Source organism: Mustela erminea, chromosome 7 (genome assembly GCF_009829155.1).
Source record: "Mustela erminea isolate mMusErm1 chromosome 7, mMusErm1.Pri, whole genome shotgun sequence".
In the NCBI taxonomy this organism is placed as follows: Eukaryota; Metazoa; Chordata; class Mammalia; order Carnivora; family Mustelidae; genus Mustela; species Mustela erminea.
Genome location: NC_045620.1, coordinates 141,233,253 through 141,374,723, shown reverse-complemented (window position 1 = coordinate 141,374,723; position 141,471 = coordinate 141,233,253). Strand labels below are relative to the sequence as shown.

Genomic DNA, 141,471 nt, shown 5'->3' with positions numbered 1-141,471 from the left:
AATCTCCTCTTGGCTGGGAGTGTTTCTCAGACTTTTCTTGTTTTTATGACCTTGATGGTCTGGAGGAGGACTGCTCAGGTATTTCATATGTCACTTGCTTGGAGTCTCTACACCTGGTTTTCATGATTAGACTGGGACTAGGGTTTGGGGAAGAAGACGTTGCAGTCTTGCTCACCATGTCGTATCAAGAATGGGTGTGGTCAACGTGACATTGTGGGGATGCGAGCCACGTCACCTGGTTGAGGTCACGTTTCTCAGGTTTCTTTACTGTGAAGTTAGTCTTTCCCCCACTTTCCGTGCATACTTGTTGAAAAAGGTCATCATACACAGCCCACGTCTAAGGAGTGGGGAGCTATACTCCAGTGTTTTAGAGAGAAGTACCCTCACTAGCCCATAAACTAAGGGGACATGCTGTGTTCCTGAGTGTACTGAGGGTCTGAAGCAGAGACATGCAGAGGTGCACACTACTGGGATGTCTTAAAAAGCAGTAGGAGGAGCCACCCTGCCTCTAGCATGTGGCTGAAGAATTAATCAACCGCACACACAGTTTGAGCTCAGAGTTTTGTTTCTGGATGTTACCAGCCCTGAGTTCAGGGAACTACTTCCAGGATTTGAAATATGCGCTATTTCATGTCGTATCGTAATCCTTAAATCTGTTTACCATGTCTAATTTCCCTCACTCTAACACTAACACCCAAGGATAAGCAGCTTATTGACAGCAGAAAGAGCCGCCTCTATGTTCATTTTAATGCAGGCCAGTGGTGATTTGGAAATGGAAAGGTATCTGAAATGGTTTGTACCTTTATTGTCATTATCAGCGTATGTCATTGTGGACACAGAGGCACAGGCTGTTTACTTCTGACTGAGTTTAAAGGTAGAGTCAGATTCTCAGATATTTGCTTGGGTATCTGAGAAGTATTCTCTGAGATAAAGGCAATTGCTACGAATCATATGAACATTGGCTTAATGAAGAGAAATTACTTTATAGTCATAAACTCAAAAAAGATAAATATACACATGCAGTTTGTGCATTTTCTATTAGTACAAATCAATTGCCCATATGAAGGGAAGGTGAGGTACATAGAGCCTCAGCCCACAGCGGGCCTCTGAGGGACAGACTCAGAGAGGAGAAGCAGAGACTAATCACGTAGGGTTAGAAGCGTTCTTGGCACAACTTGTTAGCAGTGTCCACCTTTGTCTCTCTCGTTTTGGTTCCTCTCTGATGAGTTAACTGGTCTTCCCAGGGATGCCTGCGTGGCTCAGTGGGTTAGCATCTGTCTTCAGCTCAGGTCATGATTCCGGGGTCCTGGGATCGAGTCCCATGTTGGCCTCCGACTCAGTGGGGAGCCTGCTTCTCCCTCTCCCTCTGTTTCTCCCCGCTCTCTCCGAAATAAGTAAATAAGATTTTTTTTTTAATGTCTTTTGGAGAGGAGAAGTGAGTTGGGGGAAATCGGAGGGGGAAATGAATCCTGAGAGACTGTGGACTCCGGGGAAACAAACAGGGTTACAGAGGGGAGGGTGGGGGAGGGGCGAGCCCAGGGGTGGGTACGAGGGAGGGCCAGGTCCGCAGGGAGCACTGGGTGTTACAGCAAACAAGGAACCTCGGAGCGCGACATCAAGAACCAATGATGTGCTGTATGGCGACTAACAGAACGTGATCACACACACACACACACACACACACACACTAGAGCGTTATAAACGGTGCTGTCCTTTGTTCTCGCAGACCGACGAATTCCTGCTACGATGACGTGTTCCTCGGAGAGAGCCCGACGGCTGGTGATGGGCCGCAGCCCCGGAGCTGAGCCCCGTGGGCCGCTGGTCATGTCTGCTATTTACACACTTGAAGTTTTCCTGCCAGTTTATTACTACATATTTTTTTTTTAGTAAAGCTGTGTTGAAATTTTATGTCAGTTGCCAAACTACTTTAAAATCAGGTTGTAAAGTTTTCTGTCCTGGAGCACACACTTTTCCCGTGAGAACGCATAAAACCCAGGACTTGCAACCATGGGGACTGTCGTTCAAGATATCTGCACTTATAAGCCAGAACGTGCAATTTCTCATAAAATAAATTCGAGGCGGTCATTTTCTTTGGAAGTATGGTATCCGTGAGCCAACTGTAACATGTGGTTCCAAACACTCAGTAAACTAGGTCTTTGTGGGGTCAACACGGTGGGACTTCAAGTGCAAGCACCGGAGCACAGAAGGCCGCGTGTCACCCACGTCCCGGGCTGCGGCGAGCGCCGGCCCCAGAGCTCCGTTCACACCCGACCTACCCGGGAGCCTGTCTTCCTTCTTTGTCTCGGGCTCACTTTAATACACAAAATGACACCTGCTCCCGCTTCCCAAGAAGAAAGGCAACTCTAGTGCGGGGGAGAGGCCTTGGCCTTGCCTTGCCGTCCCCAGGCCCCGGGCGGCCCTAGGTCCGCGGGTGAGACGGAGCACACGGCCCTGCGCGAGTCCTGCGGGCCCGGGAGGTGGGACTGGGGAGCGCACGGCCGGGCATCTACCATCTGCGGGCGGGTGAGCTTCTCCAGGCCGCAGCTGCCCCCGCGGGCGCCGGGACTCCGTGGAGACCGGACTGAAGCGGCTTCCCGGGCTCCCTGCTCCGGGCAACCCCCGGCGTCGCTCTGCGGAGCGCGGAGCTCAGCTTTTCGGGGGGACGTGGACGCGGGCACCAGAGCGACGTCCTCCGCGGGAGCCCGGGGTCCCTCAGACTCATTCCTCCGAGGCGGAGCCGACACGTACCAAAGCTGGGCTCGGGCTCCCGCGTCCCCGCGCCGGGGACGCACGACCCCCGCGTCCTCGGAGAAGACGAGGCTCCGAGACGGAGGAGAGACGGCAGGGGAGACGGACGCACGGACGGACGGACGGACCGGCGGCCTGCAGCGGGCAGGGACGCCGGCGGGGACTGTGCAGACGGCGGGGCCGGAGTCCAACAGGCTCGGGGCGGCCGCATCGCGGACACTGAGCGTCGGTTCGGGAATGGCGCGTCCGGCTTCGCTGTGCGGCCGAGCTGCGGGTCTCGAGCTGCGGGTCTCGGGCTCCGTCCGCGAAGAAGCCGCGTCCCCGCAGCGAGGCCGGCCGGGCAGGGCAGGGAGCGCCGTGGCAGAGGCGAGTGCGGAGAAGGACGCCCGCGCGCCCCGGGGAGACGGGCAGAGGCTCCCAGGGAGCCGCCAGCGGAGCAGGAGGAAGAAGCACTGAGCGTCCGGAGGAGACGGGAGGAAGCGCGGAGAGACGCACCCCGCGGTCAGGACGCCCGCACCGGACACCCCACGCGGAGCCCGAGCGGACCTGGAGGTGGCCCGGGGCAGGGGTGGCTCAGCCAGGGGACATCTGCCTGCCGCGCTCCCGTGTGTGACGCCCAAGCCCGGGACACTCTCGGGTGTGGAACACGGGAAAGTGTGAGAAACGGACGACCCAGTGGATAATTGAACACACGGCGAGAACCCCGTTCCAACGTCGAGACATAAGCTCCTTAAAGGCAAAAAGCACATGAACAAGTTATATTTCTATTTATTTATTCTATTTACATATTATATTTCTATTTATTTCTCTGACATAAAAAAAGGTCAGAGAGAGCCGGTCTGAAGAATTCGCAGGGTCGGCAGCCAGTGGACTGAGGTTGCATTTCTTCGTCCTACCCTCGGCGCTCTGCCGGTTTTATCAAAACGCTTCCACAACACCGGGTAATGGAGAGTAGGGGTTGGCGGTTAATAGGGGCTTTACCCGCGTGTGTGCCCCGCCTGTGCGTCCCGGCCGAGGCCTGCTTCGCAGAGCGCTTCCACAGAGCAGGCGTGTTCTCGTTTGAGCTATGGTTGGACGGACCTTCTGCCTTAGCACAGTGAGATCTTTCCGTGAGTGAATCCGGCCAAAGCATTCCAGCCGAGTGACAAGGAATCTGCCCGTACTCATGGGCCCTGCTGTGTGCAACGGCTGTGTGCAGTTTCTGAGAATTCTCTTCATGTTGGTGCATTTATCTCTATTATTGGTTATTGGTTATTTTGAAGACGACATATCTGCATGTTTTTCGTTTACTTGCTCTTTTAGCGGACCCCCTTCCTGCCGACTCGTGGTAGCTGGAGATGGAACACTTTGGAGAAGGGTGACCACAGTCGTGACCCCAAGACTCCGTTCCAATACATTAAAAAATAAATCTAACTATTAAATGAATCTACATGTTGAAAATATAAATCACAGACTGCCTCAGGATGGTCATGGATACTTTTAAGCAAACCCATTACATCTCTGAAACTTGAGAAGACCAGACAATCCGATCCCTTTCTCAGGGAGGGCTGCTGTCCTGGCAACAATCCTGCTGACCCAGTGGAAGATCAAACAATGCTTACGTACGATTAGTCGTTCAGAAACTGTGGCCTGGGTCTGGGACAACCTGTGACTTTTGGCCTGTGAGCTGCACAGGACTGTTTCCCCACCTCAAATCATGTAGAGAACTGTTGTGGTAACATGGGAAAAAAGAAAGTTCATTGTAGATATCGAATGCTCCAACTCCAGAACCTGTAATGATCAAAATCAGAATTTTTATAGACATAACTGCAGAAAATACATTTAAATTAAACACGTTTGTCATCCGGATGGCAAATTAAATAGTCATATGTGGTCAAACCAAAAATATTTACTACATAACACCAGATTCAAAGTTGTGAGGCCTGAGGCCATCAGTCTCAATGGCGTATTTTGAGGATATAATTAAAAAATTGTAAATGAATCTATTAAGCTTTTGCCCCCTCTCAAGTATCAACCACAGTGTGTTTTTAATTCCATGAATATTTGAGAATCTTACTGATGTCACAGACTGTGTTGGAAGAAGACAGAAATGAATAAAAAGCATAGTCTGTTAATTGAATCGAGCAGACAATGTACGTGTTCATTCAAACACTAATCAGAACGAAAAGAGCTAAATTTAAGGGAAGATTTTAAGCACTTTTGTTAGGACTTTTCTGGTGCAAGTTGTTGTCTCATGCACCTGCCTCGCAGTGTCCATTGGCATCCACATATTAGCCCCACACGGTATTTTACTACTATTACCACTTCTGAAAAACAAACTTAAAAACAATTGCTATGGGGGAAATACCTTGTTCTGCCTTTAGTTTCATAGGCTTGGCTGTGGCTGGAAGCCAGAGGGACTTTACACCCACCTCCTGCAGACAACCAGAGACGCAGCCTGCCTGGGCTGCCGAGACTTCGGGGCACCCAGGGCCAATCTGGGTGAAGCCGGTGCCTCACAGAAGACCACCCCAGCACTCGGCCTAAGGCTCAGAGATCACGATAGAAAAAAAAGTTGGACCACAGGCCCAACGAAGTGTGAAGACATGTGTTTATGGTGTAAGAAAGAAAGTCTGTGTGATGCTTCTTTGGAAAAAAGGCAATTTTAGTATGAAATGAAGCATCATGTGAGAATGAGCCATGGAAATGTGCCTCTGCTGGCAATGTCTGCAGTTGTGGTACATCCTGAGTAAGAGGCTTGGCACATACTGAAACTCCCTCATTCTATTTTGAGAATAAATACATCATTTAGCAAGTGTCGACTCTGACAGTTCCCTTTGAAGAATGTCCGGGAACTTTCCATGCTGTCCGGCACCAGGACTGAATCAGGGCACCTCGAGATTAGGCAATGGGCAGAGGAGGTGCTCTGACGAAAGTGGTCCCAACCAAGATGAATTGTTGGGACCTCAGCCTCCGGTGAAATGAATAATGTAAGATCTCACAGGAAATTCCCAGTGACTGAGAAACTTCGTCATCTCCTACAGGACTGAATGCTGACTCTAGAGCTGGGCACTGTGGTTGCGTTTACTATAAAGCCCAGAGCCGCCTGTGGCTGCTCTTTCCAGGGGTTCAACGGTGAAGAGGAGCACAGAGCATTTGGATCCTGCCCTTTTCTTGCTTAAAGTTCTGGAGCTTTGGTTTCTTCAGCTACAAGGTGGGGATAGTCATAGCCCCTAACTCACAGAGCTGACGTGAAAAATAGGAGTGAACATAGGTACAGCACTTGGGAAATGCCTACTGGCTGTTATGAGTTACAAGAAAATTGAAGCTCAGACCACAGAGGACGTGGCCAAGTAGCACCGACAGGAAGTGGAAGGGCCGGCATCCGGGTTGGGCTCTAGAGGACTCTCTCAGCCGGCACCGCACTGTGGGGAAGTGTTTACTTCACGTCAATAGCTGCTCACCGATGGTGCTGGACTCTAACCCCTTGGAGGTCGGGGACCAGGTCTTATTTACGTTAGTGCCCTGAAAACCCAGCACAGAGTCGGGCACACAAGAGATGACACATGGTGACTCAGGAGGTGTCAGGCTCAGGGAGGTATCACGGGATGCGCAGAGGAAGACAATCGTAGTTCTGGAAGGAGTTCCAGCTGTGGGCCAACTCACCTGGCCCGAGCCCAAGCGTGCCCGAGGGAGTAAAATACCACATGACCACAGGTTGTGTGACTTGTCACATATAAAGAAACGCCTTCATCGAAACAAGATGGTGCAGGAGTTCTCAGAGACCGTCCCTTTCCGCAAGAGGTTAAGGTGATTGCTTACCCTTCTCTTCTTCACTTTAACGTCGATACAAAAGTCCTTCCAACTTATTTTTGTTAATGTTAATGGCCTAGAACTTGGAAAAGGATAAGAGACTTCTGCCAAAGGGCTGTGTGAAGGGCGTTTAATTGTTTTTAAAAATAATAATCCTTGTATTTGCTTACTAGATCTCCTCAGGAAGGACTTTGGTGAGAGTCGTACACGCATTTTTTTTTCTTATTTGAACCTACAAATCCCTGTGTGTGTGTGTGTGTGTGTGTGTGTGTGTGTGTAACAGAAAGCCCTAATTTATACAAATACATCTCGGCCTTTGGGAAATGATTTGGAGAATGGGAAAGGTAATGCAAAGCGCACACAAAAATATTACGCATCAGTCATTTCTCTGGTAGTTCAGCCCGTAACACTGGGCATATCTGAAATAACAGATTTAACATATGCTCATTGAGTGTATTTTAAAATTTAGCACTGACGACATGAGTGTTGCCAGCAAAGCCCCATATTTCTGCGGGCCACAGGATGAATGCCCACCGCCTCCATGAGTGCAAGCGCTGCTGCGTGGGAACCAGAGACATTTTTGTTTCCGCTTCAGTCCCCGGGCAACCACTGACCATTGTTCTGTCTCCATGGTTTTAGGCTTCCCAGAATGTCATAGAGTCGGAGCCAGACACTATGCAACCCTCTCAGATTGTCTCGCCTCACTCAGTAATACGCATTTTTGGATACTCCATGTCTTTTTGTGAGTGCTTCGCGTGTTTTCTGCGGAGAGAGTCTCCATTGTGCGGCTGTGCCGTCACGCTTAGCCATTCGCCTGTGGACGCACCTCCCTTGCCTCTAGTTTCCAGCGTTATGAATAAAGCTCCTCCACACATTTGTCTACAGGTTTTGTGTGGACATAACTTTTTAACTCAATTGGTTGGACATAAGCGCGATTACCAGGTCAGACGACAAATCTATCTGAGCTTCCTGAGAAACGGCGGGGCTCCCTTCCACGCGGCCTGTAGCCCTGCATTCCCAGCGGCGACACAGCGGCGTTCCTGCCGCACCCCACCGTGTGTCCACATTCTGGGGCTGAGCGGTCCCCTCCGCGTGGCGCGCTGGCTCGTCGCTCTTCTAATGTGCGTCTCCCTGGTGACGGTTTGTGTTCCTGTTCTCCCCTGCGCTTCTCTGTCCCCGCACACCTGTTCCTTTGCACTGAGTTCTCTGTCTGCTTATTGTTGTTTTCAGAGCTCTTTGTGTATTTTAGATACAGATCCTTTCATAGATTAGTTTTGCAAATATTTTTTTCCCATTACGTGGCTTGTCTTTTCATTCTCTTAACAGAAGCTTTCAATTTACATTTTATATTTAGGTTAGTCATAAAATGTTAAACTTCGGAAAAGATTCCAGTATTCGAACTCTGAACTATAAAACTTGAATTTTCTTTTTTAAAAAGATTTTATTTATTTATTTGACAGAGCGAGATCGAGAGAGGAAACACAGTTGGGGAGGGGAGAGGGAGAAGCAGGCTCCCCGCCCAGCAGGGAGCCCGATGTGGGGCTCGATCTCAGGACCCCGGGATCACGACCCAAGCTGAAGGCAGATGCTTAACAACTGAGTCACCCGGGTGCCCTAGAACTTGAATTTTTATTCTAAATTGAGTGCAGTTTTATTCAGAATTATGTATTTTCCATTTATTTACCAAGAACTATAGGAAATGTCATTTGGGCATCTTTACAGAGTGGGAGACGTGACATCCACACCTGTGGATTAGGCGCTACCACAAATGTCATGTGGATTTTTCTTTCCCTTCTAAACGGAGGTCACTGAAATGTGGCTGGAGCCTAACCCCGTTCTCATCTACGGTGGTCCTGGTAGAATTCTCATTTGCTGCGTGCCCCTCGGGGCTCCTGAGGCAGATCAGGAGGGGAGAGACACTCCCGGTCAAGGCAAATCTAACTGCTGGGTTCGTTTCCGAGGGTGGCATTGAAGCGGGCACTGGCAGGCATCTGTGCACCCACAAAACGTTTGTGTGACTTTTCTACACAGTCAGGGCTTGGGGGCCCACATGCTCCTGCAAGAAAAAAGTCATTGTCTATGTTCCTGAGAAGTCAGATATTCAACTGCATTATTAAGCATCCATTCCAGTGTGGAAATATTTTGAAATCAGACTTAAACCTTGGAACTTAGCATTTAATTCGTTGATACGTAGCTGTTTCCAAATTTTAATTATAATGTTCAAAACCACTAGTTATGTTTTTTGGGAATGTTACATTAAAAATGATTAGTCATTGTTTTGAAATTGGTGAAAAAATAGAAAGCAGAATTTCACCTTTCCTGTGGGGCACGCCTCCAAGTCTGTGAGGAAACGGGGCCCTCCAAATTTTCTGTGCACTTGAAAAAAAAATGTTTAATGTCCTTGCAAAAGTCAAACTGATTTGCTTCTTTCACTAGTCAAAGGCTGTAACTAATCTCTCCCAGAGCAGCCTTGTGAGGATCAGCTGCCCCACCTCCACGAAGCCGATCTGGTAAAGATTCTGGAAGGCCAAAGGGGTAAGGAGGAATGTCAGATTTATTGGGCAGAGGGGTTTCTTTTCACTAAAATCCCATGAAGTAGTAAATTACGTACCATTCCCACTTTAATTTTAAAATAACTTGGTTTTTCTCTGCTCGAACATGGATCCCACGGCCACAAGTGCTGGGCAGCAAGAACTCTGTGGAACGGAAGAGCAAAGGACAAAATGGCACGCGAGTACCATGAGGCAGAACCACTCCTGCAGGCGCGAGAACCAGAGCAGACCCAGCAGAGTCGGGGCAGCAGGAGCGAGGACCGGCAGCGCGAGGCTCGGGGCCGCAGAGACGTGACTCTTCTGAGAAGCTCCTGTCCTCCCGGACCTCGTCCCCGGAGCTGGTGGTGCCCCCAAGGGCGCAGTGGGAAGACGGTCGTGAAGCTGCGGAGGCGAGAAGGGGCCTCGGTTCCGGGAGCGGCACAGGCTGCTGCCGCCGGGGGACCCTGCGCGTCTCAAGGGGGGCGTCCCTGCTGTCCAGCCTGAGGGTGCTGTGCTGTGGCGCTTTGTCCAAGGTATGACTCTGTGAATGACGAACGTGGCTTTACAGCCGCGAACTCACATCGCATCCTGGGCAAATGCTTATTGTAAATTAAAATGCATTTTCAACTTCTATGTGCATCTGCTAATTCGGCGGGTGTTTGGTTCCCTCAGAATCGTTTCAACCAGTTCGGTTAATCAGACACGCGTCCGGACTTGAAGCCGGCACCGCCCGGCGCGCACCCAGCCATTTGGGTTTGTCGCATTGTCAGAAAGTGACGTTTCCCGGAGATGCCACGTCGCCAAAATAAGTTGTTCGGGTTTGCTTTCTTAGCGCTCCTGTTTCCCTTCTACCTCGGCTCTCGTAACTGTTGGCGTTTCCCGAGGGTCTGATGACAGAAGTGTGCTGTGCGGTCATGGAGCAGCGCGGACGTGGCGACTCAGAACACAAAGTAGCAGCAGCTGACGGACAGACCACCACCTGGCGGGCGTAGCAAGGGACAGGAGACAACAGCCAGGAAGGCTGCAGAGAGGGTCCTGCCAGCCTGCTGTGGGTCACCCAAGGGCCAGCGTTCTGCTGGAGACTGGGAAGAGGAAACCTGTGAACCGGAGTTTCCCACATCTTGGTATGTGGAAGCTTCTGCTATGGAGCTTCGCTTATATTTTGAAAAGAAATATAATCGTTGCGCATTTAAACATCGTAGAACGGTTAGTGGTCGTCGTCCGGACGTTCAGGTTAGTGGTTGTCGTCTGGATGTTCTTGAACTTCACGCCGGTGGACTCGCGTTTTTCAGAGCCACGAGAGAGACGTCACAGTAAGTGCAGAGCAGCCGTTGTACGATGTGCTGTGACCTCAGAAATACAATATGAGTAACGATGCCCGGCATGGAGAGAATCAAGTGCAGAAACCCTGTTAGGCAGAGTTTAAAGAGAAACTGTGTAGGTCGTGAAGCTCCTTGAAGTTCTCTTGAAACATCGGGAAACCACGGGCTCAGACGATGTCAGAGGCGTGTAACCCTCTCATGTGTCCCTAACCTAAGCGGGCAGTTTACCTTTCCCTGGGGTGTTTGAATGGAATGGAGGCCGGTGTGTTAACAGAAGAGAGGTCGGTCCTCCTGGGAACCTCGGGCAGGTCCCTTCGGCGCTGGGACGTGGCCACCAGGGGGCCCTCTGCCGCTGCCGGGGAAGGACACAGGCGGGCTTGGCCTGTCCTCCGCGAACCCCCAGGACGTGGGCCACGGGGCCCTCTCAGACCCGCCGCCCCGCCACCCCGCACTAAAGGGTAAGAGAAAGAAATGCGGGCTTAGCACGGTGAGAGCAGGCATCTGCCCCCAGCCGGCCGAGCAAAGAAATCCACGCAGAAGGACAGATGCCACATCGTAGGAGAGAAGAACATGAACCTGTGGAACAGAAATCCAGGGTCCGGTCTCAGTGTAGCCGCTGAAGAACACTCCTGAAGCTCAGTTTCCGGCTCCGAGGCGAGCAGCCGTGGGCGCCACCCTCCCCACGGTCTTCAGCAACAAAGCCGGGTGACTTCCCGGCCGGCGGGACGGAATGAGAAGCGACACAGTGAGTAACCTGGTCATTCTTGTGTCCCAAATCTTCTAGAAAACCAAGAAAGATAACAGAATTCCCAAATAATTTTTTTTTCAAAATACAATATCTGCATTCTTACAGAGAAGAAGAGTCCATTTTGTCTCAAAGCTTTGGTGGCACCACAAGGATGGTCCTAGAGCTTAGTGGTTTCTTCAAAGAAAACATTATACCTAAATTTAATCTGTACTTTCTGAGTGTGAATAACACCACACAAACCTGTGTAATAGATTTAAAACAAAGCAGAGGCTAAATAATCAATTATTCTCCTATCATTACTTTCAGGAAACTCAGGACAAATACTCAGTAGCGCAACTTTGGGGACATTCATATTGTCCCAAAAAGTTGAGCTACTGAGTATTTTTTTTTTTTTTGACAGAGAGAAATTACAAGTACACTGAGAGGCAGGCAGAGAGAGAGAGAGAGAAGGAAGCAGGCTCCCCGCTGAGCAGAGAGCCCGATGCGGGACTCGATCCCAGGACCCTGAGATCATGACCTGAGCCGAAGGCAGCGGCTTAACCCACTGAGCCACCCAGGCGCCCCGAGCTACTGAGTATTTTTAAACGCTTTCCCCACACCTAGAAGAAAAGGCCTTCCAAGTTGATGATGGATTCTTGGTTTCAGCTCAGGTCATGATCTCAGGGTCGTGAGACGGAGCCCGCCTCTCTGCTGAGGTCCTCTTCCTCATCCCCTCCCCCAACTCGTGCTCTTATGCTCTCCCTCAAATAAATGAAATACATCTTTTATATTTATTTTTAAAAAGAGTTTATTTATCTATTTGACAGAGAGATCACAAGTAGGCAGAGAGGCAGGCAGAGAGAGAGGAAGAAGCAGAGAGCCCAATGCGGGGCTCGATCCCAGGACCCTGAGATCATGACCTGGGCCAAAGGCTGAGGCTTTAACCCACTGAGCCACCCAGGTGCCCAATAAATCTTTTTTAAAAAATAAAACAGCGTTAGACCAAACATTCACACGTGTTGTCCTTCCTTCCCCAGAAACCACAGCACAACGGGCAAAGGGAGCCACGGGCTTGGAGCATAGAAGCCTGTGGAGACGAGGCCCTGATCGCTGGGCCTGAGGCTGCGGGCCACAGGCCTGGAGGGGCACGCGGACAACTACGTGGAAATGGAGGGACCGATTCAAATCTGGACTCAGTGGGGCCCCTCGTTAGCCCACATCAGCCCTCTCTGCCGGTAGCATGTAGGACACCAGCCAGCAGGCAGCTGCCTTCCAGCGAGAAGAAGAAGAACTTTTCTCCCCAAGAAAGGACACTGACTAGACCAAAGACCTCACTTCCTGATGTTCAGGAAATATCCAGAGTAACAGTCTACTCCCTGCCAAATTAGCCCAGAGAAAGGCCCTGAGCTGCTCTCACTGATGGCAGCATAGACCGTGCCCACCTGAGTAGTGGGGTACTGTAAAGTGTGAACAGAAAGTAAAGGTCACGAGACATTCGGGGAAACCGCCTTCGGGGAAAAGGACGTGAGCACCCCCGCAGGTGCGCGTCCTCCGGACACCGGCCCTCGACGCCGGCAGCGCTCCTTGTCCAGCCCGTCCGGCCTGTTCGGGGCTCCAGCCCCGCACATACATCGCGCTGCCGTGTTTTCACTGGCAGGACAAAGCATGTGAAATTGCCAGTCTCACAGCTAAAAAGAGTCTAACATTGCCCATTTCCCATGTTTGACAACTTAAAAGAAATAGAAGGATGGAATTAACTCGGCGTCTGGGTCAGCAACCAAGGAAGAAACAGGACTGGAGGGTTTTAAAATCATCAAAGAATAACAAGATCTGAGCTTAAAGTTTACAAAACAGGCTGACGCACAGTGTCTTGTTTGACCTTTCAGCGACTCTGCAATTATGATTATTATGAATATACACAAAAATCTACATGTAAGTCAGTCTCGAGAAATGCAAGACTGACTCAGTGCCGCTGCCGCTAGCCCGCAGCTCTGCCCCGGCGAGTGACTGGTGGGGGCGGGGCCAGAGCTCCAGGTGCCTGACTCCGTCGCCCTGAAGTGATGGGGTGAGATGGGAACTCGGGGCACCGGGAGACAGAGGCGGCCGGAAGGGTGGAGGACAATATGGAAACGGGGAGAAACGAGCCCGAAACACAGGAGTTCTTGTCGCGGAGCCAGAAGTTGCACGAATCCCTGTAATCAGAGAGCCTGGTGCTGGCAGCGACTCTCGAACGCTCAGGGGGAAAACATTCATGACACTGATTCCAAGAAGGATAACCTTGAGATATTCCAGATGCGAAGCAATTAAACCCTCACTTGGAAAGAATGACCCACATAACTGCAAAATGTCCATGTTAAGACATCAAAATCCATATGCCCACAGCAAATACAGCAAAGAAAAGACTCGTCAGCTTTCTGGAGACCAAATTAGCAAATGTGGGAAACATACATGCACACACACAAGCATATACACACCTGCACACCTGGGCAGCATGCACACACTCTCACGCACACACAGGCTCATACACACCCGCACACCTGGGCAGCGTGCACACACTCACACACACAGGCTCATACACACCCGCACACCTGGGCAGCGTGCACACACTCACACACACAGGCACATACACACCCGCACACCTGGGCAGGCATGCACACACTCACACACGGGCACATACACACCCGCACACCTGGGCAGGCGTGCACACACACACACACACACACACACACAGAAGCACATACACACCCGCACACCTGGGCAGGCGTGCACACACTCACACACACACACAGAGGCACATACACACCCGCACACCTGGGCAGGCGTGCACACACACACACACACAGAGGCACATACACACCCGCACACCTGGGCAGGCGTGCACACACACACCACACACACAGAGGCACATACACACCCGCACACCTGGGCAGGCGTGCACACACACACACACATACACAGGCACATACACACCCACACACCTGGGCCGGCATGCACACACACACACACACACACACACACAGAGGCACATATACACCTGCATACCTGGGCAGCTGTGTGAGCACAGATGTGCATATGCTCCTGTAAATACACACATATGCACACATACCTGCACACGTGTGCACACACCCATCATGAGCCATGAAAAATAGGTCAAACAAGGTAGCTGGGGGTGTGTCTTTGGCAGGAGGATTGTTGTCTCCCTGTCCTCCTGTTCTCCTTGTCTAGAAATGAATCCTGTTCACACACTGAGACCTGAGCTTCCTGAATCCGAATCAGCTCCCTTTGGAGCCAAGGGACACCCGTGTGACTCACGAGACCTGACTCCTTGTTCTCTGCCGCGTGCAGCCTCTAGGGCAGACAGAGAATGTAAATGTAGGCAGTGGACGGATGGAGACGGTGCCTGGGAAGTCACTTCCAGCGCGTCCCAGGACCAGCTGTTTTCAAATGTTCACACAGAGAAGGGAGCACAGTCTGCGAACCGAGACCGAGCGGGGCGAACTCCCCTGTGGCTCAAAGCAGTGGAAGGCGGGCGTCTGCAAGAAAGCCCAAGACATGGCTGAGCCGCATTCCACTGTCCACGCGGACCATGTCTTCGTCATTCCTCAGCCGTCAGAAGGATGCATCCCACCGTCTGCATCAACACGGACGGGACTGGAGGAGCTGATGCTGAGTGAAATCCGTCAAGCAGAGAGAGTCAGTAATCACACGGTTTCACTTCTTGTGGAGCCTAAGGAGTAACACGGAGGACATGGGGAGACGGAGAGGAGAACTGAGGTGAGGCAGGAAGCAGACGGGGAGACGAGCCATGACAGACTGTGCACTCCGGGGAACAAACAGGGTTGCAGAGAGGGGGGTGGGGGATGGGAGAGCCCGGTGACGGGTCCTAAGGAGGGCACTGGGTGCTTCCTGCAAACCATGAATCGTGGAACACGAGCTCAAACACGAATGACGTACTGCATGGTGACTAACAGATGACAGCAAAATACAAGACCCAAACACGAAGCGCAACCACCTTGATGCCGGTCCATGAGGGTTGCAGGAAGTCCGTGTTCCCTCCCCACCTATAGACCTCCAGCTCTGCTGCAGAAAGCATCGGGCTCTGGCTGGGCTGTGGGAGCCAGCACCTGCCTTGTCTCCGCCCCCCCGAGCAGGTGGCGGGGCTCCGTGCTCCTTGCGCCCGGCACCTGGGGCGACCAGAATGTCCGTGGGGACGCTCGTCCCTCCTCTGGGGAGAGGGACTCCCAGCCCACAGTAGGTCGAGTCCTGGCCCTTCGAGGTCGCAGGCAGCTCTCTTCTGTGCACCGCTGGGAAGGCACACGGCGGGATGGTCACGGAAGCTGTGCTCTGACACCCAACTTCTGCTACTCAGTTCAGATTATTCATCCCAAGTGAACGAAACATCTTTGATCTTTCAAATGACATGTTTGGAAATGTAAAAACAAAACAAGTTGAAACTCTGAATCCCAAGAAAACAACATTCAGTATTAGCACACAGCTCTTAACGACCTAGGGCAACGCTCTCAGGCACCTGACTCAAAGGACGGCAGGACGGCTCTCAGCCGCGCCTGTTCTAAACTTCGCAAACGTCAGCAAGTCCTCAGGCTGCTTATTTCTCCTTTTGGAAAAAAAGGCAGTGCCATTTGCTGTGTTCTAGGTCCTGCGAAGATGGATCCAAGCAGAGGTCGTAGAGCACACAAACTGAAACGTGCAGTCTTGGGAAAGAGGGTTGATTATTTTTAGACATCGTAAGCTTGGCTTTATTGACACCTTTTATTAAACAGACCTTCCTTGCCAAACACGGCAAGACCAGCGCTGTGGAGGTCCCCGTGGGCGGACGCTGTCGGAGACGCCGGTTGGTGACTCGGGGAGGAAGGCTCAGCGCAGAGCAGCTGCCCCAAGAGCCTGTAAGTTCACAGGGTGCCGTTCTTTCTTTTAGAAATCTGTTTGCATTTTAAAGATTGTTGTTACATTTTCTTATGTAAGCTTTATGCACTGTAAGGTCCTAATTAAAGATTTTTGAATGTTGAGTAAAATGCTCATCAGTCTAGTTTGTAATATATATAATAAACCTGTCATGTAATTTAATTTTTAAACAAGCTTTATACAAATTGCCCATGGAACTTTTATTTAGAATTTAAGGTCATTTGAGGCTTAAGGTAATATAAACAAAATTCTCCAAACTGCTAAGGTCCTTTTTGGGGCTGCATTGCTATACACCATAATCAAGCCAGGTTTGGTCAGCTATTGGAAAAACAAATCTTTCTTGGTCTGGGAGCTCGAATGCCTCAGGCTGTGCCAGATGAAGTTTTCATTACTGAGTCATAAATTCCTAAATGCAGTGTATTCTTGAAAAACAGACACACCTTTAACATCAACATTTTCATCTGACAAAGGCTTCAGATATTTCTCTCACTATAAAAGTTACAAAAAGGTGACCTTGATTCCCGGAAGGAACTTGCGGAGGACCTGGGCTCATGGAACCGGTGAGACACAGCGTGTGGGTCAGGAAGCCTCTGGACCTGAGCAGAAAGAACCCAGAGCCCCGTCCCACCTGCACTAGGCTCCAGAACACGGGCATACGTTTCCAAACTTCGGTTTCCTTCCAGTTAACAGAAAATCACAATATTAACCTGTTAGGGCCAATGTGTGGATTAAATGTGCTGCCCGGTGAGGTGCCTGGAATGAGGTGTGGCCCAGAAAGAGGAATCAGGACACGGATTCATCCCGTACCAGGCGCTGGGTGAGGAAGGGCCGAAGGTACCAGAACTTCAGGGAGCTGCCCTTAACTCCCTCCTGCGGTGTCCCCGGGGTGTGTGAGGAGAGGGGCTGCGGTAGGAGCAAGCAGGACTCGGTGCGGCAGGGCCCGGCGTGCCATACCCATGGCCGAATTCACTCGCCTGGATCCCGTCTTCCACGGTCACCTGTGCACAACAGCAGCCCCGAGTCCACTCCGTGTAGACAAACCCTCGTTTCCTGCGTTAACCCAAGAGCCACCTAAGCGCAGGCCGCCTTCACACATCCCCCAAGTGCTTCTAGAGTAGGAGGGTGAATGGAGCGAATTAGCAGACGCGACGCGACGCGGACCTATGAACCGTCTCAGAGGCTTCAAGGCTCTGCCGTGGGAGTCCCCAGTGGGCCTCGGCGCATCGCACGCTCCGTGGGGACATCACCCGCCGCGCCCCCGTGGCTCCGGGCGCACGGTCACCGCTCCGCCAACGAGCTCGTCCCTCCGCGGCCGGCGGAGAAAGCGACCCACGGGTCGACCCGAGCGCGAGGTGAAGGGGCGGCGGGGGCCTCCGTGGTTAGCTCGGTGGCTCCCAGGGCTGGGGAACAGGAAAACAAACACAGCGGCAGAGCTTTCAGAACGCGCACGATTTCCCGTGTCCGGAAAGCCGCTGTTCCTGCCTGGGGGGGACCGCGCACGATGGAAGTGGCGCTCCAGGTTAGGTTAATCTGAGAACCGGGTCTCTACTGTCCACAAAGGGTTGATCTGAGAACCGGGTCTCTGTTGTCAATACCTGAAGGTACCTTAGTTCTCATTTTGCTGGTTTCTGTAACGTAAAGCACAGGAGATGGAGCTGCCCGGGCGGGGAGTGGCCTCAGCCCCGGCGCGGGGTCCTGCGCGCGGACAGCCTGGACCGGCCCGCGCCGCGCTGCCTCGCCGACGCCGCCTCCGGGGCCTGAACCAGCGACCTGCGGCGGTGAACGGCACGGGCCCCGGCGAGGGCGAGCTCGTTCCAAGCCGCGGCCGCGGAGAGGCTCCGGCCGCCTCTTGCGGTCGATCCTCGCGCCTCTGCAGGGAGCCGCCCTCGGAGAGGCCGGTGCGGCCGCGGCCCGGCAGCCCCCGTGGAGGCGACAGCCTCGGGGTCCGGGTGAGAGCCGCGGGGACCCCGTGCGGACCGCAGGACGACGCGGCTCCGGGCCAACACGCGGCTCCGGCTCCCCGGCCTGGAGCGCAGAAACCCACCGGGCCTGGGGCTGGTTCACTCTCGGCGCGAGGTGACCTTCCTGCCTCCGGCCCGGGGCTGGGCACGAGACGCCCGGACTGTCTAGAGACGCGGCGACCCCGGCCTCCAGCTTCCTCCGCCGCGGCCCCGAAGCGCCCGTGTGCGGACGGACCGACCCGGGACACGAGCCGCGGGGCGAGGGGCGGCCTGTGGGCGGGGGTCCGACCCGAGCGGCCTGAGACCTGCCTACGGCGCAGTGCGAAATCACCATCAGGCTCGGTAGAAAATCAGTTTAAGAAGGGGATGGTTAAAATTTATAAAAGTGACTACTAACAAAGTTGTATGAATAAACAAAAAATATAAAGACCATAAAATTCACAAGAAAACAAAAATTTCGTTACTATGTGAGGTGACAATAACTAGACACTTCAAAGATCATCTCACACCGTTACTAATATCACGTCATTAATTTGTCCCCCTGAAACTAATACACTCTATGCCAACTACACCTCAATAATAATATTTTAATTAAAGTTTTTTAAAAGAAATCACATGAAAAACTGAGCTTTTATTTTTTTTCTTGTCCAAAACACCAATTTTATTATATCTTACAAGCTTTATAAATTACATTTTATTAACATTATTACTGTGTTTTTAAAAGGTTTCATTTTAATTTTTCTTTAATCTCATTCGTTAATTAGCATCATATATTTTTTTTTGGTTTTTAATTTTATTTTTTTATAAAGATTTACTTCTTAAAAAATTTTTTTAAATTTCTTTTCAGCATAACAGTATTCATTGTTTTTGCACCACACCCAGTGCTCCATGCAATCCGTGCCCTCTATAATACCCACCACCTGGTACCCCGACCTCCCACCCCCCCCACACCCCACCCCCCCCCCCCCCCCCCCCCGCCCCTTCAAAACCCTCAGATTGTCTCTCAGAGTCCATAGTCTTTCATGGTTCACCTCCCCTTCCAATTTCCCCAACTCCCTTCTCCTCTCCATCTCCCCTTGTCCTCCATGCTATTTGTTATGCTCCACAAATAAGTGAAACCATATGATTAAAAAAAGACAAAAAAAAAGGACCAGTCTCTTCAATAAATGGTGCTGGGAAACTGCGACAGCTATATGTAGAAGAATGAACTCGACCATTCTCTTACACCATACACAAAGAATAAACTCAAATGCATAAAAGACCTCAATGTGAGACAGGAATCCATCAGAATCCTAGAGGAGAACATAGGTAGTAACCTCTTCGATATCAGCCACAGCAACTTCTTTCAAGATATGTCTCCAAAAGCAAGGAAACAAGAGCGAAAATTAACTTTTGGGACTTCAACAAAATCAAAAGCTTCTGCACAGCAAAGGAAACAGTCAACAAAACAAAGAGGGAGAAGATATTTGCAAATGACAGTACAGACAAAAGGTTGATATCCAGGATCTATAATGAACTCCTCAACTCAACACACACAAAACAGGCAAACATATCAAAAATGTGCAGATATATGAAGAGACACTTCTCCAGTGAAGACATACAAATGGCTATCAGACACATGAAAAAATGTTCATCATCACTAGCCATCAGGGAGATTCAAATAAAACCACACTGAGAGACCACCTTACACCAGTCAGAATGGCCAAAATTAGCAAGACAGGAAACACATGTGTTGGAGAGGATGTGGAGAAAGGGGACCCTCTTCCACGTTTGGTGGGAATGCAAGTTGGTGCATCCTCTATGGAGAACAATGTGGAGACGCCTGAAGAAATTAAAAATAGAACTTCCCTATAACCCTGCCATTGCACTCCTGGGTATTTACCCCAAAGATACAGATGTCGTGAAAGAAGGGCCATCTGTACCCAATGTTTTATAGCAGCAATGGCCACGGTCGCCAAACTATGGAAAGAACAAGATGCCCTTCAAGGGACAAATGGATAAGGAAGATGTGGTCCATATACACTATGGAGCTTTTTATTTTTTTTGTTATTAGATGTGAGCATGTTAGAGCATGTGGAAGCTCTGGCCAGTGGATCAAAGGGAACAGGATTTGAAAACACTGCACCATCCTCTGGTCCGTACTGATAATAGCTACTAGGAAAACAACCTGCGGGCGCCTGGGTGGCTCAGTGGGTTAAGCCTCTGCCTTCGGCTCAGGTCATGATCTCAGGGTCCTGGGATCGAGCCCCACATCGGGCTCTCCTGCTCAGCGGGAGCCTGCTTCCTCCTCTCTCTCTCTCTCTGCCTACTTGTGATCTCTCTATGTCAGGTAAATAAATAAAGTCTTAAAAAAAAAAAACCAAAAAACTTGGGGTAAAGTATGGATTTTAATTAGCTAAAGTGGACACCAGGGGAAAATTTAAAGAGAGTTTTGTTGTTATTTTTAAAGAATATGCATTTGTGCCAGAATTCAAGAGCGATTACATAGAAAGTTTATTTTTCTAAGAATATTTATAAAAGGTCTGGAGAGATGTTTTATTTTTATAGAATATGGTACACATGTCAAATATAATTGAAATAATACTAAGTTAGTTGTTTTCCACACAAATCGTTATCTCCCTGTTGGCTTAAAACCACTTGCTGATAAGATTTTTTTAGGTAAAAACAAACTTTAAATTCCTCCACAACACCAGAATTTTCTCTCAGAGCCATTTGCACCCTATACTTTAAGCAATAGAGAATCTTGGAATGAGAACCTTTGGCTGTCCTTGTTCTGTGCCTCTCTCACGAGGTGTAAAGACCTCCGCTGCAGTGCACGACAGGGCTGGGGCGCACGACAGGGCTGGGGGGCGAAAGGCAGCCGCGATCTCCACCGCACTGGGCGAAACCCAGACGAGCGGTCCCAACGACCCAGCGTCCCCACAAGGACCACGGGACTCCCCCCCAGGGTGCTCTGTCCTCAGTCCCGAAGAGAGGCCGGTGTCCGCTTGTCACAGGGGCACCCGGTACCCAACCCCGTGCAGAACACCCTCCACCGCAAAGAGTTATCCAGGTCAGAATGTCAGCAGTGCTGAGGCTGAGAAACCCTGAATTAAATGAGACCTCAAAATGATACATTTTTTTCTCTCTGGTTTTTTTTTTCACTTGTGTATACTCCGTAATACCAGACGACAGACTCTAGTCTTAGGCATCTCTTAAGGGAAGAAAATCACCAGCTTTCTTTATTAACCTAACTATGTGGTAACTGTGTGATTTAAAAGCACATTTCCTTCAGCAGCAGCAACAACAAAACATATAATCTGGTTAAAAAAGAGCAGAGGTCGGGGTGCCTGGGTGGCTCAGTGGGTTAAAGCCTCTGCCTTTGGCTCAGGTCATGATCTCAGGGTCCCTTGATCAAGCCCCACATCAGGCTCTCTGCTCAGCGAGGAGCCTGCTTCCTCCTCTCTCTCTGCCTGCCTCTCTGCCTACTTGTGATCTCTGTCTGTCAAATAGATAAATAAAATCTTTAAAAAAAAAAAAAAGAGCGGAGGACTTGGACAGACATTTCTGCAGAGAAATACGCACATGGCCAGGCAGCACAGCACGCGTCAGAGAAACCAGGTAAAAACCACAATGGTTTTTACCTTCACTCGCTCAGATCCTGATCAGGTCAGTAGAAAACATCAAGGGCTGAAATCAGAATTAGAACCACTGGCCCTGCCGGTGGGAATTAGAACCACTGGCCCTGCCGGTGGGATTGTGAATTCCGCGGCCACCGTGGAGACCAGGACGGAGGCGCCTCAGATCACTACGGACAGAACGGCCGTACGGTCCAGCATCCCGCTCTGGGCAGCACCCAAAGGACTCAAGGCAGGATCCGCAGGACACGTCTGCAGGCCCCGTCCTCACTGCAGTGCTGTTCCCAGTCGGCAAGAGGCGCAGACAGCCTCACGGTGCGCGGACAGACGAACGGATGAAGAAAATATGCGACGGAATATTGTTCAGCTTAAAACAAAACAAAACAAAGCAAAACAGGCTGTGACTCAGGCTGCCCCACGGATGAGCCTCAGGTCTTGCTCCAGGTGAAATAAGCAAGAGGAAAGATGCTGCTGAGCCACCGCCACGAGGTGCGCCAAGTCTGCAGAGCCCGGAGCAGAGAGGCGGCTGCCGGGCTGGGGAGGGAAGGGGCGGGCGGAGTTCCAAGCACTCCCAGTGCCAGTCGCCGGACGACGGAGGTTATTAACCCTCCTCGGCCGTGGACTTAGAAATGTTAGGGTGGCAAATTGAGTGTCCTCTGACCCTCATAGCAATTAGAAGTGAAATTCAGAGCTTTAAAAAGTGCACGTGCCCATGCGGTCATAGACATGACCTCCCAGACCCAAGAGCTCGGGGCTGGGGGCGCAGCCAGCAGGGGTGAGGGATGCCCACAGCTGCCCCACAGCTGCCTCTGTGGACGTGGCCACCTCATGTTCTTCCAGATCACGGCCGGCTTTCCCTTCCTCTGTCTGCACCTGTTCCTTGCTTTCTTTATTTTTTAAGATTTTATGTATTTATTTGAGGGAGACTGAGAATGGGAGAGAGAGAGCATGAGAAGGGGCCGTCAGAGGGAGAAGCAGGCTCCCAGCTGAGCAGGGAGCCCGATGTGGGACTCGATCCCAGGACTCCAGGATCATGACCCGAGCTGAGGTCAGTTGCTTAACCAACGGAGCCCCCAGGCGCCCACGTTTTGCACCTGTTTCTGTCCAGCTGCCTCCACCCCTGCCACGCCCCAGCCGGCCACTCCTGCCAGAACTGACCAGAGTGAACGGTCCCGTCGGCACAGGAGGGCAGCCCACTCCACGAGGCTCTCCTGCAAGCAGGGTCACGGCTCTAAGGAGCGAGCGAAGGGAAGACGGCACTGTTTTCTCGGCAAGAGAGAGGAGAAGGCAACGGGAAGCATCTACCGTCGGCTGGACACCCGCCCGCTGCAGGTGCTTCTTCCAAACCCGTGCAAGAACCCTGGGGCCTGAGCTGCCGAGGGCCTCGCCTGGGGCCACGGGGCTGCCGTCAACCAGCCTTCCTGCCCCACCTCTGTGCTTTCCCCATGTCGAGGGCCACTAGCTGCTTGGGTATCCTTAGCAGTTTCTCCATTTTAGCCAAATTGTCTCCTATTCAGACCAGGGGATGCCCTGGCCGTTACGTCACCCACTGGCCAATCTGTTGGACAGGGTGTTCTTCAGGGGACCTCTGGGCTGTTTGCAGCTGGGGGATCGTGAGTAGAGCTGACGTAAGCATTCGTGTGCACGTTTTCTTCTTCACCCTGGGATATACAACCTACTCTCAGAGGACGCCCTCCATGTTCCCAGGTAGGTATCTAAGCGCGGATTGTTGGTCACTGTGCTGATGTGTCTGACCTTGCGGAACTGGGGACAACGTAGACAAGTGGCTGCGCTGTGTGTTGTCAGAGGCCACGCGGACAGTGGACGGTGCTTGTCCTCACAGTGGACACCCAGCGCCTGCCCGGAGAAAGAGCCCCTGGAAGAGGTGCGTCTCCCCGACTGCTGGGACCCCAGGGCTTCGCACCGCGCCCCCGCTCTCCCACGGCCTCCACACGTGGCCTTCACGCCCTGTTTCTCGGGAAAGCTTGGACCTGGCAGCTCCCCGGTCCTGGAAGATCAGCGGAGAACTTGACTTGCTTGACGGCCTCACGGGCCAGGCTGTCTGCCCCCCCCCCACGGCCTTCCACTCTGTCGTCTGGAGCAGCGCCGCGCTGGGCATGGGACCCACACCAGCCTGGGCTGCCTCTGCGAAGGGGTCAGGTCCGCAGTCACGCCCACGGACGCCTGGACTCGCCTCCTCGTGGCCACCTCCAAAAGCTCCTCTCAGGGCACCTTCCTTCACCCAGAGCCCAGGGGTGGACTATAAATAGGCCAAAGGCACAGCTCTGCTGCTCAGAGTCATAAACAGTCCTTCCTGGGACATTATTCCCTTCAGAAAACATCTGACTCCTACAGTTTTCTAGCTCTGGGGGAGGCACAGAAAGAGAGGGTTATTTTAGAAATTATTTTTAACCTTCCAATTTACACAGTCTTGGCCCTTCTGTGGCTCAAGTGGACATTTTCCCATAACTAATAACATAGCATGAGCCCAAGGAGAAGCTCGACAGAAAAACCACTAAGACTTAAAATGTATTTTCTCCTATGAGCTCACAACCTGTGCTTAATGAACAAGAGAATCAAGAGAAATGAGTTCTTAACGGGGACCCTGTTTTGATGGGCTCTGGGCATGCAGCAGGGTCAGGAGATGGGAACCACAGCCTGGATGCTCCAGTAGGTTTCGGAGATGGGAATTGGGTGGGACAGGCCCTCGAGGGCCGGGAGCCCGGCTCTGGTCACTTACGACAGTCTCCCAACTACTAGTCTTCAAAGGAGGAGGCCGGGACGGTGTAGACGCTGACGGCCCGTGCTCGAGCAGGTTTACGCGGGTGCTGCTGTCCTTCCCTGCACTCCGATAGTCGCTCGCACTTCGGTCTGCTGGAGAGAGCATGTGTAGAGCTTTAAAGAGCAACTAACGCAGAAACAATGACGTTAAAAACCCTCGGATTCCTTCTTTTTCCTCAAATTCTCTCTACCCCAAATCATTTGTTCGTATCCCTTGTTCATACAGATGAATCACGTTTACCTATTCGAGCCCTTGCTTGCAGCGAGTATCCCGGGACGGTGTTCCCTCCGCTCCGTCCTCTAAGCATCCCAGTGTCCTGCTACCGCGGCAGGATGTCTGGGTTCTCGCACAAGGGTCGTAAGAGTGACTTTGCATGATCTCTCACGCTCACGTTTAGGTTGTATTATGATACTCCGTCTTGACTTGAGTCCTTTTGATCATTCTCATTCTCCCTTTATTTTCTTGAGGTGCATGTCCCTACATTTAACCAGCTAATATCAGAGACGGACTTCAGTTTTTCCAAACTCATGCATATTTAAGGGATTGAAGTGTGATTGGCACCGTCCTCATCCCCGGGGGACAGGAGCGCGGGGCTTCTCACCTCTCAACAGAGCCCTCCCGGGGGACAGGAACGCGGGGCTTCTCACCTCTCAACAGAGCCTTCCCGGCCCCCCTCCCCTTGCCTGGGCCCTGAAGCCTGGCTTGTTTCCAGCCCCACACGTATCACCTAGAAGCTTCCGGCTGGCTCAGGATCGGCGCCCCTTGCCGTGGTCACCCCCAGCCACGCTGTCTGCCAGGCCGCTCCCCCTGGGCCTCCTCTGGCAGCCCAGGGAGGACTCGTCCCCAGACCGTCATGGACAGCTGCACTCCATTTCCCTAAAACTGCCTCCCAGTCTCCATAGCCACCGACCTCTCTCCTCTCTCACAGAGAGCCAGCTCTTTCTTTTTTGTGAGAATAGAAGTCAGACAGGACAGCCTCGGTCTTCTGAGCTCCAAACCTGCCAGTCTGTCAGCATTTGAACTCAGAGTTCGTCTTGCCTCCCAAGAGAGCCAGTGGCCTGGTCTGGGACAAGTCGCCCTTGTCTGGGCCTCCATTCCAGCAGTGTGCCCCCACCACCAGCATCGAACCTCTGCAGAAGGGCCTCCTGGTTCCCTGCCCCTTGCTCCTGCCTTCCCGTCGCCACCTTCACAGCTGTGAGGTCGGTGAGACCCCCACCCTGCGCCCAGCTCACCCCTGGAACGGCTGTTGGCAAGACCGTCCATGGCTTCCATGCCAGTGACCCAAGGACCTCTCCTCCGTCCCAGCGGCCGCTGGCCTCACTGTGGCTGCCTCTCGTTGTAACTACTTTTTCTTCCTCAGCTTTCCTTTCCTTGAATCTTCCTGGCTTTGCTGACCACTCACATCCGCAGTCCTGCTCAGTCCGGCACAGACCTCTCCCCTGACCTGACTCTTCCTCTGTGCTTTACTTCTGGTAAATGCACGCGTCCTGACCTCAACTCGCCGAGCTGTCCCCTCGAGAGCCCCTCTGCTGACAGGCTCACTCTACGTTTCCACATGTTTAGCCATAAACTTTTTAATGTTTTGTTTGCTTTAATGTTTTTCTGGCATCTTTGTGTGTTCTGGGCTGGGGAGGGTTCCCTGGTCCACGGATACGCCATGTTTTCCGGAGCGAGCCCTCTCTCCACCGTTTGTTGCTCGTTGTGATGAAGGACTTTGTGTCATTCTCAACCAGTTTAGTCCAATGAAATGCAAGATGAATGCAAATGTTCTACATGCATCCCTGAGTCGGTGAGGAGAGGGTCCCTGTGAAAAGCCTCTTTCATGAAGCAGGGGGACTTCATAGCAATAGGAAGGGCTCTCTGACCCTGACATCTTCAAACATCGCACGGTCCAACACACTGGGGCTCTTCCTGCCTGAGGAGGAATCAGCAGGCCAGGAAGAACGGGTGTGGGCAGTGGACGAGCCTGATGGGCAGGAGGTCAGAGAATGTTGGTTGCAAGGTCAGCCGTTCCCCAGGGAAGCAGTAGGGGGCCTGTTCCTCATTCCAGTGCTCAAGGGAGGCCAAAGGCCCTTTCTTAAGGGGAATCTTAGCCGAGGTTTGGCTAACAAGGATTTTGTTCCAAATATCAGTGGAGACAGAGCAGTTCAGCTGCGTCATTTATGGGACCAAGAATGGGAACTTGGAGGGTGTGCGTCTGGCCTTGTTACTGGTGACCAAGGGGCACTAAGGACATGGGGGAGGAGGCAGCTCTGTCTCGAAACAGGAGGGGGGCTGCCTCACCTTTGCTCTTTTTCCGGGAGCGTGGGCGGGCATAAAGGTTACATCTCCAGCAGCTACAGAAAGAACTGTTGTCCAGCGTAGACGTCATCCTGTGTCCGAGGTCTAATGTCCGCGCACTTATCTGTGCTGCGATTCTGTGGGTTCTTATCTCAGCTCTGTCTCATCGACCACAGAAGAATTAGCCCCTGGCACGTCTGTAACTCTGCTGGGGGTGCCTGACCCCTGCCGGGTCAGCTGGGCACATGGCTCAGGTGGGCGGACAGAGCGTCGCCTTCGGGTGATAGAACACTGCTGCCCCGGGGCTGAACTGAAAATGGACCTCGTTCCGCAGAACACGAGAACCTCGGTGAGACCGCGATGAACCCAGGAAGCAGAAGTAAGGGTTTTCATTACTTTGTTTCTGTAATTATGTGGTGTGTGTCTGTAGGCATATATCACACACTCGATCTTTTTCTAGTAAACGTGGGACAGCTTTTGAAGTCCGAGGTTTAAGAAACCCTCCCAGGATTGCTGCATGACGAAGAGCCTGGTCCAAGTGGGCCCCACAGAAGCACCAGAGCCCCCCAGTCAGGCCCGGGCCAGGCGCCGCTGCTTCAGAAGGGGGTCCGGCAAGGGTTCCTCCTTCAGTCCACCACACAAAACAAGGACGCACAAGCAACCCCTGTGCTTCTCCGTGACTTCTATTGGGTAAAAGGCAGTTGCTTCTAATCATTTGAAATTAAGGGCGATCAGGGTGCCTGCGGGGCTTCGCCTTTGGCTCAGGTCAAGATCCCAGGTCTCCTAGGAGAGAGCCGCGTGTCAGGCTCCTCCTGCTTCTCCCTCTGCTTGTCTCCCAGGCTCATGCTCTCCTTTCTCCCTCTTTCAAATAAATAAATAAAATTTCTAAAATAAAGTAAAAAGTTACCCGTGGACATGTGCTGTGAGAAAGTTGTTCTCAGGTGTGAACTGAGGAGGGTGGTTTCCTGGTTAACTTCGTTTCAGCACTTCCGTAGCATGAACCTGTCCGCAGTGTAATACACTGACCTTGTTTCTAAGGAACCACCAATGTAATTTCACAGGTAGGTCTCTTTTTCAGGATTTACGTTGTAATTATAATCCCCTTAGAGGTGCTGGGGAGACGTCCCAGCTAGTTTGGCAAAGCTCAGCCAGAACAAAGCAAGACCAAGTGACACCGTGCTTGTGTTCATTTTTGTCCTTCAGAAAAAATTAATTCGACTTGAATTCTTATCATAGCTGTTACCATTACTAAGAAAATACGACATGCTTTACAATGTTGGACCAAAAAGTCTCAATGCACAACCTCAGCACCCAACACACAAAACATTTCCAGCTCCAGTTTCTTTCCGGGTTCTGGGCAGGTGCACAGCTGTGGCCACAATGCACACAGGGCTGGGGGAGCTCGGTCTCTTCTGGACAGTATGCACTCGGCTGTGCTGGTATTTGACGGTCATGGTCACAGCGTTAATGGCTGGGTCACAGGTCGGTTTCTCCATGCTGATAAATAAAATGTCCGTGTGGCGATGAGCAACACAACATTGTACCACAGTGGAAAACACAACCCGAAGCCTTAGGCATTTAGAGAGTTAAATGTGTGACATGCATGGCCACAGTAGCCTACGCTCGTGTACTTGACAGTTCACTAAATAGACCACAAGGAAATCCGTCCATCTTATTGCTGGATCCTTCTTGTCGATGTCGGCAACATGAGCTCCCCTTGCCTGGGCCTTGCTGGGTCAGTGCACGGAAACAGAGATATTAGACTCGTTCTCTCTGTCATTCTCAGGGTCCCCTGCATTCCCACAGTTTAAAGTTTATTTTAAACCTTATCCTTTCCCACATTCTTTGGTTTTTCTTTTTTAGATAACGTGCCTGTAATTAGAAAATAAATTCAGAGGGAAGCAGGGACGTGCACAGCACAACGGCCACGGGCTGCAAGGAGGGGTCCCTCCTGTCTGTGCTTACTCGGGGGAACAAGCAGTATCATCATCGCTTCAGAATGTTAAGAAAATAAAAATCCAAAACACTGAGTACAGTTGAACCCGGCCAGCCTGTTCGGTCGTCTCTGAGTGGCTCAAACAGACCCCACAGGCCGTGAGGTCTTATTCAGCCTTAATTTCTCTGTTGCTTTTTCTTGCAAGGGTGCAAGCAAGCTAAAGACTCACTGCAGTTCAGTTGAGCTTGTTGCTGACTGGACATGTGCCCTGACGAGAGGAGGACGGGGACAGCCCTGCCATCAGAGCCCAGCGTTGGGAGGGACACAGACAGGAGAAGGCTGTGGGACACGCTTGGCTTCCATGGGTCCAGGGCAGGAACGAGCCTGTCTTGCATGGGGTGGGGAAGACCTAAGCGAAGCCAGGCGAGTCTCATTTTCATTTCGTAGCATGGCCTCAGCAAGGGTGAGTCCGCCCAGTCCTGCTTCCGAGGCGGCCTGGCGCTGCTTTTCTGGGCCCTGGCAAGTGACGAGAATGCAAGCAGCTTCTTCTGTGCACCGGGCACAGAGCCTCGGGGTACTTTTCAGGAGCCCTCCACCGCCACACAGGGCAGGACACTGGTCCCTTTCGTTCTCTGCCTGGAGCGGCGTCTGGAACGTAGCTGACAACAGACACTTGTCGATCAAATCAATGGATGATAGAACCGGCGTGTCACGCAGTAGATTCTCATAGTAAAGTCTTATAGGAAGTGGTTTAGTAGACAAGATGGTATAAAATCTGAACATGGGAACTACAAAACTTACCCAACACCCACTTATTAATGGGCATTTCCTGCACCTCAGCTAGCCTCCTGAGCCCAGTGGGCACGACGGCACGGTTTATGTCCCTCCAGGGAGCTACTGCCGTGCGGTGGGAGACACGGCATGGAAGCTGGCGCAGAAAGAATGATGTGAGCTAGAGGGCAGCTAAGCCGGAGTGAGGACCTCCAGGCACGGAGCTCATGGCCCATCCTCGGTAAATGTGTGACAGAAACTCCAGTCAGAACGCTCGGCACAGGGATTCCTGAGTTAACAACCCTGTGTGGTGCTCCGCGGGCTCCTACAGCTTGCTCAGGGGACGCAGGCAGGTCTGTCGGTGACCGTGGGGGATGGCGGCAGAAGCCGAGCAGAGCACTGTCTCCACTCGTGCCTGGAACTGAACGACCTGTTGGTCAACCGGTCGATGGTGATCACCGCTCGAGTGGGAGGTTTCATGGGGCGACAGGAGTGGCGCTTCCGTGAGGCTGCTGAGCATCTCCTGTGTGCCCAGCCCTCGTGTTCGTTGTTGTGTCTCGTACCTACTTAGCAGATGAGAAAACCAGGATTCAAAGACAAGCAAGTCACCCAGATGGGCCTTGTTGCTGGTGGGCGCCAGGGCCAGTGTCCCACCCGGCATTTGGGCTCGGGATCTGGGGCTCGTCTAACCACAGCACAGTGCAGGGGCTCCCAGTGGACATGCACAGATGCAGCCACTCACAGAGCAGGCCCCTCGACGGACACTGGGGAACAGCGCTGGTGGGGTGTGACCAAGAGCGTGGCGGAGAAGAGCTGGTCCCCACGAGGTCCCCGCTGACTGGAGTTCCTGCGTGGTTTCGAGACAACGCTGCAGATAGTCCTCACCACCAGTGTTCGCACAATAGTCCTGCACCCGTTCAGCCATGGGGCTCCAGGAGAGTCGTTTTCTTTTTTTATTTTTTTTAAAGATTTTATTTATTTAGTTATTTGACATAGAGACAGCGAGAGAGAGAGAGAAAGAGCACAAGCAGGGGGAGCAGCAGAGGGAGAGGAGAAGCAGGTTCTCCACCGAGCAGGGACCGGACATGGGGCTCGATCCCACGACCCCCGGGATCACGACCAGAGTTGAAGCAGATGCTCAATGACTGAGACCCTCAGGTGCCCCAAGAGAAAGGTTTTAAAACAAATGGTAAGCTGTGAAGCCATGAAGCCTGAGACATACACGTTAACACTTTCATTTGATCTGATGACAGCGTAGACATTTTTAAAGAAAAACACTGTTTACCATTTTTGACGAATGCAGTTATAGAAGTTCTAACTTTGTGTTTTATTGATGTTTACGTAGACTCTTTGATCACTTCTTCTCCGTATGACACAGCGTGTTGTATTGACGTCCGCTGTGGCCAGCAGGAATTTGGGGGGCATCTGGTGGAGAGATCAGCCCTTCAGAATCTGCACTGGCCCCACAGGACTAAGTGAGTGTGGGTCTGAGCTCACAAGGAACGCCAGCCTCCCATACCTGGGAGCCGGAGGAAGTCCGGAGAGACGGGCCAGCAGGACCCGCGGAGCACGGGGCTGTATGCTCTCAGCACGGCTCTGACCCGGCCGAGGAAAGAAAGAAATCACTCAGAACCGGCTTCTTTTTTTTTCAAACTTATGTCCAAGTCTGAGTAACTTTCCCAGAAATATTATTTTAGTATTTGATGAGCCAACAGCCTAAGGGCTGCAGACGGACTTCAGGTGGTGCTTGGGAACCCCAGTGAGAAGGGCCCCTTACCTCACGCGAAGCCGTCGCTGTCTCTACCTGCCCCCCCTCGCTGACGTGGCCCACAGGAACTGTGTCTGAAGAGAGACAGATTTGCTTTCACTGTTATGATAATAAAAACACAATTATGAAATAATGCAAATGTGCATATAAAACATACAGAAAAGCCAAACCCAACAGTGACCCAGCCAAGTCCAGCAGTCTAGCCGTGACCCCTAACAATGCCAAAGACAGACTCAGGCCTTAAAGGTTTATTCAAACAGCACTTAAAAATATGTAAACTTAAAAACAAAACAAAACAAACTCTATGCAAAAAATTCAAATGCAAGTCTGTATTTTTTAAATGTTGAAATAATTTTAGACTTGCGGGAAATTCACAAAAATAATACATAGGTTTCCCACATACCCGTCTTCCCCTCAAGTTAGTATATGATGGGACCTCAGTGCAAGTGTCTGAACTATGGCCTGAATGACAGGTCAGTCTTCACCGCTGCCCTCACCGCCCCGGGACCCCCACACGGCCTCTCTTGCCAAACCCCCTGGTCCTCACGGTGTCCACGGCCCTCGGTCTCTCCACACCGCTCGTGAGAAGAAGGGTTGTGCTGAGATCATCCCTCGATATCTTACCACCGAGGACCCCAACGCTGACCCCTCGGCTGCGGCAGCCTCTGCTGGGTTTCTCTGATGCTTCCCTTGTCATCACGTGTGTTGACTGACCCATGATGCACACATGGGGCGCCCCTAATTCTAATCCGAGACTTGGGTTTACTCCTGACCCTGGCCTGTGCTTGCCTCTTCTTTCTCCAAGGTTGAGATAGGCACAGCTCTCATATGTTCAGGGCATCTTCCTGTTTCTCCGACTCTGGTACACACATGGAGTCTTTCTTCATGCTTATCCGATACCATTAAACAGCTAATTTACCAACTAGAATATAGTACTTGTGTACAAGTTTTAATTTCTTTGCTACATTCACACTATGGGATCAGAATGCTGTCAGAGAGACACCGGCAAGTTCCTGCCCTTCCCGGCCCTCTGGCTCACACACACCATCCCTCGTAAGACAGCAAGTTTACCGTGTGGTTTTCCAGTCATTTTAGGTCACTTCCCTGATCTCTGGCTCTGTTTAAAGTGAAGTTTTATTTACGCGGTGGCGTTCCAAAGACGTCTGGTGAGGTTGGTGGAAGACAGCCCTGTGGAGGAGAACGCGGGCATCTTGGCACCGTGGCCAGCGTCCCCTGGGCTCCCGTGGGGTGCAGAAACACTTCTGAAAGTACCCGGAGCAGAGACGGGACCCCAGACAGGCACAAGGCCACCTGCATGTCATCCAAGTCAGACACATCCACCTTTCCTGGCTGCTCCCCACGCACAGGGACACTTTCATCTATGTGGTTTTGCTTCTCTGGACATTGGACAAGGGCAGTTTTCAAGGTCCAGCAGAGATTAAAGGGTGAAACTCCAGGGATGCCATGAGGAGAGAAGTTTGTTTGTGAGGACGGTGTGTGCAGACGAGCAGACCTACAGGAATCCGTGGGGATTATGGCTCGTCTGTCGTTCTCAACAACCCACTGCCTGGAGCTGCTGGGGCCTGACCTTCCCTGATGGGTCCGGAACTCCATGAGGAGGTGCTCCCCACGCCCGGGCAGGGGCTCTTCAGGGAAAGTTGTGGAGGCAGGGCTCGCGGGGCATCACCCTCTGTTTTTTATCAAGGGTCAGTGGTTTTCCTTGGATAAATGCTTCTCAGCTTATCTTACGCTTAATTGTCAGAGTTCAGAATAGTTGTTTTTTGACAATTTCTTCAAGCTTTTTCATGGCTTTTTGAAGAGAGTTACCCTGAGCTTCTACGCCGCCATTCTGCTCGTCCCCGGCCAAGACAAAAATGTTTCCTTCCCTTTGCCTAAAATAGATATTCCACCGCAGACTGACTGTGAGCTCCGGGTACGGAACTTCTCAGGACCCCCGTGTTTGCTTTTTTAACCTCCTCCTTTCGCCGCACTCTGACTGACTCAATCCAAGGAGGGGTTGTGGGGAGGGAGACGAGGCCGAGTTATCTTCACCCTGCTTGAGTTATATCCTATCAGGTTTGGCCTTGGCTCTAGTCTGTAAAGATATTTGGAGAGTGAAATATTCATTTTACGTATTTGTGCTCCCTGACACATTTGCTTAATCAGGAATGTGGTAATCAAGACTTTTTACAGTGAAACCCAACACGCTAATGAAAACTGTGAACGGGAACAGGCCTAGGGAAGGCCGATGATCCTTCACGTTTTCCGCAGTTTTTGCTGGAGCCCAGCAGCGCCCTCTCAGATCAGGGTCCTGCTCAAGCCCCAGGAGCAGCCGAGCACAAGGAAGCCAGCAGAGTGTTTCACAACTCACACGCGGCAGGTCTGTCTCGCGGCTTTAGGGAAGGTGGGACACCGTGAGGCCGACTCAGGACTGAGCTTGCACACGCGCTTTTGTGGGATCTCCGGGCCGCCCGCGCACACCAGCCGCATTCCTTCCACAGCGCTCGCGTTAAAACTCCCACGAACCACAGAGAGGCGCCCAGTTTTGGTGAAAGTGGGTGTCGAGATCTCTTAAGTACTATTTCTCAAACATCGATCATTTCAGAAGAGAATTCAATTTTTTAGTTCTGATGTTAAGTCAATCTCCAAAAACCAACTTGTGTGTTTGAAAAATCACAATTATTTTTCCTCTTCTCATTATTAAATTCTCATTAATTTATAATCAAAATCAAGAACAAATTTTTAAAAAATCCTTCTGTTTCCAAAAGCTCTGTTACCAGGAGTGATGGGTTGTTCTTCTGTTTGCTAGGCCGTTCTGCAATGTCTACAAAGAAAACGAAAAGGCCCATTTTTCCCTCTACTGCCACCTGGTTTGAGGAAATATTTATGACATAATGACAATGTGGAAACTATTTCAATCTGAGATATTTTCGGTGACTTTCTGTGGCGTGAGGATGTAGTACTCTGCTTTGAGCATAACTGACAATGTTCACTGTCATTTTAAATCTTCCGCCGGCTTCATGTACACATCTCAGGGTGCGAGTGGAAAATGAAGCTTAGAAAATAGTTTTCTTTGGTTTTATTCATACTACCCAGAAATCAGAACATGAGCAGCAGACGATTTAGTTACTGAAATCCTTAAGTATAATCCTTAAGTATTATCCACATTTGTAAGTGCTCGTGCCTATATTTGTATAATTTACACAATGTAGATTTTATTAAATATCACCTTTTGTCTTACCCTAACTAGTTAAGTTTACGAAACAATGTGTTTGCTGTGATATCTGCATTTTTTTTTCTAACTCACACAAAAATACTGACACCTTAACATTTGCACACGTCAGTCCAGACTCTCAGTTTGAAAGGTACTGAATAAGTGAACATTCCCCCTTTGTCCTCCTGGGGAATCACTAAAAAGCCACAAGGGCAATGCAGTTTTACCAAAATGATGAAAACTCCATTTTTAACAAAACACATCAGCAGGTGTAATCTGCAGATTCCATGTGAAATTCTAAGGAATGTCGAAGAGAATGGACGTCGGGCGGCGCGCAGAGAGAACCTGACGGGAGGCAGGTGTGGAGAAGCAGACACTCTTCTGGGTGCTGAGAAGCAAAAGCGGACAGGAGGCCCCTGGGGAGGCTCGCCGGACACCCAACCCAACCCCGCACCAGCCCTTTCCACAAAAGACAGGTGTCACAAGGAACGGAGACAAACCCCGTGGGCAGAAAGCAGCACCTTCTGTGGCAGAAGGAACGTGAGTTTCTGCATCGTGCCAACCACGTGGGGAAGAGTACAGCTCCTCTCAGCGCACAGGAAACTCTAGGAGATGCTGGACATGAAACACCCAGCCATTCGGTGACCGGGACATAGAAGGACAGGGACAACATTAACAAGGGAGGAAGGAAGGAGGGGCGTGGGCGGGCGGGGAGGAAGCGGGAGGAAGGAAAGTACGAAAGGAAGCGGCAGCCACGTGGCTTCCAGGGGGAACCGCGACAAAATGTTCCGTCGACCACAAAAATCCGTGCTGTGGTAAAAGACCAAGAAGCAGAAAAGCACAATCTTCAGGGCGAGACGGTGAGTAGCGCAGAAGATGAAGCCGAGCGAGTAGAAGTCAGAGAAGTAAGGTCCCGTCCGACATGGTGACAAACCCCGAAGCAGCATCTGGGTGAGGAGTTGCCTCCGGAAACTCCACAGAAAGCAGAAAATTGAAAGCTGGAAGCAAGGGAAGAAAGGTTGGAAAGACTTTCCAACAGGGAGTCAGGCCTCAAAGTCTTTGTGGTGATGGGGTCAGAACGAGGAGAAACAGGAAGGCCGGGGAAGCAGTGCTGGCCTGGCCCAAAGAAGGGGTCCGGCAGGCAAACAGACGGAGGGATCCTGTGGGATGGACCCCCGAGCAGCCAGACCCGCACTGGACTCCAGTGGGAGCTGGAGCTGCACGGGAAACACAGGACAAGCAGCCACGTCTGCAGCCGAGGCCGGCAGGAGACCCCAGATAACCGGAAACCCCCAACGGTCACGCGTGGCCAAAAGGGTTGGTGAGGAATGAGCTCTGCCCACGGAAGGGGAAGGACGCCTGGGTCACACGGCCCGGCTGGCGTCCAGGCCAACTGTGGGGCCCTGGATGGGCCTTTCAGCGGGAAGGACTTCTGGACTGTCAGAGCAGGCAGGCCCTCGGCAGAAACACACTTTCTCTGCAGGTCTGCAACCGGAAGCCGAGACACAAACACAGTTGCCAGGAAATTGATCTGTTTCCTATCAAAACATTCCTACAGGGATGGCCACCGAGGAGACGAGGAACCTGCAGGCAGGGACCCTGAGAAGAACCCAGGCTCGCAGTCTGGTGTCCCAAGGAGGCCTTGTGTGCAGACGGAGAGAGAAGAGCCCCGCGGGCTTCTGCATGAGCCAGGCCGTCTTCTGTATACATACGGCATCACACCTGGGAGCAGAATAAAATTGCTTCTTCCCTTTCCGATGTACCTTATCCGAACTCTCAGTGCCAGAGAAGAGTTGAAAGCACGGGTTAAGCCAGCGCATCTGGGATTCTTCCCGTGGCAGAGCAACACTAGTAACTGCGATCATTGGAGCTAAGCTTCGGGGGCTGCTTGCCGAGTACGCAAACGCCCGGCCCAGGGCCTCGGTGTGTGGGTCCTGCTCCCAGCCCTGCAGGGCAGGGTGTTCTGGAGAGGCCGAGTGAATTCTAAACCTGTCGCAGGGAGTCATTTGCCAGCCACAATGTGCGGTGGGCGCAAAGTCCAAAGTCCACTGTCGGCCTGCAAAACCATGTCAAAGGACGTGAGGGTTTTGCCCAAGGCCAATATTCACATTTCAAAGTTCTGGAAGAGGTAGCCATCTCATAAATTCACAGGACAGTCAGATTTCACTTTTGCCTCAGTTTTAGGCAGAGTGATCTGACTTTTGGTTGGAAAATCCATCATGTCCAAAGCTCTTGGGTACAACGTCCTCACTGCGGGGAACAGGGGGGCCCAGCCGGCGTCTCTCTCACCTGACGGACTTGTTAGAGTGTGTTACATTGTTGGAGATGTTTTCAGGAAACTCTGTGACCTCATCTGAACTCTCCTAGAAGCAGTAAGGTAAACCACATTTAAACAAAATTAAGACCATTCTGCAAAAAAGGATATGGCGCGGTGACATCGGAACTTAGCGAGGAGCTGCTAACGTTCGTTACGATGTGTAAGTGTCTGCAGCTCTGACGGACAGTGCGCGATGCTGTCTCCAGTCCCCAACCAACCGAGTGGGAACCTAGACTACTTAGGTAATCAAGTGAACAGGAAGCCGAGAACGCTGAAATCTAGGAGAGAGCACATGGGAAATGTGTGTTTTACCCCACAGACGGCAACGGCCAGTTCAAAGTGGTTCTTGCTGCTGGGTTAGGGTTTCTCTCTCTTTTTTTTTTAAATGTTGTTAATTCTAATTGAAACCTTTGTTAAAGTTTCCCAATTGTAGATAATATTGAAGAAATGCTCATGAGCATTTTGGATGGGAAAATGTTTATCTTTTTACCAAAGTTGCCTTTTAGTAAAACATCTTCATGGCTGGACGATTTGGTTGAATTCTTTTCAGTACAGACTATAGACTAAGAGGAGTGTTCTAGGGTCCAGGTCCTGGTAAAAGCAGGGAAACTCGGGCGCGCTCTAAATCTCCCAGGCCTTCTCTCTGTCCTCTGCTCGGCTGGAACTAGATGTCCCTTCGGAGACGGACCACTGGGCCCAGCACTGTAAACAGACGGGGACACAGCACCTGCCTCTCCCCACCAAAGCACTTGGCAGTATGCGGTGTGGGGCAGTAATTAAGTAGGTAGACGGGCAAATTAAAATATCCACACTAATGAGAAAGTGTGAAACGTAAACGTAACAAGAAATATGCAAGTTACACGAGGGCACGTTAAAACATCCCTAAAAACAACAAAATTAGTCTTGAGCCAATGGAGAGATGTCCTTTATCCTCGCTTGGGCAACTGACAATCATAAGGGTACCAGGTTCCTTACGTCAATACACGAATTTAACAAAATTCCACTAAAAAATATACTAAGTCTGTTTTCTGGAGATAGTCAAGCTGATTGTAAAGTTCACATGTGGAAATAACAAGCGGAAGAGCTGGGAAACCTGCAAAGCAGTGAGAGGAGTTGCTGGTCACGGTTACCACGGGACATCACCTCTTGTCACCTGGTTAGCCTGTGGTGGGAAATGAGTAAGCAGCCGCGACTTTCCTGCACTTTATTTAAGATTTCGTCCGTTTATTGACAGAGAAAGAGCCGAAGCAGGGGGAGGGACAGACGCAGACGCCCTGCTGAGCAGGCTCCTTGCAGGACTTGAACCCAAGACCCTGGCACAGAGATCTGAGCTGAACCCACCAAGCTCCCAGGAGCCCCTTTCCTGCAGTTTAAACAAGCATATGTTTCTGAACTTCAGTACAGCAATTCTTTTGTTGTGTCTAAGTTACTGTTTGATAATTTTTTTTCAAGATTTATGTATTTATTTGACAGACAGAGATCACAAGCAGGCAGAGAGAGAGAGAGGAGGAAGCAGGCTCCCCACCAAGCAGAGAGCCCGATGCGGGGCTCGATCCCAGGACCCTGGGATCACGACTGAGCCGAAGGCAGAGCCACCCAGGCGCCCCTAAGTTACTGTTCAATCCATTCTTTATCTTCTTGGGTTATTTTTTTTTCAATTCCAAGTTTTCCATTTAGTTTTCTCCTATTATATCAACTTTCTGTTAAATTCTACGCTTTATCGTGTGTGTGTGTGTGTGTGTGGTTTCAAATTTTTCTTTCAATCCCAGCCAGTCGGCACACAGTGTGAGTTTCAGGAAGAATCTGCTGATCCAAGCACCCGGGGGCCGTCACAAGTGCCCCTTTGTCTCCACCAGCCAGCGCCCCCACCCCGTCCTCCTCCCGGCAACCCACAGTTTGTTCTCTGTAGTAAAGTCTGTCTTGTGCTTTTCCTCTCTTTTTCCCTCTATGTTCATCTGGGTTGTTTCTTACATTCTACGTATGAGTGAGACCCTGTAGTATCTGTCTTTCTCTGACGGACTTATTTTGTTTAAATCATACCATCTAGTCCCATCCACGTTGTTGCAAGTGCCAAGATTTTGTTCTTTTTATGACTTGAGTAATACTCCACTGTACGAACATACCGTAACTTCACCTTTTCATCCTTGAATGTATACATCATCACTTGTTTATGACAACTCAATGGAAAAGGAATACTGTATCATCTTTGTAAGTTTAAAAGTTTAAATTTTGTAAGCTTACAAGTATGTGAGACCATAGCACACAGAGCCCGGGGACACACGCACACACAGAAAGCCATAAAGCCACGTGGAGGACTGGGAATGAGCAAGCTCGGGGGCGCTGACCTTTGAGGAAGGAGCGGTCAGGAGGGTGGGGGGGACACTTGGTTTTGTTTCCTGCTGGTGACAATAACGCGGGTCTTTGTGCTTTTCCCTCCTGTCTTCAGAGTTGCCTCTCAACAGACGCTGGCACGTGTGTGTGACGTACGGCTGTCGGAAAGCTGGTGAAGGGCCACGATGTAGTTAAATTCAGAATATTCTGATACTGTAATAAGGATGGGGAAAATCACAAAACTCTAGGATAAAGAGTAAAAGAAAAGTATTGGGGCCCCTGGGGGACTCAGGTCGATAAGCATCCGCCTTCGGCTCAGGTCATGGTCCCAGGGTTCTGGGACCGAGCCCCGCGTCTGCTCCCTGCCCGGCGGGAAGCCTGCTTCTCCCTCTGCCTCTCCCTGCTTGGGCTCTCTCTCTCTGTCTCTCTCTCTGTCAAATAAATACTTTAAAAATTTTTTAAAAAGTATTAGTAACTATACAATAGTTTCAATGGATATGAACTGTAAAAAAATATAAATTGTGACATCAAGGAGAAAATGAGGGTTTAGAAAAGCTTTTATGTGCGTCCAAGTTGTTACCAGTGTAAAGTGCACAGCTGTCGCTCTGTTTTGTGTAAGTCTCACGGTAACCACAAGCAAAAACCCGCAGAAAATGCACAAAAACAAAGAGAACGGCATGAAAGCATACTGACCGTGACGGAAAACCCTCATAAAGGGGAAGGCAAGAGAAGCGAAACAGAAGAACTACACAACAGCCAGGAAACAATGAACGGAAGTGTTAATAGTAAGTCCGCGACATTCCAAAATCACTGCAAAGGTAAACGGACTGAAGTCACCATCAGGAGACTTGCCGGGACTGAGGGGACTTGAAAAGACTCGAGTGAGTCTCACTTCAGACGTGAGGACACACTCAGACCACGAGTGCGGGACTGGGTCCCTATACTTCTGTCACACAGCATAGACTTCAGGCCAAAGACCGCAATGAGACGAGGGTCCCTACATAATGATAACGGGGTCGACGGGCCGAGCCCGGGAACAGCTGTGACGATGCACCAGCACCAGAGCGCCCTGACTGCACACGGCCGAGGCTGGCGGACCTGAAGGAGGAAGAGACCGCAGTGCGGGCCCAGGGGGAGGGGAGCGGCAGGGAGGGGGCAACCCCCACGTGCGACAGAATGCAGCATCCAGACAGAAAATCATGAGGACTTGGACTTGGGCTACTGTCAGAGCAGCCGGACCCACAAACATTCTGTGCCGCGGCGGCAGGACTCACAGGCCACATTCTCCAGGACAGATCAGCCCACAAACCACGGCCTGATACATTCGATAAGGCCGAAATCCCACCAGAGACCCTTTCTGAACACAGTGGTGCAGCAGTAGAAATCCAGTACAAGAACAAACTGGCAAATCCGTCCCTATGTGGAGATCAAGCGAGAAGCACACGGGACCCGTCCGCCGGCGTCATTACCCCACAGGGAGACGTGGAAGTGTGTCCCCGGGATCGGTACGGACCAGGGTGCTCACCCTTGGCCCTTCTGTTCAACTCGGTGCTGGGAGTCCCATGCGGACACTCAGGCAAGAAAACAAAGCGTGAGTGAAAGACACAGACTTCTGGTTGGGGAATGACTCAAGGCCACATGGGGAGGGACAAGCACAGTAACCTCCGCTGGCAGGTGACAAGCTATTGTGTATAGAAAGCCCCAGTGTCCGTTAACAGATGAATGGATAAAGAAAATATAAGAAGAGATATATATACGGAAATCCTGGAGTTTGAGGAAATATGGATGGACCCTGAGGGCATTACCCTAAGTGAAACAAGTCAGTACAAGACAAACACTGTATGATCTCAATTACACGGGACTCTAAAAAAGCCCAAGCTCACAGAAGCAGAGAGCAGTGGGGTGGGGGTCACCGCAGGCTGGGAGGTGGGGGAACGTAACATACTGGCCGAAGGCTACAAATTTCCAGGCATAAGAGAAACAAGTTCCAGGTCGAGTGTCCAGCATGGTGACTAAGTTCGGTAATATTGTATTAGATAACTGAGATCTGCTGAGAGAGGAGAACATCACTGTTCTCACCAAAAAGTAAATAAATACATAAAATACTTGAAATGATGGGGGCGCCTGGGTGGCTCAGTGGGTTAGAGCCTCTGCCTTCAGCTCAGGTCATGATCCCACGTCCTGGGATCGAGCCCCGCATCGGGCTCTCTGCTCAGCAGGGAGCCTGCTTCCCTTCCTCTTTCTTCCTGCCTCTCTGCCTGCTTGTGATCTCTGTGTGTCAAATTAATAAATAAAATCTTTAAAAAAAAATACTTGAAATAATGATGGGTTAATTAACTCGGTGGGACCTTCCGCAGTGCATCTGTACATCAAACCATCACACTGTGGTCTTTAAATACTACTACTACTACTGCTACTACTATTAAATAAACACCAGTGTATTTGTCAAGCATGTATTAGTAAACCCAAAAAGAAAACAAGTCGGGCAGCCAATCACCGTGCTGGGTTTTAACCTTCAGGCCAACCACAGGACCTCTTACTTTACACAGAGAAAGTGCGAAAAATAAGACATTAACTTATCATTTAAAGAACATTTATTTAGGCACAACTAGGCCATGTCAGCATAAGTTGATTCTCCTACTACAAATGAATAAACATAACCTCATGCAGAAGAAAAGTCCATGTCACCTTTGTTCAATGCAGAGCAGCTGAAATTCGCAACAGCAGGTCTCTGCCACCAACACACACAGAGGTGGTTTTTAGGAAATAAAGATCATCTTTAAGGATTCACACTCTAGCTTGCACCTACAACTAGGATTACTAAATACCTTCCTTAAGCAGATTCCTTCTTCTCTAGGCACTTTGCAAATAGAAATACATGAGTCGGTATTCACAGCCTGCCCCTAAGATCCTCAATTAGAATAAGCAATTACCACATACAGAGCCACTTGCGGGCTTAGCGATGCTTGAAAGGAACACAGAAGGACTGTGACCATATGAATTGGAGTATATTAACTATTAAATAGGATGTGTGATAAAATTAGTATGAAGTATTTAAACGTATGTAAGTTAACCAGTTATAGAGAGAGAAAAAATCTTTTACATATTTGATAAAAGTTTAAGAAGAAGAGCCGTATTTTAAAACTTAAACACTGCCTAACTGCAGAGTAAATCCTGTCCGTGGAGAAATGAATGTTTTATAATTCTCAAAGAAGAAAATAATATAAACTTTAATTCATGGCAACATAGTTGGCTGGAAAAATACCAGTTTGACCTCGAAGCTTTCCCTCCCACCAATCGAACTGTGAGTCTGTTTTTGATATAACTGTGATTCTGTCTCCGGCTTGAAAATTCAAGTCCCCAGGCTGTTGTCCCTCGAAAGAATACAACGCCGTCACTTCCACGGGCTCGTCCAGATAGCCTGGAACAAACAAGCAGAGGTACTTAGACTACGCACACGTCTGATGGGAAAGCCTGGGAAGGGTGTGGGGCTAAGACGTAAATTAACTTCCGTACTTGATACTCTAATGCCTTCGCACATGGGGTCTGTGAGATTTTCATCCTATTATTAAACTCGTGTTTTTCTTCTTCAAAAAGAGCAAGTGTTTGGTAATACTTCCTAAATCCACACAAGTCAAACTGCATACTATTATATACTTGACTATGCATTTAGCAAATATCTGTGGTTGTAATTGTTGGACTTCTGAATGATCTCCAAGATACCACCACAAGCCAACCCTTGAACACGGTGGGCGCTTACACATGGAATTTTTTTGTGATTAACAGTATGATAATATAAATGTATTTCCTCCTTCTTTCCTTTTTTAAAAAAATTAATTTATTGACTTGACAGCACAAGACAGCACTGGCAGAGGGAGAAGCAGACTTCCCGCAGAGCAGGGAGCCCCGAGCGGGACTCGATCCCAGGAGCCAGGACATAGAATCAAAAGTGATATGTGGATTTTCAGCTGCTTGGGGTTTGGTGCCCCCAAATGCCAAGCCCCACATTGTTCAAAGCTCAACTGTATTTACATTTTCCCCCTTTTAATCGAATGGTCATTGTGGCTTCCATGAACTGTAGCTGTTAGAGAAAAACACATTTATGGTCACGATTGTATCATACAGGATTTAATTGAAAAACCATGCTCCAGGATGGAAGTAGACATTATTACGCTAAGGGAAATAAGTCAGTCAGAGAAAGACAAATATCCTATGAGCTCACTCGTATGTGGAATTTAAGAAACAAATGTGCAAAGGAAGAAAAAAGAGAGAAACACACAGAAACCAAGGAACAGACCCAGACTCTAAACTCTAGAGAAATATCGTTCCCCGAGGGGCAGTGGGTAGGACAGGGATTGAAGAGAACGCGTATCGTGCTGAAAAACAACACAGAATGTTAAAGAGAACAGAACAGGAACTGCGCTCAGGAGCCGTTGGTTTTGAGGGCTCCGACTCCGAGGCACTTTGCCGGTTCAGGAGCGCTTTCCCCACAGGCTTCACCGCTGCTCGCTCTACACTGTCGGAACAGAGACAAAACTCAAACCAGCACAAGAAGAAGGTCCGCATATGCTTAATCAGAGTTTCTCTCTCTCTCTTTTTTAGGATTTTATTTATTTGACAGAGCTCATAAGCAGGCAGAGCAGCAGGCGGGGTTGGGGCGGCGAGCAGGCTTCCTGCCAAGCAGAGAGCCCGATGCGGGGCTCGATCCCAGGACCCTGAGATCATGACCTGAGCCGATGGTAGAGGCTTAACCCACTGAGCCACCCAGGCGCCCCTTAATAAGAGTTTCAACATAATGTGTAAAATTTTTTATATTGTGTTAGGAAGAAAATACTTTGAGAACTAAGGAGTTATTACGAGTAAAAAACAGTAACTTTAAGAACTGTGCACCAGCAAAAGAAATATAGAGAAATAGATACTTTCTGTTCATTCATCCTTGTGTGCATTTTAGGCAATTCGATGGTTGTTAAATGCGTCTTAGTAGAGGCACACTGAAAACATAAATAACCGAATTCTGAAACTCAGTTACTTATTTAACCCGATAATACTATAATAAAAGATAAACCAAATTTGGCTTGTTGGTAAGAAATAAAAAGTCAAGACTTGAGTTACACCGCACTGAGCGAGATTCACCGTGTGTCACCCACACACGGCGTGCGACAGTCCTTCCCGTGAGAGCGGTGCCCCGGGGTTGTCCGAGTCCAGCGGAAACAACCCCAGCAGCAACCCAGGGTCACATCACAGAGACTCTGGGGGTCGTTATTTTTTCTACCACAGACATGCTCTGTTTTTGTAATTTATACCATGTGTACTTGCAGTCTGTCCATTTTAAGGAAGAAGGGCAAACGTGTGTCACCGAAAAGAAGAATCCTGATGCAGCCTGGGTATCATCGAGACCAGCGGAGTGACAGCCAACACACACTAACGAGCCCTCCGTTCCTCTGCGTGTGACAAGCGCAGCAGGACACCGAGCCAGTCCTCACAACAGGCCTCTCTGTCATTAAACCAGAGGAATGCAAGCTGGTGTGAGAGGGAACGTAGTTCTGAACAGCATCTTCCCATCAGCTTACTCACCACCCACACACGAACCTCAACCTCTTCAACCCCAGTTAACGGACACCCTCAAGACTCCTCCTCTCCCGTCTCCAGACGTCTCGGATGACACAAAGCACAATTGTAGGAGCCCCAGTGAGCATCAGGGAATGTGCTGGAAGTCATCGCCATCTCAGCAGCCACGTGTCGCACAACTTTAAGACGTCCGAAGGGACGAGGGCAACGGTGACAGGTGCTGCCTCTGAGCTGTACCTTCCAGATGCACGAAGGACAAAGTGCTGATGGGAACATGGTGCGAGGGCAGAGCGAGCGGTTCCGAGAGAAGGCGGCGGCACCGCGGGGCTTCCCCGACCCAAACTCTGGGCAGACATGAGGCAGAGGGGGCGGGGATCGTGGCTGGTAGAGCGAGGAGCAGTACGGGCAGGACAGGCAGCCAGGGGGAGCCCCAGAAGACTCAGAAGCTGAAGCCGTTTCGGGGAAAATCCACACCAAGAACACAAGGCGGGGAGCCCAGCCCGAATGAAGGCCCTGGAGGCTGCAGCCCGCAGGCCCCGCAGGCCCCGCAGGCCAGGCCCTACTGCTGCTTCTTCCGGCAAAATGACTTAAAGTTCTCCTTTGCTGTAAATATTCGAGATATTCCCACAAGGAAAAGTTTAATGCCCACAAAATAGCTTATTTAAAAAAAAAAAAAAAGTGGGCCTTTTTCTTCCGGGAGGGGGGTTGGACCTTTCAGAAAGGGAAAGCCCCCCAGGGACCACGGAAACCGGCCCCACTGCTGATGAAAATATCTGGCATTCACAGATGCCTTCCCTTCTGAGTGATACAGGCCTTCTAGTTTCCTATTCCTGTGCTCAAGAAATACGGAGGCTTGGGCGCCTGGGGGGCTCCATGGGTAAAGCCTCTGCCTTCAGCTCAGGTCATGATCTCAGGGTCCTGGGATCGAGTCCGGCATCGGGCTCCCTGCTCAGGGGGGAGCTTGCTTCCCCCTCTCTCTCTGCCTCCTTGTGATCTGTCAAATAAATTAAAAAAAAAAAAAAAAAAGACAGAAAGAAATATGGAGGCTCTTTGAAGCAATTTGCCATTTTCCTCATCATATCCAACTTGAATTCAAACACAGGTTACTCTTCTCTCCCAGGTCAGACCCACAACAGGAAACAGATCACAGGCCCCAGGGACAGGCAGCTGCCCTGAGGCTTCTAATTAGAGAGGCCACGTCTACTGGGTCTCACTGTGTCGTCCTTCCCTGTCTGCATCATGTAGCCATAGGTAAGCAGCGTCTCTGGCCCCAACACGGTTCAGGAAAGGAATCCCAGCCTTCGGGAGGGCGTCTCAAGGCAAGCGGAAGTAAGAGCACAGGCACGTCCTCGGTTTCGGGTACATTTAATACAGCAGTGAGCTGCATGACTGACCTAAGTCTCCAGGTCGGGGGTGGGGGTCTATCACTGTGGGGACCACATCCTCTGGAAGAGGATGACAGTCCCTGGGGACTGAGGCAGACAAGGCCACAAGGTGAGCCCACCAGAACCAGCCGCTCTCAGATGGTAACATCTGGGGCATGTGTGCTTGTCGCAACTGGGGCAGGAGTCCTATCGGCACAGACTGACTCAGCCCAGGGCACCCTGCAGCACAGGATGGCCCCCACGGTGGACGTGTCCAGACTGTCACTGACAACTACAGGGCGAATGGGGGGGGATGGTGAAGACTGACACAGGAGGGCACGGGGACAAGGTACAGTAAATCAGGCTGTGCACCTGCAAGGCTGTCTCGCTGAGACACCCAAGCACCAGACAGCTGGAGCTTCCAAATGGTAGAACAAAAGTACACGCAGTTAGGAGAATCACTGCCTTCCCCAACAGCCATGCAGAAGTGCAGCTGGTCAGCGTGTATGGGTCAGGCAGAGAGCAAGCCCGCGGTGGCCTGGACGTCCTGGTAGGTCGTGTTTAACTTGAGGTTCAGGCCTGTGCCCTGTGCTTTTTCTCTGCAGCAGTGCTTGGCCAGGATGTAAGAAAGTCCTTGCTAAGAACTGAACTGGTTTGACAGCTGCTTTAAAAAAAACAAAACAAAACAAAACAAACAAAACGAAACAAAAAACAAAAAAACCCCCCACAATCATGTAAAGTAAGTTTTATTTTAAAAATAGACTTTAAATCTTCCTTTCCATTTTTTTTTCTTCAACATCCCTTATATTTGGAGAAAGTTATCCCAGTACCAAATTAATTTGTACAAACAAATTAATTCACCCTATACTCAAATATATAAACAAAACCTGATCGGCCAAGAACTGTCTGTGGTCGCATGACCAGTGCTCAACGTCCGAGCCTGATTCCAGAGCCCACTCAGGGTTTGCTTCTTCTAACTTCACACCGCCCTCAGTGCCGTTGAGGGGTGTTTCTAACATTCCCGAGGCACCCAGCCTGCGGGCACAGGCCCTTAGAGAACCCTGTGGAAAGGGGGTCACCTCTACTTCCGCTGTCCCTTGTCCTTCAGTGTCCCCGCTGGCCCCCTCTTCCTCAGCAACTCAGCTTGTCTGTTGACCTCAAATTTAAGAACCGCTTTAACTGCAAGCTATTTAAGTGTAGGTCTAATTCCAGCAGAGTCTCCTGAAATACCGCGACATAAAGTTCTAGTCGTGTATGCTACTCGGGTATAAGCATTTACATGTTCGCCCCTTTTGCTTCTGAAGGGTATGTATGTCCCACGGTCAAATTACTGGCAAGGTCAGTAGTCTCCAGCCGGCTGCAAATCACATTCAAGAGAGCAAACTACATTTTAAAAACTTCTTAGTGTTTTACCGCTGTGCGGGAGACCACCGCCCAGCGTGCTCAGACCGTCAATCCCGGCGGCGGCCCCTCAGACGCAGGGCGACCGCAGCTTTCCCGGACACCGCCCGGCGGGAAGTGGGCTCCACACCGGGGAAGCCAGGCTGAAAGCATGTGGGAAGTCAGAAGCGACTGCACCAGGAAAGCATCACTTCTGTGGAAGGAACTGTGCTTACCAGACATTTTTGAAATATCTTTACTAATTAAAACCAAAATGTGTACTTAGCTACCTTGAGGTCCGTTTCCATGAAAGCAGTGATGCCCCGTAGTTTACTTTCCCAGGAGTATGGGGTTCTGTGACTCCAGTGACAAAAGGTGACGGGAGAAAATAAACGGGCTATGCGACAACTGGTTCACCTTTGCCCTCATTTTGTGTCCCATTCACATTTCTAAATAATTGCTTAATTCCCCAGGAACATCTTGTTAAGAATACTGAAGTAAGACAGCAAATCCTAGTAAGTTTTAGGTAGTTGCCAATAACGGCAAAATATCTGAACATGAAAAAAAAAAAAATCCTTAAAATATACAAAAATATCCACGGGGCTAAAACCTGGACAAGATGTGATGATGATGAAGTTGCAATTCACAATGAACAAACCTTGTCATTCTATGGTGACCAGATCGTAGAAGATCCTGCGGTTTGTCCTCCCACGGCCCCTGCGAGTCAGAGGGGCTCCGTCCCAAGCTGGGGTGCCAGCCTCTCAGCCCGCAGGACCTGCGCAGGTGCCCCCCACGGTCCCGTCGCCCTCCTCAGGGCGGACGAGTGCCACCAGGAGAGCGAAAGCACTTTCCTACGAAGGCCGCCCCTCCCAAGCAGGAAGAGGCGCGTGGCCCGAAGTGCTGCCATCCCAGGGCTTTAGACAACACCGTGTCCTTAGCGTGGGACCGTAGGACGCGGGTGAGTCATTTTATCACACAGATGTCGTACTTACCAACTGTCTGCGGAAGGCCGGGAAGTTCAGGGTAGAGCTTGCACTTGTGTCCGCTACCTGCAAAACAGGGACACCGGGCGGCATCGAGAAGACGTGTTAGCATATCGCACCTAAGAGCCGTATCTTCACTGCCGACGATTGCTGGAAACATTACTTTATCACAGTTTAAACCCAGAAAGTAGCCCCGCCATCGGGCAGGGGGTCGCCCTCTGCTACTGCAGGGTCAGAAACGCCGCGACCACAGCGCTGACCTGGGCTCCAGGGTCGCCGGGCACACGCATCTTCTCCCCGGAAGCGACCACGAGCGACCCGCGCGTTTTCCGAGGGTGCAGCCCCCAGGGCAGTGGTTTTCCGACATCCTCGTCTGCTCAATTCAAACTAATTTTCAAATGGCTCGTGTTCGTGCACATTTTTAATTAACACCCAAACGGTTCAACGGGACCCTAAAACCCGCAGACGGCCCTCCGGGGCCGAGTTCAGCCGCAGTTGCAGAAGCCGGGCGGTCGCCTCGCCCCGGGGGTCACGGCGTCACAGCAGGAAGAGGACCGCGCCGGCCCCTGTCCCCGCAGGCCGCGGAGCCGTGTGGAGTCCGCGCCGGGGCGGGAGCGCCGTCGGGCGGCGGGAGACCTCCCCGCGCGCGCCCGTCTTCCGGGACTTGGGAAACGCCACGGGCTCTACCGACCGCGTGCGGGTCAGACCAGGTGCGGGTCAGACCGCATGCAGCCGCCCAGGGTCCGAACAAACGTCGACGCGGGCCGCGTCTCCCTCCTCAGCGGCGAGGCCACGCAGACGAGTCAGCACCGGAGTCGGACCCAGGCCAGTGCGCGGCCGCGGACAGGAGGTGCGGGGTTAGGGGCGGGTTACGAGATGGGAGCGAAGAGCAGCTGGTCCTGGGCACCTCCCCGGGGCTCCCTTCAAGCCAGTGGCCCCGTGAAGGGGCGGGACGCGGCGCCGGAGCAGGGAGCGGGGGGGGGGGGGGGGGGGGGGCTCGAGTCCTTCGGCGCCTCCTCCCGGACCTGCCGGTTCCCCCCGGCGAGGACCGCCACGTCCGCCCACGGGTCTCTCCGCGGCTGACCGACGGTCGATCGGAGCCGGCCGGAGTCGGGCCCCGCCTCCGCGCTCCGAGGCTCGCGGGAAGCGTCGCCCCCTTCAGCGGCGGCCCCGGGCACGCGACCCTCTGCGCCGGGGAGGCAGGACCCCGGGCGTGACCGTCCTACGGACCTGCGAGGGACGAGGGGCGGAGGCCGAACCCTGTGGTCCTGCAAGTCGGCTCGACGCGGACGGCCCGGGGGACACCGGAGCTCCCGAGGACGCGCGCGGGACAACCGCGCGCAGTAACGCGCCTGCGTCGCGACCAAGGACTTACTTCCGGGGCCCTGTGCGGGGGGCGGCTGCGGTCCCGGCGTCGGCGCGGGAGGCACGTCTGTCGCCTGCAGCAGCACAAAGAGAAAACATGGAAGCACGAATTCACGTCGGCGCATCCAAGGGCAGAGTAACCCGGTTCACCTGCGGAGAAGAGCGCCCGCATGGCCCGCGCACTCCTCGGGGCCACACTCGGCTGACCCGGGGCCACGCGACAGGGCTGCGGGGGACTCTTCTGTCGCGGGAAGCTCGCCTCAGCCACGGTCCGGGGAGTGGGGCAGGGTCAGCGGAGGCTCCGCGCATCCGGTCACGCTGCGCCACGGGGTCCGCGCTGGGGCTCCGCGCCCAAAGCCCCTGCCCTTCGCGGCCTCGGCGTGGCCGTCGTGGGCGTCGCTGTCTCCCGCTCGCAGCCACACGCCGGGGCAGGCGACTGCAGGAGACGAGCGACGCTTCGCCCTGAAGCTGCCACCGAGGACGCGTCCGAGTTCGACGTGTCCCCGAGGACGTCATGTGACTGGACGTGAGTGCGAAGTCGGGGGTTCCGGGGGGCTGAGGTCCGGAGCGGCCCGCGCTCCAGAGCCACCGTCCTGGGACCGCGGGGACACGCACCGCAAAGACATGAATCGCGGGGACACGGGACCACAGGGACATGGGACCACAGGGACACGGGACCACGGGGACATGCACCGCAGGGACACGCACCGCGGGGACCCGGGACCACAGGGACACGCGCCGCGGGGACACGGGACCGCGGGGACACGGGACCGCGGGGACCCGGGACCGCGGGGACACGCACCACGGGGACACGCACTGCGGGGACACGCACCGCGGGGACACGCGCCGCGGGGACACGGGACCGCGGGGACACGCACCGCGGGGACACGCACCGCGGGGACACGGGGCCGCGGGGACACGGGACCACGGGGACACGGGGCCGCGGGGACACGGGACCGCGGGGACACGCGCCGCGGGGACACGCACCGCGGGGACACGCGCCGCGGGGACACGGGGCCGCGGGGACACGGGACCACGGGGACACGCGCCGCGGGGACACGGGACCACGGGGACACGGGGCCGCGGGGACACGGGACCGCGGGGACACGCGCCGCGGGGACACGCACCGCGGGGACACGCGCCGCGGGGACACGGGGCCGCGGGGACACGGGACCGCGGGGACACGGGACCGCGGGGACACGCGCCGCGGGGACACGGGACCACGGGGACACGCGCCGCGGGGACACGCGCCGCGGGGACACGCGCCGCGGGGACACGCGCCGCGGGGACACGGGACCACGGGGACACGCACCGCGGCCCGCCTCCGCTCCCGCGCGGCTCTCCGGGCGTTGGCTCGCTGTCCGTCGCGCTCGTACTTGGCGGTGAAGGAGTCGAGGACCTCATAGAGCTCGTCCGCTTGCGCGGGCCGCGGCGCTTCTCCAAAGAGCAGGTCGTAGGCTCGGACGTCGCGACAGTAAAACCTGGTGGAACGGGTCGGAGGCGGCACTTAGGGACCCGCGGCTTCTCCGGAGTCCGGGTCGGGCCGCCCCTGCGCACAGGCCGTTGGCGCCGCTCGCGCTTCCCGCGAACTCGTCCCGCCCCCGCGCGCCCCCGCGCGCCCCTCGGAGCCCGTCCCGGAAGCCCTCGGGCGCGCGTCGCTGATCGCGTGCACGTGCACACGCTCACACACGTACACACGCGTGTGCAAGGTCCCCCCCTGAAGCCGACGCACCTCGAAGCGCACACTCTGTACAGGTTTTGACATTTCAGCTCCGCACGACGCCGCAGCTGCCTCGGTCCGCGTGACACGGACTCGCCCCGCGGCCGAAGACGTGCGTTCGCTTTAGTCTACTCCGGCCTACGGGAAATCCGCCCAAAGGCCCAGAACCCAGTTTCTACCAGAATTCCTCCTCCTCGTTCCTCCGGCTCATCAAACCAGAAGGAAAACCTCCGCAAACCCCGCTGTCCGCTTCCTCCGACTTCCCGCGGCCGCGCGGACGGGCGGACGGACAGACGGACGGACGGCCGGACCGGGCGCTGGGGATCTCGCAGGGACGGCCCGGTCGCCTCTGCGCAGGCTCCCGTCCGGGGCTCGCTGTGGCCCCCCCGGCCCCCCCGGGCTCCCAGCCCCGGACGCGGACAGGCTCTGGGGAAGTGGCTCGGTCTGTCGGCCTCTGTCGGGGCAGCCGGACTCACAGTTTGGGGAAAAACTAGCCAGTTTAGAGTACAAGTTCTTCACCCGTTAGAGAATGTCTAAATCTCCCCTATTTACATTTCCTTTCAGTGTCCCAAGGGTCCCTGTTCAGGCGCCACCCCCGTGCCCCTCAGTGCCCGCCACAGGCTCTCAATCCCTTCGTAAAAATCAGAATTCGTCTCAGTTTTATGCAAGAAAGACAAAGCGTCATAGCAGACAGCCTCTCGTATTAGGAACATCTGACTGACCTACAAGGTGCATGAAACAAACTTGGTGAATATTATGGAGCCACTGACTCATATTTAAGATTCTTCTACTGCTAAGTGGGAAAGAAAAGGACTCGTAATTGTTGTGACCAGAATCGTATGTGGCCAAACAAGGGGAAGGGATGCTCAGGAAAACACTGTAAGGCAATAAAGCAAGAAGTGAGTCATGTTACTCTTAAAGAAGTAGAATGGCTTTTTTTAAAATAATTTTTTGTCTCTTCTATATTTTCTTAAGTACATGTTACTTCATACCGAATCTTTAAATAAATAAATGCACAGTTGGAGTCGAATGCTGTGTTAGAAATGAACACACAAGGTTACTCTGTAAACTCTGAGCCACAACACGGACCTCGGAGGGGTCACTTTTCTCATCACGCTTTCCTGAAACCGGTGAGAATTACTTGGCCTGACTTACTTCCGATTAGTGTCTTTCCTTTCAATCAAACAACTGCCCTCTAAAGATACGCCAGCAAAGAGCCCTCTTGATTTGCAGTACGTAAAGACAGCGGCAGAGCTTCTCAGGGCCACGTTTCCTTCTAAATTCCTGCAAAAGAGAAGGTTTTGCGTCCTGGAGTCCGGCGGGCCGGGCCCTAAGATGACATGCGCAGCACTGCACTGCAGGTCACTTCGCTAGAGGACAGATCTTGTCCTGTCTGTCCTTCACGTGCCTTTCTGTTGTCCTTCCTGCTCTCCTGGGCTACTCGTGCTTAGTGTGGGCTAGAGCAGGGACAGGGCATGGGGAAGGGCACGGTATGTAAAACCATTATAAAAGGCTGTGCTGATTCGGAGGACTGTATTGTACCAAACACACGGAAAGCGGATACTTTCCAACTTTGTCTCCCTTTCTTGAAACAGGAATGTACCTTTTAAGAGTACTAAGGACTGTGGGTTCTTCTTACACTGAGTATTTTCATGGAATTTAGAAACCTTTCTAGAAGACTGCATGGTCTGAGTTTTCAGCATTTCTATATTGCTTGAATGACCCCAAAATAGTTGTACACTACTTAGTTGCAACTACTTAGTTGTAACTAAGTACACCAGCAAACTCCATTAACAGAGGGGTAAAATGCACTCTATGTACTATACATACTACTCTAGTGAAAAGCTTCTATTTCCAATTTTCCATAATTCAGTCTGAAGAAAGTCTTTTTTCTTTCTTGATCAATGCTGCCTTTTACCAGTTAATTAAATTGGACTTGGCTCCTTCAGAGCTCAAAGGTAAATTTTATGTTCCATCCCAGTAGATATAATGGCCTACGTTTCTGAAGTATTCAGTTTTTTTTGTTTGTTCCAGTTTCAGATTTTCTCATTTTAATCACACTGGCTGTACTTTACAAATTTCTTATTTCCAAACAACCTCAAACCCTCCGGGACATATATAAACCATAAACCAGTTTCGTTTCAATTGAAGCTTCTTCTTAGGGCAAAACCATGTATAATCTTTAAACCATTACTATCCAACAGCTGTCCAGAAAGTACTTTATGGTACTCACCTTCCCAGGGGCCCAACTGCCACAGTAAAATTCCCTCCAAGGGTCAGGTTACCACCTTTTGCAAAAGCTTCTACTGCTCTGTCATAATTCAAAATTATTACCAAATCTGATACCTGAAAATGAAGAGACCCATTTCTTTAAAAATAATTATGTACAAATGTCATTTAAAATATATGCTGATTGAAACTCAAAATATATACCATATGATGTAGCAAGAATTTCAGTGTAGACAGTGAAAGAAAAAGAGAGAAGAATCATTTTCATTTTGAGCAGAGGGCGTAAGCCATGGCTCTTTCCACGGGTTAGCACAGCAAACACCGCTGAGCATTCACTATGCGCCAAACCCATACTGGGGGGCTCCGTGCACATTCCCGGTCCTCTTGGCAGGCTTGTGATGTAGGCAGGGACAGAGGTCTAGTGAGGTGACTGGACTGTCACGGTGAGAGCTGGAAGAGATCCGACAGAGGTTGTCTCCCTTCGACTACACATGCCAAGAAAGGCAACCAGCTAGGACTCAGGGCGTAAGATCCAGGGTCCTCAGTGACATTTCCACACTGAAGTCCCTGGCAAGGTCACGTGTCTACACTGATAAAGAGCATGTCGTCCACTTTCTTTTAGGGGCAGAAATTCAGAATAACAGAAGGAAGCTAGTTAACTATTAGTTCATGCCCCTACTGACTTAATTCTCTAAGTAAAAGCAAAAGTCAGAATGTGGGAATAATGCCCCAGACAAGCCAGCATGGAGGAGGTGCTCCCCACCACTGCACAGAGCCCAGTGCGAGCCCAGAAGTGTGGAGAGCCCTCGGGGCTGGAGGCCCAAGCCCGCAGCGTTCTGGCCACTCTGCACCTCTCACCTGTTCCTGCGCACACTCACTTACCCTCTGAAGACCAAGGGTGTGTGTCACATACACCCTAGAAAAGGAAAGGCATACTGACTGAGGCTAAGAATTTGGGCTAAAAATCTAGCTCTTTGGGTCTGAATTCTACTTCTGCCTCTTGCACATGATGGGATCTTAGGCAAACAATTGAGCATCTTGAAACCTTAGCTCGTTCCTCTGTTTTAAGGTGGGTATGGTAACAGGAGCCACGTCCGTACGTAGACTCTGCATACACGCAGGCACGTGCAGAGACACGCGTACAGTTGTGTAAAGGGTTAGCCGAAATCCTCTGTAAAGCCTGGTGTGTTCACCACAACTCAATAAAACATGAAAAGGCCAAACAAACTGGTGTTTCAAAGACTACTTAGTTCATATAGTTCTTTAATGTTTTCTAATGTTTTCAAATCAATTTTTCATGGGACCTACAGAAGATACCACCAAAAGAGACCGCGCTTGAGAAGACCTAATAGAGATCCCAATACAAGTAGGTTCTTTTAAAAATGCTTAATTTGGATTTTATGAAAAAAATACAGTTGAGTTCCACAGCACGAACTAAGTACACCACCAAACTGACTTCTAGGAAATACTTCACCGTGAGTCCTATCAACTGTTATTTCCACCTCACATGTGGACAGTTTCTAAAGACTGCAGGGTCAAATAATACAGAATTACCTAGCATTTTTAAGCAAAATAAAGTAATTTTTTCCCATGATTGTGTGAGCTATCTCTTACGTGCATTTTCAGGTAATACATATAAAATTGTTTTGCACAGTGCTTGGTGTGTACACACGCAGAGAGCACACAGCTCTGGCTCCGACCGTGTGACTACCTGACTGGTCCTGTCCTCTGCACCTGTGGCATCGCAGTATAATTAAGGGAAAACTCTAAAAGTCAGTTAAAGAAAAAAAAAAATGACCCTTTAATTTTCTGGGTCACCTCAATTCAGCTCTCTCTGAAGAAGAGCAAAATGACCCTGTGTTCCTTGGTGATGTCGCTTATGAGGGAACCAGGTCAAAGCTCCACAGAGGTGGGAGAGGGGCCAGGCTCTAGGTTCGTTTCCACAACTTAGAGGAAAAGCAAACAGATTCCCTGAAAGAAAACTGGCAAGAGAGCAAGTAGACAGTGTAAAACAGACACCCGGAAACGGGGTCAGCTTTCCTAGGAGGTCTGCAGTGAGGTGTCACTGCGTAAGATGCCAGCTCTGCCGTTAAATTTAACCCTTTCGTTAAAGAATGAAGCAAGCCCAATCCCCCTGCAGGAGAAGTTGGTGGAGGCGTGATAACCCCAGACGACCCCCAGGAACAGGGTGCTGTGGCCGGGAGCCCACCTGAGAGGCCGTCATCACCAGGAGCCAAGTCACAAAACGAAACCATGCAAAGTGGGCATTTGAAGTAATCTGCAGGCCGGACGGGGCACAACCGCGGGGCTACCGCACCTGAAGGCACACTGTGTGAAGCCTGGTGCGCCCGGGGCCCGAGCTCTACAGCCCAACGTGGACATCAGCAGCCCTGCGAGCCCAAGCCACAGGCGGCCAAGGACAATGCGGTCCCTGTGAGGCGTATCTGTTCCAGAGATGCGCGGAAGGTGGGCACAGAGCACAGGGTGGACAGGCCGAGCCCTACTCCCTATGAAGAACACGGGAGACACCGGGCAGTCCTAAGAGGGCATCTCTCCGGAAAATGAAATACGGACTGCGTCGGTGGTGAAATGGGAACAGGAGGTTCTCGCCAGTTCTGTGCAGTAAGTTTCAGCTGCTTTTAGAGTAAACCGCAATTGTGTGTTTCCACACTTACCTCAATTCCCACTTCGAAGCCTCCACCGAGCCCAGCTATCCCAATGGCTGAAGGCGCAGACCATTCTAACAAAAACAGAGACACGGACGTTACTCTAACATTAAAGCCCCTTGGCACACAAATATGGGAAGGAAAAATGCTACAGTGAGAATGAACAGTGTTTCTTTTAAAAATAATGAGACTGTGGCATTTCTCCCTGCAATTTTAATATTACTTAATAAGAGTATATATATCTGGTTAAAAGTATTTTACTGATTACAATATCAATTCACAGCAGCATTTCACAGAGCGAGTCTACAAATGAAGGATCCACATGCATGGAAGAGCCAACGACACCATTAAATCACAGTTTGGTTTAAAGCTTTCTTTTTTGTTTTTAAGACTTTATTTATTTGACAGAAAGACAGAGATCAGAAGCAGGCAAAGAGGCAGGCAGAGAGAGAGGAGGAAGCAGGCTCCCTGTTGAGCAGAGAGCCAGATGCGGGGCTCGATCCCAGGACCCTGGGATCATGACCTGAGCCGAAGGAAGAGGCTTCACCCACTGAGCCACCCGGATGCCCCAAGGTTTAAAGCTTTCTAAGAGCTTTCATCTAGTACATTCACCCTTCTGTAGTCAAACTACTGAAAAAAATTGATTCAAGTTGCGTTTGCTTTGAGTGAAAGGTGCTAAGGTCGGAATTAGAATAATGTATTTCTGCGGGTGGGTTTCTGTTCAGAGGTTGCACACAGACAGCACCCTCCTCCAGACCCCCGGCACCTAGGAACAAACCATGGGTGAAGTTCAAAGGGTCATTGTTTCCTGCAGTATGAAGCAGCTTTTTAAAGTTCCTTCACCAACTGCTACATAAATTATGAAACTAGAGGTATATTTTTATGACAATTAGCATAGACAAATTTGTGAACAAGATATTATCTATTTCATCAAAATTCAATGTACAGAATGTTGACAAAACAACTTTAAGAAATGTGACATTGCTGGGGCACCTGGGTGGCTCAGCTGTTAAGTCTCTGCCATCAGCTCAGGTCATGATCTCAGGGTCCTGGGATCGAGCCCCGTATCGCACCCCGGGCTCCCTGCTCATTGGGGAGTCTGCTTCTGCCTCTCTCTCTGCCTGTGTCTCTGCCTGCTTGTGATCTCTCTCTCTGTCAAATAAATCATTAAAAAATCTTTAAGAAAATGTTTGAAAGGTATTAGATACTGAGGCTCACAGACTCACAAATCCACGTCCCTTAATCTTTATAAGCGCGTGTGATACTTCCAACCGCGGAACCCTCCCTACTGAACACATGTAGCATTTGACCACTGCAACTTTCAATATTTATAAGTTTTACAAAATAATTGAGGGGTATAATTCTATTTTTTAGTTAGAGCTTTATCATAGATATAAGAGAGCAAAAGGAGTCAAGAGAAGTTTATTATAATCACTTTTAAGGGTAACATAATAATAAACTGTTTCTAATGTAAATCTCTGAGGACAAAAACTGGTCTTTTTGTATCTGGTAGAACAAGAAATAGCCTACAAATTCAAGATTATTAAGATTTTAACAAGATAAATTTCCTTACACTTGAAAACTAAGTACAATAATTCCACTTGAATTAGGGAAAAAAATTAATTTGATGGGGTGAGTGTGAGATTGTGTAGATAAAGGACTTTCTGAAAGGCTTCTTGGCTTCCGAACCTAATTTTGTCTTCTAGATAACAGGATATTGCTTGGATATATTCAGAACTAATCTACCAGGCTTAGGGGAGTTTCGATTACAGAAATTAGTGTCATATAATCCCAAAGTTGTTTTCCATTTCCTATGTTAAGAACCGTCCCTGTCTGAAGACTGCCCATCTGGCCAGGATCTGGGGAATCTGCTGTTTCATCCGGGCAATTACAGACGGAGCAGCTGGCCTTCAGGATGGTGGGGAGGGAATGGAGGTAGAAAGGGCCACCTGTGGGGCACCTGGGTGGCTCAGTCGTTAAGTATCTGCCTTAGGCTCAGATCATGATCCCAGAGTCCCGGGATCCAGCCCTCATCGGGCTCCCTGCCCAGCAGGAAGCCTGCTTCTCCCTCTCCCACTCCCCCTGCTTGTGTTCCCTCTCTCGCTGTGTCTCTCTGTCAAATGAATAAATAAATAAATAATTTTTTAAAAAAGGCCACCTGAGGTTCTGAGAGACCCCGGAGGTCGTCAGGCTTCCCCCTCTGCAGATGGCACCCCTGTCCACCCCCGGGGGGAACAGCTCACAGACACTGAAGACCCTCTGAGTGGGCCTCCACTTTGTCTGGTGTGACCCAGAGGTCTCTCAGGAAAGTGTGTACAGTGCTCGAGAAGAAGGGAACTTGGTTGTTTCCAGGTCATCGACAAGGACTAAACCACGAAATGCTGGGCCACAGCTTCGGGGAGAGACTCCAACTTACTCTGGGGACACATCACAGGACACAGTGGACCTGACCACCGAGGTTCAGTGGCCACACGCCCCACAGACTCCCAGATGTATCTACGGTCATTGTCCTACACTCTCTTCCAGATTAAAATTAACTTACCTACACCAAAAAAATGTATTAAGAGAGAAATATATTCAATTATATGAGCAAAATGAGAATGTTAAGTCAGTATAAAAAGCATTTTAGTTGGTTATGACGCATGTGCGTACATTTTAAATGTTACTATAAATACCAGCTAAATCTTTGGGAATTAAGGAAAGTATGTTTTGATTTCATCTCTGACAAACCAAACGTTAGATTTCACCCCAGAAAGTGAAGCCAAATTGTATTGTCCTGATGCGCTTCCACCTTTAAAGCACAGGCTTTAAACAAAACTTCCAGGTCTTATCGTTTCCTACGGGAATAGCAGAAAGTTTCCAGATGGCTCTGATCTTCTTATCAACTCCCAGAGAACAAAAGAAAAGTTGTACCACAAAGCTGAAAATAAGACTCATATTCAACACCAGAAATGCAGATATCGTCACATTCAGTATTTGCTCCACGGAATTAGTACAAAATGTACGTAAGACGAAGCAGATGTACGCCTGCAAGCGTCGTCTAGCGTTTTAAGAGGAGAAGAGAACGGGAAACCCCCGCCTTGTGGACGGGACGTGCAGAGTGCACATTCCAGGGTGACAGCAGTAGGAGGATCCCCGCCAGGGGTGTCCAAAATGAAGACAGTCAACTTACTTCCGTCCGGAAGACGAGCCAGCACGACCCCACTGCCTCCTCTAGCAGTTACTAGAAATCCAGCTTTTATCACCGACAAAATGGCAAGGCCCTTCGCTTTAGCGATGACGTGGGCTGCAAAATTAAAGACATCAGGCAGGTGAGGTCTGGAGTGGACTTGCCTGAACAGACGGCGTTAAGCAGACAGATGCACAGAAGTTCTGACGGGCAGGACCCCAGGCTTCTCAGGACCATCTCAGTGACGCCGGTGGGCCAAAGAACAACTCGCCAGCGACACGGGGGCCCGATCGCCCCACCGCCCCATCCTTCCCTGCACTGTTTCCAACACCCACAGAACCAACGCCCAGATATGCCCACAACGGGCAACAGATGGGATTCGTGATGAGATTCTTTTAGTTGACGTGTACTAGCAGGACAAATGATTTGGAAATTTCAATTAATTGAGAATATAACTCATAAAAAACAGGTTACTGTGTTAAAGGAAATGCAATCCATACGGAACCAAGTACAAAGGAGAAAGCCAGCAAGGGTGACCTGCACACGGCAGAACCTGGGCCTCAGAGCCGCACAGCTGGTTCACCTTTTACCAACACGAAAATTACATGTGAGCACAGAAAAACGAAGTGATTCGCCACTTTAGAAGAGTTTTAGCTTTCGTTCAAGTATTCAAGTACCACGTGCATCCCAACGCACTGAGGACAGAGATTACACACTTGGTTACATCACATAGAGTGAGTTATCCGCACACGCGCCCCCCAAACACTGCCCCCCCGGATTCCCCCACACAATACTGCATCTCCCAATAACAAGGGGAGATAGCTTGATGTACTGTCCTTGGTCAAATATTCCACCAAGAAAGCCACATTAGACCTGTACTCAAATACAAGGAAATGCTCTTGAGGAGGCTCTGGAAAACACGTTTCTCGTGTAACTATGCACGCCACTTCAAAATGTCAACGGCAGCGTCTCGGAGATAACATGCTCACAAGCATGACGTCTGCACGTGGACATGTGGAGCCTCAGAGCCCAGCAACGAACAGCAAACGAGGCTGGGCCTGCCTTCCTCCGGGACTCTGCGAGGCTCCAAGTGCACCGTATGAGGCTGGAACCTTACTGTCTGTCACAGAGGGTTATTTCTACAGCCACATGTTGGCAGAACATCTGCTCCTACAACTCACTCTCCACTCTCTGCCCGTACGGTCAGGACTGCCTCTATTTAGACAGAACAAAAGTAAATGGACATATTTTCAATGTCAGGTTTGTTTTTAGAGATTTTCCACCCAAATTCAGGGACACTAAAATACCAATAATGCCTAAATAATTTGTGAATTAGCTTTTCATTTACAATATAGATGCACTGACTACAGATTCCCTGATGGAATTTTACTGCACTAATTGCTTGAGAAATAATCCATACTCAGATGTTTCTATGCTGGGAAATACAATTTGCCCATAAACTGGGCGAGCAGGCTGTGTTTGCTGAAATAGCTGACACATGTCAGAAATGTCTGCTGTCTCCTGTTCCAGAATATCGCCACCGAAGACTCCGTTTCTCTGGCTGAATTTTCTTCAGACCCTAACACAGTACTTATCAAACTGGTATGTGCGGACAGATCACTGGAGGTCTTGTGAAAAATGCAGATTCTGACCCCTTAGGCCTCAGTGGTGCCTTGAGGTCCTGCATTTTTAACAAGAACCCAGGGGATGTCCAGCGGCTGGTCCAGTCTGCACGTGGGGTAGCAAGGCTCCTCGGAGCCTGTCTTCATGATGGCAGTAGTAGTGTCCAGACCCAAATAATGATAATAATAATATTTATATAGTATTATATATTAAATATAATAATATTATTACAACAGCAAATTAAACTTTTTTAACATTTAAAGTTCTGCTAAATAACTTTTAAAAAATCTGGTGTAAGAAATTAAACTAGTTTTAAAAGAAGAAGTTAAATCCGTTTTGTGATGCAGGATCTGTTTCCCAGGCCCATGATTAATGAAGAGGGAAAGCAGCCTGAAGCAGTCCCCAAGCCAGTTTGCGTAGGAATCTTTGCTCCTGGTACCAGCCGTAGGAACAGTAGGAATAACTGGGAGCAGCTGGTTCCCAAAAGCCCATCCTAGCCTCTGGCCTCCTGCTTCTGCCACAGTCCTGCCCAGGCCGCTCTGCTCCCAGGGTGTATGGGGCAGGTTTGGGGGGGGGGGGGTGCTGGTAGAGGTGCTGTTATTTTCATGATCCGAAGAGTCTCGTGCACAGCTGGCTTAGGAATGATTGACTCATGTCTTCCCCAACCCCTACAAAACATAAATACCTGACCTCAAAAAAAGAAAACCCAAAGTTAAAATTGGTTTCTGAGATTGGCTAGTGATTCTGCAAGATAAGCTTGCAAAGGCCTCAGAAACCGAGGACGATGACAGGGGAGTTTGGGGAAGCCCAACTGGGCACAACTAGGAGGAGGCCAGAAGGGGTCTCTACAGGGGAGGGGTGGGGGAGGGTGGGCGCCCCAGGAGCCCAGCAGGCAGACCACCAGGAGGAAAGCAGTGCTCTGCGGGCCTGCTGCCCCTGGGGCCTCCATCTGAGTGCACCCAGCAACTAACACACGCAACCCAGAGAAATGAGAGGCACATATTTTATTTACCAGGAATGATCTTATCAGGTCCGTTTCTGGAGGTTATTTCCGTGAATTCTCTCAGAATTTTAGCAGCCTTTTTTGCTTCTGATTTCAAATTGGAAGGTATAGGATTATTCACTGAAAGATTAAAAAAGGAGATTTTAATGAAAAAATCTAGTAAACGGAGTTAGATATGTATTATGATTTCAGTTTTTCTCACACACAGCTGAGCATTGACCGATTCCATCCTTCTAGACTAAATAAGTGACCTGGAGACCCTCAAATTATTGTCTCATCTCTGTTTTCCTGATAACATCAATTCACTCTGAGATTGGGAAACCCTACATTCTCAAAACCCCAGAAATTATAAAATCCTGGGATTCTAAAAGATCTTAAACAAAGTCTGGTCCAATCTCCTAATTACGTGTCTGCTCTCTGTAATTCTTAGCTCACCTCAATACTAGTTAAAAGACATTAAAATCTGAAGAATTAACAAAAGATGTAACTTACAACTGTGTATAATAAAAAATACAATATTTATCTGGATGTTTTTGTCAGAATACTGAACTATCTGCATAGATTCTCCTTGTGAATAAAATTCTGAGACTTGGGAAGTGAGCGACCACTCCTGTGTTTGCACAGCCCCAGCTTTCAGACCTGCCTGGGTGTCCTCGAGTCACACAAGCAGGGTTTGTCCCCCAAAATGCACAGACAACCCTCCCAGACCCGAAGTCTGTGGGGACAGATCGCCCTTCTCACAGGAAAAGCGATCTGGAGAGCCAAGGAGCCCACGAGGCGCCGATGTCGAGTCTGTGGCTCAAGCCATCAAATGCCTTTTTTATTGCAAAGACAACGTTTTCAGCTCAGAAGTTCACCTGCTTCGGTTCTTTCCGTTTCTGTTCTCAATAGATGTTGGTTGTTCTTTAAATAAATACTTGAGCATATTTTAAAGGGTTTTTTTTTTTATCCTTGTCTGATAATTGCATCATCTCTGGCCTTTCAGGATCTGCTTTTGACAGATCTTCCTCCTCGTTATGGGTTAGATTTTCCTGTTTCTACCCACTTCTAGCAAAACCAGACGGTTGCTGGACCCGGTGAATACGCCGCGTGTTGTGTCCAGACTCTGTCGTCTCTGGGGCCGATGCCCTCGGCCGATGCCCTCGGCAGCAGGCAGTGCCGGGAGCCCTGCGTCAGTTCAGTCTTCCCAAGGCCTGCTTTTGCGGGAGCCGGGGCGCCTGTCGCGTGCTGGGGACGGAGCCCTGCAGCCAGGCGCGCCCCCCCCCCCACCCGGCTCTCCCAGTGTGCTGGGGCTTCACGCGCTCACCCCCCCCAACCCCCCACCCCCACCCCCGGTGCGGGAGCTGCGGCCCCTCCGGCTCTGAACTGAAAACTGGTCACATCCTGGCTCCTCGGTGGTGGCTCTTGGCTCCACGGCACCCACGGGGATTTGTGGGGTCCCCTCGCAGAGTGCTGGAGCTCACCCTCGCCCTGGCCCCCCTGGGCCTGCGTCTGTCTCACACAGCGCAGCCCGGGCCCCGGCGCACATCCTGGCCCATCCTGGCCCCAGCGGCCGGGGAAGGTGCCTTTGGGCAGGAAAAGAGGCGGCCTCCTGGCTCCGGCCTCCTCCGAGGTCCCAGCCACGCTCACCGGGTGCCCCACGGGTGCAAGCACACACCCACTCTTTTGCCCAGTTTCGAGGGTTCACAGAAAGTGGCAGCACGTTTCTCTGTCACGAACCCCCCAGCTTTTACTGGCCGAGTAACGGGAAGTCTCTCTGCGTCCCGTCAAGTCTCTTAACGCAGTTCTGTTTCGTATTCATTTGTAAAGTAAGGAAATTAATCTTTTTCTAGAAGATAAGACACAAATATTGATTTGCTGTTTGCCATTTCTCTTTTGAATTTTCTTATGATGGTTTTTCTTTTTTTTTTTTTTTTAAGATTTTTAAGATTTTTTTTTTAAAGATCCATTCACTCGACAGAGGGAGCACAAGCAGGGGCGCGGAGAGTGCGAAGCAGACTCGCTGCCGAGCAGGGAGCCCGTGTGGGGCTCGAGGCCAGGACCCTGGGATCACGACCCCAGTCAAACTCAGACGCTTAACGGACTGAGCCACCCAGCTGCCCCTTATGATGGTTTTTCTACTTCTGTCTTCATGAAATCAAGTTCACCTTCTCTTCTAAGTTTTACAAGTGTCTCTAACTAAACGAAATGATTCCCAAGTTCATATGGAAAAACAAACAAGCAAAAGAATATAGAGAAAAAGTATGTAAAAGAAGAATGAGGGGGACAAGTTCTGCCAGAAGCTGCCACGTACGGTGATGCCTGCGTATCGTACCGTAGAGGCAAAAAGAGGCGGGAAACCCAGTTTTACAAAACAGAAAATTCAGAAACTGACTCGAACATATAAAATGATTTACTACATAATAAAGACAGCACCTTAAATCATTGTAGAAAAGCTGTATTACACAATAACTGGTGATCTCTGGAGAAATTCATCCACTGCCTCACATAGCAAACCGCTGTAAACTCCAAATTCATCAATGACTTGAAATGCCCAAAATCAAACCATGAAAGAACCAGAAATTACATGAGAATTACTTTTCAAATTCATAGTACAAAAGGCCTAGGTATGACCAAAAAAAGTCTATATTTTTAAATGATCAGAACTTATGGCATAAGCATACTGTGAACAAAAAGGGAAACGTACACACATGCAAACACAGAGGGAAACGGCCCCTCCGACTCTGGGCACCCACCGCACTACTGTCTGCCCGACGCTTGTTGACCCCTGCTGCTAAACGTGTGCCCTATTTCCATTTCCAGCTTCTGTAGATAGAGCCGTTAGCTGGTGACTGTCTTCAGATAGGGCCCTAAACACTGGAACTGAGGAATCAAAGAGACTCAAGATCCGTTAGCTTTTTATTAAACTGCCGAACTGTCTCCCCAAAATACTACCCAAGTTTAAGTGGCACCCCGAAACACCACCCACATTCAGAACCACTGAGTAGCACCATAAAAAACTCCACTGCTACGGCTGACACTGGGAAAGGCAAAGTCTGTACATCAGAAAAAAAGGATGACAAATTTTATTTGAATTTACCTGAATACTAGTGAATTTTCCTTTTGTTTGATTATATTTCCTGTTTCACATATTTTCTGTTCATATACTTTGACTTTTTCTGGTTCCATACTCCTTTTGCCCATAATTTTAATCATGTTGTAAGTCTATGTCTCAACTTGCTTTTTTTAAAAAAAAAAATTTAGAGTTTTCAGCATTTGTTTTTATTTATATGGCAATATTTCTCTGGGTTTTCTACTGTTTTCTTCTTTCTACTACCGTGACTAAAGGCCTTGATTAAAAACAAAAACAAAACCAAAACTGATACAGCCAATATTCCACGTTCTCTACCCAAGCTTCTATTTTACATTAAATATTTGGTCCATCTCAAACTTTCATTGGCATAGGATAGGAAGAAACTCATATTTTTTACATACACAACACAACTTACTGAATAATCCACAGCACTTAAAAGTGTCACCTTCATGACAAAAGCAAGGAAAATAAATTCATATATTTACTCACATACTTAAAAATATATGACAGAGATGATGTGGTAGTTTAATAAATTATTCTGGAACAAATGGTCATTCAAATAAAAACAAAATAAATTTAGATTATAATACCACATCATACAAAAAAATTCAATACCTGATTGCCTTAATACTAAAGGCAAAGTTTAATACTTTTAGAATAAAAGTAACCGAAAATATCTTTATTTTCTGTGCAATGAAGGGGTGCCCTAAATAATGCACAACTATAATAGGAAACAACAGATATATTCAGCTACAGTAAAGTCAAGAAAAAGTGTGTCAACATACATTTGAAAATAAAATACAAGGGAGAGGTCGGAAGATATCTGTCATATGAATAAAGGGCAGCTATCTAGGGTTCAGAATGCACAGAGATCTTTAAAATTCAGTAAAAGCACACATAGCACAACAGAAAACTGGGCACAGTATTCGATCAGCTGATTCACAGAAGAGGGAAACTCTGGGGCCAGCAACCACCTGAAAAGCTGGACGTGCCCCGTAAGGCCATCGTGAGTCACCAGTGCTCAGTCCCCGGGTCGGCAGGCGCGGGACGGTCTGCCGGTGCGTGTGCGGTCGTGACAGGAGGAGGAGGAGGGCCCCAGGGAGGACGGCAGGCGAGGCCGTCCCTACAACCGCGTACTTCACTCCCCGCTGAAGTCGCCAGTAAAGGTCCCCAGGTGTGCTCACTGAGGCCGTGGTGAGTTGAATGCTGGCCCCCAAATTCGTGTCCACCTGAACCCCGAGAATGGGACCTTGTGCGGAAAAAGGGTCTTTGCAGATGTAACGAAGGTCCCAAGAGGGGCTCCTCCTAGGCTACCTGGGTGGGTGGACCTGAATCCAGAGATGTGGACACACCTCTCTTGTGGGGCACAGAGGAGGGAGCACAGTGGCCGTGGAGCACCTACGGGCCCCGCATGCCTGAGAGCCCAGGAGAAGGGGCCCCGCAGGCCTAGGAGGGGTTGGCCCTGCACAGAGCAGATCAGTTCCCGCCAGTGTGCAGCGCCCGGAACCAGCACCACGTGTGCAGAGGGGTCGCTGAGGCAGGGCTCCCCGAGCAAACGAAGAAGAACACGTAGAAACACACACATTCGAGGAAGGACAGGATCTCCCTCAGGAAGAGGCTGGTCAGACGGTCCGGTGTGGCCCTCAAGCCCGTTCTCCACAGATACCGACCGACTGGCAGACACATGCCGGAGCGCAACGCGGGAACAACAGAAGGAAAAACGGCTGCACGAAGACACGTGGGGCATCGTGACGTCCACGGCAACGTTTTGAGGCATGAGCAAAAATATGTTTTATATAAAATATAGAATTTATAACAAAATACATATATTTGTGTGTAAAACTATGTATACAATATACATATGTATAATCGAAGTATAATGCTATCGGATTCGGGGGTGGGGTGGTCCTGGGGAAGGCGTCCGGAGGGGCTTGTATCTTCCCCCCTTCACTGTGTAGTGGGCCGTGCGTGTCGATTATGTTGTCCTTAATAGTCCCTTGTGGGTCTGAAATATTGTATAATGAAGACTGGTCGGCAGAAGCTGAATATTATGTAATTAAATATTTGCTATATTAGAGGTACCTTATGACCCTGCTGTAAACATTTATATTACAGGTAATGACCCCATAAGTTGTCTATCATTTCGAATCTGACCTCGCAGGGCCACAGCATTCGCTGCAGGAAGAGGCATGGAAAAGCAGAAACTGTATGCTTACCGTTGACACACTCCTGTGCACACACAGAGACCCCACCCCACCCCGGCCCCGCACACACAGGCCAACAGGCCTGAGCAGAATTCTAAGGGGAGCCTGGGAGGGAAGCTGTACACTAAACACTTCTTTGCTGTGGTTTGCATTTGGATGACATGGACAGTTCTGGAATCTGAACTTTTAGGAGCTCACAGAGAGTTACTCCTCATCTTCTCAGTCATGTACTTATTTAGAAATAAAACTATCCCATCTTCAGGACGGTACTGAGATACTGAAAGCTGATAGTCTTTTGGGACGGCTCCTTTTATTGGCAATGGCTCCTTCTAAGCACAGAAATGAACACAGAAGAATCTTCAGAAGCACAGGGAAGCAATCTTCAGACAGCCGTCAAAATTATGTCAACTTACTAGCAATCTTTAAATCTGTCCTATTATTAATGCTTTGATTATACAGTTTGGATTTAGAGGGTCTCAGAAAAAATACAAACTAGAAAAATTCCTTTAAAGTCCATTTTATGGAGGTAGTTTTTAGCCATGACTCCAGCTGGCACACTAATGACACACAATTGTTTCATGTATTCCCCGTGACCTAGAAAATACACATATGGCAAGGGGCGTTTCCAGCCTCCAGTTTCCCACATCTCCTGCACAGGACGGGGCCAGCGGATAGGAGTTAAGAGCCACGAGGTGAGCACGCACGGTGACAGCAGTGGCTTCGTCTCCCTCTTGGTGGCTGAGGAGGAGACGGGGTGTGAGTCGGGAGACGGAACCGGAGAACTACCACAGAGCCGCCTGCCTCTAAGGTACACGCCCCGCTGTCCCTCGCTGCATAACGGGACGGGGTGTCTGAGTTCCTCACTCCTGTGCTGCTGGCGACCAGGCAGCGCATCGCACCTTTCACGGGACGGGCCAGCGGCGCCCAGCGGTTCCGTGTCGCAGGCTGTGTGGCTGGGCCGGCCGGCCGCCTGCCCACGTGGGTCCTTGTGTCCCCGCGGCGCTTCTCTCCACCCTCCCTCTCTTGTCACTGTCGCAGCCCCAAGGGGGATGGACAGAGCGTCCCCGGGTCAGCGCCCAGGGAGAGCAGCCCGGACCCAACGCGCACACTGGATGGCGGTCCCTGCAGGAGAGGCTCTTGCTGGGCTAAGTGACTGAGATCTGGAGGCTTCTTACCGCAGCTAATATCACCCCAATCACCACGTTTCCAGCATCACTTCTGCTCTCCGAAGAAGAATGATGGTGGGGAAGAGCCTGCGACTTTCATTCTCGGACTTAATGTGGCTTGTCCTGCATTGGTGCTGTCCGCTCACTGGTCTGGAGAGGCGGGAACGTGGGCACGGAGACCGAGCACGATCCGGCCTCCGCTAACGTGCTCGGTTACAGGGTTTCCTCACACACTACTGCACGTCCTTCTAAGAGGAGCCAAGCAGCAGCTTTGCCTATTCAACGTAAAACCTAACAAGATGCACCTTCTCCACACCAACGCCTCTCAGTGTGCCCCGAAAGCGACGGGCAGCTCTAGGGCCCTACCCCGTGCTGTCCTCGGGCGCCCGAGCTCCGCGGCACCCCCCCCGCCCCCCGCCCTCCAGAGCCGGAGCTCAGCCCGGGGTGAGCCGGGAGGAAGAACGGGAGCAGCAGGTCGCAAGGGCGGTCGCCGGCGAGAGTGACTCGCCCTGGATGCGCCCAGGGCTGAGGGAGCGCTCAGCCAGGACGGGTTTGGAGGGGGTGCACACTCCTTGGGGAGGATGGCCACATTCTCCCAGACTGGACCTGCTCTGGGGCTGGTGGGCCACCTTCGGTGGGGCAGGCCGTCCGCAGCCCCTGGCACGGGCCTGTGGTTGGTGTCTGGGCGCCGGCAGGAGCTGTGAGTTCTGGTTTCTGAGTACAGGGGCCTCTCCTGGGCCTGCGGCTGGGTGGGCTCTACCGGCGTCCTCTCGCCACATGCCTGACCCTTTTCCGTCTCTGGTGATGTCCCTCCCATGGCCACGACTGGGGAAGGTCGTCCCTGTGCCTGCCTGAAAGGAGTCATCCTCTAAGGGATGCTGCTGCTGATCCCGGAGCCCACACTGAAGGGCACCCTGGGAGCTGAGGGGCAGGAAGTGGGAAAGGGGACCCCCTCGGGGTCGGCCAGCGGTGGCCCTGGGCCAAGTCCAGCTACCATCTATTCACCTGTGGGCTGGGAGGTAAGAAGACTCTTACATTTTACCAGCTAAACAAATTAAGTCAAAAGGATAATAATATTTTGTGTGAAAACACATCCTCATGGATGTAACCGGTGAGATCAGTTCTGGCTGAACACGCGTGATTTACTCTGATGAGAAGGAACGTTAACTTTGAACCTCAAGTAGCAACATGTTCTCCACATAATCACACCTGACTCCTCACAAGACTTGCATTACAAAGAAAATTGCTCAATCACTGTACTTCACTTTTTATCAACTAAAAAAACTGGTCATTGTTTTCTGTCTTGTTGTGGAAGTGTCTACATATAACCTCAAATTTTGTTTACCCTAATATATGTACTATCCGGCCCTTTAAGGAAAACCATGGCCAACCTCTGGCCTCTTGAGATGTAACTCATTTGTCAAGACCAACTTAAAATGCTGCTTCTAAGTGAAACCATCCCGCACAGCCCTGGGATCGCGGAGCTGCTGCCGGGGCTGAGTGCGGGGACGGGCCGTCTGAGCAGGGATGTGGCGATGGGTCGACGAGGCAGCCTTCCGTCTCCGGCTGCCCCCGGGGCTGTCCTTCCCGGGGCTGCAGAGCTTCTCCACCGGGGCCCCCACCAACCAGGCAGGGACCTGAGGAGCCCAGGGACAAACCTGCCCCCGGGTCTGGCTTCTGGGTTCTCACAAGGACCCGGCAGCCACCACGGCTGCTGGCATGGCCTTGATGCACCCGCAGGAAAGCGTGAAGAGCCAGGGGCCGGGCCTCCTCCTCAGTCTCGCCAGGGCCCCCCGGCCCCCGGCCCCCACCCTTCTCCTCCTCTTCACCACCAGCCTGGCCCAAAGGTGACCAGTTCTCGGGCGGCTACCCCAAGCCTCCTGCCTGGTTTCTTGGTTCCTCGTCCTGAACCCCTATGGTCACTTCTCCACAGAAATGTTCCATTTGAGTAACAGCTCAGAGAATGGCACCTCATTGCTTACCTCCGGGTTTTCCCATCATCTTTAGTCTGCACCACAGCCTATATCCTCACGCTGTAGGTCAACCGCACACATCTGTCCGCACCTGTGTCTGTCACATCTGCCAATCAGGGACTCCTGTCTGTCTGTATCTACGTATCTGTCTGTCCACCCTCTCATCCATCTGCCTATCGTAGTCTTTCTTGTACGTCTCTTCCGCCACAAGGCAAGCATGAGGGTTAAGTACTCTGACGATCTCACTACCTGTGGCATCTCCAGCACACGCCATCATGACGCACGGTAAAGCGGCCGACTTGGGAGCCAGAAGGCCTGGTCGAGGGCATTGCCCCACTAGCTTCGGGTTTGAACTGATGCAGGCCTAATCCTGCCGAGGACCGGATCGCCCGGCAGATAAGCGCGGCCTGATAGTCTCCGGCCTTTTCCTCTCATCCCCGGGTCTCTCTCAAAGAGCCCCTTGCTAATCCACCCCAAACATCTCTCGGGCTTGCGGGCCGGAGCAGCCTTGAGAAGAATTATTCTGCACCTCGGACACTGCAGAACTTTAGGTGCACACTGTGATAGATGTTTCCTCCCTGGGCTGATGTCTGTCCAAGGCCTTCACAGCCGAGCCACTGATACACACCCTGCCTGCTGCAAAGGGAACGCCTTTTCATCCCTACTTCTCTCCTATATACTTAGCTTCTCCAGATAGCTTCTCATTTGCCATTAACCTATACCCTGTTTTCCTGTAGACCCCAGAATAAGTTACCAAAAAGCACATATTTGTGCTACCTCCCATGGCTTTCTGAGGGACATGATTACTCAAGAAGTAAGACCCTGTCTCCTATCCCTGACGCCAGCCTGTACCCACTATAGCTTAACTAGAATGACACGTGCTGAACAAAGAGAAATTGTCTAATGAGTGCTTGAGTCCTCTGATGTCCTTTGCACGAAGGTAACCCCCTGCCCCAAGTAAGCTGCCTACCTAAGACGCTCACTGAGCGGCAATAAGCCAGAGGTGCCTGACCACTGACCAGAACTCATTGTCTGGCCTCTCGTTCCTCTTGCCGACACTGCCCCTCCCTCGGGACACCTGGCCCTGCCAAGGCTGGACACCGACACCCGACGCATGCGGTAACTGTATAAAGTATTTGTACAGCTTTTGGAATTAGAGGTCAAATCCCTGTGAGGACTAGATGGGGTTCACATACATACAAAATTCAATGGATTTAGAAAAAAAAAATGTGCTGAGTAATAGAACATTTCTCTGCCTCTCAGATGTTATAATATTTCCCAGACCTCATGAGAGAGGAGGGCCAGAGGGAAGCAAAGGGCAGGTTCATGTGCCTTCAAGGAGCCTTCCCACATCCTCTAAGGAAAGGGAGGAAGAGAACGGGGAAGGAGACCCAAGGGGGTCTGATGGCCAAGAGACCAGGACTGTAGCCCCTGCATGCCCAGGGCCAACAGGGCTCACCCCATGAAGCTCCTGCCGGCCCAGGAGGCATGGGAGGGCCGGCAATCTTGCCCGCAGGAGGACACTGCACTGTCCTCTTGGCCAGGACTGTCAGAGCCTTGCGCATACAGCAAGGGGCAGCTCGGCAGCGTCCCCAGGGTCAGTAGCACTTGAGGATCCAAAGCAAATCTGAGTGGACAGTGCTAGCCCAGGCCTGGCGTTGGCCTGAAACATGACTTCCTCCAGGGAAAAGGCAGACACACAAATCGGACAGAAAACCAGGGCTCAAGACACGTTTTCATATTTTCAGCACCTGAGTTTGTGATTTGAAGCTCACACACCCAACTAGCTTCTCTTCCTACTTCCCTTGTGCTCCCAACTTTTTCTTTTCGCACCACTAAACTACAAGCCTCACGGGCCAGAAGCAGGACGTTGACTGATCTGTGCCCTGCAGCGCCTCGTGCGTATGTCTGGGCACCCACGACAATGTCCTGAACCGGATTAGCAGACTGGGGCAGAAATGTGTTCCTGCTCCTCCTGAACGCTTCCGTCTCATTTCAGAACCAGCACAGGTCGCCTCTTTCACGGACGCCATCTCTGGAATGGAGCAGGTGACCCAAGTGTGCAAATCAGAACAAATCTTGGGCCACAGCAGAGCTTCAAACCAAAGCTGACCCATCGGCATCTCACCAAAGGCTTGTGCGGAGCTGCTGGAATTCCTCTCTTCCAGACACGTCCCTTTGGACTTGCTCCAAGACTTTGTCACCACAAGGGGAGAGCCTGAGAGCAGAGCCATGCAGAAGGGCCCTGCCCCAGAGCTACGGAGAGAGTGGGGCTCTGATGGCCCGGCTGGAGCCCAGGACCAGGGAACAGCTAAAGCCACTGCAGCACGGGACTGCCCCGTCACTTGGCCCAGCACGACTTCCCTTTCTGCTAAAGCCAACTTGGATCAGATTTTCTGACACAAGCAACTAAAACTTGGTAAATAGTACATAAATCTTATCCCCGAAGACTTTCTGCTGTGAACCCTATCAAGCAAGCAGAACTGAGCCAGTCAAGTAAGCAAATTCCACCGCTGAGAGCTGCTCTCGCAAACATCCTGCTGCGGAGAAAGGTCGCAGCCTTTTTTGTAAACACGGAAAGGGGGCTATGGGACTTGGGAATTCAGATCTCGCCTGCAGGGCCTGCACACCACAGAGTGGGTCTCTAAGCCCTGTACACTGGGGGTTCAGCAGCCCGGTCACGGCCAGGATGCCTTCAGGTTCAGCTGGACTACACGAGACTCCAGATACTTTGTTTTAGCACAGACTTTATTAAATTGCCTGGTCGTAGTTACTACAGTGAATTTCTCTGTCAGAGTCAACAAACAGCAATAACAATTTAGACATGACCCTCCGTTCCTGTCCTCAGCATCAGATCATGGCCCACCCACTTCTCTCCTGCACCATAAGGGATACAGACAGCACCGTCTGCTCCAGAGGCATCACTCTGACCCTGAAGTTATGAAAATACAGGTCATTACTAAATAGGCCTTTTAACTTTTAAATCATACTTAGCATCTGAACATTCATAAAAGTTTTGAGTCTCGGAATCCCAAGGTGAAGCCAAATCTCTAAGAATATCCAAGTTTCCTCCTGAGAGCGAATGGCTGCCAAACCTTGAGCTAAGAAACTTAGCTTAAAATTTTCTTTAAAAAGTGATTAAAACAGGGCGCCTGGGTGGCTCAGTGGGTTAAAGCCTCTGCCTTCAGCTCAGGTTATGATCTCAGGGTCCTGGGATCGAGCCCTGCATCAGGCTCTCTGCTCGGCAGGGAACCTGCTTCCCCCTCTCTCTGCTGCCTCTCTGCCTACTCGTGACCTCTGTCAAATAAATAAATAAAATCTTTAAAAAAAAGTGATTAAAACATCTGAAAATGTCCTTAATAAGACAATTTTATTTTAAATTAAGTTTCTAAAATACTAGGAAGAAAATTTTTACTTTGGAAACCCGAAAAGCTTGAAAGGAGCTTAAGCTAGGGAAATGATTTACATATTAATCATCGGCAGTAAACTAGGTGCTGGGTTGCTGGGGCCAACTTGCCACCTGGGGAGAGAAACTGACCACGGTTACGCACCCTGCACCCACTTCTCAAGGCCAGGGCTCCCCAGATTTTCCTTCATATCAACAAGTACCAACAATGCTATGAGAGAGGCACCTACAGAAAAAAGTTCGAAGTTTAGAAATGGTTTTCCAAATGCCCATTAATTATTGACCAAAATATTAAGCCTTATAACTTACATGAAATAAAGGTTAATTCACTGAATTGATAAAACCCTAACCAAAATCAAAGGAACTAGCATGCTGCTAAGGAAATACAGAGAATAATTAGATTACATTTTAGTCAAAGGAAACTTCATACATCTGCGTAATTTTCAAGAAGGCTCTGGCGTATCACCCTTCGCTCAGAAGCCTTGTTACAACATTACCGTCCTGAGTGCCCCTGCCACTGCCCGACAGAAGGACACTGTTTCTCAAGCCGATTCTGAGCTCTCTGTGGCCTTGGTTAAACGACTTCCTTTGACTCTAGGGGACGGGACTGGTCAGTTCCAGAAACCAAATCCAGTCTCTCCCGTCACATCAGCAGCCTTCCTGGTCCTTACTTTAAAGTGTCCATACTTTTGTGTGTCCATACTTTTGGCCGTTTGAACCCCAAACATTAGTGCACCCTGCGATTCTGTCCTCCCCCCGGCCCCAGGCCGCAGATGGGGCGGAGAGGACGTAGCTTTCAGCGTGGAGACCCTCGATTTACACCCGCTTCATCTTCTCAAACTGAGGAGCGACCCTGGCTCACGGCCGGACCCCATGCACGTCTGACCCGCAGGTACAAGCCATGGGCTCTTCTCCCCAAAACAGAACGTGTGCTTCGGTTTTAAATCGCGCAGGACCGTGTCCAACCCTGACACACTGGCCGACAAGGCAGCGGGTCGAGGACGTCTAAGACCGGAGCCGCCGGACCGCACCAGCGTCCCCGGCGCGCGGTCTTCAGCGAACGTGGGCACCGACGGCTCCGGACCCGCAGAGACGGACGCGCTTCCGAGTGTCGCACAAGACGAGGGTGAGGGTGAGGGTTTTCTCGGACGGAGTCTGCTCACACTCGCGAACCCCACAGCCGGTTCCCGGGGTAAACAAGGCGGCCCGACGGGAGCCGCGGACACCCGGCTGCCCTCACATCCCGGGCAGCCCCCCAGGGGCGGAGGCTCCACGCCACCGGCTTCGTCTGGAGGGCGCAGACCTAACTGACCTCCGCGCTCTTCGGGGGCCCCGGGCCACGACCACAGCCCCGACGACGAGAACGCAGGACACGCGTGTCCCGGAGGCGGAAGAAAACCCGGAAACCCGTCCCCTCCCGCCAGATCGTCCCGGGCCCCTCAGACTCGGACTCGCGGGCGCAGGGGCCGGGCCGGGTCCTCCTTCCCCTCGCAGCCCGGCGGCGGCTGGACGGCGCGGACACGCGTGTGGAAACGAAGGGAAACGTCCGCGGCCGCAGGTGCGCCTCCTGTCCTGGCGGCCACCCCCGTCCCCGCGCGCCCGTCGCGCGGTCCAGCGCGGAGAAGCCGCCACAGCCCCGACAGCCCCGCCGTCCCGGGCGCCGAGCGGCCACCCCGCCCGCCCCTTGTGCCCCCGGAGGCTGTCCACTCCCAGGGGTCCCCCCCAGCCTGGCCGGTCCCCGCCCGCGGTCCGGCGCGCCCGCCTCGCCGCGTCCCTCCCCGAAACCGACGGGGAAAGACGGTCTCGGACCTCGACGGTCACGAGCGAGTCTCAAGTCCGGGAGCCGCAGAGGCCGCGTCCGGGGCGGGGGCCGGTCACTCCGGTCCGGGGCGACCTGCGAGCGGACGCGCGTCCCAGACGCACCCCGGCCCCAGCCCTCCCGCGCCGACCGCCGGCCCCGCGGCCCGGCTCACGGGGAAGGGGCGACCCCAGTCCGGGGGGACCCCGCGGCCCGGCTCAGGGGGAAGGGGCGACCCCAGTCCAGGGGGCCGCCGGCCTCGCCCACACCCCTACTCACTGGCGACCCCGAGCAGGTGCCCTCGGCGCCCCGACCGCGCACAACCGCCGCAGACAGGAAGGGCTGCGCGCTGGGCCCGCCCCCCGGGGCAGGGCGGCGCGGGCGGGGCGCACCTGGGCAGGTGAGGGGGCGGGTGAGGCGACGCCGTCCCGCCCCGAGCGCGCGTCCCGGAACTGGGCCCAGCCGGGCCGACGCCGCCCCGAGCGGACGGCTGCGGGCGGGGGGCCGGCGGGGCTCTCGGGGCGCGGGCGGGCTCCGCTCACCCCCGGCTCGCGGTGCGGGTTGACGGGGGACAGTCCTGACCCTCGGGCACCCGCCCGGGACCCCGCCCTCGGGGATGGGTCACCCGCCCCGCGCACCCCCACGGCGGGCTCCGGGCGCCCTCCCCCGCCCTCAGGTGACCCCAGTCCAACCCCTACTGGGCCCGCCCCCTTCCAGGTAACTCACGGCCCCGCCCCCTGTCCGACCCTCTCCTCGAAGACCCTCCCTCTCCCCAAGACCCCTCCTCCCACCTCCTACCCTTTGCCCCGCCCCTACACCGCCCCTTTTCCCGGGGCGCGCCTTGGGTCCTCCTGAGGACCTCGGTCCCCCCAGTCTCACTACTGCGCAGGCGCAAGGCCCGGACGCGCGCCCCGAGGAAGCGCGGAGGCCGTACTGCGCAGGCGCGCGGGGCTGGTCGCTGGGGGTGCGCATGCGTCGCGCAGGGAACGTGCCGACGCGCTCCGTGGGCGCCCGGGTGTGCGCGCGGGAAGATGGCTGAGCCGGTGCCCAAGTCGGTGCTGTTCGTGTGTCTGGGTGAGACCGCGCTGGCCCAGCCCCGCTCCGGCTTCCCCAGACGCTCGGGCCGCGTCCCATGGGTCTTGGGCTGCGCCGCTGGGCCAGGGACGGTGATCGGGAGGAGGCCTGGGACGGGGAAACCGGAGGGTGGGATGGAGCGCCCCGGCTCTCCCCGCCCCGCGCACCTGCCGGCGGCTCTCCGCGCCGGCGAGCTTCTCCCTCCAATGCCCGTTTGCGGACGGGGTCCTCTCACCCGCTGGCCCCGTCCGGGCCGGTGCCCCTCACCGGCGCAGTCCTGTGCGGGCGGGTCCCCGTCACCGCAGCCCGCGGGGGTCTCCGTCACCGCAGCCCGGGGGGGTCCCCGTCACCGCAGCCCGGGGGGGTCCCCGTCACCGCAGCCCGGGGGGTCCCCGTCACCGCAGCCCGGGGGGGTCCCCGTCACCGCAGCCCGCGCAGGGTCCCCGTCACCGCAGCCCGGGGGGGTCCCCGTCACCGCAGCCCGCGGGGGTCCCCGTCACCGCAGCCCGGGGGGTCCCCGTCACCGCAGCCCGGGGGGTCCCCGTCACCGCAGCCCGCGCAGGGTCCCCGTCACCGCAGCCCGGGGGGGGTCCCCGTCACCGCAGCCCGCGGGGGTCCCCGTCACCGCAGCCCGGGGGGTCCCCGTCACCGCAGCCCGGGGGGGTCCCCGTCACCGCAGCCCGGGGGGTCCCCGTCACCGCAGCCCGCGCGGGGTCCCCGTCACCGCAGCCCGGGGGGTCCCCGTCACCGCAGCCCGGGGGGTCCCCGTCACCGCAGCCTGGGGGGTCCCCGTCACCGCAGCCCGCGCAGGGTCCCCGTCACCGCAGCCCGGGGGGGTCCCCGTCACCGCAGCCCGCGCAGGGTCCCCGTCACCGCAGCCCGCGCGGGGTCCCCGTCACCGCAGCCTGCTCACCTCGCCGCCCTCAGCCGCGGCTCCGACCCCGCAAGCCGGGGTCCTTCGCACTGCACCCGCCGAGCACCCTGTTTCTCCTTCCTCGAGTGGACCAAGGCCGCGGGGCCGGCGCGTGCCCCCAGACCCATCGCAGCCCCGGCTCGCTGGCTGGTTCTCTCGGTCCCCGCCTGCAGACGGCGTGAGCTCCGGCGGCCGGGACGGCGAGGAGTCTGGACCACCTCCAGGGAGACCCGATTCTCCAGTGTCTGTGTCACGGGACCCGCCTTCCAAATTAGAACTCACTTTCCCTTCGGGTTCGGGATTCTTCCTTTGCGTCGCGCCGCGGGGTTGTATTTCTCAGTGTCCGCGCCCTGTCCCCCAGAGAGGAAGGTCTGGGTCATCAGTTGTCCCGTTCCTCAGTGTCTTCTGATGAGGCTGCATTTCCCGTGCACCCAAGTGTCCCTTCCTTTCTGGGCTCGCCCCTTCGAGAAGAGGACGCGAGTCTGCCCAGTGTTACGCTTCCTCTCCACTACCCTCCCTGCCCGTGCCTTGTGATTTCTGTGTCCCCGCGGTTCAGGGGCGTAACGCACCTTCGTGTGGTTGTTTCTGGGAAACCCTATTGCGTTTCCTCGGAAGACTTTCCGTAAGGTTAGAGCCGGATATGCTCTTTGCTTTTCCCAGATCTTCTGAGTGGACACAGTAGTTTACCTATAACCCTTTGTGGACACCTTTCATTATATCAATTTCGCTATATTGATAGCCTCTTGGGATCACACCTGGATTAGCCCTTTTGAGGGCAGTAACTGTGGCTTATTTTCCTGCATTTCCAGCTTGAAGACAATTGGTGACGACAAGTAGGTATTTGCAGAATTGAATTTTTGTCAGGGGAAAAAGGAAAAGGGCCACCTTGCTTCACTTTGGTAGTGGGCATCAACTGATTTTTAAGCTCTCCATGGAAGACTGACTCACGGGATCAACAGATTGGTTCAGTGGCTGTTCAGTTCATGTTGTGCGTCTGACGGGGTCATTGCCTTGTTTATTTTACTTAGTGCTGTTGTTATGCGGACATAATGCTCATGGTGGTTATTAGTGGGGATGTGTACCGTGTATAATGTGTATTTATCTTCCGTACAGTTTTTTTTCTTTTTAAGAACTGCTGTATTACCAGGTACTCTTCTGAGTGCTAGGGATGGGTAGTGAGCCAAACAGGAGTTCTGCCTCTGCACAGCTCATGATCTGTCACCTACAGCCGAGCCCTTGGTTACTCACTAAGCTGGTGTTGTGTCTTGAACAGTAGAGCAGGGGAGGGAGTGGGAGTGGAACGCACTTGTAAGTAGAGCGGTCAGGGATGGCCTTGCTTACAAGGTGACATTTGGGTAAAGACTTGAGAGTTGAGAAGGCAAGCCTCGGGTCTTTGGAAAAGTGTCCAAGACTCGGAAGAAAGCGGGTGAACGGTTTTGAAATGAGAGTGCTGATCCGGTTCGTACTGGCAGAGAAACCGCTATGGCCTGGTCTAGAGACCCAATAGCTTTTTCAGCAAGATCTTTCTTCGTACCTGAACTCGAAGGTAGTTTGAGTGACTTTTGTCGATGCCGCCATAAATACATAACTAGAAGTGTTCCGGGTGCATAGGGAAGCTCGTTCCTTACGTAAAAATGAACACGCTGGGGCAGGAGTCTGTGAGCTCCTTATATAAAGAACTAGAAAGTAAATATTTGGTGCTTTGCGAAAGCAGACCTAGACAAAACATAAACAAGAACGCGTGACTGTGTCCCGGTAGACTTCACGTGTGGACACTGCAGGTTGAATTCCATGGGATTTTCTCATGTCACAAGATATTATTCTACTTGTAAGTTTTTGCAACTGTTTGAAAGGTAAGAATCATTTTTGCTTCTGTGGGCCGTACACAGAGGTGGTGAGCATGGATCATGGTTTTCAGATGCTGTTCTAGGGCCCGTCGAGGACATGTCTGGTGAGTCCCCATGAGGGCTTGGGCTTACTCGGAAGGAGATAAACCACTGGGGGATGAAGCCACTGAGCAGAGGTGGAGCACTTCGAAAGACATGTTCAGCTGCTATGTTGAGATTAGACTGAGCAGGGGTGAGGCCCCAGGGTTGAGGCCAGGGTGCAGAGGAGTGTGTGCTGGGTCCGAGAGGGAACCACGGGTGGAAGTGCTGAGTGGTCCTATGTTGGGCAGGTTTGAGGGGTCCATGAGTGCTGTTCTCATGATACCCTATAGACACAGTGAGCAGTAAGAATGGTGTATTTTTGAAATGGAAAAAAAAATATTTCTTCAAAGCATTTATTTGGGCTCTTTTCACACTGAAGTGTAGAGAGGAGTTTCCGATGTTTTCCCTTGGTAGGGCTAGTGGCCGGAAAGAGCTGCTCTCCTCATTTTGGCAAGATCGTTGTAAGCGTCCCATGGTTTTGTGCCGTAGAGATGCACTGACCTGTTGAAGGCACAGGTGTTTGTGCCACAGCCAGTGCGGTAGGACGTGGTAACCGTGAGTGCTGCCAGGTTACCCGATACTCGTTAACTGGTACTCATCGGTGCTTCAGATGTGCTGCACCTTGTGGGGTAAGAGACACAGCCCCAGCCCTTGGAGCATTTCATTTTTTCCCTTTGTGAGGCTCAGGTACTGAGTACATATCAGGCTGCCTGATATGGAAGAAACAAACTGAGACTTAACAGATTGGAGCTTTTTTCTAAAGAATCTGAAGATGACATTTTAAGGTTTTAGAACTTTTCCAAAGGTGGAAACTGAATTACTGTGTTTTACTATGAGCTCTCTTTTTAAATAGTGCATTAATTTGGTGATACCAACTTTAGAAAACAAGAGGTCAGGTTACAAGGAAGGAGGACTCTGCTAATTTCATAAGTAGTGTCACTTCTAAGTTTTATCGTAGTGATTCTTTTTCCCGTCTCTACTTAAACATGCATCTTGCTGTAAATATAACTATCTGGGAAAAAATATTTATCTGAGTGAATGTGCCTTGACTTTAAGGCAGTAAATAAACCTAGTTTTTGTTTTGTGGGGAAAGCTGTTATTTTGCAGTTAATAATTATTTTTAAAGGGATGAAACTAGTTTTATGAGATTGTAAGTGTTTATTCTGAAGTTTAAAGATTTTTTTTTTTTTTTTTTGACAGAGAGAAATCACAAGCAGGCAGAGTCAGGCAGAGAGAGAGGGGGAAGCAGGCTCCCCGCCGAGGAGAGAGCCCAATGTGGGGCTCGATCCCAGGACCCTGAGATCATGACCCGAGCCAAAGGCAGAGGCTTAACCCCCTGAGCCACGCAGGTGCCCCTTTTCTGGAGTTTTAAAATAATAACCGTTGTCTTAAACTGAACAGAGTGGTTGCAGATAAAAGTATTCCCAGGGTGTATGGCGACAGATAAAAGAGTTACACATCTGTTGGAGCCTTTCAGTAATTAACATAGCGGGGATGATAATACTTATTTTAAAAACTAAACCGAAATTCAGAATGTGGTAGGAAGAAATTTGACAATACAAACGAGCTTACAGAGGACGTTGGGGATTCATTCCTGTCCGTTTCGTGGTTGAGTGGTTGGTAGACTTCCCTGCTGTGGAAACCACAGTCTCTGGGGAAGAAAGGTCCTTTATAGATACATTATAAGGCCCAAGACTAACGTGGAAGCTTAAGAGTTGAGCAGTAGAGTGAGTGTTGGGTTCATGTAACAGCGCGTCAGTTGGGTCTCACAGCCCGTCGGGGGATCCGGCTCCACATGCGTATCACAAGCCCGAAGATTCGAGCGTGAGTCAAGAGTGATCCGTGTCTTCTTAACTCAGCTTGTGTCTATTCCTGGCGTTATTTGTGTTGGCCTCTGTAGGCTGTCTCCACCTGTGATTCCAGGCTCTCCAGCCCTGCAGTGTCCCTACCTTATGGTCTCTGTAGACCTTGCCCGGTGCTGGGCTTCTGCGCCGTCCTGCCGAATGCTGGACATTCCTTTCCCACTCGGCCCTCTGAGTGCACGTTCTGGGCCCAGTTACGGTTCCTGTAACCCAGACCCACCAGCGCACATTTGTCGCTTGTTCCTACAACCCCTTAACTTAAATGTCCAGCAGAATCCTCTCCCTAAGAGATCAGGTCCAGTCTTCCCTTTTTTTCTGATGAGGAACTTTCTCATTACCTTGTTTCTGATTTTAGCGTGATTCCTTAGGGTAATGGGAGTGTTTGGTTACTCCAGGAGGTCTGTCTGTAGTTCATGCGTGGAGGGTGAGGCAGGGTGGGGTCTGTGAGCCCCACGCTGGGGACAGGGGAGCTGGAGAGTTAGTTCAGCTGCAGACCCATAATTCCCTCACTCACGCCTACCTAAAGAAGCTCGGTGAACCCTTGGCACTGGGGCTCTGGGGAGCCTCCTGGATCACAGTACCCTGAGTACTGTCCCTGTTGGATGACGAGGGTGACATGTGTCTGAGGACCAAAGAGCTTCAGGTTCAAAACGCTTCCAGAATCTGCCCTATCTGCTTTGAATCTCTTTGTTATGATAAAACTATAATCCTAAGTCTAGCATTTTCCTGAGTTTTATATGTTCTTCTAGAGAATTATTGAATGTGTGGGGACGCACGGATCCGTAGCTTGCTGCTCCGAAGTGAGGGTGGTCCTGGGGATTCCCTGAAATTGTAGCTGATGTCGAAAGTTCTGGGCAGACTTGGTGACCTGGAGGGCAGCACCCTTAATACAGCCGGCCGACGACCCAACAGACTGCATCCTGAAGTGTGTGTGTGTGTGTGTGTATTTTATGAAACAGTATTAATCGTTACGTGTAACTTACTTGAAAATACATATTTTAACCCTGTTGTATTTCATTTTAAAATAGGCTCATTGCAACCCACTTCATTGATTTCATGAGTTACTTCTGGGTCACTGAGAGCAACCTAAAAAACAGTGATTGCAGTTGTAATTGATTTTTTTACCTCTTGGTTTTTCGTACTTTGAATGCATGGGCAGCGGGTGTCGAGTCACAGGGCGGGGGTTTGGTCAGCGGTTTCTGGAGGTCCTGCTGTGCACGCACTGGTGGGAAGCTGACCCGCTCCCCTTAGGGAGGTGCATTTGTTGTGTGTCGCGTGGGTGACGTGGTTGCTGGATTCTGCCCTAGCGTCAGCCCTGACGCCCACTCTGCCTTCCCCTCTTTTCAAGGTAACATCTGTCGGTCGCCCATTGCGGAAGCAGTGTTCAGAAAACTTGTCACTGACCAAAAGCTTTCAGATCATGTAAGTACCATTCTCCATATTAAAGAGGCCAAGCCGACTGCCTTTGTGGCAGGAAATTGCGAAAAAAATTCTTCTTTTCTCCTGCAGTGGAGGATAGACAGTGCAGCGACGTCCACGTACGAAATAGGAAACCCTCCCGATTACCGAGGGCAGAGTTGCATGAAGAAGCATGGCATCCCCATGAGTCACACTGCCCGGCAGGTACCGTGCGGGAACTTGAAGCTACCCGTGTGTGTTCTGTGTTGCAGTGGGTCATTGACAGCGGCGCTGTTTCTGACTGGAACGCGGGCCGGTCACCAGATCCAAGAACTCTGAGCTGCCTCAGAAATCATGGCATTAACACGGCCCATAAGGCAAGACAGGTAGAAGAGATCTCATTTACTTTCTAATCCTGGAGTCCCCTAATTTGAGAACTTGTGAGCTTAACCACACTGACGTGCTAACGAGTGTTTATTCTGGGTTCGTTGATGTAGCCACGGGTTCCCCATTTTGTTTCATCGCTGGTTTCACAGTTCTGAAAGGTGGGCATGATCTGGGAATTGACTTATTTTTATTTTATCTATTTATTTTTTAAACAATACAAGAGAACAAATCGACACCTTTGTTTATTTTCATTAAGCTTAAATCCTTGGGGGTTCAGCCTCACACGGATTCTGGGCCAGTTTGATGGGAGCCACTGTTTCCTTGAGCTCCGGTCACTTTTCCCCGATTACTGTGGCTTTGTTTGGCTTGCTGCCCGGAGTCACTGTGCTGTTGTTTGCCTTGTGCACAGAAGCACATCTCTTGCCGTCTAGAATTCAGTTTCATCTTGAGCATAAACACCTTCCGTTTTTAAGAAGAGTTGTGTGCTCCCTCTAGTTCTGGAGACCCCACTTACCGCCAGCAAAAATGGCCTCGGACCACAGCCTTCCGGACACACTCGGCGTTTTAGGAGTGCGGCTCCCGGCAGGCCTCCCTAGGCCCCAAGAGGGTGGAAAGAGAAAGGCTAAAATGCGTTTATAGTCACATGAGTGATCCTGGTGAGAGCCCTGCCTAGCGCCTAGAGATCTGAGTTACAGTCTTCTTTTTTCATTTCTGTCTGTGACTGAAACATTTAAGCCCTGGTAACTAGTCTGCTTATGGTGCAAGTTTGTTGCTAGAATAAGTGTGTCTCAACTGTCAGGTGACGTAGGAGCCCAGGGTATCCTGGTCCCACTAGCGATGCTCGTCCTGCAGGCCGGCAGTGGGACTTCTGGGCTGTGGGATTCTGACGTGCTGTGCAGAGGAACATTGTGGGATGAGGCAGGTGTGCTGGGTCTGCTCCATTCAGTGTGGAAGCCGCTAGTTGGCTCCACTGTACTCGCAGTGCGGCCCGTGGGGCGGAGGGACTAAAGTTCACATGTTAACTTACCTGAGTAGCTGCCTGGATCTGGTGAGCGCCCAGTGGGCGGCATGGTTCCAAGATTCACACGCAGCGGCCGCGGGGAGCGTGAGGGTTGTGCCACCGCAGCCTCCATGGGACACCAGAGTTCAGGGCAGGCCCGCAGAGCGCCATTGCTCAGAGTGTGCCGCCCGTGCCGCTGCCTGCTCTGGCCCCTTCCATCACCGCGGGGACCGGCTGCTGAAGAGATGGGCTTCGTTTCTGACACAGGGTGCTTCGTGGGCCGTCATGCGAGGAGGGTTACGTTTATCACTCTCACGACTTTGTGGACACTCCGCTGGATGTTTACAAATCCCGGCCGGGGCGCCCGGTAGCCCAGGGAAGCGTCCAGCTCTTGATTGCAGCTCAGGTCGTGATCTTAAGGCCATGAGGTCGAGCCCCACGTCAGACTCCCCACTGAGCAGGCTCGGCTTCTCTCCCTCTTTCTCGTCCTCTGCCTCTTCTCTCACTCGCCCACTCTCTCAGATAAATCTTCCAGAAACATTTAAAAAGAGTTAGAGTTAGAAGTTAGAGTCTTTTAACTTCTTTTGTGTCCAGCCTCACAAAATATGCAGGTCTAAGGACCAAGCAAGGCTGCGGGTCGGTATCAGAAGCAACAGGCTGTGTCCAGGGATGAGAGGCCTTGACGCGGAGACGCCGCCGGCTGCCTTGGAAGTCAGTTGTCAGATACGTACCTGGTCGGAGGTACGGCTGGCGGCGTGCGAGCTACAGTGTAGTTTTAGTGTTCGCACGAGAACTTTGTGGAGGAGGGACAGAGACGGGTCGTCGTTACCTCCGACCGTGTCTTCACCGAAATCTCCCGCTGCTCTGCCGCTGAGCGTTGAGCTTCTGTTTCTGATCGTCTCAGTCTGTCCTCCATTGCCTTGCTAGGGAAGGGAGTCGTTGGCGACCCTGTTTTGCACACGGAGGAACTGTTCTGGAGGGAAGATGTGTAAATTATCAAACGTCACCCAGCTTCAGAGGCATAAAACTGGGATTTGACCATAGGCTTATGTTTGTTTTAATAAAAACATATATAGGTGTGAGCCAGGAAGTTCACAAAAGTGCCACCGAAACACTTCTGATGCGTTAACAAAGTCTCAGAAGCTAGTGACACATGCTATTTTGGCTTAGATAAATTTACTCTGGAATCTGTGAACTTCTCATTTCTGGCTGTCAGATGACTCTGTATGTTCACTAAGTTAGCTGCCTTGAGGCCAGACCTGTTCCAGCATCGAATCTTCATTGGCCAGAATAGTGCACATTTTGTAGGTCACGTGTCCTCATCTCCAGGAGCTGCACACCTTGTCCGTTCTACTTCCTCTGTCTTAGAGAACGCGAACTCATTCTCAGGAGTTCATGATTTCAGATTTCAGTTACACCTCCATGTTTTCTGTTTTTAGGATCAGATTGTTTTTTGTACAGAAGTACATAATTTGGGTAAAAATGAAATATTTTAAATACACATGTCTTTAGCTAGAAACTTCTCATTTTTAGAGATCAGTTGTAGTTGTTGGTTTTAGAATATTCCCACACAATCTGTTTCTTTTTCCCTGTTCCTTTTACGAAAAATTTCTTGTTCTTTTTTTTTTTTTTTTTTATTTTCAAAGCACTGGTAAGGTGGGGTGCCTGGGTGGCTCAGTGGGTTAAAGCCTCTGCCTTCAGCTCAGGTCATGATCTCAGGGTCCTGGGATCGAGCCCTGCATCGGGCTGTCTGCTCGCCAGAAGCCTTCTCCGCTCTCTCTCTCTGCCTGCCTCTCTGGCTACTTGTGATCTCTCTCTCTGTCAAATAAATAAATAAAATCTTAAAAAAAAAAAAAAAACTGGTAGTATGTTTTGTAAATTAGTATCATATTTTCTTAAAAGATTTTATTTGACAGAGAGATCACACACAGGTAAGCAGAGAGAGAGGAGGAAGCAGGCTCCCCACTGAGCAGGGACCCCCCCCCCGCCCCCCATGTGGGGCTCGATCCCAGGACCCTGAGATCATGACCTGAGCTGAAGGCAGACACTTAACTAACTGAGCCCCCACAAGGGCCCATGCAGGCTTTCTCTTTAGCAGTTGTCAGAATTTATAAGGGAACTATTCTGTTACATTTCTTAAAATTTCCTAATTTTAATTTTCCTAATACTACTTGAGCCTGGGTTTGATAAACAAAATATGTTTAGGGTGCGTCAGGGGTTTTGGGTGTCTGATTGCAGCCAGTTAGTTCTGTGGAGGCGTTCACTGTGTTACACTGTCCTTCTTGTCCACAAACCTTTGACACCTGCACGTGTCATCAGTGGGTTCTTGGGACCAGTCACGCTCCCTCCTCTCCAGAGGTCACTACTCAGTTTCTTTCTGCCTTTTTAGTGTGTGGCCTTGGAATCCTTGTGTGTGACTCTTTCTGTTGGTTTTCCTCTGAGAGTCTCCGTGGCCTGTCTTGGAGCCCCTGCTCTGAAGCTGCTCTCAGTACCTTGCTCCAGTCCGGCCGCCGCGGGCGCACCGTGCCTCACCCGGTGGACACTGGGCTGCTGCTTGTTTGGGCTGAGAGCCGTGGCGGGTACACCTGTGTGCAGCTCTGCTGGACGCACACCCGCTGTCGTACCTGTCAGGCGTTGGCCTCATTAAACCAGTCAGAAATTTCCCTCTTTCTCTGTTCTCTTAAGAAGTTGGTCAATCGCTGACAGTATTTCTGCTTTAATGGCTGTGCAGGGGTCATTGAATCAGTTGCTGCTGTTCCTTGAAATTGCCCTTACTTTCTCTGCTGTTTTTACGTTTTTCTTTTGGATTCTTTTTCTTGTCTTTTCCCAGCAGTTTTACTGTGGGAAGCCCAAGTATGCATCCTGAATTTGCACCCTGATAGTTTCCGTCGGTTTTGGAAAAGTCTGTGTTGTTTTCTTTTTGTATTTTCCTTCGCTCTCTCTTCAGAGATAACTTCGCTGTAGTCTGGACATAACCCTCTGATGCTGTCTTCTCCATTTTCCCTCCTTTCCGCCTGCTGGTCCTGGCTCTGGGGGTGTCCGTGGTGCTGGACTGTTCCCCTCCTGGGCGGGGTCTTCCAGGACCCCTGCATGGGAATCGCCCCGCGGCCCCGCGTGCCGTCAGCAGGGCTCCTCCCCCTCCCTCCCGGGCTTGCTGCAGCCTCCCCGTGGCCTCTTGGTTTTGCCCTGAGTAGTTCCAGAACTTGGCAAATGGTTTGAGAAGAAAGCTTGTGAGTGCCGGGCTCTCTGTCCTTCCAGCCCTTATGTCCTGCTTCTCCGGCCTTTGGGGTTGCTACCTGGTCCCTGGAGCTTCTCTTTTCCAGCAGTGGCCCTGTGCCCAGGCTTCTGGAGCAGGCGCTTGGCCTTGGCACCGCTGACCCTGCATCTGGTGGTGCTCTGTTGTGGGGCTGTCCCGGGCCCTGTGCAATGTTTGGCAGCATCCCTTGTCTCTTCCCGCTGGGTGCGGAGCACCCCTTTGCTCCCCAGCATAGCAACCAGAGATGTCTCCAGACATTGCCAACTGCCCCCTCTTTGAGAATCACTGCCCTCAAATTCTCCAAGTATCCAGGAGGTCAAAATTATTCATGAGTAAAGGATCCATTCAAAATGTCAGGCTGACCAGTGGACTGGAACAGAGTAATAAAAGTTGACAGCTATTTTTCTTTTCCTACTCTGTATTGCAAGGAACCTTTATTTTTTAATATATTTTTTAAAGATTTTATTTATCTATTTGACAGAGAGAGATCACACGTAGGCAGAGAGGCAGGCAGAGAGAGGAGGAAGCAGGCTCCCTGCTGAGCAGAGAGCCCGATGTGGGGCTCGATCCCAGGACTCTGGGATCATGACCTGAGCCGAAGGCAGAGGCTTTGACCCACTGAGCCTCCCAGGTGCCCCTCTCAATCATTTTAATATCTAAAGATCATGTATGGTTTTTATAGGTAGCTATCAGTTCTAAGGCTGTCTTTTGATCCGTAATTGCAGTAATTCTAAAATTAAAAACAGTGTTAATCCTAGCACGTTTCTCATAAACTGGGGAAATAGCTTATAGTATTGTAATAGATGTTGAAATAAGCTAGTGCCTTGGGAGTGTTAACAAAATACAGTCCTCAGCACTTGGACGTGCTTCACTGAGAACTCCTGCAAGTGTAAGTTAAGAGCCACAGTTAAATTTTTAGCAGAACAATGAGTATAGTTACTTTCGTTTGCTATACTGATCATTACAAATAGTATCAGTACTCTGTTAAATTGAAAAATTTTTAAAGTACTCATTTAAAAAAAAGGGTTCCGGGGCGCCTGGGGGGCTCAGCTGTTAAGCCTGAGCCGTCAGCTCAGGTGATCTCCGGGTCCCGGGATCCAGCCCCGCATCAGGCTCTCTGCTCAGCAGGAAGCCTGCTTCCCCCTCTCTTCCACTCCCCCTGCTTGTGTTCCTTCTTTATTCCTTCTTTCTTTATATATTTAATTTCTTTATTTTTAAATTATTATTTATTTGACAGAGATCACAAGTAGGCAGAGCAGCAGACAGAGAGAGAGGAAGGGAAACAGGCTCCCCGCCGAGCAGAGAGCCCGATGCAGGGCTCGACCCCAGGACCCTGGGAATCACGACCTGAGCTGAAGGCAGAGGCTTAACCCACTGAGTCACCCAGGCGCTCCTGCTTGTGTTCCTTCTCTAGCTGCGTCTCTCTCTGTCAGACAAATAAATAAAATCTTTAAAAAAAAAAAGTTTCAATATCTTCTTTGTAGTTTCCTGGCACTCCTATATTTTAGATGATATTTTAAGTGGGGAAGGTTATTACTGAAAATTACATTGTTAGAAATTATTTCTACGTTCATTATGTGGCGTGTCTGTGTTCCTTTCTTTCTAATTCTGCCAGTGTTTATGAAGGCAGAAATCATCAAGTAATTTCCCTACTTAACATTTTAGTGGGCTTATGTTGATGAACTGTGATGTCAAAAAATTGACCGAATCAGTAAAAATACTGAGTGGCGTTCTCTTCCGTGTCGTGTTGAGACTGTGCGTGCTCAGGGGAGGGAAGAAGCACGCGTCCAGGCCCTTGCCTGTTTCCTTCTCGGGGACTCTTCTGTGAACACCCTGCTCACATTTTCGTTTCCTGCCCCCCCCAGAGCTCTTCACATGGCTGTGCCGGGTGTTGCCTGCCCTGTGCTGGGGGGAGGCCTCCAGGGACAGTCACCCGGCTCTTTGGGTGTTTGTCACTGGGGCTAGGATGTTCCCTTCTTGCAGAATGAAAAATGGGGTAAAACAGTGAAGGGGGTTAAACGTGGGACAGTTTAGTATGTTAAGTGAATTAAACTTTGTTACTAAGAAATTGCGGGGGATTATAAACTTTGTGTTTACATATTACGCTGTTAGGGTTATTCCAAGGAACTTATTAAAGTTCTTTGCAGTACAGTGTCACAAAATAGGTTAACTCTATTTTAACTTTAAAATACCCTTAATTATTTAACTTAAGTCAGTTAGCAGGTTCACATATAGCAAATTTTTTGTGTTTACTGCTTTGGATCCTCTAGGTTTGGTTGTTATAAACACTGTGTTTTTTACTTCTATTTAATTTTAGGTTACCAAGGAAGACTTTGCCACATTCGATTATATACTGTGTATGGATGAAAGCAATCTGAGGTAATCACATTTTTAAAGGGTACTTCTGATCAACTTCCAGTTCAGTAGTAGGCCAGTTGTTTGTTGTCAAAATGACTTTTTTATTATCTTGGAGTTTTAAAAGTAGTGATGGTCACAACATGCAGAATTATATGTTTAGAGTAGTAAGACACCAGCGAGGCGCTGAGCACTGTCTCCCAGCAGTAGACACGCTTTCAGGGGAGGGGGAGCCCGGTGAGCCGGTGCGGCCCGGGGACCGGCCGGGCTGTGAGCAGCTTCGTGGAAGCTGGGGTTGGTTGTACAGGAGAGCGACGCCGTGATTCCTGGGCCTGTGGTGTTCTGTTGTCTCTCGTGGGATCCTGTTACTGCTGCCCCAGCCCCCAAAAGGAGGATGGGCGAAAAGGGAAGCTTTTGACGCTCTGGATTGTTGCTTGCCTTCATGGATATAAAAACAAACCCAAACAGGCCAGGCTCTTCGGTAACGGGCTGACTGCGCCGTGGCCTGTATTAGGTGCTCAGCACACCAAAGCACTTAACCCTTGTTCCGCATCTTATCAGAGAGGCACGAGAGGTCACGTTACACGTGGAGCAGATTGGTGTGGCAGAATTTTAGCCTTGGCTTTGTGAGGCAGAGCCTACTGTGCATCTCACTGTCACCTCGCGTGGGAACGTGCATTTGGGTGACAAGGAACTTGGTGGCATTTCTTGAGTGAGCTTTGTGTCCTGGCATAGTGCCAGACGTGGGGACCCACAGATGAGGAATTGTTGTTCTGCCCACCCTTGACGTGTGCAGGCTGGCGTGGGCTCCTCGCGTTAGCCCAGAATTGCCTGACGCTGTGAGACCATGTGGTCATGCCAGGAGCCAGCGAACGCGGTGTGCGCGGCAGGTGTCGGGCTGTTGCGGGTGAGACCCGAGAGATCGTATGAAGTGGTTCTGGTTGGAAGGCCGGGGCCCTGCGTGCCTTTGTCACACGGCCGTGTGTAGTCTGCCGTGCGGGGAAGCAGGACGGCTGCCTGCCCGCTGGCTGGTCGCACGCTGCCGGTGCAGAGGCGGCCCGGGACGTGCCCCGGTGTGACTGCAGGGATCTCGCTGAACCAGTGCTAGTTCACAGGACTCCACGCGTTTTATGAATAGAAACTGTTTCTGCTTTTAACTGCCTTTGTAGGCGTGTTCAGCTCCACTTCTGCTTTTATGAATCAGGACCGTCACCAAATACATGCATTTTCTCTATTTATATTTATTTATTATATTTCTGTTCTTGTTTTTCAGTTGTTGGTTTGTCTCGTCCTCACTTTTCTCACGTGCGGGGATTGTCAGCAGGGGCCTCTCTTAGCAGGGTCTCCAGGGTGGGAGGGCGTCCCGAGCAGGGTCTCCAGGCAGAGCAGCTGGAGTCCACACGTCTGCCCCAGTGGCGGGGGGACGCGTCCTGGAGCTCGGAGGCCTGGCCAGCCTTCCCTGCGCACCAGCAGTGTCTGATGTGTCCGAGGTGCTCCGCGGAGGTTTGGCCGCCCAGGAGCTTGGCGCTCTCCTCACGGCCGAGCGAGTGCAGGGGACGGGGTGGCGGGCAGGAGCTGTGCCCGCAGCTCGCTCGGGCAGAGGCTAGAGGGGTGCGCGGTGGCACAGGGAGGCTGGCGCCAAATGCAGTGTCAGGACGCCTGGGGACGGGACGGGCAGCCCTCCGGGCCTCACTGCACGTGGCTCTCGGAGTCCCGTGCTGCCGCCTCTGTCTAATGTCTGGAAGAGGAGCTTTGTGATGTCATCGTCTCCTCTGACTTCGCAGAGGGTAGAGTTCTGCTCTGACTGAGGGATGCGTGTTTTGGGTAAAAGCATGAGAACATGCCACCATTACAGACCCTCTCGCTGGTCTCGGAAACCTGTGGTGCGAGGGTCACGCAGGTCCGCAGGGGTTTGGTTTCCTTTGTAAATCAGGTCACTCTTGCCGGGTTCTGATACGGCTGTTTCATAAAACCCTAGCAGATGTCCCTGTTTAACTTGAAACCATCGATCAGAAAACTAAGTTCATGTTTCAATTTTACAGAGACTTGAATAGAAAAAGTAATCAAATTAAAAACTGCAAAGCTAAAATTGAGCTACTTGGGAGCTATGATCCACAAAACCAACTCATTATCGAAGACCCCTATTATGTAAGTACGCCTCTCCCTCCGGTCGGCACGATGCGAGCGGCAGTGTGGGGACTTGCTGTGTGTCCCGCAGCGACAGATCCAGGTTCTCCTCAGGGCGTGGGCTTATGTGGGTTTTGTTCTTTCTTCTTCCCTGTGCTTTTAGGGGAATGAGTCCGACTTCGAGACTGTCTACCAGCAGTGTGTGAGGTGCTGCAAGGCCTTCCTGGAGAAGGCCCGCTAAGGCCCCGCCCGCGCTTCCCTCCTGCCCCGCTGGGCCCCGCAGGCTCTCCTGGAAGGCCGCATGCCTCCTCCACTTGACCCTCAGTTGCTTACCTTAAGTCATTGTAGACGGAAATCAGTTACTGTGTTTGACAGACAAATAAATAAAAATGTTTCATGCAGACGGCGTATGGGGTACGTGAAGTGTTCTCAGACCCGTTGAGCCTCCCACTTTGTCCCAGTTTCAGAAACGGTGGAGCAAACAGAATAGCACAGGCACCAGGGCATGAGGACACCCCACGTCCCTCTGGCACACGAGCCCCACCTCTTCGCTGAGGTTGTGCGCGACCGATGGGGGCCGTGGCCTCCGCTGTCTGCACCGGCCGGCCCCGCAGCCGAGACTCGCCGGTGCGCACGGTTAGGTGCGGCAGTCCGCAGCTTTCCTGCCCGCGGTCCGGCTCATCAGGACGCCAGCTTGAGTGCATTCGGACGTTTTGCCCCTCGAAGTGTACAGCCAGAAAGAAGGAAGCTGTATGCTGGTCTGTCTTCCTGTCAGTTCGAGGAACATGTCTGCTTTTCAAGCCTGTGGAACCCAAATGCCAAATATAGATTAGCTTAGTGGGAAAAAACAGTTAAAAGGTTGGGAAAAGTTCTTTTATATTGGGATGCTTAAATATCGAGACAGGAAGTGTTCTCTCATCAGTGCGTCCAGACAAATAGGTGATCTCTGTGCACTTTGAGAGAACTGATCTAAAACTCATATGGCCATATGGCAGAAAAGACTGTGGCAGAAAAAATAAACTGGGGATATTATAAAAATACAACTACGAAGTATGGTGTCTGCTTGCTTTCTTATTGATATGTGAAGAAGAATTGGAAAACAGTGGCTCTCTTGTCCCTTTCCGATGACCTGTGAGTTTCTGTGTGTATGTTTGTCTTCAGGGTTAGGGAGTCAAAGGACAAAGGTCCATTGCTTCTGCTGCTTTGTGAAAGAAGTTTGAGCCCCGTGTGGCCATGCACATATCCTTGGCCGACCCCACCGTCTGGGGAGTGCGGCAGTCTCCTCCTTGGAGCTGGCTGTCCAGGCTGGGCCTTCCCGGGAGGTGAACGAGAGCTTGCCGTGCTCCCCGTCTGCCTCCTCATTCCCAGCCGCTGGCCCAGAGTCCAGGGAGGAGTGTGGGCCGCCGTCCTCCAGAGCCCAAGTGGATCCTTACTCAGAAGTAGGACTTTGGAGGAAGGGCTGCCCCATCCGGGTGGCTGCTTCTGGGTGTTGTGGAGCTGCCTGTCCTCAGAACCTGGGGGTCCCGTGTGGGGGGTGGAGTGGGGGCTTTAAGTCCCGGAGGGTGATCATGATGACTTTGTCAGCACCCCTCCAGGACGTGTGTCTGGCTCCCTGTGGGATTTCCCAAAGACAGCCCTACCTGAAAACCTCTGCAGCCGAGCGGGAAACGTGAGAGGCCACATGGATTGAGAAATTGGTGACTGTGTTCTAAAAAGTGAAGAACGGAGTGGAAAAGATCAAGTAATTAGGAAATAGGACTAAGAGCACGGCCGAGTTAGCTCTGCCCCAGTCCTTCTCAAGGTAACCCCATAGTCCGTCCCTTCGGGATCATGAACAAATCCCCGAAATCGGTTTTCCTTACGGTTTGCATCTGTATCTCAAATACGGACCTCAGACCTCTCCTGGGAGTTGTGTTGGCTTTCGCCGTGCAGCTGTGTCCAGACGAGAGGTCCTGTGGGCCGAGAAGCTCAGTGTTGAATTCACCTGTCGTAAATGGAACGCAGTCATATTTGTTCAAAATGTATCACCTGTCAAAATCAGCTGCTTAGAAGTCTTACCTCTTCGCTTTTTCTTGATCACGCAGTCACACAGGAAGATACAGAGGCAGCCTCATTTAAGTATTCACCCCCGTATTGGCCTCTGTCTTACGACATGGTCCGCCATGACACAGTAGCTCTCCTTTTAAAAACACCAATTTAGTTGTCCCTTCCGAGGACTCATAGCCTTCCCCTTTCATTGGGAAGGGGTTGATGCTTTTCTATCCCATGACGTTCTGCCAGTGTTAGGATCTCGTTATAGGCCGTTAAGTCATGAATTCCCACTGGTAAGCTTGTTAGAAGTAGAGTCACTTGGAAGACTTGGTTATCACAAACACTTGGTTTATTGTTTTCTTTACAGCATTTACATATTGCACAGATATCCGGATACTCTCTCACATTTATGATACAAAGGACAAATGAAATTAGCCTGGATATGTTCACAGACTTACACTCCAGCTGTCTCCAAAACGCGACAAGTTTTTTTGTGGGTTGTTTTTGTTTTTGTTTTTGTTTTCCATGCAGTTCCAAATAATACTCTGGGAATTTAATTGTAAAAGTAACAAAAATATTAAATCATACCAAATGCTGTATGAAAATATAGTTTCAGATTCTGTTTATGTTTCTAAAGAAATACTCTTTGAGATTTCACCTACTGAGGAGGATGAAATAGCTTTGTCTGTCGGATATGGCACTACGCATTGGATGCGGAGCCCTCGCTTCTCCCAGCAGCACGGACGGCAGGTGTTACCGTCAGGGACGCTGATATACTGAGTACGCATCTGCCAACCGTGTCGACAACTTATAAAACTCAAGTTAAAGGGACTATGGAAGAGTCTGTCTGCAAAAATAAATCTCTTGTTCACAGGGGTCATGTTCGTGAAGGCAGCAGGTTCTGCTCCCTGTTGGTCTCCAAGGCACTTCTCATGGTCCGTGGGCTCTCGGTCCTCCGCAGCTCTGCTCACTGCTAAAAAACACATTTGGTCTCGTAGAACTCCACACTTTCTTATCGATTCTAGAAGACCTGTGCGTCAAAGGATATAACATCATGTGTCTGAAAACACAAGCGATCACAGTCTGCATGTGTATTTCTCTCTGTTCCAAAGTGTCGTCTGTCTTACTGTGGGAATGACCAAGTTCTACCATTGGGACACCCCTGCTGTGCTGAAGGAATGAAAACCGTCACTGGGGCAACCGAACGGTCACTACTCGGTTCCTCCTCAAGTCTGAGGAGCAGCCCGCAGTCCTGACGTGTGTTGGTGGGTCCTCTGATTCGGGCCACAGCGACGGACAGTCTGGCAGTCCTGAGAAACCACTCAGTGGCCCTTATGCCTCCGTCTGCACGAGCATTTGCAAAACTAAACACCAAGAATGAACCCTTTCCTCTAGCACCCCATGCAGTACGCCCGAACCACTGGTACACTGTTCGTTAAAATTAGAAACCCTGGTGAGCTCCGGGGTCACTGGACTTAAGCTGCATTTTGTGGACTGAACTGGCTACTTGTTACTCAGAATTCCATTTCTAACTTACCTGAGCCTTTGAACTTAACTGAGCTGCAGGTCTAGGCAATAAAGCGGTGCCTGCGAGAGGTCCCGAGTGTGTGTGTCTGGGGGAGAAGCTGGGAATCTAGTGTTTCTTTGGCTGGAGACCGTTAACAAGAGAGGAGTTGCTTCGGAAGGGACCACAGAACATTGGTCTTCCCTCCTGTAAGCAGATGGACGTTCTTTTCCGAGGATATGCCTGGTTCATCTCTGGAAACCGTGCTCTCACTAGGAAGGCGGGCTTAGGAAAAAGAACATTCCCATCTCCCCTAGCATGTCACCTTCAGACACTTAAGAGAATCCGGCCCTTGCTCTAGAAAGAGGTCTTCTGTGTGCCTTGTAGGCAGTGAGAGAATCCACACAGGACTCGGATGGGAGGTGAAGGTGGAGGTCAAGGTAGTGCCCGGCACTTCTCAGCTCTGGCGTGAAAAGCCATGCTTTTACCTCCCCCACGTGACGAGGCCGTGGATGCTTCTGTGAACCTGCAGGGATCCAGCCTCACGGTCCTGCACTAAACCACACGCTTCTGTCCTTAGCGGTGGGACTTGGACGGGGAGAAGACGGTGCTGGCAACGGCACTGGCTGTGCCTGTGTGCCCAGACGGCGGCCGGGATTTGGCTCAGCCCCCTGGGCACTGTCCAGACCTTTATGGGCACAGGTTTTCCCACAGTGAGCGTGTCTGTGTGGAAAGAACACGACTCCCGCGCCCACGCACACGAGGCGGATGGGGTAGCCACGGCCTGCGTGGTATCACGTCCCCTCTGCTCACGTTTCCGGACAGCCCGTAGGTTTCCCGGGAACGGCCACCAAGGACCAGAAGCGGGTCTTGTCTGTGGGGGTAAACGTGGCCTCTCACAGTGCCCTGCGCACACCAGACACATCGTCAGTGTGAGATTATGAAGTGACCGTTTCGTGCCTGAAGTCCACGCATTTGTGTCAGGAGGAGAAACCGGCCAGCCGGCAGCACGGCTGGTCATTGGTGCGCATCAGCGCTCAAGAGGCCGAGGCTGAAAATTTAGTTCCTAAACTCAATATGCTTTTATATTTTACCGCTGGAGGCTGTGGGAAAGTAACTGATAGAAACAGAGCGAGAAGAGCTATTCTTGGCTGTTCCTTATGAGCTTCCGGCATAACGATAGATTCCAACTCACACATTTGCCAGATCTGTCTGGAAGGTTGCACGGGTGTGGTTAGTCATGTACTCACTTATGAGTGTGAGTGAATGAAAGCCCAAAAGTGAACAGGCAGGATTTCAGCTGTGTCCTCGTTATGCATGAAGTCATGTGCTGAAATTAGTCGCGCAGGGGATGCGCTTCCAGCGAGCGTGCTCTGCCCGCCCAGCGCTCCCGGGAGTCACTCGCAGCCGCCGCAGGGGGCACCGTGCAGAGGCTGGCGGGGTGCCTTTTACTGACGGCCCACATGCGTGTCAGGTCGACCTTACTCCAAGGAAGCCTACTTAAGGCAAAGGAGTATTTCTGAACTCCCATGAATTTTTCATGTCCCAACGGGATTTGGGTCCATGGTGTGTGTCCCCGCGAGGCTGCGGTCAGCTTACCTTAGCCCTCCATGCACATTGGACTGACAGCCAGCCGCGTAAGAAGCCGGGCACATCTTTTATAGTCTGTAGGGAACATAAATCGTGGACCCTTGTCAGTGACATCAACAACCCCTGAAGTATTTTTATATCAACTGCTAAAGACATTGATTTCTTTAAATACTCTGAATTCCCTGGGAGTGAGCCGCGGACGGTCATCTGAAATCATGGGTTCTAAGTTGTTGACTGAATCATTGACGCTACTTGAGGGCCTGTCGGGTCCCCTGGCAGGAGATCAGTGATGGGACTGGCTGCTGGGCGGGGAGGGGCGGCTGCAGGGTCTCCTTGCGCCCGTTTTCCTTGCCCGGCGGCCCCTCGCGCTCATCCAGTTGACTCTGGTTTTGCTCCCTAGACCGTCTCCCCCGCCCCATGGGACTTAACTTTCAGGGCTCCTGCAGACTGGGACCCTGCTCGGGTTGATCGTACACAAAACCCTCTGCATAAAAATGTAAAGAAAGTGGGTCAACAAGTAACAGAGCAGAAAGACCCAGGTTGGACGGCAAGAGCAAACAGTGCTCATTTCGGAGCACACATGGGTTTTCCTGGATATGTCACCTAATTTCCTGTTCCACCGCCCCAGAGGCGCTCCTCAGGGAAAACGGGGTTCGGTGATCACGGCCACAAAGGAGTTTCCTCAGTTTGAAGTTCTGTGGAAAGCTACAGCAACTGATAAATTACTGATGTTTACTTCTCAAGCGTCTCAGAATCCTACTTAAAAATGGAAGAATTCATGCTCTTAGCTGAGATTCTGAATGAAAGTGTAAACTGATAGCAATGAATTCGCACAGTATGTCGGACAAGCCGCTACTTCCTGGTATTTACACAACATAATGGTTTGTGTTCAGAGGGGGAGTGGCCTGACCGCTGGAGACGGGGTCATCTGGATTCCTGGGATTTTTTCCCTCTCCCTGGTTGCACCAAATGTTTTAGAATGCGGCTTTCCTCGATAGAGTACAGCGGAGGCCGTGTCATGTGAGTTCAAGGTAAAGCACATCCAGAGACCATGAAGGTGACCACCAAGCCCCCCCACCCCACCCCAACCCGGCATATCTCCAGCTCTAACAATCGGGATCTTGTCCAGGTGCAGCCCGGGGAGACTTCAAAGTTCTGCTCTTCCCAAGAGCTGCCTTTGGGACCATGCTTTCAGTGAGAAGGCTCTGGCTCCTTCCCGTCCTGACCTCCCAGGATTCCAGTTTTCTCCCATACAGCCTAAAGCAACACAGAAGGGGTCCAGCTTCGGCTCTCTACCTCCCTATGGGAAAGTGTAAGTATCCACTCCCCCAGTGCACACACCTGCGGCCTTCCATGCCTCTGAGGGGCCTGAGGGGAGCTGTGATGGGCCCTGGTGGCCGCCTCGTAACGGGTGAGCAGAGATCTGGGTGGCGTGTGGGTGAGTCACTCTGAGCAAAAGGAGGCAGTGAGTGTGGGCGCTCACGGTGTCCTGGGGGAGGGTTGGCACAGTCGAGTGTGGGTCTGTGTGTTGGGGCACAGGGAGCCGAAGCGTGTTGTCCGTTTCCTCAACCATATATGAAAAGATTAGAAGTAATGACCCCCAGAGACCACTTTCAGATTTTGAATCTCTGCTCCTATATTGTAAGATGGTATTTAAAAGTGTAGACACATTTAAACAATCAAAATGAGAAGGTTTTTTGGCCCCTGGAATAGTGAAGTCTCCAGCAGAAGATGATTCCATGTCAGAAGGAAGTGGGGTTAGGGTTAGGGTTAGGGCAGGGCACGGACGGGAGAGGGACCGAGGCCGTGCTGAGGAATCCATCCGAGCTCCGTGGGACGTGCGTGCTGTTGGCCGTGGCTGAACCCTGTGCAGCTCTGAGGGCCTGAAGGCCGAGCACCCCAGCTCCCTGCGGAAGGCGGTGCGCCCAGACAAGGAGCGCCACACGGCAACACCGATGGTTTGGGGCAACCTTCCTGCCTGAGCAGAAATCTTCCACTTCATAGAAAGTGCCTTATTTTTTTACTTCTCATTTTTTGAAGGCAGGGCAGGGAAGTCTGGTCTGGACACTCAGGGTAGTCTCTGAAAGCAGCTGGTGAGACATCTGTGGCGTCTGCCTCACCTTCCTCCTGGGAGTCTCTCGCGAAACGGAAGGTGTAGCCCCTCCAGGAGAAACGGGCTCGGGTCTCTAGCTGGTGTCACTGTAGCCAGTAAGTCACTTGTCATCATTACGTGTTTTGTGAGGAGCACTAGCAACCCTCTTTGGGGGAACAAAATACACTTTGTTACACATCAACACCCAGAAAGCTACAGCTGGGTGCTGGACAGAGAGCGGAGCCCTGCACCCCGGGGCTGGCGAAGAGCAGCCTGTCCTCCGGGCTACCGCAGAGCCTTCCCCTGCGCTGGAGCCCAGGCAGCGGCTCATTCTTAACGTCTGCTTGTCCTAGACACAAACACGGACATCATGCCGGTTCATAAGCCAAACGAGAATGGGAGTGGAAGAGTTGAGCCCGCTCCAAGAGTTGATCATTTCCAGTGAACGTGAGTGATTTCCCCTTCGGCACTAGCAGAACGCAGCCACCTTCCTCTACGGGCTGGTCCCCCTAACCCTTAACCCCATAGTTAGGAGGGAACATATATTGGCAAAGAGCAGATTTAGAAGGAGGGGCAGGGGGCACGAGAGACACATGGACCCGCGCTGGTCTTCCCAAGCAGTCAGGAAGCCGTCACTTACATGCAGGGATGGTGCAGTCTCTGGTGTTGTGGTAAAGTCTGTGAAAGTGTTTGCTGCACTTTGGACTGAAGTACAGAGGACCTGGAACGTGGAAGCAGCAGAGTGTGAGGCCTTGAGGGTGCCAGAACCTGGGCACAGGCGAAGGAGTGACGCTTACCTGTAAGATGTTTGAGGAACTTGTCCTTCATCCTCAGGTCTCGAGGAACAATTTCTGTTTGAGGGAAAGAGGCTAGTTACCGCATTGCTTGAAACAAGCATTTTTTCATGTGCTCTCCGTGTTGAAGACGGTTCTCAGAAACCTCATTAACCAGTCACACTGGACTGTGTAAAACACTTCGAAGCCTCCAATCGCTGTACCTGACCCAATGTGAAGACTTGTAATCAGATCCCAATTTCTTCAGATAAAGTATTAGCTATTCACAAAGCTTCAATATTGTCTTATCTCTGCCACTAGTATGAGGACAGTGACCATGAAGTTAGATCAGGGTGAAGAGGTGTGTGTCGGGTGTGTGTGGTTGATAGCTCCTGATTTATAAATCGCGTTTAGGCGTTTTCATTTTGGACAGCTTGGTAATCAAATACCACAAGCTCTTAAAGTTCCCAATCCTTCAAACAAACAAAATTGTCATAAGACTCTTTTTCTAGGTATATACTTAGAAAAAGGATTAAATGCCTTCAAAACCACCTGTTAGGAAGGCTGGTGTAAATGCATGGAAAGAGACATTTAACTGGCTTGTGAGATTACCGTAGACTGCCCAGAGAAAGACAGCGCTCGGTTTTTGCTTGGGAGCTAGCAAGGCTCTCATTCTTTCTGCTTCTGGGCGTGGTTTTTCTTCCTCGCAGTCACCTGTAAGCATTTCTCACACACTCGTTCTGGGTGGTAACTTGAGCGGTGACTGCGTGTGGTCACACTTTGTTCTACCTCGAACACTGCTCATCTGAGGAGGCAACATTTCCTAGGACGCTCCCGAATGTCAGTCTGTATGAAATTGACCTTATCACATTTGACCTAATTGTGTCAGGAAAGCATTAAAAGCTTGCACGCTTTCTCTGGAAATTTCCCACGGGGCACCCACTCTGGGAAGGCTCTGCCGTTGGCAGAGAGGGTGAGGGGAGGGGGTGGCTCCGAAACATTTCTGTCTGGGCTGAAAGTGCTTTGCTGAAAATATTTCCATTTCCTAAATACCAGATGACAGTTCTGTGCCAAAGCTCCCGACCTAGGTAACAGCTCACGTGTCTTGCAAGTGGGGTAGGGACAGTTACACGCCAGGCATCAGCCTGTACCCACCACCTATTTTTTTCTCAAAAAAAAAAAAAAAATCCTAGTTTTTTCCAAGCACTCGAAACGGTTTTATCTTATTAAAACACATCTGCTTTCTCAAAGTCGGTTCTGTTTCCAAGCAAACGCGAGTTCAGGTTCTGCTGAGACCTGACAGGTACTCAGACGCGCGGGGGTTCCCTCTCCAGCGCACACGCCCCGAGAAGCCTCGCCCGCAGGTCCCTCCGTCCGCGAGCCCGTCGCCAGGACACTCACCCACTCGCTGCTCCTCAGGATAAACCGGGTAGTCCGGGACCTCCCTGCGGCCCAGAGCGTAGTCGTGCGGGCCCGGGAGTTGCAGCCTCTTGGACTCGCCCGAGTGGTACTTCTTGAGCTCCTGGAGGATCTCCACGATGAGCCGCAGCACGGTCTGTCCGTCGGCCGCCTCCCGGGGCTCGGCGACCCCGGGCCCCGCCGCCCCCAGCACCAGCAGCAGCCCCAGGAGGAGGGGGCGCCCGGGCCCGCGCATCCTGCGCTCGCTCGGCCGGAGGGAGCTCGGCTCGCTGGAGGGGCTGCGTGCGGGGGAGACCGGGGAGAAAGTCCGCGGGCGGTGGCGGGGCGCGGGGGAGGCCCCTCCGGCGGAGCCCGCGGCCCCCCGCCCCCGCGCGCAGACCAGGGGCCGGCGGCGGAGGCTGGGGCGCGGTGTCCCCGGGGCCCGCGCAGGCCCCGCCGCGGCGCAGCCGAGAGCCGGGCCTCGGGCGCCGCCGCCCCGCTGCGCGCCTCCCCCGGCCCGGCCCGCCTCCGCGCCGGCCTCCCAACTTTCCGAGGGCCGCGCGCCCGCCCGCACTCCGCGGCGCACGCCACCGCCACAACTTTCTCAACCTCGCGAGCCCCGCGGCGCGGCCGCGTCCACTCCGCCGCGGGCCAGGCGCGCACCCTCGGGTCCGGGGCGGCCGGGGGACGCGGGGAGGGTCCTGCCCGGGCCCCTCTTTCCTCTCGACCCCCGGCGTTGCGCTCTCCGGGGAGTGGGGGCCGCGCGCCCCGCCCGAGCGGCCGCACTCAAGTTTGCCTTTGTGTGGTGGTCGCCGCCTCCTCCCGGCCGGGTGTCCCCCCAAAACGCCCCCCGCGCCCCGGGACCCTCGCGCCAGCCGCGCGCTGTGCCAGATTTTAGAGCCCCCCCCCCGCCCTCGGGGAGGGGACAGACCCCGGCCCACACCTGCCCGGCGCCGCCTGCGGGGCCACCTGCGCGACGGAGCGCGGCCAGCTTACCTGTCCCCGTGTTCCGGCGCCGCGGGCGTCCTTCGGCGTCTGTCCCGGCGTCTGTCCCCGCGTCCCGGAGCCGCCGCGCGCCCCGCTACTCCATGGCCCGCGGCGACCCGGCGTGCGGAGCGCACAGGACGCGCGGGGATGGAGACGCGGTGGCTCCGCCGCTCGGAGCGCTGGACGCGCGGCTGCCTGGGCTGCGCTCCGACCGCGGCCGCTTCTTATGCCCGCGCCCGCCGACGTCAGGCCGGTCCCCGAGGGCTCCGCGCGGGGCTTTAATTAGAAGCCGCTCGAGTGCCCGTACCCCGGTGCGGATCTTCGTCAGACACCCCCTCCTCTCCCTACCCCCGACTGTCCCCCTCCCCCCGCCCCGCGCTCTCCCCTCCCCCATCTCCTCCGTCATCTCTCCCTCCCCAGCCCGGCTCTCCCCTCTCCCCTCCCCCGCCGCGCGCCGCCCTCCCCTCGGTCTTCCCCTCCCCTGCGCTCCCTCAGTCTGTTTCCCTCCGTTCCTGTCACTTGTGACAGGATGAGAAGAAACGCCTTTACCAGGAACTCGGATCTGTTTTTGTCTAAATGTGGATCTTGGGCTATTAAAAAAGGAGCTGCTTGATTGCCTCGACATTTAATAACTCAATTAGCGTCTGTCCTTTCGGAGGGATCTTCCGGCGTGGCTGGGGGCCACTGTCAAGACCCCAGGAGGTGGGCCCCGCCCCAGGGTCTGGAGCCCGAGGCCAGGTCCCCGAGGCCAGGCAGCCCCCAGGGCAGGGGGCTGGGTTAAGGGCGGGACACGAGCAAGGCCCTATGACCTGGGGATGCACACAGGTACCGGGTAGGACACGTGGCAGCCCCCCCAGACCACCCCAACCAACACGTACGCAGGAGCCGAAGCCCCTCCCGCAGGGGACAGTGGCCCGCGCGCCGGGCTCTGGGGACGCTCGCTCCCCTTCCTCGGAAACGCCCGCGGCAGACCTCGGGACACCTCCCTCCGGCCCTGTCTTTCCGAAAGTTTTGGTTCTTTGGATACAGGCAGGCACATTTGTGAGGCTTCCACAGCTTATCTGCTTTAATTTTTTTTTCTTGTAAAATGTATTATCAATCAACTGCGCGCTTTCCCATTTTATTGGCGCTTTCTGGGCAAGAGCTGGACATCCTCCAAGTCAGCGATCTGAGTGGGAAAGGTGTTCTCAGAAGGACGCCAGAAGGGAGGGTGCGCGCAGGAACTAAAAGCCTCACCCTTAACGCGACCAGCACCCAGGGCTGGGGCGGAGATGCGGCGGCCGGCGCTACGGACCCCTGAGCCAGTGCTCTCGGGATCGCAGGGGCGCGGACCCCCAGGGAAGGAACTCTCTCAGTCTGTGTCTCTTTGTGTCCCTGTCTGTCTCTGCTGTCTCTCTGTCTCTGCTCCCTGTCTCAGTCTCTGCTGTCTCTCTGTCTCTGCTCCCTGTCTCAGTCTCTGTCTCTGTTTCTGTCTCTGTCTCTGCTGTCTCTCTGGCTCAGTCTCCCTCTCTTGGTCTCTGTCTCTCTGTCTCTGCTCCCTGTCTCAGTGTCTGTCTCTGTTTCTGTCTCTGTCTCTGCTGTCTCTCTGGCTCAGTCTCTGTCTCTTTGTCTCTGTCTCTCTGTCTCTGCTCTATCTCTGTGTCTCTCTCTGTCTCTGTCTCCCCTCACTAGTTCTGTAGGTGTTTGTCAAAGTGAAGCTGGGGTAAACAGAATAGAGACAGAAGATACTAAAATGTGATCATCCAAATCCCCCCCACACCTTTGGGGGATGTGTAGACTCCGCTCTCCTTAAAAGGAAATGGTTTTATTTCTCAGTGAGCCCTTCTTTTGGCAGGCCATATGACTAAAATGTGAACGTTTCTGCTAAGATATACTCAAAAACAAGGGGAGGGGATTCTTATCAAACAGTTCTTGCTCAGATAAAGTAGGATTTTTTTTTCCTTTTTCCCTTTCCCCTGACGGAGGGGTGCCCGTCTGTTGCCCAAGCGCCGCCTAGTGACAAAGCTCCCGTCTGTGGGGACCTGCAGTGGCTGGTGCAGCCACTGCCCTTCCCACCCAGCAGAAGGGGCACATGAAGCTTCTGTTGTAGAACATTCTGGTGTAAAATGTCTTTGGGAAATAAATAAATATATATATATATATATATATACACACACGCACATATACATATATGTGTGTGTATGTATATATATTTCTATAGTAAAAAAAGAAAACAAGCCTAATCACATATTAATTAAAGTTAAATCACATATTAATTAATTACATAGAGTCTTTCCTTTTAAATACTATTTTACAAAATCAGGTGAAATCAATGAAGAGGATTAAGAGGCACAAAGTTCCTGCTATAAAATAAATACGCCTCAGGGATGGGAAGTACAGCCGGTCATACTGTAATCGTGTGCGGACGGATGGTCACTACGCTTATGGTGAGCGTTTTCTAGTATATGTCGTGTGAAATTACTATGTTGTACACCTGAAACTAGCACTATATGTCAACTATGCTTCAATTAGAAATAACAAATTAATTTTAAGAATTAATTTTTTAAATTTAGGTTTTTCTAAAAAATACCAATTAGAACTACTCCCCCCGCACCGCAAATTCTACCAACCAAGGAAGAATAGTAATTAATACTGTCCCTTTTTCCTTTGTGGTTTTTAAAAAAGATTTTATAATTTATTTGAGAGAGCGAGCTTGAGCGGAGAGAGGTCAGCAGGAGAAGCAGACCCCCGGCCAAGCAGGGAGCAGATGTGGACTGGATCCCAGGACCCCAGGATCATGACCTGAGCTGAAGGCAGATGCTTAACCAACTGAGCCACCCAGGTGCCCCATCTGGTGGTTTTTAATGGGACAGACAAATGGATTTTTTTAATGACTCCATTCTATCACCCAATCGTATATGCAGTACTGTAGCCCAACTCATCAGATACTTAGGCGCGTAAACAAGAAGCACAGAAATGGTGCTTGTTTGGTGTTTAGTTTCACAAGATCCGTGAGATCTGGAACTTAGGGATCAGACCGTCATGTTTTAATTCATTCATTTTTTGCAAAGCTCTGTTCTGAAATGATTCCAGGAGCCACTCAGTTTGTATAAACCATTTTTACAGACTTTCTCAACGAAATAAAAAAGTGCACTGAATTGTCATCTCAGCTGACTGTTCAGTTTATGGTGTTGTCAGGAAGAGCCACTTGGAGTTCTCCAGCCACCGGAAATACGGGTTATGCATCCACTGTTAGCATACTCCGACTGGCTAAATTAATGGTCTGTGCTGGTTCAGGCAAAGCAAAATAAGTGTAAACGGGCTTACGTGAAAATACAAGTTATGTTTGACAAGCGGCTTGGGCTCTGCACTTCTTTCCTGTAACGTGGAGAGGTGGGGTTGGACGGTGTCTGAAATCTAAAGCTGAGTAACTCTGTTACCGAAAAGTCAGAAAACAAAAAAAGCAGTACTCCTGCAAAGACCTGAAGCTATTCACTAAAATAGTCACTATGAGTTTCATCATCTGTTTTCATGCAAGAAGAGGTGATACATTCATCTTAGATAATTTAATTCCCTTCTTTAGTCAGAGCAGCGTTCTACTGTGAAGGGTTCAAAAGAGACAAGACAGTGACACGGCCCTAAGTTCTATTGGCAAAAGTAGCTTCTGCTAGATTTGATTTAGTTTTGTTTCCTTTTTGAGAAAGCTGTGTTAGATCATAGAAAGAAAATTAACAAGAAAGGGGAAAGTTGTGTTTAACCCACTTTTATTGTAGATCTATGTTGTAAGATGGGCAAGTTATTTTTTTCCAACTTATAAATAGTATAAAGCTCCAGTGCTTCAATTACAATGACTTTTCACTCTTCCTATAAAGGTATAAATTTCATTTGAGATGACTAACTACCTTCAAACACTGCTAAAATAGATATTAGCTACATGTTTTTCAATGAGTTATTATATTTGTCCAACCATTATGCTGATCATTTAACTAACTAAGTTAACTAACTAATCATTTAACTAACTAAGATGGTATTGGAGAGGAAAATATTACCTTTCATTAAGAACAACTTTATGTTGCTATAAAGAAATGTTACTAAATACTTACCTTTCATCAGCTCTGTTATTGTTATCGATACATTGTTAGCACGTTGGGAATGCACTAGAAAGTGTATGAAGCATTTAGGAAGACACGGTTTCTAACAGCGTGAGTCTTCCTGGGGTCAGTGTCGTCAGCGCAGTCTCTGATGGCAATAACGTGCGCCTGCTGTCCCGCGGCGCACTCCGGATGGACGAAATACACCTTCTACCCGGTCCTCTCTCTCCTGTGCAGACGAAGCACACTTCGGCGAGGGTGTGGGGGTCCTCCACCTCTTTTTTCTTTCTCGATACATGCTTTATACCCGCAAAGCCACACTGCAGTGCCAGTCCAGCAGGGACAGGAGCCAAACAAAGGTCACATAAGAAGGCTTGGAATGCTCTGTGACATGACTGGTTTCCTCTCGCTCAGTTTTCTTACCCTATGGCCAAGAGGAGGAGGTTTGTTAATGGGGAGGCTTAAAAGGAGCACAGGCTTGACTTTGTTCCCTGTGCGCAAGAGCAGACTGCAATGAGAGGCAGACACACTTTGAAGAGACAGTGTCCTGGTGTCCGGTGTCCACTTTCCTTCCGGAGAGCAGCATACAGAGTGAGCATGAACGCGGCTGTGGGTCACGGACATGGGCCCGAGTCCTTATTCCCACCTAGCAGCCTGTGAACTTGGGCAAGACAGTGTCTCTGAGCCCAGGTTCTTTATGCCTAGAAGGGAAATGACTTAGTAGTATCACGTCAGGGGCTTTGTGAATAATAAATACAATAATGTATGTCCACCTTTTAGTTCAGTGCCTTAAAAAAACGGATTGAACATTTCTAACTATTACTAAATCGTTCATAGTGTATAGTCTCATTAAGTCTTTTTCTGTATTTCATAATTTCTTACCGTAATTCATAAAAAAAGAGCATTACCTGTATTCTCTAGTTTCGGGGGCAGCATGATTTTAATTCATTCAAAGCTACACAGAGAATCTGTAGTTAGGAAGGGGACTAAGATATTCTGGATTGTTAAGTATCCACATAGCCAGTAATCAGAGTCGTGAGATCTCAGGGCACCGAGCGAGGGCTCACCCCAGTGAGTAAGAACTTACGCCCGTGAGTGACGGTTTAGACCAGTAGGAGAGGCTCACGGCGGTGAGGGAGGAGTCATGCTGGTGAACAAAGACTCACACCAGTGACTGAGGGTTCACACAAGTGTGAGGGCTCAGAAGAGTGTGTGAGAGTTCACGCCAGTGCGGGAAGGTTCATGACCGTGAGTGAGGACCCCCGCCCGTGAATGGGGGTTCATACCAGCGTGGGGACTCACCCCAGTGAGGGTGGGCTGCGGCTAGCTGGACCGTGAGGCAGCACACGGCCTGCTTCTGGGTGAAGGTGAGAGGTATGTGTGGTTGCCAAGGGATACGAATTTGTCCACGTGATCCATAGTCGGCTCACCTCACCCTTGCTTAGAATCATGGAAACATCTGATTATGGCAATAATGCTGCTTCTGATCCCCTGCCGCTCTTATCGTGCAGCCCAATAGAGAGGACTTGGGATGCTCAGCACCGACCCGAAGCAGGCGGACCCCTGGCTCTGATGGAACTTGGAATTCCAAAGGGCAGCAAACGGAAAACTTCCGTCCTCCCCAAGGAGCGGAGAGCTCCTGCAGAGAGCCCTGCGCTCACCCGCACATTGGGCTGCTCCTGTTTTTCATCCCTGGCATGCAGGCTGGCAGGGGAGGCTTTCTGCCCGGAGACTCCGTGCTGCTGCCCGTCGGTGAGCGCAGGGCCGAGGGGATCGGGGCTCGCCTGCGTGTGGAGCTGGAGCTGCAGGCCTTCAGGGGTGGAGAAGGGGGTGAGGCGGGGAGGGAATCCATGTGCAAGCCTGGCACATTTGGAACATCTGGGGGTCAAGAGGACCTGAAGAGCGAAGGAGGTGTCTTGAGTTCCTAGAGCTTATGCCTCTGAGTGGCCTGGGAGTCTCTGCACCTGCTGTGCTGCGGCACAACATGCCGGCGTTCAGGTGTTGGGAAGGAGCCCTTGATGCCTACCTTCCCCTCTGTTAACAAATGACCAGTCAGGCGGCAATTCCAGTGCCTGTAACGGATCCTTTTCAGATGGTTTATAGACCTGAAGTCGTCTTAAGGCCAATATTTTGCGCCCTCATCCCCGCGGACACCCGGCTCATAGTCGGGCTTGGCGGGCCTCCACTGGCTGTCCTGACCTCCGCTTGCTTGAGCTGACGGGAAGCCGCTGCCGTGATTATGTATCTAATACGTTGTGTTTCACTGTTGCTACCTCCCATGGAACCATTAGTTCATGTTTACAAAAGCACGCATTAAGAGATATCCGAGTAGGGATAAGAAGGACCTATTGTAACGATGTTTCAGGAAAAAATTAAACAATATCTTGTACAGCAGGATTTTGGCAGATGGCAACGGGTGATTATTTTCTCCCCACAGAGTAGGAACATTTGAGTTTGAGAAGAGAGCCGGTCTCTAAAAAGGGCACTTCATTTGTGTGTCCTTAAATTGCTATGACTTTACTAAGATCAAAATATATTTTAACTGCCTTGAACGTTTTATTTTTTCTTCCTCCATTTCTTTTCTTTCTTTACTTTTTTTTTTTTTTTTTTTTTTTTTAGAGAAGGAGAGAGAAAGGTAGAGAGGGAGAGAGAATCTTAAGCAGATTAAGCAGACTCCAAGCCAGGCACAGAGGCCAGTGTGGGGTTCGATCCCACAGCCCTGAGATCATGACCTGAGCTGAAATCAAGAGTCGGACCCCCAGTTAGCTGGGCCACCCAGACACCCCCTGCCTTGCACATTTCAATAATTGATATTATGCTGTATTTATATTATAAAATAAAATCCAAATGTATCTACCAGCAGGAAGTAAGTATGGCTTTCGTTATTCAGAACCCTTGACATCTGACATTCTTCAGGCAGGGCCCTTACTAAATGTCATCAAACATTATCAATAACCACAATGCTAATGAAAATATAACCAATTGAATGATAGTCTGGATTGAAATAGTCATTTCTGGAATTGACTGGTGTCATTTTAAAAGCATTTCTAGTTGAAGAGTTAGCAATACAGGCTTTCAAGAGATCTGTTCTGCTGAAATTCACAGAGAGCTGCTGACGGTGCTGACGTGGTCGGCAGTTCTTGCTTCCTGCGACCGCGCCGCCGCTCGAGTCCTGAGAGCACTTCTGACGAGGGGTTTGAGGCACACATCACAATAGGAAGAAAGTCCATTTTTATTGTTAGCATGCTGAAATCACGGACTGATGGAATATAGTGGATGTAAATTTAAATCAATCCAAAAGCTTTCACTGGGCCCAGCTGTTTTCTAGTATAACTTGCATGTATAAGAAGTAAAAGAGCTCTTTACATTTTTGACTTTTATTTGAACCCTTACATTTAGCAGGTTTGTGAAAGCATAGTCCCATATGTAGGGTTTGGTAATTATAAGTTCCTCCATCTTTAAAATACATTGAACTTTGAGAAACTGAGGTATACTCTAGCAATAGCTACTCCACAAAATGCAAAAACATTTAGATGAAAAATGAAAAATGGAATCAATCATTCAAATGCTTCCAAATGTTTGGCATCTGTAGAAACTCTGCCCGAATGACTGGCTCAATTTTTTATGAAGTGTTTTTGCAGAGCTGACCCTGAGAATATGCTTGTAATTACTAATGTATATCCCTGAGAATATGGGTGAAATTTAAGTCGGATTGAATCTTAAATATGCTAAGGATGTTTGTTATTTAAAGAATCTGTGTTTATTTTTAAAGAAAATAAGCACTTCATAAAGAAAATTCATTTTTTCCTTCTTTTTTTGGTGAATTTAAATATATGTCACTGTAGAGATGGATTTTTAAAACACTTGTGGCTATTTTAGAATAATTTTGATTATTTCTTTTCATTTTACAATAGTTATCTTAAAACTAATATTAAAGTTATAATAAGCTGCATAAGAACGTTGTTTTTTTATATCTGTATGAACAATGTTGTATGTATATTGTATCTTTTGTATCTATGTTTGCAGATAAACAGCGATGTGTTATTTACTGCTGTAGAACCCTGCTTTTCCAAGCCTCATCACTACCAAGCAGACTCTAGCTAGGCTTGGTCTAGGGCTTTGGGGAGTAAGGGCAAGGGGTTTTGGAAAACCGTGTAAGAGTCTACTGTAACCCCTAGTGTTACTCAAGCAGGGTGCATCTTTCCCCTCACCGTCACCATCATCACGCTCTATGAAATCTTCTGGAAAGGAGAGACTACTCCTACATTGCGTACACATTCTCTACGCATACACCGTTCTCCCCAAGAAGGGCTGACTTGCCTCAGTCGGGTCAAACGGAATCTGCGCCCGCACACACACACCCTGATGCTGTTTACACCCCACAGCGGACGTAGGGGCTGCTCCCTTCTTGGAGCTGCTCCTACTGTGCGGTGGGGGCTGCCAGCTGCCACCGATGCCATCTGGGACCTCACTCCCCAAAGTCATGGGCCAGCTCCATGTCTTCTGGGAGCTGTTGGAAATGCAGACCCCCAGCTCCACTCCCCTGGAGTTTCCGCGTCTGCTTTTTACTAAGACCTTGTTCCCCTGAAAGGTTGGAAGCACTGATGTTCCTGATTTTAAATTCATTAGATGATGTTACATAATGTCTATTGACTTTCAGGTCTGGTGCAGATTCTCAGCAGCTCCCTCCACTCTGTCCAGTGCGAATGTGGCATTTCTCTGTTTTCTCTTCTCCACTGCCAAGTCCGGAGCACACACAGCTCGCTCCCAGGTTCAGTACGGCTCGTATCACCGACTCCTCACCCTGCACATGTAGGTCCCCTTCCCTCGCCTGTCACTTCCAGCACCGGGCCTCTGCTGTTTGTTTTCACGGTGGACAAGTCGTACCACCGGTGAGAATATCGTGTTCGGGCTCTCGCTGACCTAGTTGAGAAAGAATGATTCAGTGATGATTTTCATAATAAGGTACAGAAAACTCAAAAGTAGCTTGAAAGTGTATATGCGAACGGCGCACACACACATAATGTCCCAGTATGTGTGCATCTCCATGCCCAGCCACACACACCCAAGAAGGTAGCCGGTAGCCTCTGGGGCTCACCAGGGCCTCGGGGATGTGAGGTCCAGCACCGCTGTCCAGTGGACGTTTCGTCAGGGTCACAAGTTGACTGCCTCAGACGGAGGGTTTTTGCTCCCAGGAGCAGGTAAAGGGTCATCTGTGCGACTGGGGGTCACTGTGCACGCTAGTGCTGGTTCTCTTCCTCTGCTGCTGACACGTGTTGGGAATGTGGAGGCAGCTCATTTTGTCTGTTAAGCGAATGGGTTTCTGGAGTGGGGGAGGCTCACAGTCCTCAGGAGGACTTTGGACTGAAAGCAACGTGCAGGTGAGAACTTTGTAAAGGTCCTGAGGAGGGATGTGTACGGGTGCCTGGTGGTCAGGAGGGACCCCATGCTGGGGGAGCTCTTCACTGACTGTCTCACTTGCCATTAGAATCTGGAGGGAAGAGTTTGATACCGTGATTATTTACCAAGTTATGGACAAGTTACAGGGAAATCACAGGCCTCACGTAGTACCAGGAGCTTCTCCCTCCTCCAGACCCAAAAGCCTGAAGGTGGGAACAATGAGTATGACCTTGGTGGGAGGAAAAATCACCTTGAGAGGACTTCACAGGGCTGGTAAGCACCCCGAACTTGCCCCCCTCCCTCTGCTGTTCTGTCGGGCTTCCCCCTGGCTGGACCTCGCTGGAAGCTGGAAGGAAGGGGTCACGAGGTCGGTTACGTGGAGTCCACTGGAGCAGACACAGGGAGAAAAGTTTGCAGAGCCTGTCAGAAGGTCAGACAGTCTCCTGTGCTTCTTGCTAGCTGACACCCATCTGAGAGTGGCTACACACGTTATTTCTTATGCTCCAAGAAAAATCCAAGTTGAAGCCATTAAAGCAAAAGTGAAATCCAGGATGTGTGAAGCAGAAAAGCCGTGGGACCGTGGTGGTGCTGGGAACTTGCGTTTGAGGGGTGGGTGCGCAACCCTGGCCGACCTAGTTTACGCAGAAATACTTCTCCACTTAGCTGCTGGCCTCCCTGGTCCATGCAACAACTAGCCCCGTCAGACATTACTTTCATGGGTCCGTAAGCCAACCTGCCCGCCAGGCATGAATGGTGGTGACTTGGAGCTGGAACTATGAGTAGGAACCTGGATTACAGTCGACTCTTGTCTTTTATGCCTTTCATCAGGAACTGAGGCATCTCCGTTTTACAGACGTGCCTGTGTGTGTGTGTGTGTGTGTGTGTGTGTGTGTGCGCGCGTGCGGCTGACATGTCTTTGTAGAAAATCTCTGTTTGTTACTCCTGATTTTGATCGGTCATAGAATACTGTCTTGGAACCAGTGCTCCAAGGAGCTGCATGATTTACGGGGAAGTCTGCACCTTCTGGTGTGAGGTCCCCAACCCTCCTTTAATTTAGAACAACTTTGGTTTCATTTTTAAATTGAGTTTCTGTTTAATTTTACACTTAACAGAAAATTTTGGAAGTTTCACTCCTTCATAAGAGTTGAAAGTTACAGATCTATTCTCATGTTCTCCCTTTGGAGATTTATTCAGAGAGGTTAAGTTTCTTAAGATCACACAGCTTCTTTTTTTTTTTTTTTAAATTCTCTCTCTCTCTCTCTCTCTTTTTTTTAAGGATTTTATTTATTTATCGGACAGAGAGACACAGTGAGAGAGGGAACACAAGCAGGAGGAGTGGGAGAGGGAGAAGCAGGCTTCCCGCTGAGGGTCTCAATCCCAGGACCCTGGGATCATGACCCGAGCGAAGGGCAGATGCTCAACAACAGAGCCACCCAGGCGCCCCGATCACACAGCTTCTTACGGAGCAGAATCAAGGCCAAGATTCAAGGCTTTGGATGTGCCCCTTCCACTAGGCTCCATAGTTTCTTATGCTAATTTTTAAAGGTACTCATGCAAACAGGCTTATTTTATAAGAAGAATAGGAACTGGGTGTCTGACTGGTTAACAGTGTTCCTGGGGGACCAGCTGCGTGAAAGACGATGAGGGGCCGTGTCCCCACCAAAGCAGTGTGAGGCGAACGTGAGAGCCCAAGCCTTGCCGCATGGGCTGTCCTGACCGGGGGTCCGGAGACCCAGCCCCTCCAGCCCACTCGCCCAAGGCCCTGGTGCACCCTGGAGGTCCCTTGTCACTGACATTCAGTGATATGAATGAATTTTCAAGCGAGGTTTTCTGGGAAATCTCAGTGCCCATTGGTGGCCGAGAAAAATTACCGTCTTACACATACTTAGTATTTTATGTTGATTTATTTCTTAGTGCAATTTATGAAAAATGCCTTGGTCTGTGTGGCCCAGTCCTACCCAGACAGAGCACGTGGTCAGGGGAGTCTCTGGGCAGGGAATCGTCAAGATAAATTTATTCAAGGAGAACATCAACATGATGCTACCTGGTTTTGAGGCAGGTTACTCTGATCCCTTAGACTTCCTCCGTTGCCATGGTAACCACTCAGTTAATTTATCCTCCCTGTTAAATGGAGCTTTAATTAGCATTCAATTTCGTCTTTCTGCTGGCCAGGAGGCTTGAGTCCGGGGTTCAGAGCCAACCATTCCTCTGCTCAGCATTTCCTTCCTGAACCTTTTTTTTTTTTTTTTTTTTAACAGCTAAACAGTTATTGTGCTATGTGAATGGCTAACTTTCACTAATAATATCTCTAGAAGTACAGTATGATATAGTATTTCTTTTTGCTTTTCACTGTTAAAGAAAAGCACACTTTGTGTTTATACGGAATAAGCCAGGTGCTCCTTCCTGCTCTGCTTGCCTCCTGGCTTGGAGAACCCTCCTTGTCTTGACGCGTTTCGTGTGAACTGAGAGAAAGAGGCAGCTCGCTTGCTCTCTGGCCCTGGCTCTCTCTGTTGCTCCCTCTAATGTAAACTCTTCAACCTTTTGTACATTTTTAAATAAAACACAGCTCCTTTATTTTGCCTAAATGTTTCTACTGAAAGCTTCTTGCTTATCCAGAGATCAGCAGTTTTCCTCGGCCGGCAGTCACTCAGAGTCTGATTGGAAATCCACGCTGACAAGTTGACCATTTAATTGAAGAATATGTCTTTGATGTACAACATTTTCCTCTACTAGAGGCTATAATGTCCCTTGAATTATTCCATAAAAATACAAAAATAATAAAATGATAAGTGCATTAATCACCCCATGCTAACAGTTGCCTTGACGTAATTCCATGGGTTTGAGGACGTGAAGCAGTTCCCTCAGGAGCGCGGTGGCACTGCTGTCGGCATGAGGCGCTGCTCTGCTTCCCAGTTCCACTCAAGACAGTCAGTAGTTACAGAGAGCAATTTGTTCTCAACAAAAAGGTGAGCCTCCTTCCCCAAAAGGACAGGATGGGATGTTTTTCTTAGTGGATCAGGATTGGCCGGAGTGAGTCTTAAGAGGTGACCTGCTAGGTACACATCAGCAGAATCAAGGTCAGCTCAAGGACGGAGATCTTGCCCCTGTGCTGGAACACATGCCCCGGGACAGAGAGATGATATCGCTGACGGGTAGATGCTGTGTCTTCGAGCAACCGCCTTGCTGTGCTCTCAGCGCTGCGTGGCCACACGGTTGCTCAGCCTCTGTGCTGTGTAATTCAATGCCATAGTTATTAATGACCTAATGTTATTACAAACGTGAAAGGAATATGCCTCCAAAAAGTGATTTTTAAAAGGTCTTTACATCTTTATCAAAGTTCTAACCACCCCAAAGTGCTCAGCTCCATTCCCTTCTTTCCTCCTGATGGAAAGGCCAGTCTTATTGGGAGACAGATATCCTTTTGCTGTAACTTAGTAACGAATAGTTACTATAATTTATTGGGATGACTTTTTTCTTAGCTTTCCTTAGCACACGTGTAACATTGTGGCTGGAGGCTCGCTGTTTGAAGATGCATTTCTGGCTGTAAATAAGGATGAAATTCTACTAGAGAACCAGGCTTCTTGTAAGAAAGCAGTGGCCGAGGCGTTGAAAGCGTGTAGCGAGTAGGGAGTGGCCCATGACCTCTGCAGAGTGGGCAATTTAAGCGGCACCGATTCTAGACTCCTGCGGCACATCTGTACTGCTCCTTGTTGTGGGCATCTTGGAGCGCCTCCCTCTGCATCCTGCGCCTCAGTGAGACCCGGACGACCCACCCCGGAGGGCCGCTGAGACCCCGCTTGCTGGCAGGAGGCCGGGTGACCGGGGGCAGCATTTGCCTCCGAAGGGGGCTCTCCAGGCACGCAGCTGAGAGGCTGGCCGGCTGTCCTGCAGACACTTCCACAGTCTGTACCTTCTGATGACTTACTTTTCTGCTTCAACTAAATACAGTCTATTCTTTCATTTGTAAATAGAAACAGAGAATGGTATTTTTTAATGTGAAACAATTAACAAGTATTTATAGAATACCTTTGGTGCAGAATATTGGAACTTACTAAAATGTGCTCTGAAGACCATTCGTGTCAGAGACGTTGGCCGGGCATGGGACCGACTGACGGCCTCAGCAGACATGGTCCCCTTCACCCTCTATGGCCTCCCCCCAGAGTGCAGCCACATGCGGGGTCCCCCGCAGAATGGCCTGGGGGCTCTCCTAGCAAGGACAAGGTTGAAGGTCGACCACGGTTTCATCTGACGGCTGTGAGCAGAGAACAAAGCCGCCCGCGGCCGGCGAGCCTGGGCTTCCATTAAGCCGGCCGGCTCCGCAGCAGCAGAGGAGGTGAACCAAGGTGCAAAGGACGGCTTAATGCAGCAGTGGGGGATGCAGGTCGGATGCAGGTCACGGAGGCCTGGGGTAACCGGCGCGAGAGCCTCTGGTCCCCTGGCCCGGGTAGGGGCTGAACCCCACCGTCGTTCCGCGGCCCCGGACTCTCATGGGGGTGGCCCGCGTGCCTGCAGCTGCTCTGAGCTGCAGACCGACACGTCTTCATCCGACGGACCTTTATGGAGCGCCCTGCTCCGGGGGCTGGAACCACGGCAGTGACTCGGTGGGGTCTGCCCGTGCGGGAGAGGGGAACGGTGACAGACAGAAGAGGAAACGGCACGTGGGGGACGGAATCCTGGAGGCCCAGACACGGAGGGCTGCGTGCCGCCGGCCGGGGTCACGGGCTCTCCCTCGGCTTCCATGCGGTCAGTGTTCTGATTCTCCCCACGTGGAGACGCGGGAACCGGGCCGGGGGCCTCCCTCACGGCCCCTCTGCTGCATTAAGCCGCCAGCAGCCGAACGGAAACCTGGCCCTGGGAGTCTAGCGGGAGCGTTAGGGCCTGAGAAGGCGAGTGACACACGACAGTGACTTGTCACAGAGAGGCTGTGACAATGGTCCTGCCGCATCGCCCCCGCGTCTGGAGGCCGTGTGCGTGAGGACGGTTTGCGTTCGGTCCACTCGGGGGCGCCGGAGCCGGGCACCCACACCATCTGCTGGATCGCTCCTCTGACCGGAGGACAGCACAGAACTTCTGTGCTTGTAAAACATCTGGAATTGAATTCAGATGGAAAAAAAACCCTACATGTAGGCCATCTTCAGGGCAGGGGTCGGCCAGGCAGTTGGCTGTTGGAGACTGTGCCGGTCCTGGGAGCGCTCTTCCTGAAAGGGGCCTCTCGGGCTGTTCCGAAATTGCTAGCAGCCTCCACGTAAACGAGTCCAGAGCAAACAGAAAGATGGCAGGGGCTGCTGAGGCCCAGGCTCGGGAGGAGGAAGACATGGTGCTTCTGTTCATGCGGGCAGGACACAGAGTGCCCACCCGCCCGCCTCCTCTGTCGCCAGGCTCGGGGCCGAGGCTTCCAGATGGGCCTTCTCTGCCATGGCGGGGCTGCAACCCACCTCTCTCTCCCCATCTCCGCTCGCCCTGAGGGGTGCCCAGAGGCCTGGCTTGGAGAGGGCCACCGGCAAGCCGAGCTTCCTGACGGGTGTCTGCTGCTGGGATCTGCAATCCGTGAGCCCAGCCCCGTCCGGCCCTCCCAGGGGCGTCTCTGATGTCACGGCCACGGCCCCCAGGATGTCACTGGGTCTCCCTCTTCATCTTTTGCTCCCAAGTGTGTTTGTTTAACGTCGGTTTGATTTCTCCCCTTGCGCTTTATAAAAAGGATGTCTTTGAATGAAGGGGAGGAGAAGGAAGGATGAACTTTTGCATGTAAACTTGAGGTCAGCTGATGCCTCAGTGGTGACCCTTGTTATGAACTTCTGCCCGAGAAGCTTGTGGGGGTGCAGCCACCGCAGGGAAGTGAGGGCGGCTGCTCCTGTGGGGCTGGGAAGGGGCCTGCTCAACTTCCCCGGGCCCATGATCCCCGCAGAGCGGGCCACGCTTGGGGCGTGCTGGGGACAGGCCGGAAACCTCAGAGCACCCGTCTGTACGTGTTTCTGGCCCATCACCCCTCACCTGCAGGGGTGTGTGGGGTCACGAAGGACGGGGTGTTGCCGACCCACCGTGCTTGTGTGCACCCGAGATGCGAGCCCGCAACTGGCTGAAAAGGGCGGGGGGAGCCCACCCGCGCTTCTCTCCGGACTGTGAGCGGGCTCAGGGCAGGAGCAGCTCTGTTCTCTGAGGGCCGTTCTGTGTTCAGCTGAATGTTTGGACAGAGGAGACGCCCCATAAACGTTTCTGAGTGACTGAGTCAGTCACTATCTTCCCTCAGTTCAACCACCAAGAGTGGACATTTTTAGACTTTTAGTTCTTTTCAAACCCCAAGAGCTTACCCAGGGGAAACGGGCAGTGCTGTCCTGATCTAAGAAGAGGCCGTTCACATAGAGTCACGGAGGATCTCGCAGAAAGATTATTCAGACAGGCCAGATGAATCACGGCCGCAGTCAGTGTCTGAAGACGAGGGTTCTCCTGGGCCGGGGCTGCGGCAAGAGCTGACCCGAAAGGTACCGTGGGCCCCGATTGTGTATTTCTCGTGGGGGACCAAACTGGGTGCCCTGCATGACACGGAAGGAATGCCGAGCGTCGAGGTTAGGGCTTGTCCTTTCAATAGAACCTCATCGTGTTCAGATGCATTTCGGGCTCATCACGGAGCAGATGTGCACAGAGTGGGGACGGCGCGTGCTCAAGGGTTCGGGCCCTTTACCACCCGCCCTAGTCTGAGTATCGTAGGAAACTTCAATCCAGATCAGCAGGAGAAAGCTGGATGGTTGTTTGTTTGTCTGAGAGACAGAGAGAGAGAGAGAGAGAGAGCAGGGTGGGGGGGGGGGCAGAGGCGGGCGGCGTCTCAAGCAGACTCTGCGCCCAGCGCGGAGCCCGAGACTGGGCTCGACCCCATGACCCTCCGATCATGACCCGAGCCGGAACCAAGAGCTGGACACGTAGCCGACGGAGCCGCCCAGCCGCCTCAAGCCCTGGATGTTCTCCGAACCACACATCTCGGGGCTGAGAGTGTTGAAGGAGCCGCGGACTCAGAGCGCGTTCAGCCGAACACGGCTCTTCATTGTCGTGGGACGGAGCCTGGGCGAAAAGGGAGACACCAGGTCCGTGTGTTCTGAGCCGTTGGTCTCGGGTGTGGGCGGCTGCGGGGCAGGGGTCGCCACACGCAGGCCCAGGTGTGGGTCCCAGAGTCACTAATTAGCTTTGGCCCTGACTAGCAGCTTTCCCTCTTTGGCCTCTGTGCTCTACCGTGAAATCAGAAAGTAAAACTGGAGCATCTCTCGGGACCCCGCTGACGGTGTCTTCTGATGAGTCACCACTCACTCAGGTAAAGGGCATTTTTCACTTCTCAACTGCGTGACTTGTTGGAGTCAGACCCGTCAGCCCGCAGTGGGCGGGGGGGGGGGGGGGGTGTTTCGAAGCTGGGGTTTACTGAACCCCTGTCCTGTGCTGGAACAGAAGTGGGTCTGTCACTCTCAGCCCTGCTGCGGGAGGGTCTTTAGGGGCCCCAGGGACCGTTCTGACGGTCAGATCTGGACTCTGCCTGTCTGGCGGGACCACACCGGCCTGGGAACACACGTGGGAAGGTGGAAAGAGCTTGAGCCGGGCGGGGCCTCCCTCTGCCCGAGGACCTGGCAGGGTGACACGCCGTGACACAGCGGCTCCTGGTCCAGGCTGGGAGCTGCCCCCGGAAAGGTTCACTGAGTCAGAGGCCACAGTGAACCCTGTGGATCGGCACCGGAACCCGGGTCAGTGCAGAGAGTTTGTCTCTGTCATTCTGCCAAAATGTTTTCTTATCTTTAAGAAAAAACTTCTTTTTGGCTTTTTATCATCTAAGATTCAAGTTTCCTACTGCCTTGCAACTTGTCATCTTTGTTTTAGAAAAGATAAGCCCTCACGCTGGAGTCTACATCGTGGTGGCCAGAGCCACCATCTGAAGAGAAAACATAAGTTTCGCATTTTTTAGAGAAGAGAAGCAGATGCCCGCAGAGTCTGCGGCCGCCTCGAAGGGGCAGCCTTCGAGCAGGAGCAGGTGCCCCGGAGGACAAGCCTTCCGGGTTGCATCGTCCCGCCAGCCGCCCTCACCCGGTGTGCCGGCCCCAGGGGAAACCCGGGCCGAGGCGTGTGGCCCCGTGCCAGGCACCCCTTCCACGTCCACAATGACCGACGCCGACTAGCCGAGTCTTGGGTCATGCAAGCCTCCTGTCCACCACGGAAGATGTCGGCTGCTTGTGTCCGTGTCCCTGAGCGGGCGCTGTTCCACTCAAGGGCCTTCCTTCCACGGGCGCCACAGCGGGAGGACGAGGTCCCCGGCCGCCACGTTCAAAGTTAAAACAAACTGGAGCTTGCTCCAGTTTGTTTTCTTTTCCCGTCTGGTACTCAGATAAAGACAAAACCCCACCGTCCCTTTGCATGGAGGGCCACTGGCCATCACTTGGCCTCGGGCCAAGTCACTTGTGCGTGCCGCCCCCCCCCCCCCCCGATTCTCCTCTTCCCGTGGTGGCTTAGTAAGCGACAGGAGAAGCTTCAGGCTGTGGACTGCCTGCACCGTGTTTGCAGTGAGGCCGGAGAAAGGCCAGCCCTGCCCAGGCCCCGACACGGCGTCTCCTGACCCGAACCCGCGTGTGGAGGTTCTTCATGCTCACGCTTCCTCGTGGCCACTTGTGAGCAATACCGCACACGCTCGTTGAGAGACGGTGACTGAAGTCGGGGTTTGGGTTTAGGTTGGACCTGGGCTGCTCTCCAGGGACACTGTGCAGTGACACAGGGACACTGCGTGCTCACCCTCTCCGTCTTGTTCAGAAATCCCCCACCTCGAAGGGAAGGAGAGATCTGAGAGTCAGAAAACTTTCCTGTTTTTCAAAAGCAGAAGCAGAATCCGTCCTTGGGCCAGGGCACAGCACAGAGGTGAGGCTACTACCGAGTCTGGGGCTGCGCGCAGACGAGCAGAAGGAGAGGGACAGGCCTCGGCTGCTCTGGGGACACGGGGCTGGGTGCCGTGGACAGGAGGTCAGGACTTCTTGCCACACCAGGCGGCATCTTGTGAACGCCGCACCATGGGCATTTTTTAAGTTTGATTTTTTTTTTAAATAAAAGTAAGAAAAAGGGATCTACAGACTCTTGAGCAATAGGAACCCCCTTTTCTATAAACCCAGGCAACTTTCTCTTTTGCCATTTATAGAATATATAAAAGAAAGACACAGAAGTAGAATATGATTATTTCAATTTCCTGTTTCCGCTCAGATGTCCTTTGTCCTGTGGTTTCGGGGCAGATGCAGATCTATTCCTAGGACGAGCAGACATCTTTGGACCTCACCCAGTGACACGAACGACTGTGCTCCCTTTGCTCGTCCCTGGCTGCTTTCCTGCGTGAGGTTTCACCCTGGGGTTTGTGCTTTGGCCATCAAGAGCCACCCTTGGCCTGCCCACGGCCCTGTGTGCGGTGTGACTGGACATCAGGAGCTGTTCCCGGGCTCCGACCTGTGAATGCTGACTGTGTGGGACTGGTTTCGGACCCACCTTTCTCAAAAGTCAATCTGGTTTGAGACTGCCATGTTTATAATGTCAGAATCCACCAGCTTTTCTCTTTTCCTTCTGTCGGTTCCCACAGGACCTGACCAGTGACCAGAGTCAGACTCTCGGGCTGCAGCTGAGGTGACGCCACGGAGACTGTGGCTCCTGCTGTTGAAGCTGGGTCGGGAGCTCCACACAGTGCTGCGGAAGGCAGGGCGGGAGGTCGGGCAGAGCAGGGCTCGGAACCTCTCCCGGGTGCTGGCTGTCGCCCTCCACGTCTCTCTGACGGTGAGTTTCAGAACGCGTTTCTTCACTCCCAGGAGATGACACAGCGAGAACCCTGCGGTGCTCCCGGCAGCTCTGGGCAGCTCCCGGCCTCTGAGGATAGGATCCCAACTCACCAACCTTGTGCCCGGGGCTGGGCCCAGGGACCCCACAGAGGCTGAGGGATTCCCCCCAGGGAGTCGACAGGACCACGCGCCCCTGAGATCGCCCGTGGCTGAAGCCTTCGGTGACGATGGCGCGGGTTACGTAATCGGAACCTTCAGGAGAACATCTTTCTTCTATTTTTAAACAGATAAAATGAAAGATGTTTTATAGAAGCTTCTTTCAGGTAATACAAGATGTCGGACCTACTTTTGTGGGAGTTGCAGAGGGACTTGGTTTGTCCGTAATCAGAGAGATGCGTGGTGGAAAGTCCTCGCTTTGCTGCTGACGAGCACGGGCAAGTGTCTCTTGGTCTCTACGTGTGTGAGCTGGAAATGTGCACACGGGTCCCAGCCCTGGGGACGTCCAGAGAAAAGGGCAGCTGTGAGGTGTGGGGTCACTTCTCTCCCTACTCGTTGCTGAGGGGTCTATGACTCCAGGTCAAAGAGGCGTGCACAGCAGGGTGGGAAGTGCATGCCCGCTGGAGCCGGAGGAGGGAGCAAGGGTGGGACGGCCAGGTGCGGGCATGGGGTCCGTGTCCTAGGGGGGCCCAGGCAGGAGTCTGTCTGTGCAAGCGAGTTCTAGGTTCTCGGTTTCCTCACACAGAACAGGAGTGACGCCCCGAACACACGGGGCTCTTGGGAGCATGTGCCAGCGCATACTTGAAACAGGGTCTACACAGTGACCCCCGGAAGAGGACAACTAGTGGTGATTTACCCCCTTTTCAACATAAATCAGAGTGGTGTTTCTCAAGAAGGTACAAAACTGCTTCAAACAATTTAAAAATCTATTACACATCTAAAATAGTATTAATTATTAGATATTAAAATAGATGGACTTCGGATTTGAAATACTAAGATGAGTGTAAAAGGCACCATTGAAAGGGGGAGCAGTTCTGTCACACTGTTGTTCCCTGCGGGAGCGAGTAGCCAGGCAGCTGCCCACCGGGCTGCCCACCCAGTAGATCGGGGGAGGCGGTGGCCCGTTCGAGAACTGGCTGCTGTCAACACCGTCTCAGGAGGCTGAGCCGGTCCATACGGAGTTGTGGCTGCCGCAGGATGCTCGGGGTCCTGAGTCACAGCACAAAAGATCCAGTGTTTGATCTGTGGGTCTCCAGAAGCAGAGAAGATAGAGGAATGTGTGGCCTCTTCGGGATTTGGGGGAAAAGGATGAGAATCTCAAGGTGGAGGGAATCGCTTTATGGGCTAGTTTGGAAGGGGATTGTCCGCCCTGGGAAGATGTGTCTCTCGCTGTGGGACCACCAAGAATCCACTCAATATTTCTGGAAGAGAGCACTTGGCTTCTCTCCTCTGGGCCAAGCCTGCCCATCACTGATACTTCACTGGCCCGCAGGGATGGTCTCAGAGTCCCCCTGCTGGACGCGTCATCGGGTCCCCTGGTGCTTTGTCACTGGCCAGCGTGGGCCTTTGCTTTTTCAGATCACGGCACAGCAGCTTTGTGCACTGATTCCATGAGCTTCCCCCAGAATTACCAAGTCCTTTTCAACAAATGGTCGGTGCTGAGTCCGGGCTGGGACAGGGAAGGCATCTCATGGCTCTTTCAGTGATGAAGCTGCAGTGAAAAGGCATTCAGACCTCGTGTCACCATGGGATGCCAGGCTCTGGGTCATCCCAGGTTCCTCCCTGCCCCCAAGGCAGGGTTGAAGCAACAGCATTTGAGAGGAGAAACCCTTAGGGCAGTAAAGGAGCCTTAGAACCTTAGTCTATTCACTTTGAACTAGGTTTTTTTTTGGAGTCCCAGGGATATTCAGAGTTTTTGGTGGGGGTAGGAGCAGACCGGCCTGACCTTCAGAGCCCCGGCGTCGTGGCATGGTTCTGGCACCGGGGCAGCCGCTGTTTCTAGTCCCGAAGCAGGAGCGCCGCGTGGCCAGGAGGAAGCCCCTGACTTGAGAACGTCGTGGGGATTCTTGTGAAGGACGGAGTGTTTGTTTCCATCCTCTGCATGTCCCGGAGTCCGCGTCCATCTGTGACTGCCCCTCTGGTTCCCCAGATGTCCCGCAGGCTCGGAGGACGAGGCAGGTGTTCCGAGAAGCGCAAGCGCGAGGGAGTGGGAGGCCGCACGCGGGAGCCCGGCAGCTCAGCTTGGAGGACAGTGGCCGCGGGAAACACTTTTGCTTTAAATTAAGCTTTTGTTTTGTTTGTGGTATTAGTTGTTGCCTAACCACGAGTTCTCTTGCCCGGCGAGAGTCCCACGGCTTGGCCTTTCGTTCCTAGCACAAGCACTACACACGGTGTGGACGACTGTGCTTGTCCGAGGGACGCGCAGTGCCCGCGCCCTCGCGTGCGTGTCCACAGACCCTCCAGAGCACTGTCTACAGGGGTGAGTGTGAAAAACAACTCTTCGTTGCTAACGCCGGCCTGAGTCCTGGAGTTCTGCGGTGACGCTGGCAGCTCTCACGGGCCGGAGATGGACAAGGCGCGAGTCCTTGCTGAGCCAAGCTGGCTGGCAGCGGCTCGCAGAGCCCCGTCGTCTCCTCTACCGCGGTCTTGCAGCACACGACTCAATGTGTCCAGATGTTCCGAGTTTCATGGTGTACGGATCCAGGACCCACAAGCCAGAAATCTTATTTTCCACATCCTTGGGATGCCTCCTGCTGAAACTGGACTCAGAGTTCCTGACGACGTCAGGTCCGTGACAACTACTCTGTGGCGCAGGTGAGGAGTGACAATGGCGTGAGTTGCCCATCTTGGCTCTGTCTACCCTGATGTTGTCTAGAAGGTCCTGTGAACACACTGTTGAACTGGTAAGTTTTGAATTCTCATGACTCAAAAGACAAACCATATCTGTTTGTTTTTGTTCAATTTTCCAAGTTTTATATAGAGTTCCCATAAATAAAACATTGTGCTTGAGAATGTGAGGGCATGAAAACAGATAGAGTTTAGCCAAAAGCAGTACCTAATATTCTAGTCTCCTGGGTTGTTTCTTAGGAACCCTGATTTTTATACCAGAAAATAATTTAGGGTTCCAAAAGGTTACCAATTGAATTTTTCATTTATACATGAAGTCTTAAAATATTTATATGTAAAATCTTCTTGCTCCCTACAGTAATAAGTAAGAGCATGGGAACTCCCACAGGTATCAGAAGCATGACCACAACATAGTGCCCCCTCACAGGCTGTGGCAGAGTTTGGATTCATATCCTGACTCAGCTGTATAATGGGAGTAAGTTTCAGGTTTATTTATTTATTTACTTATTTCCTCAGTGATACACATTGATGGTGTACCCATGAGATATATTAAAAAACTTGTTATATTTAAGAGGTTTTTGGATTAATGACCAATAGTGTTTTTGATAGGTCTTACTCTTTCCCAGATATAGTTTTATTCTCTGCTAAAGCAACCTCATGACATCATATTTAAATATACAGATATATTTATTTTTATTTTTATATTTTTTATTTTATATAGTTTATATATTTTATGTATTTCTATATATTTTTATTTTTAGCACCATTAATTTTTTTCACAGGGACATTATAACTTCTACCTATATGCTGATTTAATAACAGCATTCAAAAACAAACATAGGTGATATTTTTGGCTGCTTGGAGAAGGAACTATAACTGATGGGTTATTGGAGATCTTTATTTTTGAAAGAAGGGGGAAGTCAAGAATGGGTAAATATATTTAAAAAGTAGGGCTCCTCATCAAAATGAAAATTTAGGTGGGCAATCTGGGATGACCTAAGAAAACATGTCACTTTTTGACGGTGAGAAGAGGTCTTAGAAGTCAAACATATTCAAATGAAATAATTCAGTGAGTAAATTTAGCAGAAGTTTTTGTTGTTGTCGTTGTTCTGTTTTGTTTTGCCCAAAGTGTGTTTGACAACATGAGAAAAGTGTCAAGCAAAGAGACAATTGGACTAACTTAGAAATGGAAAGACAAGAGGAGGTACACGTCAAGCAGCTAATTAAGTGAACAGTGCTCAGTGAGATAGTATATCAGTTAGTTTTGGCTGTTAACAAATGGCCTCAAAACTTAGTAGTTAAAACAATAGCCGTTTTATTTAGCTCACTATTCTGCGGGTTACTGGGTGGTTCTTCTGGCCTGAGGTAGTTATCTCTGAAGGGCCATCTTTCATCTGTGGAGAGATGACGTCTACTGGTGGCCAAGGGCTAGCTGATGATTAGCTGAAGTTCTTTAGCTCTTCTCTATCTAGTTTTTCATTTATCAGCGTAGCTTAGCCTCATTAGCATGACAGACTTAGGATTCCAAGATGTGAATCCAGCCTTGTCAGTAATTGCGTTAAACATAAATGGGCCAAATATTCCAATTAAAATGCAGTGATTGTCTAAATAGACTAAATAGAAAATAAGGCTACGTGAGATTTTAAATATAACAAATAGGTAGAAAGTAAAACGATGGAAAAAGATGTGCCATGCAATGAATATGGGAAACTTGATGTGGGCAACTTAGTACCAGACAATGTAGACTTAAAGACAGGGATTGTTACCAGAGATAAAGAGGAACATTTCACAATAACAAATTGGTCATTTTTTCAGGAAGATATAGTAATTGTTATGTGCAGGTATCCAAATACCTCAAAAGAGCCTCAAAATGCATGAAAAGAAAACTGATAGAATGAGAGAGAGAAATAGACAACTCTAAAATCACAGTTGCTGATTTTAACACCCCTTTCTTCATAATTGATAGAACAACTAGGAAAAAATCCAGTGAGGATATGGAAAATTTGAACAATGCTATCAACTAACTTGATTCAATTCACTTTTTTCTTTTCAATTTACTTTTATAGAACATTCCACACAGCTAGGGAGTAGACATGCTTTTCAAGTTCAGCTGAAATATTTGCCAAGTTAGACCATATGCTAGATCATAAAATAAGTCTCAATACCCTTTGAAAGCCTGAAATCTTACAGTTTCTGTTCTCTGATCAAAATAGAAACAAATGAAAAAAATCAACTACAAAAATAAAGAAAAGTCTTCAAATGCTTAAAAATTAATAAATTTCTAAATAATTCAGGGGTAAGAGAGGAAAAAACTAGGAAAGTTGGAAAATATTTTAACTTAATGAAAATAACTACAATAACAACAGCATTTAGAGGGAAATTTAATGATGCTTCTAATGATGATAGTAGAAAAAGAAAATAGTTTAAACTCTCCCTGTGTTTCCACATGAGAAACTAGAAAATGGGAAGTAAATTAAAGTCAAATAAACAGGATTAAAGAAACTAATAAAGAACTGAAAAAAGTAAAGTGGAAAAAGGCAAACAATAAAAACAAAATACTGTAAGTTGGTTCTTTGTAAAGAATAATAAAATAGATAAATCTGTAGTGAGACTAGTCAAGAAAAAGATAAAGACAGAAAATATTAGAATGGAAGAGGGAATATCACTGCAGTTTTTATATAATTTAGAACAAGTATAAGGGAATGTTATAAGCAGAGTTGTTGCAATAAATTTGATTACTTAGATGAAATGGACAGTCTTTGACACATAGTTTACCAACATTGACACAAAAATAAATAGAAAATTTAAATAGTCTTATGTCTAATTTAAAATTTGAACTTTTGTATTGAAGATTATTAAAAAACCTTACCACTAAGAAAAATTTGAGCCCAAATGGTGAATTTTAGAATGATGGAAGAAGTAATATTACAAAAATTACCAAAATTGGCAATGAAGGAATACTTTCTCACTGATTTTATTCACACAGCCCACACAGCTCTGATACGAAAACATGATAAAATAAAAGGATAGTATAACATTGCCAAGTAGGATATATTCCAGAATTCCAACAATTAACTTAACATTTGAAAAATCCATCAATATAAAACAATATATTAACAAAATAAATTAAAAAACTATATGATAATTTTAATAAATGCAGAAAAACATTTGACAAAATTAAACATTTATTTGTGATAACAAATTTTCAGCAAATGCAAAGAAAAAAATAAAAAGGGAACTTCTTCAATCTGACAAAGGGCATCTATGAAAAACCTACAGTTCACTTAATGGTAAAGCATTGAAGGCTTTTCCACTAGAATCATGAACAAGGCAAGGATGTTCTTCCTGATCACTTAAATTCAACATTGCATCAGAGTAGCTAGCCAGTGCAATCAAACAAAAAAAATAAATAAAAAAGCACATGAATCAGAAAAGAAGAAAGAAAACTATCTTTATTTACACGTGGCACAATTACTTATGTAGATAATTCTGAGAGATACACAAAATAACTACTGGAAATATAGCAAGGCCATAAAGTACAAAATAAATATAAAAATTAATTGTATTTGTATTTCTATATACTAGCATCAAGCAAAAGGAAAATAAAATAGAATTTAATTACAATAGAATTACGATGGACTATGAAATATTCAGAAGCGTATTTTATAAGTGGGAAAGGATTATTCAAGACATTAACAAATATTTAAATAAGTGGAGGGAAATACTACTGTCATTAACTTAGAGATTCATTTTGTTAAGAATTAAAATACCCCCAAATTCTTATTTAGATTCAGCACACTCCAAACAAAATACTAACAGGCCTTTTTTATAAAAATTTACAAGTAATCCTGTACTTTTTAAAATTCAATTTTAAAGTAATCTTGTACTTTTTTAAATTTAAATTTAAAGTAATCCTGAACTTTAATGGAAATGCAAATGGCCTGGAATAGCCCAAATACTTTTGATTATGAAGAAGAAAGAAGAGGAGTCATCCCACCTAATTGCAAAACTTACTAATAATCCACAGTAATAAGGGCCGTGTGGTGTAGACAATCACATCAGGGCAACAACAGATAGAGAGCTCAGAAATACACAGACATGTGGATGATAAATTGATTTTTGACACATTTTTAAATAAGTGTTAAAAGGTGTGTTTTCTTAAAAATAATGTTGGAACAGCAGAATAAACAAATGGACAAAACCAAACAATTCTATCCCTACCTCTCACTACACATAGAAATAAATTACGGTTCATATACCAAATAAAAACAAAGCTTATAAAGCTCCTTGAAGAAAACACGGGAGAATATTCTGCAGCCTTTATGTAGGCAAAGATCTCCTTAAAAGAAAAATACAAGCACTGACCCATAAAGAACAAATTGGAAAATCAGACCGCATCAAAATTTTAAAATCTTTAAGACGTATTGTTAAGAAAATTCAAAGTCAAGTCACAGAATGGGAGGAGATATTCATAATACATAATCTGACAGAAGACTTCGAAACAGTAAATAAACAACCCAAAGAAATCAGTAAGAATAGAAACCGAATAAAAATGATTCAGTGACTCCTGCTGATGTTCTGGTAAAGAAGATACAAAAGAAACGTGCTAAGGTGGTAAAATATGTCAGATGTCAGGGAATGCAAATTCCTATCAGAACGTGACATTACAAGTTGCTAAAATCAAAGATCTAAACACACCAAACGTGGAGGTGCGGTTGGGGAGCGACCTAAACCTCCACGTTGCCACGGGAGTGAGCAACGGCTTGGCCGCTTTGGAAACCTGGGCAGGTTCTCGTAAGGTCAAAATACACCTGCCGTACGACTTAGGGGTGCCACTCTGGTGTCTACCCACGATGTATGGAAAAGGTCTGTCCACAAAAGCTTCTCAAGGATGTGTGCGGTAACTTCGCTCACGACCCCAGGGCCGTAAGGATCCAAAGACCGTCGGTAAAGATGTTTAAAAACGCGGCGCAGTCGTACTACAGCTCCTGCTCAGCGATAAAAGAAGGCCTGGCGGTGACTCACAGCGCGGCCCGGGAGAGTCCTAGAGCACCACGGGGCCGAAGGACACGTGCCCAGAGAGTGTGCGCCGTCTTTCTCCCTTCCCAGGAGAGGGTAAGAGTGGACAGTCCGTGCTGACAGAAGCCAGTGGTCGCCTGCGGGGGTCAGCGTCCACCCTGGGAGGAACAACACAACTTTCTGCACGACAGACATGCTTTCATATCTTGACTGGTGCGGTGGGTCGAAACGGTGGCCCCAAGACATCCAAGCCCCAGTCCTCGGGCCTGTGTGTGTTATTTTATATGGAAGGGGGGCTTTGCGGATGTGATCAGGTTGGTGAACTTGAAATATGGAGACCATTCTGGATCAGTGTGTCCTGAGAGGGGGCAGAGGGAGGGCTGGAGACAGAAGAGCAGCTGACGAGGTCGTGCAGGGAGGGGGGGCGCGGTGGGAGGCAGGGCCGGGAGCTCCCGATGGGGACAGCCTCCAGCAGCTGGAAACGGCAGGGAAACAGACGGCCCCAGGGCCTCTGGGGGTAGAAAGGACCTGCCAACCCCTGGACTCTGGCCCGGCGAAGCTCGTTTTGGATTTCTGACTGCCAGTCGGTGAGAAAATAAACGTGCGCTGGTTCAGCCACCAAGTCCGTGGTGAGTCATTGCAGCAGAATCCGGAAAATCGTGCCCTGGCACAGTGGTTTGTACGGTGGGTTCGTCGAGAGAGCAAAAAGCACCCCCAGCGAAGCTGTGAGAATGATACCACAGTCAGTGGCTGCCAGGGGTCGGGGGCAGTGAGGCCGATGAACGGCGGAGCCCGGAGCGCTCCTGGGCAGTAACGTGCTCCATAGGGAGCCGTCTTGTTGGACGCGCACCGTGGCGGGAGCAGCACCCCGTCTGCACCGTCACGGAGACTCTGGACTTGGGTGATGTTGAGGTGTCTGCGGGGTTCATCCTCGGTAACGAGCGTGGCTTCTGGCGGGGGTGTGACTAGGGGGGAGGCTGTGCATGGGGCGTGGGGGGCGTGAGAACCTGCGAGGCCTCCCTCCCAGCTGCGCTATGAACCTCCAACAGCTCTAAAAGATAAAGTCTTTCAAAAACGTATCCGTGAGATCTGTGATTGTGACGGCGTGAAAATTTTACCTCAATTAAAACCCTCAAAAACGGCAATCAAAAAAAAGAAAAACAAATCTATTCCATTCTCAGACAGACAATACACACACAAGGCAGAGTTCACGTTGGAGGTGCCCTTCTGGAGGAGACTCAAGTGTATTTTGTGTGTGATTCTTATTTTTTAAAGTAAAAAGTCCTCAACAGAACCTGTCAAATCTCTACATCGTCCCTCTAATTTAATCCCTTTCCCAGACTACTCTGAACTACTGGTTTTGATCCCACTTTGCATTAATTGGCAAACCCTCTGCCCCCCATGCACCGGAGGGACACGGCTGACCGGCCTCGTCCCCTCTCGCGGAACCTGCTCACCGCCCCCTTCACCCCACGGTGTCCAGCCCCCGCGCCTCTCTCTGGACGGCGGCTGAGCAGAGCAAGAGAGAAAGTGAGGTCATGGGAGACCCGCGTGCCCGCGGATGGGCAGCTTCTCTCGGAGGGAGGGGCGCGGGCGCGGGCTGAGCTTGAGCCGGACTGAAGAGTGCAGGGGAAGGAGATGCGGCAGGACCGGACGCTGCTCAGAATGTCCAGGAGGAGACGGCTCTTCCCGTCATGGCCCAGGGCGCACACTCCACACAGCTCGGGGTGGGGAGGCCGCAGGGAGCCGGCTGGAAGGAACCGAGGGCAGCCGGGAACCCCGTTGAGGGGTGCACAGAACCACACAGCGGGGCCCAGACAGAGGGCCAAGATGCACAGAAAGAAGGTGCTGGGGACCGGCTGACGGGCAGGCAGTTTGCGGGACAAGAAAGACAGACGAGCACCCAACACCCAAAGCTCTGTTGGGCACATTTCACCCTGGGACAGTCACTGTGGGTGAAAATAAGGGGGTTGCCTGTGCCTGCGTCCGTGTGGAGACAGGACGGCAAGGAGTCACGGCCAAGGTGAGACATCCAGCCACAGAGAGAGGGTCCCGCCGGTCTAGGGACACGTGGGTGGGGAGGGTCTGTCCCCGGAACCTGTCCGCAGGTGTGGCCTCCCTCTTGTCAGCCCACAGGCTTCTCTTCTTGTGGGGGCGGCCCCTTTCTCTTTCATTCACAATTTGCAGTGATTGTCCTTGCCTACATTTCCAAACTTACTAAGAAAAGGTTTAAAATAATCTCTGAACAGTGAAAACCAGAAAGGACTATAAAAGGTTAAAAATAACTTCGAACATGTTTAAAAATATAATTGCTTTGGATCCACAATCTGTGGCTCTCAGCTGCCTCTGCTCAGTGCCAGCGCTCTATGCTAGAGTGACGTCCCTCCGCTGACTGGGACTGAACCAAGGGCCAGCTTGCTCCCGCCCGTCCTGAGCTGAATGACTGCCGCACGACTCGGCTTCCTGGCTGATCCGCACTTACACCTCGGGCCGTGATTCCAAACCCCTCACGTCTTTGTGTTCCTCGTGCGTAGTGGGGTGGGCGGGGGGGGGGGGGGGAATAAGCCATTCCTTATTTTATTTCCTCTGCAGCAGGCCAAACATCTAAATCTCCCTGCAGGTGCTGCCCAGGCTCTCTGGACGGGCTGCTGTGAGCGTCCAGGACTTGGGAGGGGAGGCCAAGTCCAGCTCCCCCATTCCTGGAGATGCCAACCTTCCCTGGGGTGTGCGCAGCCATCATGTTCCTACCCCTTTCCCACTACACCTGTTCTCTTTACAGAGGTTAAACTTCCAAACTGTCCTTCTTTAGTAAGAGACGCTGCAGACTACGTCACATAACACTGGGAAGAACTCGGGTGCAGATTCACCTGCACAGGCGGCCTCGGTGGAAGTCATTGCGTCAGAGTCAATGATGGGCTGCCTGTCCGCCAGGCATCTTCATGCCTGAGGAGGATGGAAGTGAGCACTGTGAGCTCCCTGAGCTAGCCCTGGAGATGCCGGGACAGAAACGGCATTCCTAGAACTCAGCGCCCTTTAGCAATGGAACAAAATCCAAGTTCAACCTCTGAATGGGGTTAAGTTGGGCCCACCGCAGGGATCATGAGTGCATGGAACGGGGTGTTCTATGAAAGCACTACAGTGAGCACCAGGCGTACTACCAGGAGAGACAGAGAACAGACAGACAACAAGTCAACGTATGAATTTGAAGACTTTGCAAACAGAAGAAAATAAAATAATCGATACCATCTTAAGGGATGTTGGAGAGGATATCAGAGCCCCCCACTGAGAACAAGACGGTCTTACACAGAGTCATTCAGAGGACAATGAACCCTTAGATATTACATATATATATAACATATATAATTTGTATGTATTTGTAAGCTTATTTGTATACATATGTATAACATAACATATAATTATATATAACATTATGTGTGTGTGTGTGTGTGTGTGTGTGTGTGTATAAAACACACAAAGTTAACTCAGTTAAAAAGCTGGAAAGTATTGTTGTGGAAATCATCTTTGGAAGCTAGAGTTAGAAGACGAAGATGGAAAAGATGACAGAGAAACTCAAAATTCGCACAGGCCCTCGAGGCTCATTATATTATAAATTAAAATTCTAGAATGAGAAGGCAGAGGAGTTAGAAAGAAGGAAATAACTGAATTGGTTAAAGGACAAATTTCCAGAACCAAAAGTTATGACTTCCCAGTTTGAAAGAAAAAAACTGAGGGCCCAGCACAAAGCATGAAAATCTAGCCAAACCAAAGCACAGCGCTGGGAGATTCCAGAACAGTGGCAAAGCAGAAAACTCTAAGAAAAAACACAAAAAGGCCAGAACCATTTACATTCCACAAGCAGCACTGGCATCAGAAATAAGACAACTCAAGTTTCCTGGAGAAATGATTTCCAACTGCAAATACCATACCCAAACTACCACAATTGGGGCAGAACAGAGGTACCTTCAGGTATTATCAAACTTGTTCAGACAAAGATATTTGCCTCCTAAATGCCCTTTCTAAGGGAACCACTGGAGCATGCCTTTCACCAAACGAGGAGAACAGGATGCAGGAGAAAGGAAAAGGCATTCCCTGGGGTGGACGGGCCATCCTAGAGGAGCATTTGTGTGTCCAGTTTACAGGATAGCCAGTGTAGCTAGGTCTGTCTCCAAGAAGGAAAGAGTGGGAGAAAACTCGGTGTGTCTGAAAGCCTTGAGAGAAGATTTCGTATTGTATTACTTGAGTAACAGCCAAATAAAAAGAAGGCAATTATTAACTCCAGAAATAACAAAATCTTCTTTAAAAACAGATTCATAGTCTATTGTATGTCTTATGCCAATTGAATTTGCAGTCACAAAACGGTGACTACTAAACACTGATTTGGCCTGAAGTACAAGATACATATTTGGGGAAGACGGGGAGTCCATGTGGAGTCTGGAGAGGGAGAAGGGGCCGGTGCCAATGGCACAGTAGTGGGAATGGAACAGAACATGCCTCATCTGGAAATTTCAGAAGTGCACATTCAGACTTGTGATACAGAGATGTGGAATCACCGCGCAGCGGCGGGAGCTGAAAGGAAAAAAAACATTTTCTCTGTGCCTCAATAACCTTGATAAAAATAAAGAGTAAAACTTGCAATTAATGAAGACAAAGCATAGGTGCTTATGGTCGAGTGGCTGGAATCTGCACGGGAGGGCTATTTCACCACGAGCTTTCTGTTCTTGCTCTCAGGACGCTGGACAGAACTCCAGCACTATCCTTAGGAGCCATTTAAACAGCATAATCTCCAAGAAAAACACAAAAAATGCAGAGATTTCACACTACACGTGCTGGAAACGGTACCCTGTCCCAGGACAGGAGCTGAAGCAAGACGGCAGAAGGCAGCCTTGATCTCCGCATTGAACACGGGCCTCAAGCCGCTCAAACTTGCCTCTCTGGGCGTATCTTCAAGAAGCCCCGTAACGAGGGCTGATGTGCAGACTTCAGGGTCCAGGTAAATTCTGGTGAGTGGGTGAATTCACGAATGCTTTGTAGTAAGTTTTAAAATTAGGAAGTGTGAGTCGTCCTATCTTGTTTTTCTTTTTCAAGATTGTTTTGGCTACTTTGGGGCTCCTTAAAATGTCATGAATTTCAGAATCACCTTTTCCATTTCTGCAAAAAAAGTCATTAGAATTTGGAAAGAGATTGCTCAAATCCGTAGATCACTTGCCATACGCATAATATCGAGTCTTCGAGTCCATGAACATGGGGCGTCTTTCCGTTCATTGAAGCCTTCTTGGTTTCTTGCAACAATGTTCGTAGTTTCAGTGTCCAAGTACTTTATTTCCTTGGTTCAATTTCTTTCCAAATATTTTATTCTTTTGGGCTCTATTATAAATGGAATTGCTTTCTTTTTTTTTAATCTTTTTTTTTGAAGATTTTATTTATTTATTTGAGAGAGATCACAAGTAGACAGAGAGGCAGGAAGAGAGAGAGAGAAGCAGGCTCCCTGCTGAGCAGAGAGCCCGATTCGGGGCTCGATCCCAGGACCCTGAGATCATGACCTGAGCTGAAGGCAGCGGCTTAACCCACGGAGCCACCCAGACGCCCCTGGAATTGCTTTCTTAATTTGCTTTCAGATTATTTAATGCTGGTGTATAAAAACAAAACTGATTTTCTGTGTTGATCTTGTTCCCTGCAACTTTGGTGGATCTCTTTATTTGCTCTAATAATTGGTTTGTTTTTGATGTGGATTCTACAGGATTTTCTACATATAAAATCATGTCATCTGCAGACAGACATGGTTTCACCTCTTTCTTGCCAATCTGAATGCCTTTTACCTCTTGCTCTTGCCTGACTGCATGGCGAGCACTTGAGCACACAGCACAGCAGCGTGAACGTGGGCATCCTGTGTTCCTGATTTTAGAGGGAAAGATTTGGTCCTTCACTAACAAGTGTGATGTTAGCTGTGGGTTTTTCAATCGCCCTTTATCATGTTAAAAATGTTCTTCTCCATACCTAGTTTGCTAAGTATTTTTTAATAAAGAAAGAGTGTTGAATTTCATCAAATGCTTTTTCTGTATCTATTGAGATGATTGTGTGGGTGTGTGTTTTTTTCCTCTTATTGTTGTGATATTACACGTTGATTTTCTTATATGAACTGCCCTTGCATTGCTGGGATAAACCTATCTCATATAACCTTTGCATCATGTATAATCCTTTTAATGTGCTATTGGATTCCGCATGCTAAAAGGTAATGCTACTTGGTAAAAAATGTTCACACCTTTGTTAAGTCACTTAGCTTGTGCTTAATTTAATGAGTCCAAAGCTCATTAAAACATTTGTCATTGTTATCTGACTTCACATTTAAAAGATAGGATTGTATGAGATCTGATTTCATACGACGTCAGTGTCTCCTTTTTTCTTTTTACCAGTAGTGACTTGTAATCAAATTTAATTTTGAAATTTTTCTCTTGATAAATATTTCCTAAGGATTATTATGTTTTTGTTTGGTGCATATCAAAGGAATAATTAATTGATTCTCCACTGACTCCTGCACTTTCTCTATACTATTGCTCCCAGCTGTTGAGTTAATCTTCTTTTTGGTGTTAGTTTTTATTTTTCATTTGAACTACAAAAGTAATAATTTCCTGTAGTTATGTTTTTGCCAATAATATATAAGGTTTTTATAAAAAATGGTATAATTCTTGAGATAGCTGTTATATTTTTCCAAGACATTCTTTAAAAACTCATGATACATGTGTATGAAGTTTGATCCATTTTTTTAAAATTCATGTCTTCTCCCCACATTTGATTTTGAAGATATTCGAGGGTAAAATTCTTATTTTACATTTAAAAAAATATCTCTTCCACTAAAAGATAAAAATCCAAGGCTTTTAAATTTCCTTTTATTTTAGATAAACATGAATAAAAATTGATTTATTACAATATACAACTTTTGCTATTAGAATAGTTTTAATAATTAAAATTACATATCTATTTATATAAAGTCTATTTTAACTCCCTTTTTTCAGCATTAGCCCAGAGTATTGTAGCTCCTGCCACTTCTGCAAGCGTGTGGGCGCCGGCAGGTCAGGGGCTGACCCGCGCGGTCTCCGTGTGGTGGCTGGCGCCGTGGCTAGCACGGGGTCGGCACGGCCGGTCCTCCGCTGCTCCTTCTCGCCACTTCTTGCTGCTTATTTGTTTCTTTCTTGGTTTGTCATTCTTCATTTCTCCTGTTTTCCCTTCTTCTTCCTTCAGCCTTTCCTTCCTTTCTTTTTTTCCCTGTTTTCTTTCTTTCTGCCGCATTTGTTGAATACGAAAGCATATGGCCTTAAGTAGTGATTTTATTTCTCACCCTCTAGGGAGCGTGATTCGAACTATGTGTGTGGCCATACCCAGAAGTGGACCTGCCTGCTGGGCTAAGTGGAGTTACAAATTCCCAAAATCCGGCCGCGCCCAGGAGGTCATTCCTGGTCCTGTTTGAAATACTTTCCTTTTCTCAGTATTCATGTCCGCCTTGTACAGTATTTTGCAAAAAGAAAAAAAATGGCATAACTAAGAATATAATGGGTGCACTTTGGTGGTTCTGATTTGTTTCCAGAAGACAATGGGATGCTGCTTTGCCTTTCTGGCTCCATCCCGTCAGGTGGACTAGCACTTGTTCTGGCGATGGAAGAACCAGTGGTTTGGTGTTAGAAGGCAGTAAGGCAGCTTGTGCCCAAGAATGTGGGCAGTTAGGGTCAAATGGACACCCGCAGTCACGGCAGCTTTTCTACCAGTGAGTCACGGCCATTTTGTCCAGGACGTCTCCTTCAGTCACAAGGACTCTGTGCGGGGTGCGCTCGACCGTCGCAAGCTGTTTAGGGCTTCGGGGACCTCCTTATGCTTCTTCAAGGTGCTTCTTAGGAAGGGAAGCCCCGGGAGTGTACACCTCAGCGTCTGAGGTTGCCCTGACACCTGGGGGTGACCGGGTGTCAGACGCGTGGAGCTGCTCCCCACCCCCCCTCCACTCACTGTCCCTAAGGGCTCAGCTTCATCCCTCTGTCAGGTGCAATTTACCAAAGTCGTCAAGAAACACGCCACTTCTTTTGAAAGAAGACGAAATTCCTTCATGAAGACACACTCTGCAGCATGAGATCTGCAGCTGGAAATACGTATGCAGATCCCGTCACTCAGACCTAAGCAGGAAAGAATCGTGTCCCACGTCTGGCTGAGGGAGAGACATTATCTGATTAATCAGGAATATGATAATTCTTCTTGAAGAGTAGATTTTATTTGAACTCGAACAGGACTGGGGGTGTGGAAAGGGAGGCCCGTGGCCGAAGTTCCCAGCTAGTGTCCGTCACTGGTCAGTTTCTAAAGAATGTAAGTATATTAAAACACAGGGAACACAAATTATAGTACATAATTCAATCTCGCCTTGGTGACTCAGAAACAGTTCGGCTCCTTGTTTTGGGGCTGGTGTTATGAACATCTGTGAAGGTGGCTTAGTTCTGTGCTTGAGAAATTTGCTTTATCAGCAGCATTGGCTGACGTCGCGAGGAGACAGGGTTCTGTCTAAAACCCCAGTGTCAGCAGCACGTCACCTTAAAGTCTTACCCTTCGGTGGTCCAAACGCGGCAACTTCCAGTTATAAAAGCAGGAAGTCCTGGAGATGAAGCGTACAGTCGAGTGGCCAGTTCAATAACTGTATTACATGTTTTGAAGCCGCTACGAGAGGAGATCTTAGAAGTTCTCTTCCAGGAGAAGACCTGTCCCGGGTGGTGTGGATGGCACCCGCACTTACGCAGGGACGTTCTGCAAACGCCCGTGCCTCTCCGATAGTTACGTTGTCCTTCTGGAGCCCAGGCAACGCTGCATGTCAGTCACACCTAAATACATCGCGTTAGAGATGCCTTTGCCTTTCCGTTAGGCTCATGCTTGAGTTCGCGTTGCTTACCGGGAGACACACCGTGTGAGGAACTTCTGTGCATGTCCGAGTCTAGCTGTAGCCACCATCTCTTTTATGTGTTCATCGGTGGCTGTATCATCGTGACGCGTTCTCAATTAATACAACTTCAAAAGGCATTTTAATGTCAGTTATACAAATGTTGACTTATTGTACTTTTTTTTAAAATTTATTCTTGAGAGACAGAGAGATAGAGAGAGAGGGAGAAGCAGGATCTCTGGAGCAGGGGGTCCCACGCGCGGCTCGAGCCCAGGGCCCTGGGACCATGACCTGAGCCGAAGGCAGATGGTGAACGCCCTGAGCACCCAGGCTCCCAACTTGTTCTTTAAATATGTTTTTAAAAATTGATTTTTCTCTATTTGTTTCTGTCAATGAGTTTAGGTTTGTTCTGTCAGATCATACGGGAAGTAGGAGCATCCCGCCGACTCCTGTTTGAACTTGAGACTGTCTCGTTACTGAGTCAGGACTTACTTTGGCATTTTCTCCGCCCGCAAGTGGCAGGGTTACTACTAGGGTCCTCCCTCCCTGGCACTTCATGGTTTTGTGGCAGTTGTCCAAATAATCGTTTCCATCACATTTTGGATGCCAGAGCTGGTATTTTTCACTTTTGCTCGTGTCCAAGCCCCTCACTTCATCACTGATATCCAGGAGGCTCCCTTGAGCCTTGCAGCTGGATGGTCTCGTGAGCCACAGAATAGTTTGGTCTGTTTTCCGTGTCAGCGTCTTTTTTCTTCGTTTTGTCTTTTTTTTTTTTTTTTTTAAGTTTATGTGTTTATGAGAGAAAATGAGAGTGAGCACTGGGGAAGGGAGAGGGACTGGGAGGGAGACTCTCCGGCAGGCTTTGTTTCTCTTTCTTAATCAGGTAGAATGTCCAGGACGAGGAAATCAGTGACGAGTGGCCGAAAGCAGCAGACTCAGACCAGTTTCAGTCCCAGGTCTGCCGTTCATGTCTGAGGGACTTTCCCGGCGTCTTGTCCCTTGGAAGGTGTCCGTGCTGTGTTCAGTAAACTGGGGAAGGAAAATTGCCTTCATGGGCCAGTGCGAGGGTTGGATATTATTTTTGTCATTACCTTGGGTCAGAGGCCAACATGTACATTTCATCACAGTTATTGTTTACGCTAAATCATTCTGATAATATTGGGCACACTTGTTTCTTCCTGATTTTAAGAAAAAGCATTCTTCCTTATTCATTTTTAAGAGTGAATTCCTTGCATTAGTCTGACATTTAGGTTTTTGATGATGGTTTGCAACTGATTTGTTTTAAATCCAATTTTTGTATAAACAGAAGTTTTTTTCCTCATAAACACATGTTGGATTTTATTTTAAGATAGTTTTATGATCCCTATAAATAATATTTTTCTTTGACCAAGGGGCGTGATGAATTTTGATAATGCATATATTAATATTAAACTATCCTTGCATTTTTTATATAAATGCTACCTGGTCAAAATGTGTAATTATATTAATATTCCTGGTTTTAGATTAGTCAGTACATAATATATAGGGTTTATGTTTCTAGGATGGAAAATATAGTTCTTCATAACTACATTTCTAATGCTGTGATTTTACATTCTTCTTTTATTTCTTGAACACACTTGGAAAATAATTATTTTATTGCTTGTTTTTAAAGAATTAACATTTGAGTTATATAATTCGTTGTTTTTCTTCTAATTCTTCGTTTTTGTTTTATTGTTCAGACTGCTGTCCTTATTTTCCACAGAATTGGTTAATTGCTTGCCTGCTTTATTTCCACTTCTTAAAACTAATAATAAAACATTACTGACCAGTATTTTAGATGCTATTTATTGACCGTGTAATTATACTTCAGGCTATCTGTATTATAATCATTTTAGCCTGTGTTCCCCAATTGCCACATTCAATTTGACAACATCCTACTCTTAAAACCTATGTTTAAAAACAGGAGTCACTTTATGGCACATTGTACTGGTTTGTCCTGTGGCCCTAACGAAATACCACGGGTTTGACGGCCCGTACACAGACTTGCGTGTTCTCTGGTCCCTGGGGCTGGGGTGCTGAGATCAGGGCATGGGCCGGGCCGGTTTCCGGTGAGCTCTGTGGTCCTCGCAGGCCCATCAGCTGCTTGTCGTTGTGTCCTCCTGCGTCTGTCCCCTGAGAGTGCTTCCTGGGCTCTTCTTGTTCTTGTAAGGACACCAGTCCTCTGGGAGTAGGACCATACTCTGTGACCTCATCTGACCTTCATGAACGCCCACAAGGCCCTCTTCAACTACAGTCATGTCTGGGGTTGGAGCATCAACCTATGGATTTGGAGGGAGCACAGTTTCACCCACAGCATACATCACTATATTTCACATTCTGTATTTTGTGACTGAAACATATCTTCAATATCTGAGTCTGTTTCTGTAATGAGATTTCTCTAGACATGTCTGTTTAACTGGTTTTACTACTTACTGGTATTTTCCCATTCTTGAGTTCTTTGCTTGGATTTCTGTCGTGCTGGATTGGAATTTCTCTCCAGGGAGATTTTCCAGAATGCCTTCGCCAGCGGGGTTGTTTCGAACTCTGCTATTTCTGTTTGTTGGATCAAACACACCTTGATGATTAAAACGTCATGTAACCAGGTAGTGGGTATTATAGAGGGCACGGATTGCATGGATCACTGGGTGTGGTGCAAAATAATGATACTGTTTTTCTGAAAGTAAATAAATTGAAAAAATTTAAAAAAAAAGTCATGTAGTCACGTGTTCTCTTTCACACACTGACAGGCCTTATTCCATTATGTTTTGGCATTTAATGTTTAAGAGGAAAACTAGATTTTGGTTGCTGAGTAGGCAAATTCCCTCTCAATAATTGCTAATATACTTAGGTTCTTCTTTTATTCTTATTCTTGTTTTATCTGTTGTCACTGTTGTTGATTTTTTCTTTTTTCTTTACTTTTTTTTTTTTTTTTTTTTTTTGGTCTGGAATGGCTGTATCTGCTGCTTTTCAGCTCAGGAAAGTTGTCTTATATAATTTTTTTTCTATTATGCTTTTACATTCCTGCAAGCTTTCTTTGTATCACTAGAGATCTTT

The 141,471-nt window shown here is 50.5% G+C and overlaps 4 protein-coding genes across 10 annotated transcripts; 2 read left to right on the top strand and 2 right to left on the bottom strand.

The window, feature by feature from the left end:
- Positions 1 to 41,598: 41,598 nt before the first annotated feature.
- On the bottom strand, positions 41,599 to 76,096 carry SH3YL1 (SH3 and SYLF domain containing 1). 2 transcript variants are annotated; one of them, XM_032353479.1, is made up of 10 exons: positions 75,990 to 76,096; positions 62,100 to 62,210; positions 59,468 to 59,581; positions 56,305 to 56,369; positions 53,634 to 53,746; positions 52,556 to 52,684; positions 50,993 to 51,161; positions 49,687 to 49,754; positions 48,325 to 48,377; positions 41,599 to 42,441 (listed from the first exon to the last, which is right to left on the bottom strand). In XM_032353479.1, coding segments are annotated over exons 1-10 (1,014 nt in total). In that variant the 5' UTR covers positions 75,991 to 76,096; the 3' UTR covers positions 41,599 to 42,250. The 2 variants fall into 2 exon arrangements, 1 of the variants encoding a protein (XP_032209370.1); XR_004288090.1 differs by having other exon boundaries at positions 42,379 to 42,441; positions 50,947 to 51,161; positions 75,990 to 76,069.
- Positions 76,097 to 76,655: 559 nt separating this feature from the next.
- On the top strand, positions 76,656 to 93,060 carry ACP1 (acid phosphatase 1). Of its 5 annotated transcripts, none has more exons than XM_032353484.1 (6): positions 76,656 to 76,784; positions 82,836 to 82,909; positions 83,158 to 83,271; positions 89,846 to 89,907; positions 91,926 to 92,031; positions 92,174 to 93,060. In XM_032353484.1, exons 1-6 carry the CDS (start codon positions 76,742 to 76,744, stop codon positions 92,249 to 92,251), a joined length of 477 nt encoding a protein of 158 aa, XP_032209375.1. In that variant the 5' UTR covers positions 76,656 to 76,741; the 3' UTR covers positions 92,252 to 93,060. The 5 variants fall into 5 exon arrangements, with proteins under 5 accessions (XP_032209375.1, XP_032209374.1, XP_032209376.1 ...); XM_032353483.1 differs by lacking the exon at positions 83,158 to 83,271 and adding an exon at positions 82,997 to 83,110; XM_032353482.1 differs by lacking the exon at positions 76,656 to 76,784 and adding an exon at positions 80,948 to 82,595.
- LOC116596263 (translation initiation factor IF-2-like) lies at positions 76,791 to 79,946 on the top strand. 2 transcript variants are annotated; one of them, XM_032353478.1, is made up of 3 exons: positions 76,791 to 77,297; positions 77,347 to 77,521; positions 77,595 to 79,946. In XM_032353478.1, the coding sequence occupies exons 1-3, from the start codon at positions 76,843 to 76,845 to the stop codon at positions 77,877 to 77,879; spliced, it is 915 nt and encodes a 304-aa protein (XP_032209369.1). In that variant the 5' UTR covers positions 76,791 to 76,842; the 3' UTR covers positions 77,880 to 79,946. The 2 variants fall into 2 exon arrangements, with proteins under 2 accessions (XP_032209369.1, XP_032209368.1); XM_032353477.1 differs by lacking the exon at positions 77,347 to 77,521.
- A 1,302-nt stretch (positions 93,061 to 94,362) lies between the features above and the next one.
- Positions 94,363 to 102,742, bottom strand: ALKAL2 (ALK and LTK ligand 2). Its single transcript, XM_032353486.1, has 6 exons — positions 102,395 to 102,742; positions 101,402 to 101,697; positions 100,025 to 100,078; positions 99,868 to 99,948; positions 97,145 to 97,210; positions 94,363 to 95,071 (listed from the first exon to the last, which is right to left on the bottom strand). Exons 2-5 carry the CDS (start codon positions 101,652 to 101,654, stop codon positions 97,146 to 97,148), a joined length of 453 nt encoding a protein of 150 aa, XP_032209377.1. The 5' UTR covers positions 101,655 to 101,697; positions 102,395 to 102,742; the 3' UTR covers positions 94,363 to 95,071; position 97,145.
- Positions 102,743 to 141,471: the final 38,729 nt, after the last annotated feature.

Excerpts from the sequence above, each read along its gene's own strand:
- SH3YL1 (XM_032353479.1), bottom strand. Across the intron at positions 56,370-59,467 it reads GGCTCGTCTTCCGGACGGAA|AATGGTCTGCGCCTTCAGCC; the intron begins GTAAGTTGACTG and ends TGTTTTTGTTAG. Across the intron at positions 42,442-48,324 it reads CGGCCTTCCGCAGACAGTTG|GCTATCTGGACGAGCCCGTG; the intron begins GTAAGTACGACA and ends TGTTTGTTCCAG.
- LOC116596263 (XM_032353477.1), top strand. The coding sequence starts at position 76,843 with ATGGGTCTTGGGCTGCGCCGCTGGGCCAGGGACGGTGATCGGGAGGAG. Across the intron at positions 77,298-77,594 it reads CCGTCACCGCAGCCCGGGGG|GGTCCCCGTCACCGCAGCCC; the intron begins GTCCCCGTCACC and ends CAGCCCGCGCAG.
- ACP1 (XM_032353482.1), top strand. The coding sequence starts at position 82,544 with ATGAGTTACTTCTGGGTCACTGAGAGCAACCTAAAAAACAGTGATTGC. Across the intron at positions 83,272-89,845 it reads CGGCCCATAAGGCAAGACAG|GTTACCAAGGAAGACTTTGC; the intron begins GTAGAAGAGATC and ends ATTTAATTTTAG. Across the intron at positions 92,032-92,173 it reads TTATCGAAGACCCCTATTAT|GGGAATGAGTCCGACTTCGA; the intron begins GTAAGTACGCCT and ends CTGTGCTTTTAG.
- ALKAL2 (XM_032353486.1), bottom strand. The coding sequence starts at position 101,654 with ATGCGCGGGCCCGGGCGCCCCCTCCTCCTGGGGCTGCTGCTGGTGCTG. Across the intron at positions 99,949-100,024 it reads GTTCCTCAAACATCTTACAG|GTCCTCTGTACTTCAGTCCA; the intron begins GTAAGCGTCACT and ends TCCACGTTCCAG. Across the intron at positions 97,211-99,867 it reads AGACTGCACCATCCCTGCAT|ACTATAAAAGATGTGCCCGG; the intron begins GTAAGTGACGGC and ends TGTTCCCTACAG.